The 144,179-nt window shown below is 36.2% G+C and overlaps 2 protein-coding genes across 3 annotated transcripts in view; one reads left to right on the top strand and one right to left on the bottom strand.

Moving 5' to 3' along the window:
- The window catches only part of LOC131144991 (3-oxoacyl-[acyl-carrier-protein] synthase I, chloroplastic), a 23,602-nt gene extending 18,933 nt beyond the window's left edge, over positions 1-4,669 (bottom strand). Inside the window, exons 1-3 of the mRNA XM_058094005.1 lie at positions 4,017-4,669; positions 2,670-3,101; positions 1,912-2,085 (exon numbers count right to left, since the gene is read on the bottom strand). Coding sequence (XP_057949988.1) covers positions 1,912-2,085; positions 2,670-3,101; positions 4,017-4,463 — 1,053 coding nt within the window. The 5' untranslated portion in view covers positions 4,464-4,669. The remainder of the gene's footprint in view (positions 1-1,911; positions 2,086-2,669; positions 3,102-4,016) is intronic.
- A 27,194-nt stretch (positions 4,670-31,863) lies between these two features.
- On the top strand, positions 31,864-85,878 carry LOC131144886 (high mobility group B protein 14). Of its 2 annotated transcripts, XM_058093816.1 has the most exons (6): positions 31,864-32,085; positions 32,184-32,363; positions 75,780-75,837; positions 75,947-75,991; positions 85,433-85,513; positions 85,623-85,878. In XM_058093816.1, the coding sequence occupies exons 1-6, from the start codon at positions 31,922-31,924 to the stop codon at positions 85,662-85,664; spliced, it is 570 nt and encodes a 189-aa protein (XP_057949799.1). In that variant the 5' UTR covers positions 31,864-31,921; the 3' UTR covers positions 85,665-85,878. The 2 variants fall into 2 exon arrangements, with proteins under 2 accessions (XP_057949799.1, XP_057949797.1); XM_058093814.1 differs by having other exon boundaries at positions 31,884-32,085; positions 85,433-85,878.
- The last annotated feature ends 58,301 nt before the right edge of the window (positions 85,879-144,179 follow it).

Raw genomic sequence — 144,179 nt, 5'->3', positions numbered from 1 at the left:
CTTCCAACCGCTTTGAATGTTGGACAGCTGAAGACCCCAAAAAAACCCCAAAAATACCCCAAAAGAATGATCCCAAAAAGAAGAAAGAAAATTAACTTTCTCCCACAGCAATCTTGGAGAAAGCCTTTTAATCTTTAAAAACTCTAGCATTCCTTTCCAGCCAAAGCCACCACAAGATTGTAAAAACAGCAGTCCCAAAATATCCTTTCCCTCTCCTTCTTCCCAAAACCCCAAAACTTCACCTTCAAAAAATCCTAAATTGTTGCTAGAGCCATCCAAACCTCACCAAAGTACAAAAAACAAATTGTTCTACAAGCATCTTACTACATTACAATTAATGAAAAAATGACAAATAGTCTCACTGTTAATAATTGAAGTCCAAATGAAGTCCTGGATTTTAAAAGGAATCTTTGTTTTCCAAACAGCTTTGTGTAAGAGGAAAGGGCTAGGATTTGTGGATTTTATAAGACTGGAAAAGAAAGGCTTTGGAGAGAAGGACCCTGAGGCATCCCAAATCCAAAGCCTCGTATTCCCCTATGAATTTGGCCCGAAAGAATCAAGCATACCCAGTAAAAGAGTAAACTCACCAACCTCTCTTTCATTGGGACTTCTAAAGAAATGAAAATCTCAAGAAAGAAAGCCACCCTCAAAAGAATAAAATGCTGAAATTGCTGCATCATGAACAGTGGAAAGTCTAAAAAGACGCAGCAACAACAGTTCCAACAAAGGCACACCCACCAAATGTCCTCCTAGAATTGAATTTTATCCCCAATACCTGCTTTAAAATGAGTGAGAGGAAAAAAAAAAACTAGCAAACAGTGAAACAAACTTCCAAGGACTCGAATGAGTACCACTCCCTTTGGAATCCCATCCATTCCTATGTATTTGGTATTTACATCTTATTACCTTGTGCCATAGGGAATTAGATTTTAAAGGAAACCACCATAACCATTTCCCTATTAGCGATATGTTCTTAGAAACCACATTACCAAGCCCCAAACCTCCCTCTAACTTAGGCCTCTTAACAACATTCCAATCAACTAAATGGTCCCTTTTATCGTCACCCCTACCTAACCACAAAAAAAAAAAATCTCTCATAATCTTCTCCAACTTCCAGCAAACCCTAAAGGGAATTTTGAAAAGGGATGAAAAAAATAAACAGGAATATTCGCTAGAGAGCCACTAATGAGAGTTATTATAGCCCCTAGAAAAAGACAAGCCATCTTCCACCCTCTAATATTTTCCCCACTCTCTCAATCACCGGGTCCCAAAATAATATCCGATAAATGGTTATCCCCTAAAGGAAGCACATAAATGGAAAATTATTCTGAACAAAAAGATTCATACCTAAGATCCAAACCATTGAGTTTTGAAAAACAACATCAGCGATTCAGTCGACAGACTTAAATCGTAATTACAGGATTTTTTACTGCAAGGAACTTAATATCTCAACAGAAAAGAATTTCTTATATTACTAAAACAAGTGCAAAAGAACTATTACTTTTACAATTCTTTTTTCCCTATTTCATATCTTATCGAATTTGTAGATTCAAATAACACTTAATTGCTCCAATCTTTAGGAATAGGAATTAGTAACACAAATGAATCAATATATTGGAATTCTCACAGTAATGAGAGAAAAATGATAACAAGCTGTGGGATTTTTTTAGTGAAAAACTTACAAAAATAAGGACTACAAGAGGGAATATTGCCATATACCATTTCATCTCTAAGGGTATGCAATCAGATGCATGTTTAATTTATCTTTTTACAGTTAGAATATGCAACAAAGAGGTTAAATAAAAACAAATTGTGCAACAAAGAAGTGAAGCAATTAACAGATTGCATCAATGGAATTATCTATCTGCTATGTGTGATACCATCTCCAGGTTGGAAGGAGAAAGACTGTACCTCCTCTGGTGACACACCAGCATCTTCAAGGCTACTCTCAATGCATGATGAAACGCCTAGTCCATCAGCTCTTGGATCAGTCATATGATAAGCATCGCAGTTGACTGCACCACCTAAGTACTCAGCAATAATTGGTGCACCTCGCTTCATTGCATGTTCCAAGCTCTCCATTATCTATCCAGAGAATCATAAATCTTTCAGATGAATTTTTAGGATTAATTTCATAATGTGGTCACTGTGCAATAATTGAAGATAATGCATTCAATGGAAGAGCTTGCATGAGAGAGAGAGAGAGAGAGAAGGGGGGAGGCAAACTGAACTCATGTACATAAGTTATCCGAGGATATAATCCAGGAGGAGCTTCAAGATGGTAAGACATAGGCCTCGTCTTCAATCAATGAAAAAACAAGAAACAATCTAAATATTGACTGGAAAACATTTTTGTGACTTCCTATGTAGGTGCTAAAGGATATCTTGGGTGTTCCATCAAAAGACACATGATTATTTGTACCGCCTTATATGCACAACATACAGATACCCAAGAAATTCATTAAGCATTGTTTCCCTCACAATCAATTGTTCAAATTTCAGGATTCCTCATATGTGAATCTGTCATACCAGTAAGTTTTTCCTGATCTTGCACAGCAAGCATTCTCATGCGCAGAATCAATATATATAAAGAAATGAATCTTCTGACTAAAGAAAACCAGCAAAACTAAAATTATAAATCCCAATCCAGGGCATAGACATAAACTTACCAATACTCCAGCGCCTTCACCCATGACAAAGCCGTCTCGATCTTTGTCCCATGGCCTAGAAGCAGTTTGTGGATCATCATTTCTTTGAGATAAAGCTCTACAAGCAACAAAACCTCCTAGCCCAATGGGTATAATGGCAGCTTCTGTTCCCCCAGCAATCATCAAATCAGCCTCGCCTCGACGGATGTGATTGGCAGCAGTATAGAAACAAAAATTCGATGTTGCGCAAGCAGTTGATATTGAATAGTTTGGGCCCATAAACCCGATATCAATTGCAAGCAAGGCAGACCCCATGTTCGTTATTGCATATGGAATAAAAAATGGGGTTATTTTCCTGTAACCTCTTTCTATCAGAGCCTTAACACCATCAGAAAAAACTGTAAGACCACCCATACCGGTTCCAACTAGAACTCCAGCTCGCTCCTTATCAAGCTGCAAATAATGTGAAATCAATCAAGTCAGTGAGTCCCATAGAGCTTTTAAAAGAATCAAGCGCAAGAAATTGCATTTATTATTTTACTAAAAATAGAGATATTGTATAGTATTTGCAAGAAAGGTCGAACAAGAAATAGAATAATACCTTCCACAGTCCACAAACAGATTTCGTTATGAATCAAACACTCCCCGCAAAAATGACAAGACCATCAACCAATTCTCTTTTTTCTTTCTCTTTGGCAACTCATAACACCAACCATCAATTGTAAGTTTTAAGAAGTAGATAAACATTTATTATGTAATGCAGATACACATTTTTTGTCTATTATTTGCTTCATGCTCTGCAGCTGGTCATGGGAAGTAAAATCTTCTCAATTAAAATAGTGAAAGGCCACAGATTTGATACTCATAGAAGGCTGCAATGCAAATTAAGGCCGAATTTGGTTGCCATGAGTCCATTGTGGAATTATGCAACCCAGATGCTACAAGTAATGATAAGAGAACAACCTCTCTGCAGGGAATATCAAAAATTAAAAAAGTAAAAAGGAATGACTTTAGTCATTCTCACTTTAAGAAATGAATTCATTAGACGAGCTTGCCCCTTTGAGAGTCGCTATAACGCATTCATGGCAGCAGCAATCTTGCCCTTGGATTCGCAATTTTGACAAACGAATAATCTTGGAGCTACTAAGTCACCCCACCCCACCCCCAATCCCCAACTTACATGCAAGAGCACAAAAAACGCAACATGCACAAGCAGATAACAAATCAGAATAACAAATTACCGCCAAAAAAATTAAAAAATAGAATCCAAAAAAACAACAACAACAATACAACAAAAAGAAATTCAAAAAAAAAAAAGAGAAATGAAATAAATGAAAACTAATTCAAAATCGTAGATAAAGGACAGACCTTGGAAAGCTTGTCGCCACCGAGATCAGCATCTTCGAGGGCCTTCTTGCCGGCGACAATGCAGTAGCGGAGGCAATCATCGAGGCGGCGATCGTTCTTTCCGTCGATGTAGCCATCGGATGTGAAGCCGCGGATTTGGCCACCGAAACGGGTGGGGAATTTAGAGGCGTCGAAGCGATCGATGAGGCTGACGCCGCTCTCCCCGGCGAGGAGCTTGTCGTAGTAGGCGTCGACGTCGTTGCCGAAGACGGAGACAAGGCCCATTCCGGTGATGACGACACGCTTTTTGGGGTCTTTCTCTCGCTTAGGGGCGGAGGTGGAGGAGGAGGCGGAAATGAAGGAGATCCTGGAGGGAGGTGTGTGCGGGGTGGAGGCGTGGTGGTGGAAATGCTTGCGGAATGGGTCGAGAGGGGAAGCTCGGAGGGTCGGTGAGTGAAGGGATTGCATGGTTGCAGCGGTGGGAGTCCTGCGAGAGGGAGAGAGAGCAGGGGACGAGGTTGGGCGGAACAAACGATGTTGCTACGTTGAAAGAAGCTGCAGAACTGAAGCAAGCAGCCGTTCAGCTTGAATGGATTCCACATATATGTTATACGCCACCATTAAAAAGAGATGTATCCCACTGTTTCAATAGTTTTTTCTTTTCATGTTTTCCATTTTTGTTTTTGCGTCTTATTTTTATTTTATCCTTTCGGAATGCCCAAAAGATTATTTTATTCTTCAATAATTAAATTTTGATCAATCATTTTAACTATGTGTTTTCTAGCTGCTCATATTGTTCCAAATATTTGAACACCATACCATCTACTATATTCTTATAATTTTTTAATATAAGATGGTCTTACACATAGCACATGCATTTTTCATATGCATAAATTTAAAAAGGTGAGTTAAGGGACAGTTTGGTATCATTATCAAAATTTATGAAAATAAAAATCAAAAACCAACAATCAATTTGGTAAATATTTCGAAACAAGTGTAAATTAAAATAGGACAAAAGACACTCACTTTTCTTGAGATTTGATTAAAAGATAGGCACCTCCTCGAGATTTTTTGCTTACCGACAAGGTTTAATATTGTTGACTTTTTTTTGTCCGATCTCTATTTTGATGTTGACAAAACATAAGTATTTTATATGTGCATTTAGTGCATGAATAGGTACATCTCAACATGGACATAAGATACTGTAAAATGGAAGCCATGAGGTGCATAAAGTTCGTATCAACCTAGCGTATTCCATAAAGACAAAAGAGCAAAGAAGATACAGAAGACATATTTTTCAAATTGTATTGCATTTAATTTTCATTTTTAGTCTATAATAATGCATGACGTGTATGATATGATGGTAAAACTCATAAAGATCATAGACTGACCATAGGATTCAAAACTTTTTCGCTTAAAATGTTATAACTCATACACAAAGGGTTGATAAGTTTTTGGAATAAAAAACAAGGCCAAAAAATAAATATACAAAAACTTCAGTCGACCGACCATTCCATTTTCTACTGAAACATAATTTTGAATTAACCTTGGTCGACCAACCCTGTCCAGTTCAAATCTGCTTAATCGACCGACCTTTGGTCAAAATTCACAGTTTGACTTGCCTCGGCCGACCGATCTAAATGAACTAAAATGTGCCTCAGTCGACCGAATCACGAAGGATTGGAAATCGCCTTTGGTCAGCCGACTAGCGAAGTTGCTCGATCAAGCGAACCCCTGAGAAATTTGATTTTCTAAGCTTGGTCAGCCGACCGCCCATTCGCTCAATCGACCGAACTCCAAAAAATATTCAAAACTTGACCTAGCTCAATCAACCAACGCATTGGTCAATCGATCGAAACTCTCAGGTTGGACCATTTTTAAACGCTTAAACGTAATTAATTTTTTATTAAACAAATCCCAAAATGACCTTTGTTTCCCCAAACGGTTAGATTTTTGAAAAATCTATATATATATATATATATATATATATATATATCCCTTTCTTTAACACAATTAGTAAGGTGATTAGCTAGAACATTCTCCCAAAATATTTTCTTCTGCTTTAATTATTTTTCATTCTCTCTTCATCATTCACTTGAAAAATCTTTTGTAAAGAGCATTTGATTTGCACATTTGTTCTTCATATCATAGTACTTACTCTCTCTCAATCCTTATTTCTTTGAATATCATTTTGAGAGTAAGATTGTAAATTTTCTCCATATATTTTCTTGATAAATATTTATTGGACAAAACAATTCTACCTAGTGAATCTTTTCACATTCATTGTAAGATTCAAAAGCTCACTAGTTTTTAGTGCTAAAATCCTTTTGAACTTCAGACCCTTGTTTCCCTTGAATTAATTTTTTTAATATCATCTTTGGGAAAATTTCTAAGGGTTTGAGATCTTTGAAAAACTTATATTTCCATATTCTATTTTTCATCAAATATCTTATATATATTTATTTGGGCATAAATTATTTGGAAAGCAAAAACCCTAATTTCTCCTACACTTTTATTGAAAAAAAATTTTGGATAAAATTTATTTGAGTTTAAATCTTTGGGCACTCATTATATATACTTTATTCAAAGATTATATTGAAAAAAATACACATACTCACTTTAGCTTGTATTTCATATCATATGTGAGTGCATTGTGCGTTATTGTTGTATGTATCTGCTTAGTGTAAGAAGCATCTCTTTGTACACAAATATTTGTTTATTATTGTATTCTCGACGCGTGGTCGGAAGAGGATTGCACTGGCCTGTAACGTGCACCAGATAGACTTAAACCCGATTAAAAAAGTCCTGCAGTGGCTCAAACTCGGTTAGGAAAGCCAAGATTTATACCATGTTAGAATTGGTGTATTCCCAATAGGGGGTGAATTGGGTATTTAAAAATTTATGCCCATGTTTAACTAATCCAACAACAGTATACCACAACTTAGGGTCTGTCGAAATATTTCTCAATCATTCAAAATATTTAAATCATGCACGTATTCATAATTAATTAAATCTAAGCATACATGTTCAGGAAATTAAAGTGCAAAAATTTAAGAGCAGACACAATAAATATTATCGAGGTTCGGCCAATACTACCTACATCCCCGCCTTGAGCTCACAAACAAGAGGGTTTTCATTACGGCTCACTTAATGTGTGGAGCGACACTGTTTACAACACCTTACCAAGATGGTGCACCTAACTTTCATAACCGAGTCAAAGCCAATCCGGGACTTTTCATAAGGCAAGTCTCCCCCTTCAAGCCCACACCTAGAATATAACGGACAATTGAAATTTTGTGTACAAATAAAGTTGCTTCTAATACAAGAAGATTATGTACCAATACGCACAACCAATAATCAACGCACGTCAAATGATAAAACTATAAGTTCAATGCAGATATGTGCAATGTCACTCAATCTAATGTCAATGAGCAGTCTAATGCAAGAGTGTATTATCAAACTGTCTTTGAAACAATATATAGATATGTATCAATCACAAGTAGAGTTTCAAAGAGTTCTAATATAATGATCAAACATCTCAAAAATGATTTTTGAAAAAATATTATGCACAAAAGATATTTGAGTATAAGCTTGTAAAAAATATTTTGTTTCACAAATCACAATACAAGCTTAGGAGTCTTGCAATACAAATGTTAAGACTAACGAGCTACCAAGTTTTCCCCACACAATGGATTTATTGATTAAATCGGGGGGAAAAAACTTTGGGCTAAACTCTCAATCGAAAAGCAATCACACAATGACAATAGTGAGAGTTTTAGCAATGGTGAGTTATGTAGGATGATGTAGAATACTCTCACTCAAGATTATTTTTCAAAAGAATGATCAATGGAAGAGTATATGGGTTGTGTATGAAGAAAGGGCTCTCAAAAATTCAAAGAAAAATTTTATTAATCAAACTCCCTAATCTTGGCTTAATCTTTGCAAATGAACTCATATACATAGACACATTAAAAAAATAACCGTTGGGGGACATGGATGGAATTTTAGAAAAGATTAAGTATAGTTAATAAAAAAATAACCCCATTTTAACCTCAGTCAAAATTGACCAACCCAAAAGGTTTGGTTGACAATTTTTAGGGTTCGGTCGACTAGGTTACTCAATTCGTTCAACCAGGGTGTTTTTGAACTAAAGTGTTGGTCGACCAGACTTAAGGCGATTTTTGAACCTTCGAGGTTCGATCGACCGGGCTAAGTTTGGTTGAACGAAGTTGAACGTTCGATCGACTGAGCCATTTTACAATTGGGAGTTCAGTCGACCAGGCCGTTTGGATTTCCCACGTGCCAGTTCGGTTGACCAGGGCGTTGCAGTTCATTTTAGAAGTGGTCGACCAACTGGTCAACTTATTGACCTTTGAGAGGTTCAGTCGACCGAAGTGCTCTTTGTCTTGGGGTTCGGTCGACCGAACACACCAACTTTGTGCAATTCAATCCAGATATCTATTTAAAGTCACCCCTTCTCACATACTTCTTATTTCTAAGCTATAGGGGACTTTTTCATGCAATAATTTATGACCTAAAGTCAGTCTATGGTCTTTGAGCTAATCCCTAAAAACCCAGCGTCTGTCGACCATCCCTAAGGTCATTCAACGATCTTGAGCTTATAGTCCCTAATATGCATGATATGCGGATTATTACAGACCGATAGATAATTAATACAAACTCGAATGATAAAAATATAATATAATTTGAAACACAAATCAATCTTCATGCGTTGCTCCTTTGCAACTCCATGGAATACGTCGGGGTATGCTCGTTCAAGTGCTCTTACGGCTTTCACATTGCATCATCATCTATGCTAACTAAAACATAAACTTGTTCAAGTATTCAAAACACACAGATGAGATGCTGTGGTTTGTCATAATCAAAACAGGGATCTGACCAAAAAGTCAACACACCATCCCGTAAAGTGTGCACCGAATTGGTTCAGACCCAGTTAGGAGAACTATGAGCACCGTCCTGTAAAGTGTTGTTATATAGGTTGGGGTCAGCCCTATAATATGACATAGGGTATTCCTCACACACTAAGGAGAAGAGATTGTAATCGATGTTGCTCCACCCATGAAGAGAGCATCTAGTGGAATCCTTGAGCTATGACTTAAGGCGGGGACATAGGCAAGTTTGGTCGAACCCGAATAACATATCTTATGTCGGTCTTTCATTTTCTGCACTTTAAATTTATGCACATGTATGCTCATATCTGATTTATTTTAAATGTTGTGCATGTATTAAGTATTAATAATGATTGGGAAGTACTGAGCTTGCTATACTTGTTTTAATTGTCTGCTTAGTTTAATATTGTGGGTATTGAAATTTGTTTAGAAATACCCTATGTTGTGCTTTTACTAATTGTTATTTGAACCTTACCTAGGAAGAAAATTTTTTAATATCCAATTCACCCCCTCTTGGGATTACACCAATTACATCAAATATTATATTGAGTTTTTAAGATATCTCACAAACTTACATGTTATCAAACCAAGACAACTTTTTGTTCACTAACAAGGTATACTATTATATTGAGTTTTTAAAATATCTCTCAAATTACATTTTATCATACCTAGTTTCTAACTTCTTTGATTCCAATTTTTTTTAACATAAGCAAAACATCTATATATGTTTTTGCAAATAAGATTAGTTCCACAACTTATAAAGTTTATTAGGACCTATCTCCAATTTCAAAATAAAAAACTACATTGTCCAAAACTAGGACTAAGGTCAAAGGTCCACCTTTTTTTTTTTTGAAGGTTGAAGTCATAATTTAAGGTGCATTGATGGCGGTATGGGCTGCACTATGTAAGGATGACCATTTGTAGGAAACTCTATGCATTTTGGGGAAAATTTTAAGTGTGATCCTAATATTTAAGTGCGAATGTGTGTGCTCATATATGTAATTAGTATGTGTTTGTGTGTGTCTGAGTGTTTTGTTTATGCATGTGGCTGGATGTGAGGCTAATTTAATCAAAAAAACAAGGATAAAAATTTAAGAAAAGAGTTATCTAGTTCTATAGTGTTAGCTTACCTTCATTTATTATATGCTTTTTCTTGTTATCAATTACATGGTATAGTGGGTGATTTCTTATTTTGTTTCCTATAGTGGGGAAAATTTATAGTACATGTCAATAGAATACGTGGCACTGTTTTTTATTCTTATATTTTCAGTCTGACCACTCATTGATCATTTTATGTTATAATATAAGCATGATAGGCTTGTATTAACATGTAATATAAGCTACTAATGTTTGGTTGTTTATAGACTTATAACAATGGACACAGGCACGCCATGGAGTCTAACTATCTCCTGCACATAAAGTTTTGCCAGCCTATTCAAGTAGTAACTGATTCTTATCGAAACAAAATGCGCAGTCTTTGTTAGCCGATCCACAATTACCTAGATGGCGTTCTTTCCATGCAACGTTGATGGTAACCTTGTGACAAAGTCCGTGGAGATGTGTTCCCACTTCCACTCGGGAATTTGAAGTGGTTGCAGTGGTCCCGCTGGTCTCTGATGTACCGCTTTCACTCACTGGCATATCAGACACTGTTCCACAAATTGGACAATCTCCCTTTTCATATTGCTCGTCTAGAAGGATTCTCGCAGATCTTTATACATCTTTGTACTCCCTTGATGTACGGTATAAAGAGAGCGATGAGCCTTCTCCAGAATCGCCCTTTTTATCTCTGCATTGTTAGGTATACATATTCTGGTGTGAAATCTAAGAACCCCATAATCTGAGATATTGAAATCTATTTGTTGCCCACTCCGTACTTTCTCCGCAATTTTCACCAATTTTGCATTTTCATTTGAGTAGTTTTAATCCTTTCCTGCAAGGTTGGCTGGATTACCAAACTTGCGATAAACGCCGAGTGATTCCCTTCCACCATTCCCATGCCAAACCTCTCCAGGCCCATCCTGATATGGCGTTGGGCCACTACTGCCGAAACTGACGCATCCATTGACTTCTGACTCAAAGCATCAACTACCACATTAACTTTTCGTAGGTGATAATTGATGGTGCAGTCATAGTCTTTTATGAGTTAAAGTCATCTTCTTTATCTCATATTCAACTCCTTTTACGTGAAAATATACTTAAGGCTTTTATTGTAAGAACCCGACTTGAGAAATGTGGATTAAACAAATAAGAAAAGGGGAAGGAATTTAAAAAGGAGAAAATAGCGGGGCTCGTCTATGAGGCTCCTTTTCTTGTCGATGAAGTCTCTTCTGTGGCTCGCCGGCGATGTTCAAAGAATTGTCGACGAGAGGATATTGAGAGATTTTTGGAATTTTGGAATCTCAGGCTCGTCGACGAGGCCAACTCCATCGTCAACGAACACCCTTCTTCTACTCGTCGATGAGTGCTCCACTTCGTTGACGAGTCTGATCGGGTCAACTAAATTATAAATATCTTATTCATTGCTTCATGGTTAAGAAACTCAAAACTCTCTCTCTCTCTCTCTCTCTCTCTCTCTCTCTCTCTCTCTCTCTCTCTCTCTCTATAACTCAAAGGAGATTCTCTCTCTCTAGGATCTCAGGCCGTCCGTTACCCGAATCAACGATCCGACGTTACTACGTAGATCAGGGGGAAAACCTCTACGATTATAACGAATCAGATCTTCGTCTTGAGGATTTCTAGGTTTTATCCTGAAATCGAGGTAAGGGTCTAAGCTCGTTTTTCGTTTGGTAGATCTGTAGTAAATAGGATTGTGTTGAAGTATTGTTCTTTGGTTTTTAGGTTTTGGGAACTCGGTTCGCTGTTTTTTAGCCGTATAGTTCGTGTTTCAGTGTTTAGGGAAAGGTAATGGAATTTGTTTACATCAGTCATTTTAGAAAACTAAACTGCTAGAGCTGTAGCTTATGCTTATATGTACTATATGACTGCTTATTTGTAAAGTTTCACCAGGTAAAAATGTCGATTTTACGATTTTGGTAAAAATTCGGGTTTTGGCATATGATCTCCAAACTTTCCAAAAACATCTTTATTTGTATTAAACTTAATGTAGGATATGCTTGGAACCCTTATTTTCTATTTAAATGATGTTTTTCGAACTATATATTATGTATGGTATGTTTTTACCTAAATGAGTGTGGCATATGTTATGGAATGGAATATGTGCAACTGATTAATACGTGCATGAACTATGGGAACTGAAGTTCCAAACTGTTATCAGAAAATGTGGAAAACAAGTGCTAGTTTGATGCTGAGCCCTATATGTGAAAAGGGTTAAACCGAGAGAGTGTGTACCAGTTTATTACAAGAAAATATAGCTGAAAAACAACTAAAAATAAAATAAGGTAAAACAAAAGGAAAATAAGGGAAAGAAAAACATCACAGTTGTCTAGCGGAGGCTCTGGAGGAATTTCGTCTAGTGGGTGCAGGTTTATAAATTGAACTAGTGGGTCTCCAAATTTGAGCTACCACAATGAATTAGTCTTCATACCTACACGAAAGTCAGCCTCAAATGAATTAATACTTGTCAAAATACCAGACAATACGTGTGCGGATCGAATTTCTTGTTTTAACAAGAAAAGTTCTTTATTTAGCATATTTTCCAGGAAATTTACTTCTTTATGAACTGGTGTTTGAGGAAAAGTTATTGGAACAATTACCTTTAGTTCTTGAGAAGTATTAGCATTAAAATTTTTACCTGATTCCTTGAAAATTAAACATTCACCATTCTACTCACTCTCTTTATCAGGTGTACCAATTATCTTACCGCTGCAAGGATTTGCTTCAGCATTGGGCTCCTTGACATTTAATTCAATCGAGAGTGATGGTTCCACGGTTGCCAAGCTATGAGGATGAGGTACCACAGGTTGGTACTCCTTATTAGTATCAGCCTCCTCATTAACTGACTGTTTCACTTGTAGGCCCGCTTCCTCTGGTTTTTCTGTGACTTTATCTGTTTCAGCCGTAACTTCCGGTGCTGGGACAACTAGTTGTCTGGCGATGAATCTCTCAGGTTGGGAAACTTCTTTCCCACTTCTCGAAGTGATGGCAGCCTTCGCTGTCTCGTGAGAAACATTATGTACTTCTTGAGGACTAGGTTGAGGTTCCACAGGCAATTCCTTTTTTTCTAAGATGTCCAATTGTGTGCTCATCACATTAATGGTGTCCCACAATTCATTGTAATGATTAAGTTGAATCTACATGAATTGTTGGAGCATATTCGCCATCTGTGTCATGCTATCATCAAAAAGTCCTAACGGAGCACCGCTCTGAGGGATCTGTCATGGCTGATATTGAGGCGGAAGAGTGTCTAGGTAGTATGTTGGCTCATATGCATCTCCACCACTGATTGTGCTGATAAGGTGTACTATCATAGGTGCCTGATTGTATCGTGTATTCCACTCTGGGACACTTTCAGTTAGGTAATCAAAAAATGATAGTACCTGATTCGGATCCTCGCTAAAGGTCTCTCCATTGCACATGGTCTGAAAAAAGTGCTTGCAATCAAGGGTAAGAGTAGTATAAAAACAATTAACTAACCTCCATGATTTAAACCCGTGATGTGGACAAGTACTTATTAGATCCTTGAATTGCTCCCAACAAGCCCGAAATGTCTCGTCACCTTACTGCACAAACTGAATAATATGTTCCTGCAAAAATTGAGTTCTTTGTAAGGGACAAAACATATGCAGAAATTCACGCTTCATATCAGCTCAATTAGTGATAGAGTGAGGTCTCAAGGGCAAAAACAAGTTAATTTGTCTTCTTGTAAATTGTATATATGATATTGGAACTGCATCTTGTTACTATGCGAGCCTTAAAAAGCTCAATGTTATATGGAAGCCTTAAAAATCTTAAGCGCGGTATCGTTGCATTAATTCAGGTACAATGCAACCACACATTTGTTTTTTAGTGTGGGTATAGAGATAGTCAGCTAGGTAGGTGTGGCCACTGGTGAATTAATGAACCAGGCAGACTAGATTCAATCGGACTATAATAATAGTGAAGACTAACAAGTGCCTGTGCAAGGTAAGGCTTGAGCAATGTTTTATCATCGCACAACCCACGCTACGGGGTAGTACTGGCATTAGTTATGATTGTTTCGAAGCTAAACGGGTGTTCTAAAAATGCATATACATTATTTAAAAACTAAAATGGGTAAAGTCACAGGTCTGAGTATCGGGCGGAGGGATTGTATAGTGTATGGGCCTGTATCGTATCTTATCCTTGGGAACACTTGCTTGTTATGATGCTAAACTATCTATTGCAAGAATTATATCTATATATCTCCTATATTACAGGATTGAGAATGCTTTAAGTATGTAACTATTTTCTACTGATTTAAACACATGTTGTCACATATTGATGTAATATCTTCCACCTTACTGAGAAGTGTCTCACCCCAACATACAACCTTTGTTTCAGACCCTGCATGACATCATTCTTAGTTGCTAGAGGGACTTGAAGCGTCGTATTGTGTGTAGTTTACGTAAGTGTTTTGTATATGTAATAAACTTAGTTCAGAATGTCTTTTCGGGGATTATGAGAACAGATTATGTTTTAAGTACGTATGAATGTATGTAAGGATACAGTTAGAACTCTGGTATGTCTATTAGATTCCATATGAATGTTTATGTTTTCTGTTGCATGGGAATGTAGATCAGTATGAAACACCCTTATGTCCCTTTTAGGGTGGGTTGTATATATATATTTATTAGAGATAGGTGTGTTATATAGGCGTAGTAGCACTCTAGGGCCGTACAAAGGGTCGATGTGTTACATTTATAATCTATGAAAATTTCACACATTTTACCATACAAATAGTGCCTTTAGACTTTTAATGCAAAGACCCCCACTGCCAACTCCAAGTCGTGCATAAGATAATTCTTCTCATATTCCTTAAGCTACTAAGAAGCATATGTAATAACCTTTCCCCGTTGCATCAGTACGTACCCGAGCCCTTTTTGAGATGCATCACTATAGATTACAAAATCCCCTTTTCTTGAAGGGATTGTCAACACTGGCGCAGTGATCAGTTGCTGCTTTAACTCTTGAAAACTCTGCTCGCACTCATCTGTCCACTCATATCTCATATTCTTCCTGGTTTACTTCGTTAGAGGACCTGATAACTTGGAGAAACCCTCAATGAATCGGCGGTAGTATCCTGCCAATCCTAAGAAACTCTTGACCTCACTGACATTTTTTAGTCTTGCCCAGTCCACTATAGCCTCTATCTTGCTCGAATCCAATGAAATACCATCCCGAGATATTACCTTCCCAACAATGCCACCTGTTCTAGACAGAACTCACATTTCTTGAATGTGGCATATAGCTTCTTTTCCCTTAATACTTGAAGCACTATCCTCAGATGATCCTCGTGCTTTTCGGGACTCTTTGAATACACTAATATGTCGTTAATAAATACCACTATGAAATGATCCAAGTACTGATGGAAGACCCTATTCATCAAGTTCATTAATACAGTAGGAGCATTGGTCAATCCGAATGGCATAACCAAAAATTCATAATGGCCATGCCTAGTTCAGAAAACGGTTCTCGGTACATCCCCTGATTTAACTTTCACTTGATGATACCCCGACCGGAGATCGATTCTCAAGAAAACCTGCGTTCCCTGGAGTTGGTCAAATAGATCATCAATATGGGGTAGCGGGTACTTATTCTTTATCGTCACTTTATTTATGCGTAGTTTCTCTTTATATGACTTTGTAACTCCATAAAGAATTGATTGGTAGTACACTCGTGTTAATCTGACTATATAATCTTTTGTATTTACACGGCATCTCACAAGGCTGAATAGACACATTTACATGATTCATTGTACTTAGGATTCCTTGTGGGCACTGAGAGAACACACGTGGCGATTATGATGTCGATACCTTGTGAGATATCCTTGAGCTATTTATCGTCCTTTTGAGTGTTAACATCAAATCAATATTCACGAAACTCGATTCTATTTTCTTTTGGATGATTCTTTGTACACTAGTCTCTACTTTTGTTTTGCTAGCCTAGAGATGACATCTAGTAGGGAGATAGAAACCTAGGTCTTATAGCCTACTCAAGATGTGAAGGCTGAGCTACCCCTAGAGATGGACTTAGTTTATGAACCACTGTTTGAGCTTAATTCCTATTTATGGTATGAAGATAACAAAAGAAGTGTAATGATTGTCCTAATTGACCAAGAAAAGATAGAAAATGAAGAATGAGCAGAAGAAAGAATAAGAAAGAGAAATGCACATGAAAATGCTAATGTCTGCTCCATAGAAATATCACAAAAAGTCAAGGACACAACACATGTTCTCCACGTATGAAAATTCTTCAACCGTTACATACCTTAGATGTATTCACATCAAGTTTTTGAATTAGTTGATCTAGGTTGATCTAGGTTGGTCTTGGTTGGACATGGTGAGTAGGTGAGAAGATGCTAGGGTGAAGGACCCGACACCTCATAGATAGGCTAGATCCTTCTCAGACTAGTCCACTCTATTTACTTAACGTTTGTTCCTTTTAATATGTGGGATGTTTGATCGTGACACTCCTCCTCACATATGACGAGTGAACCCATTCCTTTTGAGCATTCTTGAGGGTATACCAGTTAGGTCGAGTCAAAAAAACCGTTCTGTAGGTGTCCATTGGTATCCTGGGTGTACTGAGTCACACACATCACACACACCTAAAGATTTTACCTGTTTATACTTGAACTTATATGACCGCATTAACTCTGAATTGTACCACTAGTTAACTTCATTTGAGTATACTATTCTTAATTGCTATGTAAACGATGAAACTTGCATAAGTGACGTGCTTCAGAGTTGTGTGCATTGAATATGAATGAGTTGGGTGAAATTCAGTTATATTCTTGTATGTGACACGGTATGATTGTGTTGCATGAGCATTAATTTCATGTTTGCTGGAGTTAGTAATCGTGGACATGGCCCTGAAATTCATTCACATTATTTGCTATATGGCCAGGTCTACCACATTGCTATCAGCCAGCTGATCTACCCTAACACTCACCCCAATGCCTCTGATGACACCTGGGACAAGGAGGCCATGACTGAGTTCCCCGAGGAGCTCAGGGTCCCACCTCTTGTCCTTGGCTCACGTAGTCACTAGGCCTCCTCCATGTACCCCAACTGGTGTTGGTCTGAAACCCATGAGGTAGGGATCTTTTCCTCTGGTTCGCTACCCCCTCACACTCATGTATACTGGCCTCCACAACCATGTCCTTGTCCACCAGCTTAGCGAAACTCTGAGCCTGAAACGCTACCACCTGCACAAATATTCCCTGCCTTAGACCTCTCTCAAACCTCTAGGCCTTCTTCAGTTTATCTGGGACCATGTACGGGGCAAAGCGAGATAGCTCCTCGAACTTGGCCGCGTACTGTTGTACAGTTAAGTGCCTCTATGTTAGATTTAGGAACTCCTCTGCCTTAGCTTCCTTGGTGGAAACGAGGAAATACCTATTGAAGAATATCTCCCTAAATTGGCTCCAAGTGATAGCTGCAAGTCTTAGGAGAGGCTAAACAATGGTGGAGAGCAGTAAGACTAGTTGAGGAACAGAGGCCAAGACTTACAACTATCACCTGGAGCCGATTTAGGGAGATCTTCTTCAAAATCCACCATCGTTTAGCCTCTCCTAACAATTTGAAAGTGGCGTACTGCACTTTATGCTCATCGGTGCAATGTAAAATAGCCATAAGCTCCTCAAACTCCTGAACCCAATTCTCAGTTGCGATCGGGTCCGCTCGTCCTACAAATGTCAGTGGACTTATAAGGGTGAACTGTTCGATAGTGCAGCCCCAATCTAGCTGTGGGTGATTCTGTCCTCTAGGGTCCCACCGAATTTCCTTCCTAACTTGTCGGGCTAAACCTCGTACCACCGCTGAGGTATCTACATCCTCCTCGCTAGAAGTATCCACATTATTATTACCTCTGGCATTTACGCCTTTATCCCTGGGATCCATCCTGAAAACATAGCAAAGAATAGTTTCTTAGAATCCTATTGCTGGGAACCGACCAAAACAAAAAATTAGGTAAAACTATAGAATTCCCTACATTCTTGTACTGAAATACTTAGACTTCCCTGATGCACTTTTCTCACACAAATAAACCCTTTAACCTCCAAACTCCCAATCTCAGGTTTCAATCTTACTGCTCATAAATAGAACCGTAGATGGTATGTCATAATTTTCCTGAAACCGTCGCCTCAGGGAAATCACGGAAAACCATCACGAAATTCCAGCCTCCATGTTGTAAGACAAAACCCAATACCCTTAACTCATTCCTATACTCTGGTAGCATACTTTACTATAGTCTATAGAACCTACCAACCTAGGCTCTAATACCACAATTGTAATGACCAGGAAATTATGTTATATTTATTTTTTCATATAAAATTAGTCTGGTATGAAATTACAACTGTAGCACCTCGAACTTAGTGGGCCCAGAAGTGCTGATATTCTGTAGATAATTTAGACATACAACCAACGAAAGCAAAATATACTTTTACACCCATCCATACCGGAGTACTAGCTCTCAACCTTAATATCAACATCTCTCCAAAACATATTACAACCCCGAATAACCAAAACAACTGGATATTAACAAAATATTGTCCTAACACTACTCACTCTTAGCTAACTTGTCTAGGTCTCACCCTGAAGCTCCTATACTTGATTTCCCGTAGGTCTTAAAAATTTGATATATTTATTGGGGTGAGACATTTCTCAGTAAGACAGAATAAATTATTATCAGTGTGTGGCTAACATGAGTTTTAGTGAAATCAAACACCTCACTTAATTTACTTTATATGCCAAATATGACATTTGTATAATATAACTCACATATATACAGTTGGAAATACGCATTGTTGACCTTATAGGTCACACCTGGTTTTGATAATGACAAATACTTGTTGTATTTGATGGGTGTTTGAGGATATGTGCAGGTATACAGTTGGCAGATAAAAAAATGGCACAAGAAGGAATAGAAGTTGAAGGCCCTGAAGATCTTATTTATGTTAAACTTAAATTCATTATTCATTATGGGTTAGTAATAGTAAATAGGATCTGGGTTGTAATAATCATAAGCATCACTTGTATGGTATGATAGATAAGCTTAAAACGAAAAAGGCCTATAATGACCCCAAGACACTCATACATGCACATACATATATATATATATATATATATATGGTCATAAGGAAAGGGTGATTGCATAATTAAATTGAACCGAAATGCACTTAAGTTGCATGTTCGGTCGACCGTACTACTCAAGTACAATATCTCTCAGTCGACCAAACCGATGTCGGGTCAACAGTTTGACCATTGCCCAGTCGAACGAGCTTGACAGTTCATTCTCACCTGGTCGACCGAACTCCCTCAAAGTCAAAATTTGACCATACAGTCGACCGGGCCTAAATTGTATGCCAACCACCTGGTCGACCGAGTTCACACGTGGGAGAACTCAATGCTCCAGTTGACCGAACTATTCAGTTCAAAACCTCCCAATCAACCAAACCGCGTAGTAAAAAAAAAAAATTGCCTTGGAACCCTAGTATCCAGTCGACCGAACTTCTAGTTCAATTTATGCTTGGTCGACCGAACTTGCACAACTCGGTCAACCGAACTTGCTTTCAGTCGATCGGTGCTCTCGGGTTGCTTCAATATTTTTACCATGGTTAAACTATTTAAATGGGGTTAATTGTATTAAAATGTATTAAAACATTTATAATAATTTCATATGTGTCCTGAACAGTTATATTTTTGGGGAACTCTATATATACCCTCTCATTTGGAATAATTAGCATGAGATTAGCAAATATAATTAGCAAATATCCTTTGAATCTCAAAAAGCCTATATTTTATATTCAAGTTTTATACTCTCATTCTTACTCATCGATATTGTAAATACCACTTAGTAAGAGTGCTCTTGTGTTCATCTCACCAAGCTTAAACTCTCACTTGCTCGTTTTGATTGAGATTAATTTTTCATTAAGAGTAAGCTTCGAGTTTTTCTAGGGGGCTTCGTAAACAAGTATTCCATAGAAAAACTTCTTAGAGTTTCTGAGTTTTGCATTTTCTTTGCAATACTCAAGAGTTCATATTGGGTTTTGGTTGCAAAAAATATTTTACAAATTGTTTTTCAAATATCTTTTGTTCTCATATTTGAGAAATATGTATATATATATATATATATATATATATATATTGCGACACTTTCTTGAGTGCTAAAATATCTTTTTTAACACCCCGAACCCTTAAACCCAGGTCTAGTGCGTTTTACTCGATAAAATCCTAATAAATCATAAATCCTTACATAACTTCGCAGCGGAAAACATAAACATAATACCATAAAACCGTAATATACCAGAGTTTGCTATGCCTATCTAAATTCCATAAAATTCATCTATCACCTGCATTTCCATAGATATACACATCTCACAAAACATTTCAGTATTTTCACAACCATTCTTTACTCAACATCCTTAAAATCATAACGACTTAAAACATAAAACATATACATCCTTAAAATATTATTATCATATACCCTTTCTCTTTACAATCCTCACAAAGGCTAAAAATCCTCGAGCTCTCTAAGCCCGACCTCGAGGATGTCCTGAAAAATAAACATTACATATTAAAACAGCGTGTGACTAACATAAGGTACATAAATATAATTTTAATTACATTTTCAAATTATCACGTAACATTGAAACCGTTTTATGAACCTAAACAATAACATGCAAATATTTAACCCACGAGATTACCCAATGATAGGGGTGATTACATGCCCATACAAGTAGCACCCCTTTGCCTTGATACTTAGGTAACCCTAAGGTCACAACTAAAACATACCAGGGCACTCACCTTACTCAGTAAGCCCTCAAATGTTAGATTGATCTCATACTCACACAGTTCAACAATAGTTTATCGGCAATGGTTCTAAGGATAGGGAAATCTACCCGCCCATAAAAGTAGGTTCCTCTGCCCTAGTACGTTATGCAACCATTGTCACATCTGAAGCTACTAGTGCACTCGCATTTCTCAGCAAGCCCTCAGGCAAAAACTACGCCCCGCCCAAATTATAGCACATTCTACGTACATAAATACTTCTAATATCATAATACATCATTCTTTCTATCTTTATTTAATCATACACATCCATTCATGTTCATTCCTTAACATTGCATTGCATTTCACTTTAAGTGACTCTTTCCCATTTGTATCGTTCACGCTTCACATTTCATTTCATTGCATTATCATTCCATTGTCATTTCATTGCATAATGTTTTCATTTCATTCTTTCGTACTACAGCTGGTCATTAGCCATCATCAGTTAGTCCACATAGAAATGCACTAGAATCTACTAATAGTTAGTCCACATAGAAATGCCCTAGAATCTACTAACATGACTGTCTTTCAGCTATCTTACATTTACATGATTGCATTTAACATACACAAGCAACATTGTCCATATCATATTTTATTCATAGTAGTTTACTTGCTTAGCATGCATCTTATACATTTAACATATATTTGCACAAAATCTCATGTCACACAATTTAACAGTATATTCATACATATTCCTGTAAAGTAGGCTAACCCACATTTAACATTTATATGCTGAAAATACATTTTATTTCTTACATAATTCCTCAGAAAAATTACTTTTCACTTTCATCTGTTTACTTTCACATGTACATAGCTATATAAGCATTCCTAGGCTCAGAAAACATGGTTTTACATGGTTGGCATTTTAAATCTACATAAAAACATATATATAACACATAATCTATTTTAATTCATGAAAAACTTGATTTAATACATCCCCTTTACCTGACTTTAAACTACGTTGGTAGGATCCCTGAACCGATACCCGCAGCGTTCACTCGGAACCTGAACCAAAAATTCTAATTTAATTAAAATAAATTCCAACTAACTCAAATCTTAAGAAAAACACCTATTTACTAATTCCTAGGTTCCAGATAATATTATTTGTTAAGGAAGTCCCAAAATAACTCACTTACCTTGGTTTTGGAATGTTTCCTAAACCCCTCAATCCAACGATCAGCTCCTACAACCTTGCAGAGAATGATCCTACAAACCCCATAATGGTTCTGGATCGTCAAACCGGATCAAATTCAACTCGAAATCGAAGAGAGAAGGTTGGGAGACCGTTTTAGAGAGAGAGAGAGAGGAGAGTGAGTTTGTGAATTCTCGCTGAAAAATGAAGAAAACTCTATTTATAAGCGATACTTCGTCGATGAGACACGTGGATTCGTCGACGAGGCACTGTAGAGACTTCATCGACGAGAAGATACCTTCGTCGCCGAAATTCAGAGTTCCAAAAATACTCTCTCGGGATTCCTTCATCGATGAGAAACTAGTGTTCGTCGACGAGCTTTAGAAGGAAACTCATCGACGAGAACAGAACATTCGTCGACGAGGCCTGCTTTTCCTTCTAAAAATTTTTCATCTTCCCTTATTATCCATCAATCCATTTCATTTATTATATTTCCTAATTATTTTAATTTTCAGGTCATTCCATCTTTGTTGCTATTCCTCTTGATTGAAATTATCATTTTTAATACAAAGATCAAATAAATTTTTGCAAACCATTTTTGAATATCTCTTGTGGTTTATATTAAGAAAAAATATTTGTTGAGATATTTGAAGTGTGCTTGTGATCTTTGTTTGTGCATTGTGATTGAAATCAATTTTTTAACACAAAGATCATATCATTTACAATCTTACGCACTGATTGCAATATTTGCATAATTATTTGAGAGTAGACACTTAGACTACACTGAGCTTATCATATCCTATCTTTTGGTAATGCATTGATTATACTATTTGGTACATATATGCTTAGTTGAGAAGCACATTTATTGTACGCAAATTTTATTGAGAAATCTGTTGTATTCCAGGTGTGGCCCGAGGGGGAGGTAATCCAGCCCGAAATGATTATGTAGGTTGAGGTAAGCCTTGTGTTAATTGACCTCATTGTAAAGGTTGAGGTCTGCCCTATGCTAATTGACATGGTTGTTTAGGTGCCGCTCCACCCGTTAATTGAACCTATAGTGGTAATCCTTGTGTTTGTTAGCCAAGGCAGGGATGTAGGCACTTTGGCTGAATCTCGATAATATATCACGTGTATCGTTTACTTTTTCCGCACTTTACTTTACTGCACGTGTATGTTTATTTATTGATTGCATAGACCGACCCTAGGTTGTATAACACTAATGTTAAATCGATTGACCTATGTGATAATTTTTTAAATACCCAATTCACCCCCCTCTTGGGATTGCACCAAAGCTAACACACATTTTCTTCGCAATATAATAAGTTCAGTAAATAATATCATTTACATAAATTTTACATATATACATAGAAGAAACCCTCTTTTGGATTACAACATCATCATGTATAAACCCCCATGATCAGGTTCTGCATTCCGAAGACTGGACCTAGCACTGACTGACCCACCAGGCTGAGTCAAACCTCATGTTTGCAAGTTCGATTTGCCTACCTAGCTTGGTCCGGACTTCAGGAGGGTACACAACCCTTCCATGGCCAAATTGACTTTTCATTACCAACACTTTTATTCAGAACAATGTGGCTGCACTATCTCAATCACTAGCTACGAAACCGTGCTCTCATCACATCTAGTCCTCAGGGTTCTCAAACTAATGCAATTTAAGTAATAAAACTGTAATAAAATTCTCTTTTTTCGTAATTCAGTATAACCGTCATATCAGATCCGACACTCAACCGTCATATCAAATCCTAATCTCAGTCGTCATATCTCATTTCACAAATTCCACCACATTTCCAGTATTTCCATCAAATAACTCAAATCACATTTTCATGATAATACCACACAAAAATACTCAGATTCAATTATGCAGTAAAATATAATTAATTCTCATGCCACATGATTTATTCAATAATTATAATTTCACCAATTGCCGACAAAATTTTTAAAATATATAATTGGTAAATTCAATTATAATGCATGTATAATCAATTCTCCATTTTAAATTTAATCCCCAATATATTTTAAAAAAACCGAATATGATCAAATCCCTGCAATTTAATTTAATTCCAAAATATTCCTAATTAAAAATCTGATTTGATCAAATTCCTGGAGTTTAACTTAATTAGAATATATTCTCAAAACATACTCATGAAATCATGTATATTATTCTTAAAACCAAATACTACAATTTAATCAAGAATATTTTCAAAATAAACTGACATAATCTATTCTCCTTAACTTATCCCAGGAGTGGTGCCTACAACGCCCTAATGACGAAATCACCTCGGTTAAAACGTTGGTGACTGGAAATAGAACCCAGGGATATTTTTTGTTCTTCAATCGGCGCACGTATCGTCAATAAATTGAGGAGAGAGAGAGGGTTGAACGGAGGAAACAAAGAGAGAGTGGGGGGGTGCACAGAGAGATGAAAGTGGGGGGTGGGTCTGCTCCTAGGATTGCTTAATCTAGAGGGTTTGGTTATATTATATATATATATATATATATATACATAATATTATATTATATTATATTAAATATTATATTATTAAATTAATAATAATAATTTATTTATTTATTTATTGGAATCACTACATGATGTGATACGTATGTAGTATGTATACTTATGTCATTAATGATACGTACGATGGAGTCATGACTCGTGTAAGCACTATGGATGGAGAAACTAGAGAATTTCCAATCACCATAGGTGTATATCAAGGATCTACTCTGAGTCCTTATCTTTTTCCTTTAGTGATGAACCAACTGACTAAAAGTATTCAAAAGGAGGTTCCGAAGTGTATGTTGTTTGCTAAATAATATTGTATTAATTGGTGAAACTAGACCTAGCAAAGCGGATCGGGTCGGTTTATCTGTGGCGAATAAGGCAGATTATTGGGTGAAAAAAATCATAATCCATATTCGACTCGTTTAAGTGGCAGATTAGGTGGTTTCGAGTCGGATAATTCATGGCGGATGGGTAGATAATCCGCCATTCTCAAATATAATTTTATTAATAATTTATTTTTTTGTCATAATAATTTAAGTTGTATACGATAACTTGTGATTAGTTTGTGTATTAACTTGGAGAGTTGTTTTACACTTAGCTTACTATTAATCAAACAAACCTATAACAATTTTCAATAATCATTTTTCATGAATTATATTACCAAGAAACTGCTCCAATACTCCTCAAATTTTACATATTTTCAAATAATAACTCTTCACAACAAGAATAAATGTGTAATAATATATTTTACGAATTAACCTTCACTCTTTCAAACAGCCCATCTTATTTTTTTTCCTGATACAGCAGTCACTTTTTTACTAGCACGGCAGTTTCCAATCTTCTCACGGTTCAGGGTGTTTCAAATGATAAACTAATTTCAAAGTTGAATGTCTAAAATATTCCTACCATTCCTCAACTCCTCTAAAAAAATATAAAAGTCATAAACTAATTTTAATATTGAATTCCTAGAATATCTTCACAATTTCTCATCTTTTTCTAAATAATAAGACATTTGAAAGTCGTAGAGTGTACACGTAATGCTTGATCATGGCTAGTGTATGTGTGTACACTCTTATGAATTCCTAAATAAGCATATATGAGTTCGTACTGAATGTATATGAGCTTTGGCCTGCTTATCTCTTTTATTTTTTATAGCAAATGAAATTTCATTAATAGGGAAATAATTTACAAGGGAGAATAAGATATTCCCCAATAAAAAGATGGGACAAAACAGGAAAAAAAAAAAACAATGAAAAACAAAAAGAGAAAAAAATCAAGCCAGCAAGTAAATAAGATATTTTCCAATAAAAATTTGGGACAAAATGGAAAAAAGAACTAAAAACAACAAAAAGAGAAAAAAATCAAATCAGCAAGTTCCTCCATTCTCTTTGTAAATCCAAAATACTAGCACCCCTAAAAATTTCAAACCCAAGACACCATAAAGAATCCATACACTAAACTTTTCCCACACTAGTGTCCAGTTTGACTTCTTTCTAGAAATTATCTATGCATTACGCTCCAGCCATAAACCTCACAAGACTACAAAGATGCCACACTTCCACAAAGCTGCCCCATCCTTCCTTCTTCCAAAACCTGCAAAGGAAATGACTAACAAATCTTCCACTAAAGGAGGACAAACCCAACTCTTTTCCATGAAACTAAATAGTTTGTTTCAAATCCTCCAAGCAAATTCACAATGCAAAAGAAGGTGAGATGCCATCTTGGAATTCATAACAGAGCATGTAAGCATCTGGAAAGAGAACCTTCAAAGGTCACCTTATCTACACCAAGTTATTGGTATTAATCGTGGATCGTGGTTGTTGGTGGCAGTCAGCGACGATAGTGGTCGTGGGTCGTGGGATGTGGTTGCGTAGATAGTTTGAACTTTGAAAATTAAAACAATGAAAATTATGAAGGTGAAACCTTATAATTTGAGAATTGAGAGGGGCTGCTTCTTGAATCTTGCTTGTGGCCATGTGGGCTACAAGCCATAAGCTGTGAAGACCTGGCATAAATAATGGGCCATGTGGGGCACTGCCGGGCCGCCGATGCACTGGGCTTTCCATACTTGGGTGGTGGGTTGTGAGCACCTCACTTGGGCTGGGTTAATTAGTAATGGGTTTTTAAGCAGTTTGGCGGATATCCGCTAGATAAAATCGACCTGATCCGCTAAGGAGGCGAATATGAAAATTGAAAACCATATTCGACTCATTTAGCAAGCGGTTCATTATGAGTCCGTTAAAACGAGTCGGATGCGGGTTGGAATAACGAATTTTTATCCATTTTTCCAAGTCTAGATGAAACTAGGGACGAAGTAGAAGTTGAGTTATAATTATGGAGAGAAACTTTGGAATCTATAGACTTTAGGATAAGTAGAAATAAGACAGAATATATGAAATGTAATTTTAGTAATGATAGGAGGAATGTTGGAGAGAAAGTTAAACTCGACGATGAAGAACAAAAATAGCACTTGTAGATTTCGATACCTTAAATCTATTATGCAAATTGAAAGAGAAGTTGAAGATAATGCAATGCATAGAGTTAAAGCAGGTTGAGTGAAATAGAGAAGTGCTTCAAATGTGCCCTGTGATCGTAGAATACCCTTAAAATTAAATAGAAAGTTTTATAAGACAACTATAAGACCAGCTATGTTATATGAATCAAAATATTAGGCGAAGAAAAAACAAATTATCCAAAAAGTAAAAGTTATCGTGATGAAAATGCTTAGATGGTTGAGTGGTAAAATAGTGAAAGATAAATTAAGGAATGAACATATTCGCGGTAAGTTAGGTGTAACTCCTATAAAAGATAAGATAAGAGAGAGACGACTCAGATGATATGAACACTTGCAACGTATGCCACATAATGTACAAGTGAGGAAGAGTGAACTAGTTACTGTGGGGGACAGTAGAAGGGGTAGGGGTAGACATAAAATAACTTTAGAGGAAATAGTGAGTAAGCATTTAATATCCATGAATCTGCCAAAAGAAATGGTCCATGATAGCATAAATTGGCGGAAAATGATTAATATTAGCGATCCCACCTAGTGGGACTTGATGTTTAGTTTTGTTATTGTATTTTTTAACACTATTATTTTAATCACATCTTAAAAATTATTATCGATTCAAAGGCAAAAATGAGTTTTATTCAAACAATATTTTAATGGACAAAATACAATGACCTCACTTGAGGTTTGATAAAAAAGACATTGACATCTCTAATGTTTCAAAAATCCAAAGGACTTTCCTTGAGATTTCAAGAATTTTAGAGACTTTCGTTTAAGATTTGCCAAAAAAGGCATAAACCTTCCATTGTGTTTTACAAAAGGACAAGCCTTTGGTATTCACCATGTTCGTTCATGTTGACAAATTGTTTGCTTGCGTTCTAACCTAGTTTAGATTCCTTTTTTTTTCTCTCACTTCTTAAGAGGACTTGTCATTTCTTTGCCGTTGGTGGTTTGGCTTGGGGTCAACGTTTGTTTTTATTTCATGGTTACTTATTTTCCCGTGGGGTCAAAGTTTGTTGTTGTGATTGTTGATGTTGGTCCATGAGTAAGTTTCATGGAAATCATATTTTTTTGGATCAAATTGTTGTCACAATTTTGACTTATTTTATACAATATAATATAATCATGACCTATTACTAGATTTATAATAATACACTACCAATAATTAAAAATAATAAATAATAATTAATTAGAAATATAAATTTTTATTGTTAAGTTTTAATTAAAATTTAGTTAATTATTTACTAGGGAAAAAATTAAAATTTTAATAAAAAAATATTAAGATGGCAATTAAAAGTATCAAGTTACATAAATTTTAGTTAATTATGGATATTAAAATGTTAATTACAAAATATTGATAAGAAAAAGTTAATTAATTTTTAGTTAAATAATATTTAAAATGTCTATTACAAGTGTTAATACTTATGTAAATCAATATTTTAGTCGACGTTTGTAATTTATTAAATTAAAATAATATATATCATGATAATTAATAATTAGACACTATGTCATTCACAATTATTTTGGTTTATCAATGATTAAGTGTTAAACATTATACAAAATGTTAATTAAAGAAATTAATTATAAAGTTTTAATTTAAATTTAGTTAATTATTGACTAGGAGATAATTAAAATGCTAACTAGAAAAGATTTAAATGACAAGAATTTAGTCAAAAGTCTACCTTGCCTTAGTTTACCCGATCCAAAAGCCTTTATGATTGTAGAAACCGACGCCTCTGATATTAGATTTGGAGGTATCCTTAAGCAAAGGTTTGAGTCAAAAGAAACCCTGGTAAGGTTTCATTTAGGGGCCTGTTAGGTCCACAGACCAATTATTCAACAATTAAAAAAGAAATTTTATCCATCGTTTTATGCATACAAAAATTTCAAAGTGATTTATTTAACAAAGAATTTTTATTAATAATTGATTGCAAAAGTGCTAGAAAAGGATGTGAAAAATTTAGTTTTAAAGCAAATCTTTGCCAGATGGCAGGCCATTCTCTCTTTTTATGATTTTGAAATAGAAATTATCAAAGGATCTTCAAATTCTATACTAGATTTTTTAACAAGAGATTTTCTTTAGGGAAAAAATGGCTAGAAGACAGAAACCTAGCGATTATTACTCAAAAGATGTCACTCCCTCAAAAACCACCAAACCCTAAAAAGTTATTCCTACCTTCAATAGATATTCACCCCTTATGAGACCACCGCTTACTCAGGCTCCATCTTACAGAGAAATTATGGAAGGACAAGTTCCTTCACCACAACGGTCACCTTCTCAAAATTTTTCAAAAGGATACTTTACCAAGAATTCCTTCAATATCTGTTTCCTATTGAACCTAAATGGGAAGCATCCACTCCCTTCAAAGTAATTAAGAAGAGATTCGTTCAAGGTTGTCATTTTGACACTCCTGACACCTTGAAGGATATAATTTTTTATGAATTAATTTTAGTAGAATCAAATTCTGTTATCATAGATCATACCTATGATATTCAGAATGCTTCAAAAATAAACTTTTAAAAAATTAAAATTTTGAAGATCATTTCTCCTTCGGAATGGGGTCATCACCCACGAGTTCCAAAAAATTTTAAGGGAGTTTTTGTTTCTCAGAAGTATGATTATCAAGATTACATGAAAGCATGGTTCTACGGCATGTATGTTTGAAATTTTACTCATTATTGGTTCGTCCATTTTGATCAGAAAATTATCAAAAGTTTTCCCATGTGGTTTTTCACATGGTTCAGTTTCTTTGGACGAGACCCTGGAATTTTTCCATAAGCCATTCAAAAGCATTTTGAATTCTTTCAAAAGAATTTCAAATTTCTGGTTATTCAAAAGATTCTTCAATCCTTTTGTTCTTCTACTCAATTTTTATGATTACATGGATTTCTTGCTATGATTATATTATAGTTCCTCTAGAAGAAAGTTCATTCCTTTACTTTAGAATACGAAGAATTTTCAAAGTCAGATGGTGGGACAAATTCACCATGCCCAGAGGAAAAGTAAGGGCCTGGTTAGCTCAAACTCTTACTCCAGAAGCTCTAACATCAAAAGAAAAGAATAAGAAGAAGGTTTACGAAGAAGATGACACTATGTCCACAGTGTCTTCAAGAAGATCAAAATCCTCTGTAAAAGAAAAATTACTCAAAATGATTGCTCAACTTGAATCAGACGACTCTGATTCATAAAAGATCAAGATTCGCCCAAGGCCGTTGATTTCAATTACCTCGGGTCAGATATTGATGCTTGGTACAAATTTATCGAAAAATATCAAGAGAAAATTTCCTCGAAGAAGTCTGTTTCAAGAAAGTGACTTCTTGCCATAATTATCAAAAGAAAAGAGACTACTTTACTCATTTGTCAAAAGATGTGGCCACTTTATCAAAAGCTTTTCCAGCTGTCCACTTTATTTAAAAGAAGATGAAGACTTTTGCGCCTGTCCACCATTTGGGGTCAGGATTGTATATTTTATTATTTTATATACTTAGTGGACAATGGGGCCCAAAGAACACCCGCATTAACTCACCCCGGATGTCAAAGTGTTTGAAGTCCGGGCCTCTAAGTCTATAAATAAGGAGTTTAGTTTGAAGTCCGAGCCTTTAAGTCTATAAATGAGGAGTTTTATTTCATTTGTTCCTTGCACCAATTCAGGGATTCTCTAGAGAGGATCTAAGATGCCTTGAGCTCTACTTGAATCCTCTCTTCTCCCTCTCCTCTCTATCTTTCGTCCTTAGGAATTTCTATCATGTAAATAAAGATTATCAAAATTAATCAAGTAAGTTTTACTCTTATCTTTACAGTTTTATCAAAATTACATGTTCATAAGTATGATCTGTAGTTGTGTCTTTAAGACGATCTTCTACATCAGAAATCTTGTTTAATGTTTTCTATATGAATTATTTATGTTCCAGATTGCTCATGGGTCATCTAAGCCCTAGCTTGGCCAGCACTTCAGACGTAATAACACTTCCCCAACCTGAGGGAATATTAGTCATTCCATAAATCAGAACATTTTGCTTGAATGATTTATTATTAAGTTTTAATTAAAATTTAGTTAATTATTAACTAGGGGAAAAATTAAAATTTTAATAAAAAAAATATTAAGATGGCAATTTAAAGTATCAGGTTACATAAATTTTAGTTAATTATGGATATTAAAATGTTAATTACAAAATATTGATAAGAAAAAAATTAATTAATTTTTAGTTAAATAATATTTAAAAAGTCTATTATAAGTGTTAATATTTATGTAAATCAATATTTTAGCCGACATTTGTATAATATATATCATGATAATTAATAATTAGACACTATGTCATTCACAATTATTTTGGTTCATCAATGATTAAGTGTTAAACATTATACAAAATGTTAATTAAAGAGATTAATTATAAAGTTTTAATTTAAATTTAGTTAATTATTGACTAGGAGATAATTAAAATGCTAACTAGAAAAGATTTAAATGACAATTGAAAATATTAATTAACATAAATTTTAGTTCATATTTTAATTAGAAATATTAGTTGTTTATTACAAAATTTTAATTAAACTATATTTAAAATGTCTATTATAAGCATTAATATATATGTTAATAAATATTTGAATCGACATTGTAATTTATGAAATAAAATTAAGATCATCATTATTTTATAAAAATTTAATACAATAGCTAATGCTAGATCACCCTCAATAATTTCGATTAATCAATTATTAAGTGATAAATGTTTTAAATTTATAGTTGTTGGAAATGGGTAAGATTTTCATATTAATCAAATAGTGACATGAAAATTTGTATAAGGAGCCACGAAAAACGTCGTCGTTTTATTTCTGCTTATTTTTTCCCCGACTGCCGGTTCTTAACCACAGCAGCAGAGTCGAGAGTGACTCATGGAATTGATAGAACTCCCCTTGTCCCCTCTTCCACTGTCAAATCCGGCCGACAGCCCCGGAAGAAACCCAAACGAAATGGCAAAGAAAGCTCCGAAGTCCCAAAAGTCTCTCCCACCTTCAGCCTCCGCTGCTTCGGGAACTTCCAAAATAGCGTCGCATGGGTAACTAACAATCTGCTCGAGGCACCTTCTTTACTTTTCCATCACTCGTCTCGATTTGTTAGGTGTTGTTTGGTACACTGCTTCTTTCTGTTTTCCAGCACAGCGTTGAAGAAAAAATCGGCGGAGAAGACGAAGAGGGTGAGGCAGCGGAGCAGAGTGGTTGAGAATGAGACGATACCCGGACAGGTAAAGAAGCCCAAAACAAAATCCAAGAAGAAAAGTAAGAAAGTGGACGCCAAGAAGCCAAAGAAGCCACCCACCGCTTTCTTTTACTTCTTGTACGTTTCTTCTCGAATTTCCTTTTTCAATTGTTGCTTTTTAAACTAAAAAATTGTTCTTTTTTACCGCTTGTAACTGCGTAGTTATTTTTATCATCAGTGTGCTTGCCGAGGACTATTGTGGTGTTTTGGAATACGTTCGTTGTGCTTTTTTTTAGTTATTGAATACTTTGATTTGATTTTGAAGAGGGCTTGACGATTGTGGGTTGTCCTGGTACGAGAATGCGAAGTGTTTTAACATTCTCTGCCGTTCATGATTGAACGATTCAATTTCTGAAAATTTTGATACTTACGCAGTAGTTCTTCGTATGTGGTTGTGGTTTACATGGGTTGAAATTGGGCATCTTATGTATCCCAACGGTTAAGATTACTAGACGGTCAGAATCTAATATTGGGAATGGGTGGGAAGAAGGGTTTTGGGATGAAGGATGGGTTATTCCTGCCAATGGACCAATTTTTTTTGGCATTTTACCAGCAGTGTAGTAGCCTTCATGTCTTTTGTTGTCATTAGTTTATGAAACTGATTAGTCGTGGGCAGATTTTGGATATATCATATATTTTCAGCCACTTCTTGAGGTGAGTTTTGTTAGTCTTACTTTTTTATGTGTTTATATGTGTGTAGAAGTGCATGTGGGGGTGTCTAATTATGTATTATGTAATATATGTTTGCTTTTGTGTTCGTCTCTTTTGATGCGAAAAGGGACACATCTATCACTTATCAGCTTTTGTATGTAGTTTTTAGAAGGAAGGACCACTAAGGGGCCTTGAATGGACAATCTTTACTTCATTATTGTTGCAAAGGCAAAATAATTGGAGTTTGAATGAAGAAATACAACATTTATAGTTAAAGAGTGAGAAGAGAAGAAGTGATTAGAGGGAGAGCTGGAGAGGGCAGTCAGCAGTCCCTTGGAGCTTATACATCGCTCTGTGTCTGGTCTCTTTATAATATAAGCTGGAGGTGTATAGATATCTGTCAAACCTAGCTTGTTCAAACTATCATACAAGGTGTGTTTAGGTAACACTATCCGGAAAACATCTCCTAAATGATCCACGATTTTTACAAATAGAGCCCTCACAACATTCTTGAACACATTGTTGATTGTTGGGTTTCTGTTCAGGTGCGACATGGCGAGGATCACAATGGAGGGCTAAGAAGAAGATAAAAATAGAGCTGTCACTTCCTTTAAAAAAGAGGGGAAAAACTAAGAGAATTTTGATGATTTACGATAACAGAGGTGGTTTTGGGAGTAGTTTTGCGTAAGGAAGGTGTTTAACACCTTATGGCATCTATTCTGAGAATGTTTGCTATCATTAGGTTGGATGTTTGTCCTAAAGAAGAAAGAAAATCGGAAGAAAACCAAAGAAAAGGGAAAGAACAAATATTTCACTTGTGCACCTAAATCAAACACTAATAATGGTGAGATTTCAAGATGAAAGGGCTGGCCCACGACATTTATTATTAAGCCATATGGCTTTAGATTGAAAGAATTCAAAAATAAGGAAGGATAAAGGCAATGTTTCACTTGTGTGCCCAAACCGAACACCAAGAATGGTGTGGCTTTGGGATGGAAGGGATGATTCTTAAGGCCTTCATTGTATAGACATGAGGTTTTAAAATGAAAAAATTTAAGAAAACGAAAGGAAAGAAAAGTGGCCTTAGAATCCCTAAATTCATGATTGGAAATGAAGAAGGGAAGTTAAGATATGATCTTGAGACTTTGATTTTGAAATTTGAAATGGAGGAAAGTTAAATATGATTTTGAAAAAAAAAACTTTGAATTTGAAATTTGAAATGAATAAGGAAAATTAAGATATGATTATGCAAATATTGTATAGTTTCCTTTTATAAAAAAAATTAGGGTATCATCATTGACCAATTAAAAAGGAAGAGAAAATAAAAAAAGGAAATACGAAGAAAAGACCTACTTAGCACAGGAGGATTAATCTCATATGAAATCTAGACTAAATAAGGCTTAAATGGACTATTTAAAAAAATAAATAAATTGAAAGCCTAAAATCAACGATCTTCTTGATTTTCGGTAATTCTCTTATTTTTTGGGAATTTTCTATATGTATTGTGATTTTTCTGGATTTTTATGTATTTATTTGAAATTTTTTGGATTTTGGTTGTTTTCTACAAAATAAATTAAAATTTAATAATAATAAAAAAATGAAGGAAGAAAAAGTCCTCAAGCACTAAAATAATGATCACATGATAATAATAATAATATTATTATTATTGTTATTATTATTATTATTGGCAATAGAAATAATAAAATGAAATAAAAATAAAAAGGAGAAGATTAAAACCCTAAAAAAACCTTTTTTATTGGCTTTTATATTATATATATATATTTTCATTTTTAATAATATTTGTGTATTTTCCATTCTTAACAATAAAAAGAAGAAAAATAAATAAAAGTAAATAAAAAACACTAGACTGGTCGACTGGTTCGAAGGAATCGATTGACCTGTTCAAGACTTATTAAACATGCACTGGGGGAGGGGGGGTGAAGGGACCTGCGGGATAGCCCTAGGATCTGGCTGTAGTGCATACGGATAACAAAAAAAAAAAAAATTTGATCATGCAAACCCTAATTACGTGATTAGGATTATACCTGCGAGATCTATTTGGTTTGATCCCGAATCTGCAAGTATGAAAACGAGTTGTTGAAGATGACCAAGAATCTTTTACTGTATTCCTTGAACACACCTTGCTCCTGAGGAAGTGGGCTCATAAGCGGTTGTTAGGGTTTTCTTCTCTCACGAAAACGTCTGTCTCTGTAAGAGTTCGCTCGTCTCACCCTAACTGCTAAATGGAGCGCGTGTATATAGGCTATGGCAGGGACCTCTAGGCAAATATGACTAGGGCTTCCCATGTAATTAAGAATTCCTAATTCGACCCAGATTCATCCTTAATTACGTTAATTATAATTCATACCACTAAAGAATTATAATTGCACTCCCTGTTATATTCGAAATTAAATTTCGAGTTCCTATTATTAAATGCTTATTTATCTTCCCACATAAAGTTTACAGAAACCTGTCAATTAAATTAAATTACTAACAATTTAATTAATTGACATATTAATTCACTGAGACCTTCCACTTAACTTATTTGATGTGTCGGATTCAAAATCCACCTCTAGGATTTGACACAATCAAAACTTATAAGCTTCCTCAAGGGGGTATCATCAATCCCGATACCGGATGTGGATTCCACCAATAATTAATGTTCACCATACAGGCATACACACAATGTCATCACCTAACTCACTGAGTTTATTGACTCATAAAGAACCTCACTCTTTTATGAATTAAAGTAATAAACACTATATGCCCATGTCCAATAATCATATCAGGATTAAGAGCATAAACACTCATAATAACCATGAGGTATTAATTGTTTTATATAGTCAGTATAAAAACAATTACCCCAAGACAATCCTGTTCAATATACACAAAGTGTACCAGCATAAGGTGTTGGAACTATACCATTCCCAATAGTCGAGACAGACCTATTAAAACCTTGGGCTACAGTCCTACCAATGGTGTGTCCAATTTCATTTGAGACGGTGAACAATAAACTTATATTCTATAAGAACTGATGATCTAATCTTCTATGTATAAGCCGTACTCGACACACTAGATCACCTACTATATAGAATAAAAGACACATGCATAATCATTAAATAAATAATGTCAGACAAACATTGCTCACAAAGATTCTCATTAAAATGGAATAACTGAAGTTATTAATAAATACTAAAACCGATTACACTATAAATCCCTAACAGGGGGGACCTAGCTCCCCCTTTCTTCTTCCCTGCGAGGGTTTCACTAAAACCCTAGGCACCATGCACAGTTGCAGCTGCAGTCTCCTCGCTGCCATTTATGCCGCTTGCTCGGGCCTCTATTGATGCTAGGTCAACTGTCATCTGGCAACCTTGCGAATCGTCTCCCGCCATTGGAAAAGGCTCGAGTAGGAAAGCTATAGTATGATTTTGGGAAAAAAAGATTTCATTTCAAACTTCAAATTCAAAGTGTTTTTTTTTGCAAAATCATATTTTAATTTTCCTCCTTCATTTCAAATTTTCAATTTCAAAGTTTTTTCTTTTTTTTAAAATCATATCTTAATTTTCGTCCTCCATTTTAAATTTCAAATTCAAAGCTTTTTTTTATTTTGTTTTTTCAAAATCATATTTTATCTTTCCTTCTTCATTTCAAACTTAAAAAAATTCATACCTTAACTTTTTTTCTTTGTTTCAAATTCAAAGGGTTTTTTTTTTCTTTTTCAAAATCATATCTTAACTTTTCTTCTTCATTTCAAATTTCAAATTCCATTTTTTTTTCCAAAATTATATTTTAATTTTTCTTCTTCATTTCAAATTTCAAATTCAGCATGTCAAAATCTTATCTTAACTTTCCTCCTTCATTTCAAATCTTGAATTTAGGGATTTTTAGGCCCTTTCTCTTCCCTTTTCTTTTCCTAAATTCTTTATTTTTAAAGCCTCATGGCTGCACAATGAAGGCGTCCTGGATCATCCCTTCCGTCTCAAAACCACACCATGCATGGTGTTCAGTTTGGGGGTACAAGGGAATCATTGCTATTTCCTTCCTTATTTTCAAATTCTTTCAATCTAAAGCCATGTGGCTTAATAATAAAGGCCGTGGGTCATCCCTTCCATCTTGAAATCTCACCATTATTGGTGTTTGATTTGAATGCAAAAGGGAAATATCCATTCTTTCTCTTTCCTTTGGTTTTCTTCTAGTTTTCTTTCTTCTTTAGGACAAACATTCAATTGAATGAAGACAACTATTCTTAGAACAGATGTTGTAAAGTGCCTTGTACCTTCCTTACGCATAACTAGACTCCCGAATGCACCTCTCTACTCTTAGATCATTAGGGTTTTCTTTGTTTTCTCCCTTCCCCAAAAGATGAAGTGGCGACTCTACTTTTATCTTATTCTCATCCTGCCATCTCGATCTTCGCCTCATCGCCTCTAGACAGAAACCAGCATTGACACACACCATCCCTTGGAAAATGATAGTGTGCTTTGTCCTCTCATCAAACACTTGGTTGCTATTAATATAAATGGCATCTTGATTATAGACATATATATGGGCTTCGTTACTAAGAATCCATTTCTAACATAGGAGACTTTTACAACACAGGCTCACTAATAATATGAGACATAGCACCTACTTCAACACTGAAACTTGCTACAATAGTTTCTTTCTTGCTACGCTAGGTAATGAGATTACCACCCAAAAATGTTCAACATCCAGTAGTATATCAGTATATCTTCGATCTTTAACAAAGCCAACGTAGTTTGCATTCGAGTATTCCCTTGATCTCTAGTTTCTATTACATTTATATATCAAACCTGTGTTGAGAGAGTTCTTGGGATACTGTAGAATCCTATAAATAACATCCCGTTGTGATTGTTTGAGATTTTCAATAAATTGACTCACTATCCCCACTACAAAATGATATGTTAGGTGTGGTGATAATTTTGCCAACCAATTGCCTATATCAACGTTTGTCTTCAAAGCCCACTTCAACACCCTTATACAACTTCACTTTGGGATCCATAGGAGTGTCAACTTGTTTAGCTTGCAACTTATCAATCTCATTTAGCAAGTCCGAGGTGTATTTTCGCTGAGATAGGTTCAACCATTTCTTTCATCATACAACCTCATTATCAATAAAGTAGAATGCTCGAGTCTCAAGGTGTATTTTCGCTGACATAGGTTCAACCATTTCTTGCATCATACAACCTCATTATCAAGAAAGTAGAATGCTCGAGTCTTTGATTTGAAATTTTGCTTGAAGCCACTGCTTGACATCTTCTATTCCGCTCAACTCATTGGCAATGATGATGCTATCATTAGCACAAACCACTAAAAGTACCATAGCTGTATATTAAAATCAAATGCAGAGACTATATTAAAATTTTCAAATGAGGCTCGAGGAGACTGCTTAAGACCATGCCCTCATGCAACCTATTCTTACACCCCATTCTGCGCGCGCGTGCAAGAGCAACATACCCATGAGTTTACCCCATGTACACTTCTTGAAAATCCCAATAAAGTAGCATTCTTTATGTCCAAGTGGCATAATGGTCAATCAAAATTGACTACCAACATGACAACACAAGAACAAAATATAGCTGAGCAACAAGAGAGGAGGTCTCAAGATAATCAATACCATTTGCTTGGCAACTAATCGAGCGTTGAGGCATTCGATGGAGCCATTAGAAAGATATTTGATGGTGTAGTCTACACCTAACCAACTCCTTACGAGGAGGAATTTCCACCAAGTTCCATGTTGCCCAAGTGGCAAGGCATCCTTTTCTACACCCATTGCATGCTTCCACCTAGAGTTATAGAGCCCTTCAATATGTGATGAAGGGATAGAAATGGAGGAAATAGATGAGGCAAAGAACACATCATGGTAAGAAGGTGAAGAAGTGAAACATAATAAGCAATAGGATAAGTGACGGAGGGATCTTTAGGTGCCTTTTTGGTGATCAATAAGCAGATCCAAGTCGCGTTGGGACGGATCTCTAGAGCTAGAAATCGATTTAATGAAGATTAGAAAAGGTGGTACCATGGTGGCTGATTGGCAGTGATGTTATTGTCTACTCGTCATTGTTCATAAACCTTAAAAATCTTTTTCTCTAGGTTAGTAATTGATGGATTGCAATAATTTGGGAAGAGGAGTGGTGGTTTTCTTTAGAGGAATAGGAGTAGGAACGAAAGGATTGGCACATGAAGCAGGAATAGGACCCAAAACTGTTGATGGATACAAAATAGATTCATCTTAGGAGGACTAGACATTGGAGAAATAAGACACCCCCTGAAAAAAGGTGACATTTGCACTAACGTAGTTCCTATGACTGCAGGGATCATAACATCTATATGCCTTTTGAGTTCTTGACCCAACAAAGATGTTTAATAGTACAAGGGGAAAATTTGTCTTAACCGGTATATAGAACATCAACAAAGCATGTGCAAACATGGGCATGAGGAGAACATGGATGTTCGATGGAGAAGGGAATTTCCCCCTTAGAACACTGGAGGTGGTCCTATTAAGTAGAAAACAAGATGTAAGGTGAGCACGAGTCCAAGTTCTGGGAACATGCATATGAAAGAGTAGTGACTATGCTATGTTTGGTAAATATATATTTTTCTTTAGCTACTCCATTAGATTATATACACATGATGTTTGATGAATAATCCCTTTGGCCAAGCAAATTTTTTTTTATTTTTGTACAAAATGAAGTGCACTATTAGATAAAAAAATTGAATACCAAATCCAAACGTAGTTTTTATTTCCTAACATAATTGAGTGAATATAATAAGAAATTCATACTCGTCTTTTAACAAATATATCTAGGTTATATGCATAAAATCATCCACAAAGGCAGCAATATTGATGACCAGTCAAATTTTTGACTCTAAATGGATCCCAAATATTTGAATGTATAAGAGAAAATAATGATTTACTACGAAACTTGGCTCTAGATGGAAAATAAATCCTAATGTGCTTTCCAAATTTATGTGCTGAACACTCAAAATAAAAACTTGTTGAAGTTTTTGTAGGGATGGATAAACGAGTGTGCTATTGATCTAGAGAAACACCGTGAGTAGAAGTTGAAGAAGCTGTATGATAAGGATTGGATGTACTACCTCCACCACCATCGAAATAGGAAAACCATCATTCTCAAGTCTTCCACCGATCATTTCTTTTTGGTCTAGAGATCATGAATAACACAATGAGAAGGAAAGAAGGTTTTTCAGTAGTTACGAGATTTAGTTAATTAACTATTTGATAAGAGGTTCAAGGGAAAATTAGACACATATATAACAAATGAAAGATAAGTAGAAGGAAACTCAAGAATGTTGCCACAATTAAAACCAATGTGACTAAACCATTTGCCGGAGTAGCCTTAGTGTGTAAAGAAGTAGGCTTCAATGATTGAAATAAATTAGGAATACTTTTCATGTGGGCGGAAGCACCAGAATCAATAACCTTGGTGAGGAGGATTAAGAAGCAAGAAGCCCGATTGCGTATGAATGGGCTAAAGTTGCTGTTAAAATATCAATCCTGAATATCTTTGTAAATAAAATACAAATTAGGAAAGTAGGTAATTATGGGGGATTTGATTTTATTCAATAGGAAATTGCTTCCTTGTTTAGAATAGGTAATCGTATTATATATTGGATTGTACAGAAGAACAAAATAATGAAGAACAATATTTTTCAATCGTTTCTTCCTTCATGGTATCAGAGCTAGGGTTTCTTAAAACCAGCTAAACGATGGCTAACAGCAGAGGCTCTACCTCCTTTGCAAACATCACCGGTGACTCAGAGGTTACGTCCGGTGGGGGTATGAATGGACTGGATAACACAGTCTTTCCCCTCTCATTGGAAAAACTAAATGGAAAGAATTTCCGTGAATGGGCTCAGTCCATGAAACTGGTGATTGAGGGAAAAGGGAAGCTTGGATATCTTACCGGTGAGCAGAGGAAGCCAGACTCTTCCGATGCTGTAGCCTTGCAAAGATGGAGGTCCGAAAACTCCGTGGTCACGGCTTGGCTCGTCAACTCGATGCAACCATCAATCGTAAAAATTTACTTGTTCTTGCTGACGGCGAAGGAAGTCTGGGAAGCCATACTTGAGACGTACTCCGATGTCGAAAGCTACTCACAAATCTTCGACATCAAGACCCGATTGTGGCAGATGAGGCAAGGCGAGAGAGGTGTTACCGAGTATTTCATGGAGATGAGTCATCTTTGGCAGGAGCTCGATCTGAGCATCGATGAGGAGTGGGAGTGCTCCGGCGACAACACTCGATACCGAAGGAGGCTCGAAAACGAGAGGGTCTTCGAGTTTTTTGCTGGCCTGAATCGAGAGCTCGATGACGTGAGGGGACGGATCCTTGACCGGCGACCTCTCCCTTCAACCCGAGAAGTCTTCGCAGAGGTCAGAAGGGAAGAGAACAGGAGGTGGGTGATGTTGCGGCCTCAAAATGGATTCGTTGGGCTGCACTCGGCTGTACCTGTATCCGCCCAGAAATTAGATGGGCTACACGCTGGGCCGGATGCCTTAGCTCTTATATTAAAAGGCCCAGGGGGACCTAGTCAACGACCGCAAAGAGGAAAAATATGGTGCGAACATTGCCGAAAAACAGGTCATTCAAAAAATACCTGCTGGGAGATTCATGGAAAATCAGCAGATTGGAAACCGAGACAATACCAAAAAAATCGTGGGTACCAGGCCAGCATTGACGAATCAACTGAAAGATCACAGGGAGAGAACATCAATACCCCGTCCAGCAGTGTATTCAGTCCTGAACAATTGGATCAGTTATATAAGATGATTTCATCAATGCAAACATCGGGTCAGTCTTCCTCTGGTTCCTTGGCTCACCGAGGTAATCATCTGTCAGCTTTAAAAACCACATCTTGTTCCACATGTCCTTGGATAATTGATTCGGGTGCATCTGACCATATGACTGGGTCTTATCAATATTTTTCATCTTACTCACCATATGCCGGGAATTTGAGGGTAAAAATTGCAGATGGCTCTCTCTCACCAGTTGCTGGAAAAGGAAGTATTCGCATATCTGATTCCTTAACTTTACAATCGGTCTTACATGTTCGCAAGTTATCGTGCAATCTGTTGTCTATCAGTCAGTTAACAAAAGATTCGAATTGTTCCGCTAAATTTGTTTCCTCTCATTGTGTTTTTTAGGACCTATCATCGGGGAAGATGATTGACACTGCTAAAGCGTATGAGGGACTCTACTACTTTGAGGAGGCAAGTTTGAGTGAACTATGTAATACTGCAATTTGTGATTCTGCATCTACTTCTAGAAATAGTGAATTTTTGTTATGGCATTCACGGATGGGTCATCCCAATTTTCACTATTTAAAACGTTTGTTTCCTTCTCTTTGTTCAAATAAAATGGCTTATGAGTTTCAATGTGAAGTATGTGAGCTTACTAAACAGCGTCGTACTTCTTTTCCATCATCCATATACAAACCATCTCGCCCATTTGCTATGTTTCACAGTAATCTATGGGGTCCCTCACGTTCCCTAAATCGCACAAATACAAAATGGTTTGTGACCTTTATCGATGACCATACTTGTCTTTGTTGGGTCTACTTACTGAAAGACAAAACTGAAGTCCGCTCCATTTTCATCAATTTCATACCATGATTCATACACAGTTCCAGACTCATATTCAGATCCTACATACTGATAATGGTACGGAATATTTTAATACCATCCTGGGAACTTATCTTCAAGATAATGGGATTGTTCATCAAAGTTCTTGTGTGGATACCCCTAAAAAAAATGGGGTTGTTGAACGAAAAAATAGACATATACTTGAAGTAGCCCGGGCATTAATGTTCACTACCCACATGAAACATCATTTTTGGGGTGATGCCATCTTAACAGCCACACATCTCATTAATCGAATGTCAAGTCAAACACTCTCATTTGTTTCCCCTCTTCAGAAATTTCAGGAACACTTTCCTGCCTCTCGACTCCCTTCCAGTCTTCCACTGAAAATTTTTGATTGTACTGCCTTTGTTCATGTCCATGCAATCCATCGCGATAAATTGGATCCTCGTGCCATTAAATGTGTCTTCCTTGGTTATTCACCTACCCAAAAAGGCTACAAAGGCTATGATTCGGTCTCAAAACGACTATTCGTTAGTCTTGATGTCACTTTCTTTGAAACCACTCCTTACTTCCCAAAGCCCTCACTTCAGGGGGAGAAATGGAGTGAAGATCGGTTCTTTGATCTTTTTACTACTGAATCTGCGGTTACTCCAGTTACTCCATTCCCTGACCCATCTATTGAGTCTTCCATTACGTCCTACATTACATTACTTCCCCACTTGCCAAACACAACTAGACACTTACCCTCAGGGGGAGATGCAGGAGAGCAAAACAACGCAGACATACTGGTTTACTCATGAAAGCCGAAAACAAAGGAGAGGGAGAATCTCATACCTGAGGCACCAAAAGCGTTGGAACCGATGATGGCTCCGAATAATCATAAACTCTCGCCTTATCATGATCTGGTAATTGAGTCTTCCTCTGATAATTCGGCACATGATGATATCAATTTACTTATTGCAATCAGAAAACAAACCAGGTCATGTACTCAATACCCTTGGTCGAAATGCATGTCTTTTAAAAGCTTGTCTACAGGATATCGTGCGTTTGTCTCTAATCTTGACAGGATGCAAATACCAAAAAACATTCAGGAAGCTCTAGAAATACTAGAATGGAGAGAGGCAGTCCATGGAAGAAATGCGAGCCCTAAAAAAAATGGAACTTGGCAGTTGACAGATCTACCAAAAGGGAAGAAGCCAGTGGGTTGTAAGTGGGTCTTCACAGTGAAATGTAAATCTGATGGAACAGTTGAAAGATATAAAGCCAGACTTGTTGCAAAAGGCTTTACACAGACCTACGACATTGACTATACTGAGACATTTGCACCAGTGGCAAACTTAAATACAGTTCGGGTTCTCGTCCCTGACAGCCAATTTAGATTGGCCACTACAACAACTTGATATTAAAAATGCTTTCTTAAATGGAGAATTGGAAGAGGAAGTTTACATGACTATACCACCAGGATTCAGCAGAACAGGTGAAGAAAACAGAGTGTGTAAATTAAAGAAATTGTTATATGGCCTCGAACAATCTCCTAGAGCGTGGTTCGACAGATTCGCAAAGATACTAAAGAATCAAGGGTATCGACAAGGGCAATCAGACCATACACTATTTTTCCAACAGTCTGAAGGAGGTAAGAGAACAATCCTAATAGTGTATGTCGATGATATAATTCTTACTGGTGATGATACTGTATAAATGGAGAAATTGAAGAAGGTTCTGGCTACTGAATTTGAAGTTAAAGACTTGGGACAAATGCAGTATTTTTTGGGCATGGAAGTGGCAAGAACAAAAAAAGGAATTAGTGTTTCTTAGCGAAAGTATGTTACCGACCTCCTAGTTGAAACTGGCATGCTAGGGTGCAAACCCAGCGAAACCCCGATAGAAACAGTAAAGAGGGTTGAAGATTGTGAAAAACCAGTAGAAAAGGAGAGGTATCAGAGATTGGTTGGCAAGCTGATCTACCTATCACATACTAGACCATACATTGCATTTGCAGTAAGTGTAGTAAGTCAACACATGCATTCACCAAAGGAAGTTCACTTAGATGCTGTATACAAGATTCTTAGATATCTCAAGGGATCCCCGGGAAGAGAACTCTTCTTTAAGAAATGTGAAAGCAAGGAAGTAGAGATCTTTACAGATGCAGATTGGGCAAGATCAGTGGAAGATAGAAGGTCCACCACAGGATATTGTACATTTGTTTGGGGAAATCTCGTAACTTGGAGAAGCAAAAAATAGAATGTAGTGGCTCGTAGTAGTGCTGAAGCTGAATTTAGGACAGTCACTCAAGGGATTTGTGAAGGATTGTGGTTACGAAAACTATTGGAGGAATTACGGGTACCGGTGAACCTTCCTATCAAACTCTACAGTGACAATAGGACTGCTATTAGCATCTCTCTTAATCTAGTCCAACATGACAGGACTAAACATGTGGAGATAGACACTTCATCAAAGAAAAAATTGAAGAAGGAATTATATGCATGACATATGTGCCAACCAAGGAACAAACTGCAGACACCCTCACTAAAGGGTTGGGACGACAGAGCTTTGATGATCTTATTAGCAAGTTGGAGATGATTAATATTTATGATCCAACTTGAGGGGGGGTGTTAAAATATCAATCCTGAATATCTTTGTAAATAAAATACAAATTAGGAAAGTAGGTAATTATGGGGGATTTGATTTAATTCAATAGGAAATTGTTTCCTTGTTTAGAATAGGTAATCGTATTATATATTGGATTGTACAGAAGAACAAAATAATGAAGAACAATATTTTTCAATCGTTTCTTCCTTCAGTTGCACTATATGTAGAAGAATGAGTTTGGAGTTAAAGAACCATGCGAACAAGATTGTCATAGTAGATGTAGAGGATTGAGTTTGGAGTTGTTGAATCTTCTTGGGACACAATAGATGATGTATTAAGCTCCCTCGTAGAGTCGTGAGGTGCACACAAAGTGTCAACACTAGACTCATCATCAACAAGGGACTTGTTGGCCTAAGTCAGTCTCCCATGGAGATTTTAATAGCGATGTAAAATATGGTTTTCCTTGCCACAATAAGCGTACATGTGAGAATTGCCACAATAAACTCCTTGTCCTTATGCACTATCTATGCCATTAGCACCATTTAAAGCTCTCATCATCATCCTCCCACACTTCCTTTACTATGGTTAGAGGCAGTGCCAAATGTTGACACCAAAAATTGAACTTGAACTCTGCATCCTTAATTCGCGACGATCATCTGCAACCAAGAGGAAAAGAGAGAAACCAAGAGGAAAAGAGACCTCGGGAGACTCTTGGTGGCCTTCTCCGATGCTCAAATAAGTATTGTGACAATGTATAATGTAATTATAATTTTTGCTTTAATAGAATCTAGAGTTTGCCCCCTACCTTCTCCTAGTGCGTGCCTTTTATTGGCTTCCCCAAGGTCCAAGGGTTAAATGTCCCATTAAGATTATATGCCCCATCAATAGAGGGTTATATGTTATTATGGGAGTTATAAGTTACACATCTTAATATCCCTCTTTAATACAAGGATAACAAATGGTCTCTTCTATCCATAACTTTCAAGCCATGTAGAGCATAGGGTATTTTCACTCATATCAGATGCCCCCCACCTGTGAGTCTCGGAAGGAACTTTCAAGTTTGGGAGTATTTCAAAAATGAAAAATCACACATTTTTTTGCGTTACTATTGATTATGAATTTGCAAGAAAAGCCCATATGTCGATTTTGAGCATAGTTTATACATCATTTATGAGCAAAGCTCATCTATTAAATTTGAATAGAGCTCGACTGCCCATTATGAGCAAAGTTCAATTGTCATTTTGTGAGCATAACTCATTTGGTAATTATGAGCAAAGCTCATCTATTAATTTATGAACGAAGCTCATTTTTTGAAAATGAGTGGACTCATCTGTCATTTATGAGCGACACTTATCTAGAGCTCATTTTTTGAATATGAGTAGAGCTCATTTGTGCTTGGCCATTTTGCCTGGTGATCCTATATGGCTTTTTGTTCTTGACCATTCTATTCTGTCAATAGGCCAATTTGCCCTTTTGTACTTTTTGGCCTTGTAGTATGGCCCTTTCGTGCTAAGTCCCTTGGTATTTTCTTGCACATGAATTTCTAAAAAAGAAAATTGTATTCTCATAATAACTTTTCTATTTGCATTTGTTCTTTTTCAATACATAATTTCTATGATCACGTTAGTTTTCAATTTTGGTTTTGATTTTTGGGTAAAACTTAATAATAAAACCAACTATTTTTTATTAAGTTAAAATTAAATTTATCATAACTTTCTAACCTTTTCATTGGTACTTAAAAAATATTTCACACAAGTATTTTGTTGCCTAATTGTTATTCAATTTTACAACTGATCATATGAAGTGATTTTTATGGAAATATGAGTAAGATAATTTATCCAATGGCTTTGGAAGAATGGAAGGGGTAAGTCAGTTTTATATAAGAGAAGGTAGTCTCAATTATTTTTTAATCTTTTAATGTGGGATGTGTTAATGGGAGAATCATCCAATTACCAGCTCACTCAGCACATACTTGGGAGGGTACTATGATTCAGTCCCACGTAGGAAATGCAGGAGAGCATGAGCCTCCCACCAAATTATAAAGTCCTATTGCTACATCACTCTCAAATATTTCTATTGGGCTTGTACAACTGTGGGCGTTGTAAAACTACTAAAATGGTCCACTGAATGTGCTTACCTATTTAGTGGGCCTTGCCGGAAGTTTTTTAGTAGCAAAATTATTAGGTGAGTACTAGGTGTAGTATAAAGTTAATACTTAAAAGAAGTTCAATAATCAGTTTTAGAATCCAATAGTTAAATTGGATATTATGTTTTGACAAAACTTTGTTTGGTTCGGGATCATTGGTCAAAACCAAATTGAGCTAAATCAATTCCACTTTTAATTTTTGGTCACACTAAGGTTTTAAGGTGTTTTGTGCTTGAAGGTAACACAATAAACTTTGAAGGGCTAGGAACATGCCTTTTCTTTGCCAAAAAATTGTGAAAGTTTGATGTCTAATACGTGTTCCCCCCCCCCCTTTTGACTTCCCTAGGCATTGGAGCTTAGGCGTTTTCCACCTTCTTTTTGGTGCCTTGTTGGACCTTGGGCTAAGTCGTTCCTTTATTTTGGGGGTGTCGGTCAAGGTTCCCCCGCTTCCTCTCTTTTTGTCTCTCTCTCTCTCTCTCCCTCTCTCTCTCTCTCTCTCTCTCTCCTTGGTTACAAGCATTGTTACAAGGGAGGCAAATTTCCCACAAATGGCACCAAACTGTTGACACAAAAAATTGAACTCAAACTCTACGTCCATAGGGGATGACGATCATCTACAACCAAGAGGAAAAAGAAAGTTTTAAAGATCCCCAATGGCCTCTGAGGACCTTATCCGATGCTCAAGTTAGTGTCGGGATAATGTATAGGTAATGTAATTATAATTTTTCTATAGAACTAGAGCGTGTCCTTCTCCTAGTGTGTGCCTTTTACCCTCATTTGGTTTGAGGAATCAGACCTGAAATGGAATCAAATTTTAAGAATGGAATAGCATTCGTGCATTTGGTTTGTAGAATTAAGGGCATAATTGTATTTCAACTGGAATACGTTTTCTTCAAATGGGGGAACCATGATTCTAGTCTGGATGGGCTGGAATCGATCTTCATTTCATGGAATTAGACTCATTTTATAATAAAAAAATATTCTAAAAATAACAACAAATACTAATAATTCTAATTATTATTGCCATTATAATAATTGCTAATTTTCTATAACAATAATATTTATTACTATAAAAATAATAATAACGATAAGAACAATATTAATAATAAAAAAGGCCAAAATAATAATAATAATAATTTTAAAAAATAATAATAATTATAAAAATAATAAAAATAATAACAAATAGTAATTACAATAAAAATAATATTTATTATTGTAAAATAATATTGACTAATAATAATATTTACTACTATTAAAAAATTATAACAAGAAGAACAATTACTATTATAATTATAACGACTAGAACAATAATAGTAACAAATGGAAAAAAAAAAAAATTATTGTAAGGGCAGTAAATTTTGTAAAAAAAAAAAATAATAACTAATAATAGTTACAATGGGAGTAATATTTATTACTATAAAAATAATAATGAAAAAAGGAACAATGATAATAAAAACGAAAAGATATAATAATTATTTTAAGGATAATAATTAGTATAAAACAAAAATTAATAATAACAATAAAAGATAATATTAACACTAATAAAAATCACTATTACAAAATAAAAAATAATAAAACAAAATTAAATAATTATGTATTAGGGGTTTTTATAAAAATGACTTATTTTTCATTCCATTATAGAAGCCTTTGAAGAATACCAATTATTGGGAAGAAATTGAATCTAAATTTCTATAGTCATTCCATGTTATTAACCAAACACAGTAATTGCATTGTAAAAGCAATTCCATTCCTATCTTGACTCCATTCCTCCTTCGATACCTTTCCTGCTTCAATTTAATTCTGCAAACTAAACAAGGGGTTACAGGCTCCCCCAAGGCCCAAGGGTTAAATGTCTCATTAAGGTTACATAACCCATCAATGGGGGGTTACATGTTAATATGTTATTATGGGAGGTACAAGTTTACACCTTTTAGTACCCCTATACAAGGAAAACCAATGGTCCCTTCAATCCATAACCTTCAAGCCATGTGGAGCATCGGGTATTTTCACACATATCACCAACCATCATTCGATTATCGCAGGAAAAAGCTTAAGAAGAAGAGTGAGAGCTGTCTTTGGTGATTTGTTGGATTCTAGCAAGAATCTAATCATGGATAGGTTGAATCTCAGGGCTTAACCCAGCTTAAAACTTGCAGCCAATGACTCTTCTTGTTCCCTCTTAATCATCTCAATGTCACTACTGAGTGGTAGATATTGAGTTGCTCCCAGAGATCCTTGAGAATGCTTTAGGATTTACTGGTAGCCCTTTCTTCTTGGTCATATTTGAAGAACTTCTTATGCATGTCAAAAACACAGGTTTTCTTTTTATCTTTTGAGAAGCTTATATGAAGTTCATCTCATACGATTTTGGCCGTTCTAATAAACATGTTGTTCGCAACAATTCAAGACTCCATGCTATTTTATAACCACACATGCAATATGTCATTATCTTCCATCCAATCTTTATAATTGTTGGGAGTCTAGACTTTGGAGATGGAGGAGAATGCAGCAGATAGTTGGACTTCCTTTTTGCATTAAAATACGCTTGCACTACGTTATTATACATTTGCATTGCATGAGCCCACAAGAAGTAGTTGGAAGATGCTGTCAATTTGATGGCTGTGAATACATGTTAACAATATCAGAAGAAGCTATCTCTGTGGAGGCCACCAGAAGCAGCCCCAATACACCACAATCAGCACACATCTATTCTGGCAATGTACAACACACACTAGCACAAAACGGCACTCCTGTACTTCAAAGGTTTAGAACTTCAAGTGGTAGCTGCGACAACAAAACTGAAGTTACAGTATCCTTGGAGGAATCACAGACATAAATAGTCTCTTGTTGTCAAAGTTGGCTTTGACAATGCATAATAGAGCATATGACAACTTAGAGCCGCAGGCACTTAAACAGCTGTCCAGACACTCAATAAACAAGCTGGCAGTAGCTAGATGCGTATGCAGGCATGATCAAGAGATCATGCACACACACAATATCGTAACTGTATCATCACTTGACAACCAATTGAAGCATCAGAACAGGAACAATAGTCTGCAAGAAACAGTATGTGACTGTCTCTATACATCAGCAAACTACCATGAGTCACACAACACCCACAAGAGTTTCTTATGGCGTAAAAGAGGCAAAGCCCAAAACGACTTTCAAACTAGAGAAGATGTCTTTATTTTAAGAGTCAACAAGGGAGAGAAAGGAAGAAAAGAGGAGAGGGAGTTGCAACCAAGTGTATACACGCAATTTTGTCAGGGATGGAGAATTTTCAATTGATTGGAGCATAAAGGATATTAATTGGTCTTGAAACAATCATATGAGGTATTTTCACCCTTTTATAAGTCATTGCTAGTGCAACTTAAAATTGAGACTCTTAATTTCACCATTTGGGGTTTAATTGCTTTAATTTTTTTTTAATAGGGAGCTATTTTATTTAAATTAAGGAGTTTCCCTTAAGATAAGATGGGGTTTGCTTCCAAACACCTTTATAGGACAAGCAAGGGATTTCCTAGTCTCTAAGGTTCCATTTGGAACTTAGAAAATATTGGGGAAAGGAAAGGAAAATATCAAGGAATCCACATTTTCATGTTTGGTTATTGAGAAAAGTGAGAAAAAAAAATAAAAAATATACCAATTTGATACACAAAATTTCGATTTTACACATAATTAATATTTAACTTTTCTTAATTTTTAATTGTATTAAAACAAACTTTCATTTTTGATAATATTTAATAGAGATGGAAAATGCAAGGGAAAATGAGTTTTCTCTTTATTTTCCTTTCCTTCCCTTTTCCCAAGTAAAATCCTTGATCCAAATAGACCTAAAGGGTGTTTTTGGGAAATTGGGGTTTAATGCAACACCCTTGCTTCCCTTGCTATATACTTGAGAAGAGAAGGTGGGGGGTGGGGGTGGGGGGGGGGGGGGACCTAGAGAGACACACACACTTGCTTGGAGACTTGGAGTATACATTCAACGCAAGAGGATGAGAAGGAGAGAGAGTTGCAAGGGAAGAAGTTCTAGGTTCAAGTTGGTGGCTTGGTCTTTAAATTTTCAAAGAGGAAGAACAAGGTACTTTTCCAATCACTCTCTTCTAACTCTAGTTGCTTTCATCATTCTTCCATGGGTGTTGTGACATGGTAATGGCGTGCTATTGCCTAACCCTTTTGAGCATGTGCTAAGTTGAGTCTATCATTCATGTTTGCATTAAAATCTAAGAGTTATTTCATGTTCATGTGCAAAACTATTAATCTATATTTTTTTTTTCATGTTAAAGTTAGATTCCTGGATCACAACAAACTTTTCTTAAATTTGGTAGCTGTCCATGTTTAAATTGTGGATTATGTGCATGATGCTAGAGTTTGATGTAATTTTGAAAGTTGTATTGATTTGGAAAGAAAAATAGGGAGAAAGAAGAGGATATGTTGTGTTTTGTTTTTTTTGTGTTTGGCTGTGTTTGCACGTCTTGGAGAAGAAAACTAGTGTTGGAAGGTTGAAAGTTTGGTTGAAAAACAAATGGAAAAGTGCTCGTATGTGAAGACGCTGGAAAATTGCCATTATTGTTGGCGAAAACCACTCATTGGAAAAAAGTGTTTTAATGTGTTTACTGGAAAAATAAAGCATGCATGGAGGTCGTGGTGGTCTCAGATGGTGAATGATAACTTTCTTGGGTGATTTTGGTGTCGGGAATATGTGGGCAGTGTTTTTCGAGAACGACAACTGCTAGGCTTTTGGTGAGAACCCTTGCACGTTGTTGGAGAGGGTGACCAGAGAGAGCTTGCGCATTTAAAAAAAAAAAATAAAGTGGACTAGTTGACTAATTTTCCCATTTTCCTTTAATTTTTTATTTAAAATTTTGCTTTACTTTTTACTTTAAAAATTCATTTAAAATTTATTTTTTATGCCATAAATTCCAAAGAAGATAAAATTAGATTTTATATTTATTTTTTATTTTAGAATAATTTTTTTCTTAGGTTTTACTTTCATTTTCCAATGTTGAATTTCCTCCTTTTATTTGATGTTTTTAAAAAAAAAATGCATTTATCTTTTTTATTTTGAATAAAAATGGGTTTCTATATTTGTTTTGTTTAGTTTAAGTTTCATATTAATTTTTTTTTTTTTTGTATTTTGATTTATTTACAAAATTATGATTTGTTTTATTATTTGTTAATAATTAATAAAAAAAACTAAAACAAATTGCAAAAAGGGGATAAATTTTTTAAAATTTTTTGGTTATTTTCCAACCCTTTGCATGATTTATAGGATTGTCTTCCCTTAGATTTGAATTTATATATGTTCAAAAGGCCAAAAAAATAATAAAGAGTTTAAAGGTCCAATTCTTGCTTTTTCCCTTTGTACAATAGAGGCTGACTTTGTTTCTTAATTTAAGTAATTGGATCTTTCAAAAGGGAAAAAGAAAAAGGGAAAAAGAAATTTTCTTGTACATAAAATGTTGTTTTTTTAACGTAGATAATTGCGTTTTTCAAAGAAGAAAAGTTGATTTGGTTACATTTTATAGGCCATGTAAATATTGCATGTGACTCTCTTTTCTTTAAATTCATCCTGTCTTTTTTTTAATGTCTTTTATCTTGGTTATTTTGAAAAGATGTATTGGTTGTATGTTTTAGAATGTTGAACTTTTGTATGATTGAGCAATATGCATCTTCAATGTACTTTATCCATCTAGATTGTGTCTGGCCAAATGATAAAATACCTTAATTAATCTGATGACGGACTTCAAGGTGGTGTCTTGTGCTAAACACGGTCTTGTGTGGGGTTGATGCAATATTTAATGGAGGGTCAATTTACACTAAAGCACCTTCATATGATAAAATTCATCAAAAGACGGCCCTCAAGGTGGTGTCTTGTGCATACCTTTGAGGATCTTGAGTGAGGGTAATTGTCATCTTGTGTGGGTTTATCCAATATCGTAAAGGTCGGTAAGTGCAACAAAAAAAATGAAAGGATTAAAGTCTTGTTAGCTTGAACTTGAAGGTAATAATAGAGTAATTAGGTATCGTTTGAACAACAAGTGTGTAGGGGTGCTAGTACCTTCCCTTCACATAATTGCACTCTCAAACTTGGCTCTGGTGTTCCGATCTTTGACTATCGGTTCTTTGGACCCTAGGTTAGCTAGTTGACTAGTCAATCAATTGTATTAAATAGGCATTCTAACCTCACTAGGACAAAGTAGGTTAGTTGCGACTTAGTTGACTTGATTTGACCCATATCGCATTCCCCATTTATAACTTCTCATATCTAGTTCGCCATTCGTGTCCAGACGGTTCTGGAAGCTCACCTCCACTGAGGTGAATCACTGAACTGCCTCGACATGAATGGCAAACTTGATATGATAAGTTTAAATGAGATTGAGACATGGGTCAAAAATACCAATGGAGTCGCTACTGATGTACTTTATTCTAGGTGCAGTTAGAATACTTAATTAGATACTATCTATTGATTAGTCAACTAGTTAACCTAGGGTCCAAGGAGCCAATAGTCAAAGGTTTGTGCACCAGAGCCAAATTTGGGAGTGCAGTTATGTGATGGTAAGGTTCTAGCACCCCTACACACTCATTCTATGGATGACACCTAATTGCTCTATGATTATCGTCAAGTTCAACCCATTAAGATTTAAGACTTTGGTCCTTCGTTTTTTGCATTTACCAGCATTTAAGATATTGGATAAACCACACAAGATGACAATTACTTTCACTTCGAGACCCTTGAAGGTATGTAAAAGACACCACCTTGAGGTCCTTCTTCAGATATTTGTATCATATGAAGGTGCTTTAGTGTAAATTGAGCCCTCATTAAAAATTGCATCAACCCCGTATAAGATGACGATTACTCTTACCTCAAGATCCTCAAAAGGTATGTAAAGACATCACCTTGAGGTCTGTTGTCAGATTAATTAAGGTATTTTAACGTTTGACAAGACACAATCTAGATGGATAAAGTACAATGAAGATGCATCTTGCTTAATCATACAAAAATGCAACATTCTAAATCAAACAACCAACAGTTGAAGCATCTTTTCAAAATTATAAAAATAAAAAACATTAAAATAAGACTTAATGATTTTAAAGAAAAATAGTAGCATGCAATGTTTACATGGCCTATAAAAGGTAACCAAATACTGACCAAATGTACTTTCCTTTTTTGAAAGATTTGATTATCTAAGTTAAGAAACAATATTTAATATTTTTTTTGTACAAGAAAATTTCCTTTTGCTTTTTATTTTTCCCTTCTAAAAGATCCACTTACCTAAATTAAGAAACAAAGTTATCATCTATTGTATAAAGGGGAAAAACCAAAATTGGATTTTTTGAGCCTTTTCTTATGTCTTTGGCCTTTGAGCATGTATATGCGTGCGCATGTGTGTGTGTGTGTGTGTGTATACACTCTCAAATCTAGGGGGAAAATAATTCTACAAATCATGCAAAGGGCTGGACAAGAACCAGAAAATTTTTCAAAATTTTATTCCTTGTTTTGCAATTTTTTGGGATTTTTTTCTCAATTATTAACAAATAAAAAACAAATCACAATTTTGTAAATATATCATGATGCATAAAAACGTAAAATTACTATGAAGCTTAAACTAAGAAAAACAATGATAGAAGTGCCTTCTTTTACTCAAAAGAAAACAAATTTATTTAAGAAAAATGCATTTTTTGTTTGTTTAAAACATCAAATAAAGAAGAAAATAAAAAATGATAAATAAAGAAGAAAACCCTTTTAAAATTATTTTTAAAATTAAAAAGATTTTTTTTTTTTCTAGATTTTTCATATTTTTTGTTTTGAATATTTATTGCATAAGAAATCAACTTTAAATGAATTTTTAAAGTTAAAGGCAGAGTAAAATAAAAAAATATAAATAAAAATGGAAAACTGGTCGATTGACTTAAGTGGACAGTTGACTGGTCTGTGACTATTTTAAAAAACGTGTGTGGGGCTTTTCTGGTTACCTTCTTCTGCGATCTGCTAGGGTTCTTGTAGGAACCCTAGCGGCTGCCGTTTTGAGACAATGCCCCCCCTCCTACTTTTGATGTCGGAACCACCCAAAAAAGTCATTGTTCGCTGTATGGGACCTCCACGATTTGCATGCGAGCTATATAAAGTCATTGTTCGCCGTATGGGACCTCCACAATCTGCATGCGAGCTTCTGACTTGGAAACATGTCGAAACACCTTTTTTTCATCGAGCTGTTTTTGCTGGCCATAATGGCAATTTTCTGATGATTTCACATGCGAGCACTTTCTGTTTGTATTGAGCTGAGCTTTCAACCTCCCAAGTCCCAACACTAGTTTTCTTCTCTAAGACCTTGTTCTTCTTCCTCTTTGAAGATTTGAAGACCAAGCCACCAACTTGAACCTAGAGCTTCTTCCCTCGCAACTCCTCCTTCTTCTCCTCCCTTGCCTTGAACATATGCTGCAAGCAAGTGAACATGCATGTGTGTCTCTTCCCACACCCCCCCCCCCCCCCCCCCCCCCCCCCCACCCCTTTCTGTCTTGTCAAGCGTTGCTTCCTTGTTATAGAGCAATGGAAGCAAGGGTTTTCTTAAACCTCTATTTTCAAAAACACCCTCTAGAGACAACGAAATCCCTTCCTTGTCCCATAAAGGTGTTTGGAAGCAAGCCTCATCTTATCTTAAGAGAAAGTCCTTAATTTAATTAAGGATAAATCCCTATTAAACACAATTAAAGCAATTAAACCCCAAAGAGTGAAACTAAGAGTCCCAATTTTAAGTTGCACTAGCAATGACCAAGAAAAAGGTGAAGCGACCTCAATTGATTCCTTCATGACAAATTAATATCCTTTATCCTCCTATTAATTGAGAAATTTCCATCCTGTACAAAATTGGGTGTCTACAATCACATGGTAACCAATTGGGGGAAGCATTAGACCAGGAACAGGAGTTTGCAAGAAACATTATGTGACTGTCATGCATCAGCAAACTACCACAAGCCACACAACACCCACAAGAGTTGCTTATGGCTGAAAAGAGTAGATGAGGCCCTAAACGATTCTCAAAGTAGAGAGGAGATCTCTATTTTAAGAATGAACAAGGGAGAGAATGAAGAAAGGAAGAGAGAGAGCTGCAATCAAGTCAGATTAATCAGGTTTAAATGGGGGCGAACTCCTTTAAGATTCAACAATATGTGGCGCTGGCATGATAACTTCGGTGATCTGGTTAAGCAATGGTGGTCTATTCTTCATTTTGATGAGAAAGCAAGTTCTGTTGTAGCCTTAAATTAAAGGGGCTGAAGGAAAAATTGAAATGGGTGAACAAGAATACTTTGGGGAATATTCATTTGAGGAAAACCATTTTACTTAATGGCATAAAGGAGCTGGATGATGAGGAACTGAATTAGAGCCTTAATGCTGAAATTAAGGCAAGAAGATCTCTCACTTAGGAAAGAGCTTGCTTATGTCATTAACATAGAGGAGATCAATTGGAGACAGAAATCCAGGGCATTATAGCTTAAATAGGGGGATTGGAATACTAGATTCTTCTAGTGAACAACAAGTGCTCACTGCAGGTTCAATGCTTTGGCTAGAATCGAAATTTTAAAAAAAGGGGGAGGGGTCACCTGTCATTAGTTGACAAAGAGGATATTAAAAATGGTATTAGCGTGTTCTAAAGGATTTTTATGCTAAACCAGAGACTTGGAGACCAGCATTTGATGGCATCACCTTCAGCACCCTGAACCTTTTCACAACGTAGTGGCTTTAAAGTCCCTTTGACGAGAAGGAAATTTTTCAAGCTATCAATGAAAGTAATGGAGATAAAGAACCAGGTGCTTACCATTTTTCTTTGGCTTCTGGCTGGGGACTTCTTAAGCAGAACATTATGAGCATCTTTAATGACTTACATTTGAGGCAGATTTATGAACTCCATTTTTAGGACCCTATTCCCCAGAAATTGGGGCTTGCAACATTAAAGATTTTTGCTCCATCAACCCTTCGCAAGCAGTATCTACAAGATCTTTTCAGAAGTCCTTTCTTTGGGACTTAGAAAAGCAATTCCAGTTTCCAGAGGATATTGATCGACACCAACATGCTTTTGTAGCAGGCAGGCAATCATGGATGTGGCTCTTATAGCTAATGAAGTTGTGAATGCCTATACTAAGGATAGGAAGAGTGGGACGGTTTGCAAACTTGACATGGATAAGGCTTTTGATCATGCAAGTTGGGATTTCGTACTTCATGTTCTTAGAAGAATGGGTTTTGGGGAGTTGTGGTGTATATGGATCAACAATGCATTTCAACCCCATCCTTTTCACTGCTTGTCAACTGCTGCTTGTCAGATGTTCTTCCCTCTACCAGAGGCCTGAGGCAAGGGATTATCCTCCCCCGTGTTTATCTTGACAATGGAAGTTTCAAGTCTTTAGCTGAGAAAAGCTTCTAAAGGAGGCCTCTTCATAGGTCTTGGCATTGGAATGAATAGGAGGGAAATGGAAGTCTCCCATCTCCTTTTTTGGATCATTTCATTATTTTCTGTGCAAATTACCTGCACTAGATCGCCAATCTTAGGGGCCTTTCCTCATAGGACTGATGGGGGTGCAAGCTAGGGGCTTTCCAACCACCTACAGTGGCCTTCTTCTTGGTGCTGAATTCAATGACAAAGGTATTTGGGACCCCATATTTGGAAGATTTGAGAGAAAATTGGCTGGTTGGAAAAGTAATTATCTTTCTAAATGTGGAGTGTTACCCTCATAGAGAGATATTATCAAAAGAGATTTCTTTGGGGGAGTTCGGGGGAGGAATTAAGGTATTATCTTGTAATATAGGGGATAGTAAAAAGGCTGGGAGGAATTTTCCCCCCTTTTATAAGCTTCCAAGTGGGGAATGGGCATAATATTTTCTTTTGGCATGATATTTGGTGTGGCCAATCTTCCCTTAGCACCAAATTCCCTTATATCTTCAGTTTGGCTTGTGACAAGGATGCCTTTATCAGTAATCATCTCCAAATTTTGGACCAAGGGATTTTTTGGAACATTCTTTTGGTTAGAAATGCTTTGGATCCAGAAGTTGAGCATCTTACTGATTTTCATGATTGCTTATACAAATCCTTTACCGGAGCACCACTAATGATCCCAAGTGGATCCTGGACAATGATGGCAGTTTTATGGTAGATCCTTTTATAGGAAACTTACACCTCCGGCAGGAACTAGCAGCAACTTTCCATGGAAGCTCATCTAGAAAACAACAGCCCCCTACAAAAGTTGCTTTCTTTGCTTGGGAGGCAACTCATGGAAAATTTTTTTCTGTTCCTCTGATGAGGGGGCTGCCCCTTGTCAACAGGTGCTTCTTGTTTTCTGAAACTACTGATCACATCCTCATACATTGCTTATGGACTAGAAACTTTTGGGACTTGGCCACTTCTTTGGTCAGACAACAGTGGTTTATTTGCCAGATCAGTGGAAGGAGAGGTATGGGCTTGATCTGCTCTAGCATGGAGAGAAAGAAAGCCTTGTCCCTCATTCCTCTTGCCATCTTTTGTTTTGTCTAGAGGGAAAAAGTATGTGAGCTTTTGAAGGATTGGCCATGCCCTTGCATGTTATTAAACAACATTGGATTACTACTGCTACTAGACAACTTAGTAGTTTGTTTTTAGTTGACTCACTTGTGTTATTGATCTTTTTGACCCCCTGCAGTGCCGGTAATTGCCTTGTTGTTTGTACTTGGATGACATCCCCTTGATGCCCTTTAATTGAGCTTATTTTGCTGATAAAAAGTTGACTAGTCTTTCCTTGTGTGAACATGAACATCTTTCTTCCTCAGAGAATCCATCTGGTCTGATGGAGATTGTTGCCAAAACCTAGAATAGTTCAATATATTGAAGAATCCTGTTTCTTCCATACTATGTAGCCAGTTTCTATGGTCTAAGAAACTCCACAGCTTCAGTCTTTTTAGCAGCCTACCTTGCTGTAAACTAGGACCATTCCACTTCTATCAATTACTTGAGTTCTTGTTAGTGTAGGGCTGCTAACATTGTGGCCTTGGGCTTTTCTAAGAAACTTGGATTGGCTCAAATGATCAGTGCCATGGGTTTTATTAGTTTTGTGACCTAAGCAACTTCTTGGGCTGGAACAGGATTAACATTGACCTTAACATTAATAACTATTTGTTGGGCCTCACCACTCTGTAAACAATCCATACTCAAACTACCTAAACTTTGGTGCAAATCCAAGACAATACTTACCACAGAAGGTCTATTCCAGAGCCCATTCGATGCAATTCTTCACCCAAACCCACCATTCTTATCTTGAAGCTTCTCACCTCAATCAGGAAACCCAGAAGAATCTCACCAACTGCTGCAGCTTCGCTACTCAGTCACAGGCCCTGCAACTCTTCTTGCACAACAAACACACTTTGAACTTTTCACTGATTAATCCTTTTTACTACATCACTCCTTACTCTATTCCCAATCTTGGTTTGGTCATTTTGTCAAATTTGAAATCCATCTCCTTGGTTCTATGACGAATTTCAAAGCTTCCACAAATTGCCTCCAAGATTTACCCTGCAAGCTTCTAGGTAAATTAATTAAAAAACATATCTTGTTCACACCAATTCTCAAAATTGACAAATTTACCTGTATGATTAGCCTAGCCATCGTCCAATAAGGAAATCTTCCAAACCTCCTATGAAGAAAAATGGTTCGTCCTTCTAAAAGTTGATGAGTTGCAAATTTATCCCATCACTGTGAGCATAAATGAGATAAATCGTTCTCAAACCAGATTTTCCCTCTTGCAAATAGATGAGCCACCCCTTCATGTTCTCTTGAGTCTCATGCCGAATGGCTAGATAGTTTTAAAGGGGTAACTCCCCACCATGCCCTTCAGAATGGGTAGATTCCATTAGAGAATAATTATGGTAGGGAAGAAATATAAGACAATGGGAGAGTGAATAATGTAGAACCAATGTCCAACAAAAAGTAATTGTAATTCTGAATAACAAGGACTTAGGATGCCTCTTTTAGGCTTACAATGCTTAGAGAATGAAAGAATAATTTTGGAAAGCTTAAATAAGCCTAAAACCTTATTTCCTAATTAGAATTATCCTAAAATCTAAAGTTACTTTTGGTTCACGCCTTAATAGAATAGAATGAGGTGGTAACATAATAGAAATTATATGGACATAATAATTTACCAGAAAGTCACTCATACAAAAAATTGTGTTTTTTTGTCTAATTTGGAATAATATAGGAACACACGTTCTCATACAGTCGTACTGAAATTTGGAAATAAGCATTGATTGTATATTCCTTTCTATGGATTAATAAGAAAATTTTGTATTGTAATTTGCTTTATGATTCACATGCCAAAATTGTATGCTTTAGCTTTTAAAATGCATTGTGTTTGTGTGATTTCCACTGGTTGTAGGGTGTGTTTTAGAAAATTGTCCATGTGAAATAAGTTTGCATTCAAAAAACCAAAAAAAAAAGAAACACTCAAACTTTTGTACTTTGCGTGTGTAACACAAATTATCTTTGTATACACAGCTGGTCCCAAGCCTGGATGAAGGAGTATGGTATGTGTTAGGTAGTTGACAGCCAGCGTAAAACTTTGTTAGATCTTTATAGCATGAATTCTTACCAAATCCACATAGATAAAGGGTATAGACCGAGTCAATATAGAAGGGAGAGGGCTAAGAAGTTAGCTAAAAAAACTAGGATTAGATTAGGAACTTGGAATATAAGGACTCTTATGGGGCAAAGGTATGGAAATAGTGAAAATTATGTTTAGAAGGAAAATTAACTTAATTTTCCTTCAAGAGATGAAATTGGTAGGGGAGAAAGCTATAGAAATTGAAAAATCAAGATTTAAACTTTGGTATGTTGGAAAAGAGAAACATAAAAATGGGGTGGGAATTATTGTAGTCAAAAACCTAAAAGATAATGTAGTAAATGTTAAAAGAACAAGAGATAGGATCATTAAAACCAGGATAACTTTAAGCCTGGAGATAGTGAATGTCATTAGTGCATTTGCTCTCCAAGTAGGCTTAATAGAAAATCTTAAAAGATAATTTTGGGAAGATTTGAATTGTATTTTAGAAGGGATACCAACATTTGAAAAGACATTCATAGTAGTTGATTTGAATGGATATATTGTAAAGGATAATATAGGCTATGAGAGGATACATGGAGGCCATGGATGTGGAGATAAAAATGAGGCCAGTGATACAATTTTAGATTTTCCATGTCTTGAAGTTGGTTATATTGAATACTTGCTTTATAAAAAGAGAAGAACATTTAATAACTTTCAAGGTGGACATAATAAAAGCCAAATAGATTTCTTCTTGACTAGGAATGATGATCGTCTATCTTGTAAGGATTGTAAAGTTATCCTAGGTGAAAGTTTGGCTATACAACATAGAGTCCTAGTATTAGATATACACGTTAAAAAATGGAAGAGGAAGAGTAACATAAATCAATACAGGAGAACTAGATAGTGGAGCTTGAAGGGAGATAATATAGTAAAATTCAAAGAAAAAACTATCAAAGAGTGTGATTGGATAGTGAGGGCAAGGTGGATGCAAAGTTGTAGAAATATAGAAAATTTTGAAAAGAATAAAGAGGCAAGAAAAAATTATAAAAAAGACTACTAGTGAAGTTAAATATAGAGCTTATGATACTTTATACACTAGACTAGATACAAAAGAAGGAGAAAGATACATTTATAAACTTGCTAAGCTAGAGAAAGGAAATGCAAAAATTTTTAGGTGATGTAAAATATATAAAGGACGATAATGATAATGTCTTAGCTAGAGAAGAAGACAAAAGAGATGGGACGAATATACTTTGAGAATTTGTTTAATGAAAAGTAAAGAATACTACTGGAAGCAAGTATTCTAGAAAATTAATTTGGTTTTATGCCTGGGAGATCAACAACAGAAGCTATTTATCCTTTAAGGAGATTCATTAAAATGTTTAGGGAAAAGAGGGGGAACTTGCGTATGGTTTTTATTGACTTAGAGAAAAAGCATATGATAGAGTATCTAGGGAAGTTCTTTGGTAAAAAAGGGCAGCTTGGTGCACAAAGCTCCCATTTTTGCACGGTCTGTGGAAGGGGTGGACCACAATGGGTCTATAGTATGCAGCCTTACCTTGCATTTTTGCAAGAGGCTATTTCCACTCCTCGAACCCGTGACCTCCACGTCACACAACAACAACTTTACCATTGCGCCTAAGCTCCCCTTTGTTAGTAGGATAGACAACAAACTTACTATAAATTGTTCTACATTTATTTAGGAAACAAATCTGTCAAACCTACCATGAATTGTTGGATAGTTATTTAGAAAACAGATCTGTAAATATCTTTCCTGAATTAGGGGTCAATGCTTAATGTTAGGAGATGCGGTAATTAGGATGCTTAATGTTAGGAGATGCTGTAATTGGGAGATATTGTAATTGAGGGATATATTGTAATTAGGAAAAATGACTTCTATATAAGAAAAGGACCACTTTATTGAGGGTCATCGAGCAAATCTGACATGGTATTAGAGCCACTCTCTGAATCAACCTTGTATTTGGTCCAATTTTTGTGGTTCTATGCTCTGGTTTTCTGGTTTCTTGGGTGCGGGTTCTAGTTTGCAGTTTTTCTTGGTGAATTTTGAGAGATTCTAGTTATGGCTAACAACTCAAACTCAGAAGTTTTTCAAACTCGGTTTACAAGGAAGAATTATGTTGCCTGGGAGTTTCAGTTTTTGTCATGGAAAAGGAGTTGTGGGGTCGTTGATGGGAGTGATCCAGCACTTACCGATCCTACGAAGTTGGTTCAATGGAAGGTGAAAGATTCTCGGGTGATGACTTGGATTCTTGGGTCTGTTGATCTGCTGCTTATACTCAATTTAAGGCCTTACAAGACGGCTAAATCGATGTGGGAGTACTTGTAAAAGGTCTATCATCAAATCATTTTGCCTGGCAATTTCAATTGGAAACTGATCTTGCTGCCTCTTCCCAAGGTACACTCTTTGTTCAGGAATATTTATGTGGTTTTCAGAATCTTTGGGCTGAGTTTTCCGACATTGTGTATGCCAATGTGTTGGCCGAGTCTCTCTCTGCTGTTCAAGCAGTCCATGAAGCTAGCAAAAAAGACCAGTTTTTAATGAAACTAAGGCCAGAATTTGAGTCTATTCGTTCCAACCTGATGCATAGGGATCCTTCACCATCTCTTGACGTGTGATTTGGAGCACTTCTTTGAGAGGAACTATTAGGGATTTATATTGAAAGACATGCTTTGTGTAATCGGTTTTGAGTATTTATTAATAACTTCAGTTATTCCATTTTAATGAGAATCTTTGTGAGCAATGTTTGTCTGACATTATTTATTTAAATGCATGTGTCTTTTATTCTATATAGTAGGTGATCTAGTGTGTATAGTACGACTTTTACACAGAAGATTAGATGATCAGTTCTTATAGAATATAAGTTTATTGTTCACACTCTTAAATGAAATTGGACACACCATTGGTAGGACTCTAACCCAAGGTTTTAATAGGTCTGTCTCGACTATTGCGAATGGTACAGTTCCAACTCCTTGTGCTAGTACACTTTGTGTATATTGAACAAGATCGTCTTGGGGTAATTGTTTTTATACTGACTATATAAAACAATTAATACCTCATGGTTATTATGAGTGCTTATGCTCGTAATCTTGATATGATTATTGGACACGTGCATATAGTGTTTATTACTTTGATTCATAGAAGAATGAGGTTCTTTATGGGTCAATAAACTCAGTGAGTTAGGTGATGACATTGTGTGTATGCCTATATGGTGAACATTAATTATTGATGGAATCCACGTCCTGGTATCGGGATTTATGATACCCCCTTGAGGAAGTTTATAAGTTTTGATTGTGTCGAACCCTGAAGGTGGATTTTGAATCCGACACATCAAATAAGTTAAGTGGAAGGTCTCAGTGAATTAATATGTCAATTAATTAAATTGTCAGTAATTTAATTTAATAGACGGGTTTCTGTAATCTTTACGTGGGGAGATAAATAAACATTTAATTATAGGAACTTGAAATTTAATTTCGAATATAACAGGGAGTGCAATTATAATTCTTTAGTGCTATGAATTATAATTAACGTAATTAAGGATGAATCTGGGTCGGATTAAGAATTCTTAATTACGTGGGAAGCCCTAGTCATATTTTCCTAGAGGTCCCTGCTATAGCTTATATACACGCATTCCATTTAGCAATTAGGGTGAGATGAGCGAACTCTCACAGAGGTAGACGTTTTCGTGAGAGAAGAAAATCCTAGCAGCCGCTTATGAGCCCACTCCCTCAAGAGCAAGGTGTGTTCAAGGAATACAGTAGAAGATTCCTGGTTGTCTTCAACAGCTCGATTTCGTACTTGTAGATTCGGTATCAAACCAGATAGATCTCGCAGGTATAATCCTAATCACGTAATTAGGGTTTGCATGATCAGATTATTTTATTTTATCTGTATACACTACAGCTGGATCTTAGGGCTCTTCCGCAAGTCCCTTCAATTGGTATTTGAGACTCGGTTGATACTGTATATGGATAATAATACCATGTTCTTCGAAAATCGAACCAATATGTCAATTAATTAAATTGTCAGTAATTTAATTTAATAGACGGATATCTGTAATCTTTACATGGGGGGGGGGGATAAATAAGCATTTAATAATAGGAGCTCGAAATTTAATTTCGAATATGACAAGGAGTGCAATTATAATTCTTTATTGGTATGAATTATAATTAATGTAATTAAGGATGAATCCGAATCGGATTAGAAATTCTTAATTACGTGGGAAGCCCTAGTTATATTTGCCCAGAGGTCCCTGTTGTAGCCTATATACATGCGCTCTATTCAGCAGCTAGGGTGAGACGAGCGAACTCTCATAGAGGCAGACATTTTTGTGAGAGAAGAAAACCCTAGCAGCCGCTTACGAGCCCACTCTCTCAGGAGCAAGGCATGTTCAAGGAATACAATAGAAGATTCTTGGTCATCTTCAACAACTCGTTTTTGTACTTGCAGATTCGGGATCAAACTAGATAGATCTCGTAGGTATAATCCTAATCACGTAATTAGGGTTTGCATGATCAGATTATATTTTTTATCCGTATACACTACAGCCGGATCTTAGGGCTATTCCGCAGGTCCCTTTAGGGACATCGTCTTCTTATTCAATCTTCACTTCCGCAAGAGAATGCTGTCGCATATGCTGCTCAAGGCAAGGGGAGGGGTCGAGACATGCGTACGGTTCAATGCTACAGTTGCAAAGATAATGGGCATATTGCTGCCCATTGTGCTAAAAAGTTCTGCAACTACTGTAAACAGAAGGGGCACATAATCAAAGAATGCCCAATGCGTCCTCAAAACGACCCGTGAATGCTTATCATGCTACTGCTATTGGCCACACTTTGGATGGGGTAACTAGCATTCAAAATCTCGCTCCAGTGTCACCTTCCATTACTGCTACACCTGCCCTTACACCAGAAATGGTGCAACAAATAATTGTATCGGCATTTTCTTCTTTAGGGCTGCAAGGTAAGGGTACTATACCCTCTCAATCTTGGCATGTTGATTCCGCTGCATCCAATCACATGACCAGTTCTCCTGATATGCTTAGTGTCACAGTCCGACTATTTTCACACCCTTGTGAAGGGCCATGCGGTGCTAGCTAAAGCACTCTTGCTTAACTAGCCAGCTTATCGTTTACCAACATTCATCCATGAAGCACTTTCATTAACATTCATTCAAATAGCAGCGGAAACAATAAGCATTCATGAAAGTAGTGGCATGCAAGCAGTGAACATTGAAGCAAACATAATTCATTAACAACACCTCCGTTGACATGGTGTGTTTAGCGAGGGAGGCAAGTAGGCTAAACACGTTGACAATAGCTAGTGAGTTTTACAGTGACTGATGAACACTCACCCTCCCCTAAAGAGGTTTTTATGTGATTATCATCCTGGCACTAGGAAACATCAAAGTGATCGAGGAGTTATACTGCCTCATTTGGCATACAAAGACACTACTAGTAGAAAATAACATTACACTAGTATTTACATGATGGAAACCCATACCAAGCACACAAGATAAGCGGTCACAGGCAAGCATAATGCCCTGAACAAGCTTATCTCGTGACATTCTCCCCCACTTATGCGGTCGACGTCCTCGTAGACTTTGGTGGTAGGTACAACGATTGACTATCTTCCGTAGAAATCCAACTGATTTCTTTGTCATCGAGGCATTTCCACTTCACTAGGAACTTCTGCCGCTTCTTCCTTGAGGATATGAATTTTCTATCTACAAGGATCTCTTCAACTTCACGTCTGTCAGGTTGCACTATCTTCAACTCTGCTCTGTTCGGCTGACTTCTGCTCAGGTCATTGGTGTTGACATTGAATGGCTTGAGGCAGCTGACATGAAATTGCGGTCTTCTCCCCTGATTTGCCCACTTCTTCGTCTGCTTAGAAGCTTTCTCCAGATAGGCTCGGGCAAACTCTGCATTCTCTCTCCATTCTCTGGTAAAGATGTACGCCTTGGGACTCTTTCGTCTGTACGGCTCGCCCACTATGTGAGGTAACAGCGGCAGTTGGCCTATAACAAGCTCGAAAGGGCTCTTGTTGGTTGTTGAGTGCCTTTGAGCGTTGCCACAGAACGGAGCCACATCAAGTAGTTGCACGCCATTCTTTTGGTTGTCGTTGACACAATGGCACAAGTACTTATCTAGTAGCTCTCTGAATCTCTTCATCTGTCCGTTTGTCTGTCGGTGATAACTAGAAGAGATGTCAAGATGTGACCTGAATATCCTGAAAAACTCTGTCAAGAAGTTGTCAGTGAACATTGAATCTTGGTCACACATAATAACTTGGGGAACACCCCAATGTTTCACAATAGTTGTAAGGAACAATTGTGTCGTCTCCTTTGCCGAACAGTACTTTGGTGTGGCCATGAAAGTACCATACTTCCGCTCCCCCTTCTCTTGTTGGCAAGTGAGACAAGTTTTGGTATAATCAACCACATCATCCTGCGTGTGCGGCCAATAATACCTCCCCAGTAGTCTTGTCATTGGAGTCATTCCCCACGAATACCCTTCAACGAACTTCCTGCAGTATCTAGTAAGGCCAAGAAAGGAATGCAACTCCTTCACTGTCGTGGGGATCTTCCGTTCTTGAATCATCCTTACCTTCTCCATACTCCTTCGGATACGACCTTGTTCAACCACATGACCAAGGAATTTGTTGCTCCGCTAAGCAAAAGAACACTTCTCTTTCCTCACATCCAGACTGTTTCCCCTCAGCTTGTTGAACACCTTCCATAGATGCTCTTTATGTTTCCTCTGAAACAACACCGATGCTCCCAACGGTGCTTTGGAAGGGTGGACACATCCCGCTTCCAATTCATCAAGTTGTTTCCCCAACTCTACTATCTCTCGAGGCGCAATCTGACATGGCCCTTTAGCAGGTGGTTTCACTCTTGATAACAATTCGATCTCATCCTACACAATCCGTCGTGAAGGCAAATTGCGAGGTAGCTTATCTGACAACACCTCCTTGTACTCGTCCAACACCGCTTGGATGGTCGTAGGCTCTAGCTCTTGGCCTACTTCTTTGTCTACCACCACCGAGGCTAGATGTGTCTGCTCACCTTGACCTAATCCTTCATTGAGTTGTATGGCTGAAAGAGACTTCCCGTCGTCTCTTTCGTTGCAACGACTTGCACCATGCACGAGTGATCTCCCATTAGACACAGGGAACCAGCCAAAGGCAGCAACACTGCCCTCGTCCCCCTTAGGAACTCCATTCCTAGAATGACTGGAAAGTCATCCAATGGCACCGCTGTGAAATTCGCATGACCTTCCCATTGTCCAATCTTTACAGCCACTTGCTTGGCTACTCCCAAAGTAGGCTGGGCTACAGAGTCATGCGTCCTGTATCCTTCTTTAAGGATAAGTTGAGTCTCCATGCTTCCAATTGCGAAACAAAATTATGAGTTGCCCTCGTATCCACCATAACGCGGGTACTCTTCCCATTTATCTTCAAGTCCACAAACATTAACCCTTTTGCTCGTGTAACTTTTGGTGTTTTTGCCTGCTTTTCCAATGCGCTCACCAGCCGCACTGAACCCAGCCTTGGGGCATCTTCCTCTTCCTCCTCGCTTTCCACCCCTTTTCCCGAAGTAGAAGCTTGTAAGGTATTGAGTAATCCCTTGTGTTGAAGCTCACTCACTTTGTGAGATCCACTACACAAGTAACACGAAATTTTACTCTTCCCCTTTCCATTGGGTGTGTTGAACCCTTGAGATTACGAAGCTTTCTTTGAGGTTGATGATTTATTTCGGCTCTCCCACTCTTGGGTTTGCCTTTCTTGAAAGACTTTCCACCGTTTCCCTCTCCGCCAAACCGTTTGGACGAAGTGGTATCATCACCAGCGTAATCAGTCAAGTGTTCTGCAGCAGCTTGTGCAATTGACAAGTCTTGAACCCTTTGCCTATGAAGTTTAGTTCTTTCCCACGGTTTCATCCCCTCAAGAAAATAGAACAACTTGTCCTTCTCCGACATATCCCGAATATCCAACATCAAAGCAAAAATTGTTTCACATATTCCCTGATTGACCCCGTATGCTTGAGATCTCTCATTTTTCTCCTTGCATTATACTCAACATTTTCAGGAAAGAATTGGGCCTTGAGCTCTCTCTTCAAGTCTGCCCAACTATTGATTACATGGCTTCCATTTTCAATTTCTCTGTACTTGGTACGCCACCACAGTTTAGCATCACCAAGCAAGTACATGGTTGCAGTATCCACCTTTGCCTGTTTTGAGGCCATCCTCACAGCGCGAAAGTACTGCTCCACATCAAACAAGAAGTTCTCTAATTCCTTGGCATCTCGGGCATCCCCATACGTCCTGGGTTCTGGTACCTTGGTCTTGCTAACTCCCGGAGTGTTGGAGTTCCCCATAGCAAGAACCATCAGATTCACCTTTGCATCCAGATCAACCATCTGCGACTGTAAAGTTTCAACTGTATGGCAAAAGTCCTCTGACATGTCGCCTATCAAACCTGCTTGATGTTTTTGTGATCCCATCACTTCATAAACAAGTTCTCTCATCTGGGCCACCTCCGCGGCCACAGTGTTGGTTGTTGTCTCAACCTGTGCTTCCAGCACGTTGATCCTCTTAGCATTGTTAGGTGCCATGGTCATTTACCAAAGTTTTCCAAATCCAACAACAAAGGCAATCAAATTCACGTAGCAACTCAACCTTGGGCTCTCACCAAGTGTCATGGACTTAGCTCTGATGCCAAATGTCACGGCCCGACTATTTTCACACCCTTGTGAAGGGCCGTGCGGTGCTAGCTAAAGCACTCTTGCTTAACTAGCCAACCTATCATTTACCAACATTCATCCACAAAGCACTTTCATTAACATTCATTCAAATAGCAGCAGAAACAGTAAGCATTCATGAAAGTCGTGGCAAGCAAGCAGTGAACATTGAAGCAAACGTAATTCATTAACAACACCTCCGTTGACATGGTGTGTTTAGCGAGGGAGGCAAGTAGGCTAAACACATTGACAATACCTAGTGAGTTTTACAATGACTGATGAACACTCACCCTCCCCTAAAGAGGTTTTTATGTAATTATCATCCTGGCACTAGGAAACATTAAAGTGACCGAGAAGTCATACTGCCTCATTTGGCATACAAAGACACTACTAGCAGAAAATAACCCTACACTAGTATTTACATGATGGAAACCCATCCCAAGCACACGAGATAAGCGGTCACAGGCAAGCATAATGCCCTGAACAAGCTTAGCTCGTGACACTTAGCAATGTTCGTAAGTACACTGGTTCTTCTAATATTCAAGTTGCTAATGGCCATCTTTTACCGATTATTGGGGTTGGTGATATTGCACCATCACTTACTAATATTTTCGTATCACCTGGGCTTTTTATGAGTCTTATCTCAGTTGGACAATTAGTGGATGATAATTATAATGTTCAGTTTTCTTGTGGTGGTTGTCATGTGTCGGATCCGGTGTCAAGGAGGACAAAAGCGAAGTGGCCTAAAGTTGGGAGACTGTTTCCATTCCTAGTATCATTTATTTGGCTTGTACTACTGTTTCCAATAATAGTGAAGTATGGCACAAACGTTTAGGCCATCCAAACAATGTTGTTTTATCTCATTTGCTGAATTCTGGTTTGTTCGGAAAAAAAAAAGAATTCTTCTTTGCCTCATGCTTTGTCTTTTGATTGTTCTACGTGTAAAATCAGAAAAAGTAAGATTCTTCCCTTCCCTTCTTCCGGGAGTAGGGCAAAGTATTGCTTTGACCTAGTTCAGAGTGATGTATGGGGCATTACTCCTGTCATTTCTCATGCTCATTATAAATATTTTGTGACATTCAAAGATGATTATAGTCGGTATACTTGGATATATTTTCTGCGCTATAAGTTTGAAGTCTTTGTTGTTTTCAAATCGTTTCTAGCATATGTTGAGAATCAATTTACCACTAGTATTAAGACTTTACGATCTGATTCTGGTGGAGACTATATGTCTCATGACTTTCTTGAGTTTCTTCGTCACAAAGGTTTTGTTTCTCACCGCTCGTGTCCTTATACGCCTCAACATAATGGCGTGGTTGAGCGCAAAAATCAACATTTGTTAGATGTTGCTAGGACCTTGTTACGTGCATCGTCTGTTCCTCCTAAATTTTCGGTTGAAGCTTTGGCTACAGCAGTATATTTGATTAATAGGTTGCCTTCTAAAGTGCTAAATTTCGACTCTCCATACTATCGTCTGCATAAACAACACCCTAGCTTTCTTGACTTACACACTTTTTGGCTGTGTCTGTTTTGTGCATCTACCTCCACATTAACGTCACAAACTCTTTGCGCAATCTGTGAAATGTGCCTTTATGGGTTATAACTTATCTCAAAAGGGATTTGTGTGCTATGATGCTTCTTCCAATAAATTCATATATCTCGTAATGTCGTTTTCTTTGAGCATCAATGTTTCTTTCTTAGTTCTCTTACATCATCTCCTGCAGTTTCTGTTTTTCCTCACTTTGATGATTTGATATGCCCTCTTGAACGCTTCAAGCCTGGTTTTGTGTGTGAACGCCGTTGGCCAACTCTACCCGTTCCTGAGTTCGATCTGCCACCTGATCTTGATCCTGAACTTGTTTTGCATCCTCCTCGATGATTTGGCCGTGCTTCTCATCCATCGGATAGGTATGGTTTCCTTCATAACTCCTTCACGGATTTTTATCAACTGTGTCGATTCCTAATTCCTACTCACAAGCTGATAAACATGAGTGTTGGAGAAAGACTATGCAAGAAGAACTTCAAGCTCTTCAAGAAAATCGGACTTGGGGCATGGTCCCTTGTCCTTCTCATATCAAGCTAATTGGGGTTAAGTGGGTTTTTTCTATGAAACTTTGGCCTGATGAGTCTGTGGACCATTATAAGGCTTGTTTGGTTGCCCTTGGTAACCGCCAGGAGTGTGGGGTTGACTATAAGGAGACCTTTGCTCCTGTCACTAAAATGACCACTGTGCGTACTATTATTGCCATTGTGGTCTCTCAGGGATGGTCCCTTTGCTAGATGGATGTGAAGAACGCATTTCTTCACGGTGATTTACAGGAACATGTTTACATGACACCTCCTCCTGGGCTCTGCTCGTCATCGACGACGAATGTGTATAAGCTGAAGCGCTCTTCGTATGGTTTGAAACAGGCTCACTAGGCCTGGTTTGATAAGTTCCGGGCTACCTTACTTTGGTTTTCTTTCATCCAAAGCCAGTATGATTCCTCATTGTTTTTTCATATGACTTCTGTTGGTATTGTTATTCTGGTTTATGTCGATGACACTGCATCACTAGGACTGATTCTGCTCTCATTGATCAGCTCAAGCAGCATCTTTCATGATTCCTTCCATATGAAGGATCTTGGTCCTCTCCGGTATTTCCTCGGTTTGGAAGTTCAGTCCGACTCATCTATGGTTTTCGTGCATCAGCATAAATACACGGAGGACTTGATTTCCTTGTTTGGTTTGCAAGACTCCTCTTCAATGGATACCCCTTTGGAAGTGAATGTAAAATATCGACGTGAGGAGGGGGATCTCCTTCCTGATCCCACAGGGTTTCGACAATTAGTTGGTAGTCTCAATTATCTCACTATTACACGGCTTGACATCTCCTTTGCTGTCTAGCAAGTCGGTCAATTTATGCAATCTCCTCGTCACCTTCATATTGCAGTGGTTCGTCAAATTATTCGATATCTCCGGGGTTCCTCTCACCGTGGCTTGTATTCTCTGTTGGTACTCCTCTTCGCCTTGTGGCTTTTAGTGATGCTGATTGGGTAGGATGTCCTGATACTTGCCGGTTTGTCACCGGGTGGTGTATGTTTTTTGGTGATTCCCTTATCTCTTGGAAGAGTAAGAAACATGATCGTGTTTCCAAATCTTTGACTGAGTCAGAGTGTCGTGCCATGTCGGCAGCCTGCTCGGAGTTTGTGTGGCTCTGTGGCTTACTTGCTGAAATAGGTTTTCCTCGGTCTACTCCCACTCCTCTTCATGTTGATAATATGAGTGCTATTCAGATTGCTACAAATCCCGTCTATCACGAGCGTACCAAACATATTGAGGTGGACTGCCATTTTATTTGGGAAGTTGTCGATACTCGGGTTATCTCTCATCCACATGTCTCAAGCGACCTTCAGATAGCTGACGTATTCACCAAAGCTATGACACGACTACGTCATCAGTTTCTTGGTGGCAAATTGATGCTTCTTGATTGACCAACATAAATTTGAGGGGGGATGTGAGTAGGATAGATGACAAACTTACCATAAATTGTTATACATTTATTTAGGAAACAAATCTTTCAAACCTACCATAAATTGTTGTATAGTTATTTAGGAAACAAATCTATAAATATCTTTCCTGAATTAGGGGTCAATGCCTAATGTTAGGAGATGCTGTAATTAGGATGCTTAATGTTATGAGATGCTGTAATTAGGAGATATTGTAATTAACGGATATATTGTAATTAGGGAAAATGACTTCTATATAAGAAAAGGACCACTTGATTGAGGGTCATCGAGCAAATCTGACACCCTTGAGGTAAGTTCTTTGGCGAGTCTTAGAAAAGAAGGGGATATGCAGTAGATATACTGAGGACATTAAGGAGATGTATGATAAAGCAGAGACTAGCGTTAGAAATAGGAGGGGAATCTAGAGATTTTCCAATCACAATAGGCATACATTAAGGTTCTACTTTGAGTCCGTGTCTTTTTACTTAGTGATTGATGAACTTACTAGGAATATCCAAAAGGAGATTCCTTGGTATATGTTGTTTGCAGATGATATTGTTTGGATTGGTGAAAGTAGAAACATAGTGGAATCTAAGTTAGAACTTTGGAGAACTACAATAGAGTCCAAAGGTTTTAGGATAAGTAGGAATAAGACACAATGTATGAAATATAATTTCAGTGACGTAAGGAGTAGTGAAGAGAAGATAGCTTGATAATTTTGAAAATATTAGCACTAATAGATTTCGATATCTTGGATCTACTATGCAAGCAGAAGGGGGAATTGAAGAAGATGTAATATGTAGAATTAAAGCAAGTTGGGTAAAATGGAGAAGTGTGTCAAGCGTGTTGTGTGACATAGAATGCCCTTAAAATTAAAAGGAAAGCTTTATAAGATGGCTATAAGGCTGACTATGCTTTATGGTTCAAAATGTTGGGCAACTAAAAAACATGTACAAAAAGTAAAAGTTGCTGAAATGCAAATGTTAAGGTAGATGAGTAGTATAATACTAAAAGATAAACTAAGGAATGAGCATATACGCAATTATTTAGGCATAGCACCGGTAGAAGACAAGATGAGAGAGGGACGACTTAGGTGGTTTGGGCATTTGAAATGCAGGCCTAGTACAACAACTAAAAGGAGAAGTGAGTTAATTATTGTTTCTAGCATGAAAAGGGGTTAAGGGTAGAGCTTAAATAACTTGGAATAAGGTAGTGGGGAAGGATTTAATAGCCCTTAATCTAGCAAAGGAAAATGCTCTTGATCGGGTGTAGTGGTGAAAAAGAATTCATGTAGCCGATCCCACGTAGTGGGACTTGAGGCTTCTTCTTGTTGTTGTTGTTGTTAATTTGCTTTATGATGACAACACCTTTATCTTTTTTTGAGCTATTAAATCCTGATGTTATGATCATTCTATTCCTAGGAATATGCATTTCGTGAACCAAAGGTAACCTAAATGACATGAGCCAAATACAAATATCCTAAGTGAAAAAGTGAAACTAAATTTAGTTACCCATGCCAACTATATTAATCTCCCTAATCGGAAAAAAGAGCTCAAACTCAAGTTAAAGCAAACATGCATGCTAGCTAACGTTACGCTCTTCATCTTCACCCCTTGAATACTTAAACATATACACAAGCTAATTTTCAAAAGAACTTTGGCCACCTAATCATGAATAGAACTTTGGCCACGTAATCATCAATGGAACTCTTGCCAGTCTTAGGCTCATCATCCTAATCTTTAGCAGTCTCCACTATGACGACATAGTCTCTTCATAACGCAATTAAAATAAGAGTGCTCCTTTTGCCCATAATTCTTGCATTTAATAGGAAAATGCTAAATTTGCTTTGAATTGGGTAGCTTGGTAGGCGTGGAGGTAGTGCATGTGGAATTGATAGTTTCTTACAAGCATCCTTCCAATATTTGCTTTTCTCTTTGCAGTTTGAGCAAAGGCAGTGGCTTGATCAACTGAGTAAGTTGTAGAATTGCAACTCAATGTGTAATCTATCGCGAAGAACCTCAATGAATAATATGTTGTTTATCCTAGTCAAAAGAACATGAAGCAGCCAAATATTTTTTTTCTCCAAACTCAAGTATGTATGCCTAAACATAATTGTCATTTTGAGCTCATGCATAGAGCGTGAAGTACATCTATTGCTTATAATTGGTTGAGATGAACTTTTCTTCATCTTATGCCTTGTAAGATTCCACATAATTGGAGCTTGGCTCTGAAGTCAGCAATGATGAGCAAGACTATGCCATCAGGTAAATGTAGATCTTTGAGACAAATAATTGCCATACTAACTTTTTCTTTTGGTCAGACACTTCGATATGTAAATATATTTTCATTTGATTGAACCAATTGAATAACATCTCTGAATTCCCCTGTAGAGACAAAGTGACCTAATTTCATTGCTAGAAGCTTGCACCAAAATAGGTACATTTTTATGGACATGAACAATATATTAGTTGGTACGAGGAACATCAGTGTTTACAACTCTCTTTTAACTATACCATAATTACATTTATTTTGTCGGTTGTCTCTATTGACTGCCTTTGACTCAATTCTTCCTCCTTGAAAATGTGTGCGGTTGCATCTTTGCTTTGTTATTCGTTCTCATTCTAGTTTTTCTGTTTTTAGTATTTTGACCGATTTACTTCATTTTGAAGGGAGGATTTTCGCAAGGTATATCAAGAAAAAAATCCAGATGTCAAGTCAATGCGCGATGTATGTATTGGACATTTGTTGTATTCCTTTTCTTCTCCCTCTTCCCTTTCCCACACCACCATTTTTTTTTTTTTTTTTGTGCATGATGTTTGCAATATTGATGTTTCAGATTGGAAAGGCTTGTGGAGAAAAATGGAAAGGAATGACTTACGAGGTTTGTGATATTTGAGTTAACTTCTTTATACATGTGTGTCATTTACATGTTTGCGCCTTTGGTCAATTCTTGGTTTGTAACATAGTGCAATTCATGTCATAAACAGTGACAATTTGGCATAATTGAACAATGCAACAACAAAAACAACAACAACAACAGAAAACCTTAAGTCTCACTAGGTGCTACATGAATCCTTTATCGCCAATTCACTCGATCGAGAGCATTTTCCTCTATTACGTTAAGGGCTATTAAATCCTTCCTCACGACCTCATTCGAAGTTATTTTAGACCTGCCCCTACCCCTTTGCATTCTAGAAACAATAACTAACTCGCTCCTCCTCATAGGTGCTATACTAAGCTTGCGTTTCAAATGCCCAAGCATCTAAGCCGCCCCTTCTTTATCTTGTCTTCGATTGGTGTTATGCCTAAATTGTTGCGTCTGACTTATAACATTGGGAAGACTTTAAAATATATGACTCTGTTTCTGACTCTTTTACACTTCAAGATCGCCTCATCGAAGGTCGCCCTCTACTATTACTTGCCCCAGAATTGCCTCCTTGTTGGCTACTTGCAAACCTACAAGATTGGTCTCTTTCCCATTCCGTTTGTTTTGAAGCATAGAATGTTCGACAGTATGCGGACCTTTCATAGGGAGAAATGTCAGACGGGTATGCAATATCATCAACATCGTCCTCTTCATCAATTTCTTGTGGTTGCATCAAGTTCCCACGCAATTCTTTTTTATTTCCTCCATTCTTTCTATTTTCTTTGCCTTAGTTGCTGTTTTTCTTTCTGAAAAAGTTTTCATTTCCTACTTAACTTCTGGAGGTACTTTGTCATAGAAGTTTATATTATGTTGTGGGTCATAATTTGCTAAGTGCATTTTTAATCTTTTTGCACCACTACTCTTCATTTGTATTTTGCAGTATTTGCAAATAAATCCATTCTTTACGTTGGGCATTGGGTACCCATGTTCCTATGCTGAATCTTGTTCTGTTGTCTTCCTTTGGACATTTTTGCAGATATTTTGACTTTCCTACAAGGTTACAATAAATCAATAATTAAGTGTTAAATTAGTCAACAATTTGATAATTTGACTTTCCTACGAGGTTACAATAAATCAATAATTAAGCGTTAAATTAGTCAAAATTTTTAAAAAGAAATTATTTAAGATGTTTTATCAATACAAAATTAATAAATAAGGCAAAAATTAAAATATTAAATTAAATTTATGAAATTTAATAATAATTTTCAAAATTACTAATAAATTATGGAAATTAAATTATTCAAATAAATGAAATAATTTAAACTATAGTAAGCTTAAAAGTAATAAATTACTTTAATTTATTTAATTACTAGGTAATGATTAGGTGTTAAATTACTCTAAAATTATAAAATAAAATTATTTAGATGTTACTCTACAATTTTAAAAGAAAATGATTTAGATTCTAAATCAAGATAAATTAATAACTAAGAGAAATATTAAATCATTAAATTAAAATTAAAAAATTAATGATAATTTTTACAAAATTACTATTCAGCAATAAATTTTGGAAATTAAATTATTCAAATAAATAAAATAATTTGTACTATAATAAGCTAATAAATTGTAAATTAATTTAATTTTATTTAGCTACTAAGCTTATTATTTACTATTTACTAGCAATCTAGGATGAAGGGGGTAAACGGGAGAGGTTAATAGCGAAAATGTATCTGAGGGTCAATATTGTAAATATATTGGGAGGTGGAATATTTTAAGTAAATAAAAAATATAAGTAAGTTTTAAGTTAAAACTTAAAACCAGGCAACCAGCTTTGCCTATTAGGCAAGCAACTTTGCCTTTCTTTTTTGTGCTGCTATTCGTGGACTCGAGTCTCGACTTGGTCATGTTTGCACCTATGTGAGAGGGAGATTGCAGCGATGGGAGGAGGTTTTTCTGCTGGCTGTGACTTGGGAGATGGAGGTGGAGGGTGAAGCCCAAGGCTAGAGGGAGAGGGTCGAAGGGTTGGAGCACTAGAGGGGAGTCGAAGGCTAGGGCTTGTCAGAGTTTGAAGGTGGAGGCAGGAGGCAGCTGAAATCTAGGGTTTTTTTTTTTTTTTAAGTTTGAAGGTGGAGATTGGAAGAAGAAGAAGCCTTTTGTCAAGGACCTTGAGATATGTATCCTAATGCATGCTACAGGCTAATTTATAGAAAAAATTTTCCTTTTGTTTGCATTATTGTGTAGATATTTTTATTGATAGCCGGTAGGGTTTTGAACCTCTTGATAAATTTGTGGAATAGCTGGCTTGCATCTGCAGAGCATCTCTGCAAGATCTCTTTTTTCTTTGTCATGACTCATCGAGTAAATGAAGTAGTGAACTTAGATTTGACTCAAATCAATCTCCACTGTATATTCACGGGTTGCACAAAAAAAGCCAACAAATCACATGGGAAAAACAAAACAGGCAGAGAGCAGGACCTCCAATTTTTTTTCCCTACGATTTCTAGAAAATTTCAGGAGAATAGCCGAAATTTTTGAAATTTGGTTCGAAATTTACTGAAATCTCAAAATTTCTGGCGAATGTCTACAACATCAAATCTGTGTCTCAATTTCGTTCTGGGACGCCTGAAATTTAAGTCTTTGATCATATCTCACGCTTGTCTCTGGAAATTTTTTTCTGAGGTAGCCAATAAGTTCTTTCCTGTTATTTTATTTAAAGTGTGTACAATATAGTCTGCTTCTGGGAAGATGTGTGGGTGGGGGAGATTTTGTTGGAACTAAAGGTTCCTCGTCTTTTTAAGCTCTCTTCTCTTTATAATGCTCTTGTCAGTTCCTTTATTTCTTGAGAGAGGGGCAGGGGGGGGGGGGTCATTCTTCTTGGGATTTCCAATTCTTTAGGAATTTCAATGAAAGGGAGGTTGATGAGCTCACAACCCTCATTTCCTTGTGGACCCTCACATTCTCTCTTTTAGTGAGGATGAGAAAGTGTGGGAGGGGGATTCTTTAGGTATATTTACTTCTAAATCTTTTCTCTCAAACCTACTGAAAACCCATACTCCTAATCCTTTTCCTTGGTTCACTGCTGAACTTGGAGGGTTAAGTGTGCCAGGGAAGATTTTCAGGCTTTCATCTAGGCTGTGATTCTGAAAAGGATTAACACACATGATCTACTTCAGAGGAGAAAACCCTATTTGGCTTTCTGTCATGATATGTGCTTCATGTGTTGTCAAGACAGTGAGTCCAATGCCCATCTCTTCGTGCATTGCAACGCAGCATCGCCAGCTTGCGGCTTTGGAGTGGCCTTTTCTCTTTGGCTAGGGATAAGTAGGTGGCTCCATGAAAGGTGAGAGATTTGCTTTAGGTTAACTTCAGGGGCTTTGGTAAGAACAGAAATGGCAAAGCTCTATGTCGTGTGGCCATTTTTTTCCCCTTATCCTTTGCACCTTGTGGATAGAAAGAAATGCTAGGATTTTCAAAAGTCGATCAACTTCCTCATGACTTTGGTGGAATAGAGCGACTTTCCTTGCCTCTTGGGTTTCTTTAGGGGTCTTCCACTGTTTGATCTCATTAGAGACCGGAAGGCAGCACTTTTGTAGTGGTTTTTTGTTTTGTATTGTATTTTATTGTTCATAAATTGGTACTTTCCTTGTTATTAGTTCTTTTATAGCTTTTCTAGTTGGTTGGAGAGGATTCCTTATCCTCCATATTTTGTATTCCATTTTCCATTTTTAATAAATTATCTTCTTTTTTGTCCAAAAAAAAAAAAAAATTGTACTAGGAAACAAGATTCTTTTGCTACATATTGTATGGTAGCTGTCAAGGGAAATGGCATCAGAAGTTGATATGTGCAAAAATTTTTAACGAGACAGACTTGACCTAGAGTTGCATACAAATAAAGATCTAAAAAGAAATTCTGATGGAAGTTTTTCTCTTATGGAAAGCCCGATTGAGCCAAGAATTGGTTCTCGGGAGACTGACTGCGAGGAAGAAAGTGGTTCTTGAGAGGAAGGTTGTGTGTTGGAAAGGCTATTCTTATCTTGTGCTGCAATTGTTATTGATTTGGCATGGGGATTTTTGTGTGTTAGGCATAGGATAGTTGATGCAGGGGCAGCATCAAGGATCTACAACCATGAGAGAATGTAGGAGAGAAGGGAAGAAGAAAAAGAGGGAAGAAGTGGAGAGAGGAGATAAAAGGGGGAATCATGTTCACTTCAATTCAAATTCAACAATCACGTTCTACTTGGCTTTCACACACCATTTATGAGAGAACTTATAAAACATGAAATTACATGTATACCCCTAAAACTACATTAAATTACATACTTACCCCTAACATTCATAATCTTAATACAAGCTAGGGGTGTAATCGGTTTGGTGTGGTTCGGTTATGGGCAAAACCGAAAATTGAATCGAAAATTGCGGTTTTTGAATTTTAGAACCGAAACTGAAACCGAAACTGAACCGAATGTGTTGTCCCATGGAGAATCGAACATTTGGCAGTTCGGTTACGGTATTTTCGGTTTTTAACTGATTTTAAATTAATACAAACTGATTCCACTTCCACCAAAGAGGTATCCCAATAAAAGCCCAACAAATTTTGTGAGAGAAGCAACGTTTTTCTTTTTAATTGGGGAGCAATATTGATGGTTTGAAGTACTGTATTCACAAGAATCACAACTTCGGTTTCAACAAAGAGCAAGTTACCATAGTCATAATGCAAATATAGTGAACTTTCTAGACAGTCAAAGATTCAGTTCAACAAAAGAGGGATTTACTAAAAAGAAGAAGTACAAGGAGCAGGAGCAGCATAAGAACTTTGAACCCAACTGTGAGGAGTTGCGTGTGCAGAGCAGAGCAAAGAACTGAGAACTGGTGAGCTTCTTGGCTTCTCGTGAAGACTGAGAGAGTGAGAGTCAAGAGACGGAGAATCCGAGAGAGACTGAGACTTGAGAGAGGCAGAGTTGGCAAGTTGCTGATAGCTCGAAGGCTGATCCGACCCAAGAGCCTTATTTGAGGGAGGTCTGAATCATCTGATCTGAGGGATAGATAGATCTGATCCGAGAGTATGATCTGAGGGAGAGGCAGAGACTCAGCGAGTCAGCGTGGCGTTGGTGACTCGCAGTGCAGAAACCATAGAGAAATCGAGTGAAGCCCTAGTCCCCCACTCGGCCACTCCCCAACATATATATATATATATTAAGTACTTATATTAATTTATATATATATATTTATTTATTTAGATCGATTTTTATGTTGTTTGGGTTCGGTTATATTTTGAAACCGAAATCGAAAATTTAAGATTTTGGAAACTGAAACTGAAACTGAAACCGGAAATCGAAAAACCGAACCACTTGTGATTTCGGTCCGGTTTTCGGTAATTTTTGTACACCCCTAATACAAGCAAACTAAACACATAATTAAACAACATTTTAATCCAATAATTCATTTACCCTATTCTTCGACATAGGCCTCCAAATTGGGTTAGACTGATCCATCCAAATACCCGCTTCTTGTCCTACATCAATTCCCTCTCAAAAAAACTTGATGGAAATAGTACCAAGGAGTCCACCACCCTAAATATAATCATCTTGCTTCATAAGAAAGGAACTGATTGTACGCATCAACTTGGTGAGTGCAAGAGCTTGAGATGGCATCAAGTTATGCTTGTTCTTGTAAACGGTGAGGGAATAAGAATTCTCATATCGATCATGCTTAACGTCCTACCAAATAATCATGGACGAACCAAAAGGATATGAATAATTTTGATGCTTAACATCAACATTGCATTGTTTGCGTGATGGAACCAATCTTAAAGGTAAGCAAGCAATTATCATGAACCTTCAAGTTGGTATTATTCACCCAAGTGATTTTGTATGGATTGGGATGCTGATTAATTTCATTTGACTTTATCACAATTTATTTATACATTTGTACAACTACCAAGATCAATAACAAAAGCACAAAGCTGCTTTTGGCAAATCACTTGAGTTTGAAAGATGTTGGTTTGCCTCCAATTTTCCTTTTCTTCAACTTGTGGGAAGAGAGCATGTGTCGAAGCACTAAATAGATTTTCACATTGCCCTCATCATCTAAGTTATTTGGATCTCCGTTTCAGCTTCAATTATTTGAGTGCCATCATCCTCATCCTATTTTTCTGCGACATCCATGGTCTGGTTAGGGCATTATGTATGAAGCTATGATCACATCCTCTTGCCCTTCTATGTCAGCACGAGTAGCTAAATGATAGTATCTACTAGTGTATTCTGTCACTGTCTTTCCTTCTTGCTTCAAATCAAAGAGTTGGAGATGAAAATGCTGCTGATAATTGGGAGGCACAAATTGCTTCTGCATGGTTCGCTTCATCTCTTCCCAAATTGTAATATCACCAAATCTCCGCCTTCTAAAGATCTCTTGTTGTTTAATCCACCAAATTTGAGTAGTTCCCTTCAATTTTGATTAAACCAAATACTACTTTCCAGCCTCATTTATGTCATACCATTGGAAATAGTCCAAAGTATACGCCCAATCATCAAGTTCATCAGGAGAATTATCACCATTAAAATATGATACTTCTAATTTAATCCCCTTACTCAAATCATCATTTTATCCTTCACACAACTCAAAAGTATGAGGGACAGCAGCTATTCCACCATCTTGTTTGCTAGCAAAATCCATGGGCCATTTACTTAAGGCTGCAACTTTGGTTGTTATCCTATTCAAAGCATTGATAATAGTCTCCAAGGCATTTTCCATATTTTGTACCTTAATAGACAGCAATCCTACCTTTGCAAAAAATTCAACATTGGTTACCATGATGCATATTATATATCACAAAAGATTCTTAAACACTTTGCTAATAGTATCTATTCTTCCACTGCAAATCGTGCAAACCACAAATCTAATTCCCCGTGTTCAACAACTATCCCCTCGTTTGGTTTGAGGAATGAAATTGAAGCAAAAAAGGAATCGAGGGAGGAATGAAATTAAGGTAGGAATGAAATTGTTTTTGAAATGAATTTATTGTGTTTGGTTAGTAACGTAGAATGATTATAGGAATCTAGTTTCATTTTCTTACCAATATTTGGTGTTCTTCAATGACTTCTATAATGGAATGAAAACTAAGTTTTTATTTATTTATTTATATAAAAACCCCTAATACATAATTATTAAATTATTATCATTTTTATTCCCTAAACCGAAGGGGGAGGTATCTTTACTTCAATTTACATGTGATCTATAGAGTCCATGTAGAAATTAAACAAATTCACATAGAAAACTCACAAATGCAGCAATGCAAGCTGAATTTAATTGGTGGCAGTGACAAATCCATGCTCCCAAGTGCTGGTGGTTCAAGTGATATTTCAATTTCTAGCCTTTTATATCAAAATATCAAGCTTATTCACAAAATATCATGTCTGAATGAAAATGTCATGGAGCAAATCAAAATCTCAAGAGAAAACACCAAATTCTCGAGGCTGGAACAGTTTCTTGTGAGTTCGGCAGTTATAGGAAGTTGGAAACTATTCTCACGTGCATCACAGGCAGTGACTTTCCAGCAATGAAATTTGGGGCAAAGAAGATCTAGTAATGGGTATTTTGATGACGATGGTGGTGTGATGAGAAGCAAGCAGAGGTTGGGATTTTCAAAGGGGGATACTGGAATTGTTTCAGCCAGCATGTGAGGGCCGTCCAGTGATCAGATGATGGTGAAATTTTAGTGAACAGGGTTTTGGGGGATTCTGATTATGATGGTGTGGGAGGTGTCACGAAAAACCTTCTAGGAATGGGACGCTTGAAAAATGGAGGCAGGATATAATGTTTGGGAGGATTTAGAACTGTTTTTTTTTTAAATATAAAATTTAGGCTAAAATTTCAGGGCAGTAAGGATGGTTGAAGGGGATGAAATGAAGAATTGGGGTTTTACAGTAACAAAGAGAGGGAGACAGAATTGAGGAAGAAGAAGAAGAAGAAAAGAAAAGAAAGTTCAGATCTGAAACAGAGCAGGGGCAGATGGAGGAACTGAAATGGAAGACTGGAGATTGATTTTGGGCTCTGTACCCAGTGATGCAGGGGCAGCGTCAAGGATCTGCAGCCAGGAGAGAATGTAGGAGAGGAAAAGGGAAGATGAAGAAGGAAGAGGGAAGGAGAGAGAGAGGAGATACAAGGGGGAACCACACTCACTTTCTTAATTCAAATTCAACCACTTTCTACATGGCTTTCACACACTAACACATGAAATTACACATACGCCTAAAGCTACATTAAATTACAAACATGCCCCAACCCCCCTCCCTTCTTCCTGCACGTGAAGTACATAGTCCTAATACAAGAAAATTAAAGACATAATTCAACAACTAAGAACATTTGGGTTTAGAGCCCAATAATTCGTTGACCCTATTGTTTGACATAGACCTCCAAATTGGGTCTAAATGATCCACCCAAATACCCGCTTCTTGTCCCTACATCAATACTCATATGCTGTCAGGACACAGCACAATTCACAAGGCTTCATTTGCCCTTATGGTGATTCTCTTTTTCCCTTTTGATGTTTATTGTAGTGGTAGATGGAGTTTCTAACATGACCATGTGTAACACGGTCTTGGGTGACCATATGTATGAAAGACTTGGCCGAGGTTTGCTCCAGTTCGCTTGGAAATGTGAGGCCTGCCCATGGGTTATGCAAACAAGAAACAAGCTAGCCCATTTCTTAAGAGTTTTCAAGGACAATTTTGTTTTATAGGCAGTTGATTTTGTATGGTGGGAACAAAGATGAGGTATGGTCTGCCTTGAAAATTTATGAAACTAGCATTCCAAAGGTAGGTTTTCAGGTACAGCCCTAAGCTTCACCATTTTTGCATGCAGTGGCTGCACTCGGGACATTTGTGCACTTCTTCTTACGGTACAGATTTTTACTGATGCACCAGACAATGGCCATTGTTTCCTTTTTTAAAACTAGTAACAGAATTTTATTTAGCTCAATTCTAATTTATTGAAAGTATTTTATTTTCATGAATCTATTGGGTTGAATATGCAATGGGCTTAAATCTAGTTTTGGCTTGATTTGTTAATATTTGGTTGGCTATGGATGGGTCTGCATTGAGGATTGAGTTGAAGGGGTATGTCAGTGTGCTTATGGTTGCTTATAGAAGCCCTTGGGCACCTGACGGCATGAGCATCTCTTATCACACAAAATCGGAACATGATGCAATCAAAATGGATTTGGATTAGACTCCAAAATTTTGTAGTACTTCTAGGTGTACTATTTGTGCAAAGTGGAAGTGTAATGGAGGATGATATTTTTTTGAATTTTGAATGGTTTTTCTCCACTCATCTACTGTCTTTAGGCATTGCGATCTGGTGATTTTCTGCGTGATTATAATTCCATGCCTGAAAAGAGGTTTTAGATTGAAATTGAGAAATGATTGGAAAAAAACAATTATTTATTTATTTTCCATGATGCAGGAAAAGGTTCAGTACTATGACATAGCCACAGAAAAAAGAGCAGAGTTTGATAGAGCTATGGCAGATTACATAAAGAGAAAGGTAAAATTGTTTTTGCTTGATTTCTCTCTTAGCTTTACTAATAAATGGTATCGGGTTTTATAGAGGTTACCAATATTGTATGAAATGTTTTTAAAAAATTTCATTGCAGGAAAGTGGGGAGGACCAAGAATCTGATTGTTCAGAATATTAGTAGGAATGTCTTATTGTACAAGAAAGCCATTCAGTAGGAATCAGATTATGTACTTGGGGGTCAACAGTTTTGTATATTAAATTATGGTGTGATTCATCTCCTTCATTCATTCATTGGCAGTTGATGGCGTTCACCTTGCATCCCCAGTGAACTAGGGATCCAACTGGCTTTGTGATTTCCTAAGTAAATAGCTTAGATTTTCTCTCTCTCTCTCTCTCAGTAATCAAGATGGTTTTCTAATCTAAATAAAGCAAACAATCTCCATGTGTTTTCAAACCACCTTAAAATTTTGAAGTCACTAAATCTTCCGAGTTAAATGCGTAGTCTGAAGTTTTTTATGATTGTTAGATCATAACCTAAACATTGAGTAGATGAATTGACAGTTAGAACATAATGGTGAATTCTATTGAAAAAATTAATTGCAATTTAGGACACTCATATACAGAATATTTCTCAAGCGTCTTGCAAACTGTACGTGAGAAATGTAGGGTCCATTTAGTCTGAAAAATATTTTTTATTTTTAATTTTTTTAAAAAATTATAAAATATTTTTCTTTGTTTGGTTTTTTCAGGATTTGTGTTAAAAAGGAAAAAATTGACCCCAGTTTTCATTTTCATTTCTAGATTTCAGAGTGAATAGAAATAAGTATTTGGTTTTAGAATTTTTTTTTTAAAAAAATATGTAAGATATTATTTGAGACTATAATTTTTGGGACTTGGATTTACAAAAAAGAAAATTTTAATAGAGTTCAATACTTTATTTTGTCATAATTTATGGAAATAAAAATCTTAGGAGGTGATTAACAATTTTATGTGGATTATTACAAAATAATTAAAAATTATCATGATGCATTTGGGAGTATAGGTTTCAGATCTTAGATTTAGGTAAATTTAAAAAAAATTTAATACATTTTTGTGTCAAATTTTATCCTAATCTAGTAACAACAATAACAGTAAAATCAAATCTATCTAAATTTAAATTTAAAGTCTTTCCAAATGTAGTTGCGATTTTGAGTGTGCGTAAAAAAATACGTGAGCGTTAAGCAGATTAAATATAGTTTTCTTATATACAAACGCGAACTTATGAAAATTACAAATATATATATATATATATATATATATATATATATATATTTCATTTTTCATTTGTCGAAGGTCAGTATATAAAAGCCTGGTAAAGAATCAAATATTTATTTTTTAAAATGTCAAATTATTGAATCCATGACAATTTATAATGATATAGTATAATATTTAACAATAACAATGGTGCACAAGCCGAACTCTATTTGTTTCCAATATCATATAAATAGATATGCAGAAAAACAAGTAGCAGTGTTTGTGAGTGGCTTTCGGGTTTTAAATTTGAATTTGGATTGATTTTAATAATTTTTAATATAATTTTGCATTACATGTTATTCAACTTGAATACAATTTCAAAATCAAGACCTTCCCAAATATGGGGTGTCAGCCCGGGTGTGCGTCTAGAAGTGGGGTAAATAGACGTTTTTTGCAGATATTGAAATTTTCTACAATCAATAAAATTTTTTTAGCAAGAAGTAAGAGTACTATACCACAATATATTTCAAAGCAAATAAACACAAGCAAAAGTAAAAGAGACAAGGAGAGAAGAGCTTGAGATCGCGATGTTAACGTGGTTTGGCACCCAACCTACGTCCACGCCTTGAATCCAACTCAAGGATTCCCAAATCCAATAAATGATCTCCTTTCAAGACGAAGAAGCCTTTACAATACGGGAACCAATCCCAGTTGCTCACCAAGAGTTACACCAAGGTGTTCACCAAGAAACACCTTCCAATGGCTCACAAAGAACCTCTGAATACAATGAATCAAAGCAAATAGATGCAACACAAAATGCTCCTTCTTGAGCTAATATTATAAGTATAAATCTCACACTACTCTCTGTTGCAAATGATGTGTAAACAAGAATAAGGAGCAAGAGAGCTTGAGAGCAGATATGAAACCTAGAGTGAATGCACAATGAATATACTCTTAATCAAGGGATTCAATGAATGCTAAAAGGGTATATTTATGGCCAAGAAGATGAGCATGTTGCTGGCTAGCAGTTGGGCATTAATGGAAACAAGATAAGAAAAAAACTAGCTGTTATCGCGTATTTATTTCTGTTTGTCGCCGTCACTAGTCGACGAGTCACGCACATGCACTAGTCGAAGAGTGCCCTGTTTTCGTCGACGAGTCTTCTTTGCAAGTCTTAGACTGGTCTTGGGATCTACTAGTCGATGAGTGCCTTGCACTAGTCGACGAGTTCCCTGTTCTCGTCGACGAGTCAACTCTGTAATTTCAGGTGGTCTCGGGATCTCCTAGTCGACGAGTGCCCTACGCTAGTGGACGAGTCCCTTGTATACAATAGTAGAAGAGTGGCTTGTTCTCATCGACAAGTCCCTTATTTTACTACACAAATAAGTCTCTTAAAAGTACTAGGACAAGTCCAAATGAAGTGTGTTGATTCAAATTAAAATCCAACCTTGTTCAAATGTGATTTTGATCAAGTATAAGATGTCTTGTTTAATAAAACACGTTTGAAAGCTCGTTTTGACATCTTATGCAATGGAGTGACTCGGTATGCATGCATTAACTTGGTTTTAATGTTCTAAACTAATATGAACTATATGCATATGCAAGGTATTCTTATACACATCACATGCACAAGAGTTACAAAGCAGTTCCTACCTCTCACACAACCCAACAATTATGTAAACAAACAAAAGATTTCATTTATGCTCTGGTTGGCTATGCTTCAGGTGTTTCATGTATGTGCTTTGGTAAAGGTCTTTGCTTATTGCCTCCTCAATAAACATCTAAACCTTGTGTTTGCTTTGGTGTTGACCTGTATACCTGAACTTAAATTGGGAATGTAGATTAGAAAACCTGAGGGACACTAATGGGTTGCTATCATCAAAATTGACTAGAATGAGAAGCCTTAGCCACTAAGGCTAACATTCTCCCCCCTTTTTGATGATGTCAAACCATTTGTGTTCTTTTGAAAGATTTTTCGTAAAAATGCTCCCCCTCAAAATATGCATACTTGTTTGAAAAATTTGAATAATTCCTCCTCCTTACAGTATGCACTCTATGCATGATTTGAAAGCATTATTCCAAAAGAAATCAGTATATCAATAACATAGTTTAGCAGTATTCCCAATGTCAACACAAGCAGTTTAGTATATCTAACACAAACAGTTCAGTATGTCCATCATTCGAGTAATTCAATATGACTTGATTAAACAGGAAATCTAGTTAAGCTATGACCATAATCATAAATCATCAAATGAATCATAACCCACAAAAAAGTTGTTCTTCATTAGCTTGTATTCATTAGCATGTATCATGCCTACAAAATAGTACTACAACAATAATATTCATAACATAGTTAGAACAAATATCTAAGACAAGATGATTTGCATCAACACAACAAAATGATGCAAACAACAGCTAACAATAAGCAATATTACAACAGTATTTCTTTCTTTAAAAAAAAAAAAAAAAAAAAAAATCTTTTCTCCCTCGTTCTTTATCAATACAAGCTTGCTTATCAAAACGTTGCCTAAAATCTCCCCCTTTGCCATCATGAAAAAGAAATGAGAGGACCCTACGGGTTGCGGTGGAGATGCTCAAGGATGGTTGCAAGACTAGAGTCGACGTGAGCCATATGAGCCTCTTGAGCTTGCTGTAAGGAGTCAAAACGAGCGCAGTGTTCTTGCCGCATGGCCGCCAGTCCTAGCTCAAGATTTTCAAGGCGCTACAAAATGGGATCAACAGGTTGTGCCTCAGGAGCATCCTCAGGAGCATCCTCTATAGCGACTTCCACTTCAACTTCCGGTTTGCCAATCAGTTCGGCAGATTTCCTCCAAATCTTGTCTTGATCATCCCGTACAAAATGCATTCTGTGAAGTGTGGCCTCAGTGTAAATATCTTTCTGGAAGGGTACAACACTAGGCATGCTGGCTTGAATAATTTTGAAATGATCAAAGAATTTGGTAAGCAAACGTCCATATGGCAAACACCCTTTTTTCCTTTTTAAATTCTCTTCCATATGCTGAACAATGACAATCGACAAATAAATTCCTCAGCCATTCCAAATACAAAACATAGCAAAGACATCTCCTAGGGTTACCTAGTCTCGCCCGCCCTGTCGCGGCGAGAAATTGTATGTAATCATATGGTGGAGAACTCTGAATTCAACTGTTAGTTCCTTAGATTTAGGTTTTGCTATTTCAGAAATATTCGGGTTCCTTGTTACTAATTTTAATGCAGCGTGTGAGTTAAACCAATCATAGCCCGTAGGCCACACTGCCTTGGGAAGGCTTTGAATAGGGTAAAACTCACAAGATAAGTGTTGACATTTTGAGTCTGATCCCTATTTTGATTAGGACAAACAACAGTATCTCATCCGTGTGCTAAGTGTATGAAAAAGTTCACTTTTATAAGCATGGATGACATATGAGAAATGGAAGCCGAGAAGCACTTAAATGCTCACACCATTTGGCGCAAATCATTGAAATTGCAAAGGAGCAGAGCATGAAAATTTTTGTTTCTTTCAAGTTGTATTGTAATTGTATTAAGTTTTATGGTATGTAATAATGCATCTACATACATGATAGGACTTAATACTCAATGACCATAAATTGACCATAGGGAACCACACGACCATTGATTGATCTTAGGGATCACCTTTGGTCGACCGACGTTGGATTTTTTGGGTTAACTTAAGGCCATAGACTGACCTTAGGACCCTACACACTTTATGAGAAAAATCCCTTAAGCCAAATTACAAATACCTTAAGCATTTCAAGAGCTTTGGTTGACCGACCATCCAGTGTTATAAACGCCTTGGTAAACCGACCGTCTAGGAAGTCAAATGTTTGACTTAGCTCGGGCGACCGAACCAAATTGAACGTACCTTCCACGATCAATCGACCATTGAAAGGGACGCTTTCTACCTGCCTCGGAAAACCGAATTTATTGTTCAAAATGACCTCAGCAAACCGAACTTAAGAACTGACAAAGCGATCTTGCTATCGTTGACCAAACCATGAAGGGTTGGAAAATCGCCCTGGATCGGTCAACCGAACACCGCCCATGGCAAATCGAACCTTTACTTAATTTCAAAAAATGTTGTGTCTATTCGGTTGACCAATGCTGAGGGTTAGCCGACCAAACCTCTCGGATTGCCATATTTTTACCACGATTAATTAAGGTTAATTTGGGTAAAATGTTAATTAACAATTTCAAAATACCAAATAGGTCCCCAACGGTTATTTTTTGAGGGATATCTATATATACCCCCTCATTTGCTTGGATTAGCAAGAAAATTAGCAAAATTCTCTCTAAAATTTTTTATACTCTTTTTGCTTATACTCCATATTTTCAAGCACATTTTTCATACTCTCACATATTCTTACTTGTAAAAATCATTTTGAAGTAGAGAGTTTTTATTTGTTTTGTACTCCTTATTTGCAAATCAATTGCAAGTTGAAGGGAGTTTGATTTTCATTGTTGTGTGCACTATCATACATCATTTTTAAGCTTATACTCTCACCCTCAATGTTCATTTGAAAAACTTTCTTGAGCGTTAGCTTGGTGTTTTTCCCACATTGTTTTTGGTTGATAAATTTTATTTGGGAAAAACCTTTTATTAGCTTGGGTGTCTTTGCATATTGATTGCAAGACTTAAAGGCTCCATTTGAGATTATTGAAAATTTTTTTTGAAGCTAATCTTCATTACCACCCGTACTTCATTGTTGAAAAACATTTGAGGTAGATTTTGTTTTGTGCTTTGTCATCCTTGATAAATACATAAGAGTGGATTATATTTTAGCATCAGGGATCATAGTCCTTAGCATCACTCACATTTTTACATAATATATTTGTTTGAGAGATAGAATACTAAATCTCTACTAAGCATTGTTGGCCTAACTAGGCTTTTCAATCAGTTTTGATGATAACAAAGAAATGACATTCTGACTTCGTATGGTTGAGTAATGGTGTTTTAGGTTTGACAAGAAAACAAGGATCATTGTGGACCATCAAGCTACACTAAATAACAACTAATCCAAGAAGAAGCTCAAAGCAGCACTAGACTAATCAAAGCATGGGAGACTAAAACCAGCTCAAGGTAAAAGTCCAAGAGATTTCAAAGTAACCATGAAGTGGACGATTTCAAGCTCAGAGTATAAGGTTTTAGGAAGAACAATGTAAGTACTTCAAAGTTAAATATCTATTGAAATATCATTTGAAGCTCTTTAGGGAAATTATATGGACTTAGAGATCTATTTAAAAATCCCGAAAAATGTTTTATAAAAGAATAAAAAAAGAGAGCAAAACATATTTTGAATTGGAAATGAAAAATCAGAAAACAAACTATTCAGCAGACTGAAGTTTCTGCTCAGAAGCTTGAAGTGTCAACTTCATAAGACTGAACTTTGAGTTCGGTTGTCTGAAGAATAAGTTCAATCATCTGAAGAATTTTTGGTGAAACACAGAAACTGGCAGTAGCACCTCAGAAGACTGAACTTTGACTTCAGTCGTCTGAACTCGACACTTCAGAAGCCTGAACCCTAACCTCGGTCGTCTAACCCTGTATCCATTTCAAAATTTTCAAAGGTTAAGGAACTTTAGAAGACTGATCCTGAAGGTTTAGTCGTTTGAATACTGTTAACGGGCAAATTTTTTTAAAGTTTGAATTTTTAAATATCAGTTTCTTGTGCCCCAAATTTTCTAAAAACTTGGAAAATACTCCAAGTAAACTTGGGCAACACGAAAACACTCTTGAAAGCCTATAAATACATGGTTTTACAAATCAAAACTCACCAAAAATTGAAAATTCTGCTATAAGCTCTCTTGCATACGAAGTTCCTACTTGCTCAACTACTTGCAATCTGAAAGTGCTGGCATTCTAAAAGTATTGATCATCAATCCCTGAGTTCTACTTGCTAATTTCTCATCTAGAGAAAAGGGAACTTGGTGAATTCTGATCTTGAGCTTCGAATTGTATTTCATTCTTGATATTTAAATTCTGAAGTATATAGATTTGAATTGTACTAACTTGCTCTGTGTGTGAGCACTCTTTGTACACATCCTCTTGTTGTTTCTCTTGTAGTGATTGGACGATTCCAGGTTGTTGGATCGTTGACCGAACGAGAGTACATCGTTTGGAGAGACGGGCTTTAGCCTACTTGAAGGAGTTGTTGTAAAGGTGTTGTTCCACCTTGTAAAGGAACTACAATAGTGGAATCCTTTGGTGGTTTGCCAAGGGAGAGGACGTAGGCTGTGTTGAAGTCGAACCTTGTAAAATCTCTATGTCTCTCTCTCTTCCTTACTTTTTATTTTCTACCCAACATATTCTTGTATATACTAAGTGCAGGTTGCAAGGCTTAAAATCCATATTTAAGGAAGACTCTTGATTTTTAGAACGTACGTTTTAATTAACCATCTACGAAAACCCACAAGGGAGTACGTTGGTTAATTTGCAAAAATCTTGATCAAGAGAAGCGCAATACAAATTTCATTCAAAACAGGTTTTCAAACATCTACAGTGCAGCTGACAAAAAGTACAAAAATCTTGAATGATTGTTTGAATTTCTTACTTTGGTTGATTGGATTGTGTGTTTAATTTTTTAGTACCTTGTGGTGTGATTTGGTTATATTTATAAGATGATTAAGTTACTTTCTTATTGTTGCGTTTAGACAAGTAAAAAGTTAAAAAGAGGATAAATTTTTAAATAATCCAATTCACCCCCTCTTGGGAAAGCTATTTTAATTTCAAGCATCAATTCCTATCATACTAGAGTGCATTGATCTTATTGTTGTACACATATGCTTAGTGTAAAAAGCATATCTATTGTGCACAAATTTGTAGAATACTGTTTTATTCCCTACATGTGGTCGAAGAGGGAGATTAGCCCTGTGAAAAGTTTCAGATTGATTCAGATCTGGTTAATAAAGCACCAGATTTGCTTAGACCTGGTTAGGAGAGTACCAGATGGTTTAGACCCGGTTAGGAGAACCAGGTGCACCTTTCTAAGGTGTGATCGTAAAGGTTGGGGTCAGCCCTGTGAGTTTGACTTGGGGTAATTCCTCACCCAGTAAGGAGAGGAGATTTGTAATCAGTGATGCTCCACCCGTAAGTGAGCAAAGGATAGTGGAATCCTATTACTTGTTAGCTTGACGCAGGGACATAGGTTGTATTGACCAAACCCTGATATCATATCGTGTGTCGTTCTCTCTTTCCTTGCACTAGTTTATTTTCAGCACTTGAATGGTTATATCTTTATTTATGTGAATGATTGGGAAGTACTGAGTTCGCTTTACAAGTTTTATTTATCAAGTCAGTTTTACATTGTTGAGTAATTGGTATTTACTTAGACAGACACTAGGTTGAGCTATACTGATTGTGGATTTGAATTGAACTTAGGAAGATAATTTTAAATATCCAATTCACCCCCTCTTGGGAATGCACCAATTCTAACAATAAGACCTCATAAAATGTTTAATCAGTTCACCTAGTGGTTTTCCCTCTAATGGTGGAGTAAGCTGCACAACCTCGGGATGATGGAACAAAATTTGCATAGAACTCCCTAACTAATTCAACATAGACGAGCTCATCCAAAGTAAACAAAGCTTCCCATCCTACAACTTTGATGTTGTCTAACAAGGTAGATAAATTATCCTCAAGAAATTTTTTTGGAATGATCTTACCGAATACTATATTCCGTTTAGAGATGTCAATGTTCTATCGGTACTTAGCCTCTGAAGACACAAATCGCACGCCTGCATCTTCGACACCTTTGCGTGCTTGCTCAAAGGTGGGGTTTTGAGAAGAACCCATGCCAATCTCAGGTTGTTGGGAAGAGCCGATGAATTTTATCTTGGAGTGATGCCATGGAGTTCTTTATAGGGCTTGAAGATGTAAGGAAGAGAGATTAGGCCTCAGATGGTAGAGAAGAGAGGAAATAGGAGTGAGTTGGGATTTTTAGGGCTCGAAGGGTTTCTGTTTTGGGTGCTGAAATTTTAATTTGCTCGTCAAGATTTGTCGACGAGTGACGCAAGCTAGTCGACGAGTGGCTCTTTATCGATCGTCGACATGTGATAAACATGTATGCTTACTTTGAATGCTTTATGGATTAGTCAAGAAATCTTTCAGAAATTATCCAACAAACCAATCCAATTAAGGTAACCAAGATAAGATTCACAATATGAAATAATAACACAATCTCAGCAATGCTTCCAAGATTCAGCTTTTGTGTATGTAGTTGAAAAAAGCCCTGTTATTAATGCGTAAGATACACTTGATTTTTCAATATGAAACACAATAGAAATTTCCAACCACTCTTCCAAAACTCAGATTTCAAACCAATCACTTTCAAGATTAAAGATCGTTGTTGATTTTATTTTAATGATTTTTGAGTCTTGGGTGTTAATCAATCAACGTACTTCCTTATGGTTTCCGCAATAATATTTGATCAACCAATGTAATCCCTTTCGGTTTCCACAATCCCAATATCAAATTAATTTTCAGCTTTATTTATTTCCAAACCACGCAATGTATATGAACTGAAAAATAAACAATCAACCACACAATTGATATGAATAGGAATTTAAATGAGAGTAGGGAACAGAGTGAGACGAGAGTTTTACAAGGTTCGGCTATACCCGCCTACGTCTTCACCTTAGGTACACCACCTAAGGATTCCACTATATCACTCCTTTGTGGGTAGGAGCAACCTTACACACTCCTTTGACAGGTAGGAACAACCTTTACAATCTTTCCTTCAATAGGCTAGAGTGCGCCTCTCTAAACGATACCCCACACTTGGTCCAACAACGATTCAAGCACCTAAACCATCGCAAAAAAAAAAAAAAAAAAATGGTGTACAATGACACTCTCTACAAGAGCTGATTAGTACAATTGATTAGCACAATATACTTCAATAGAAATCAATATAGAAAGAATGAAGCTCAAGATAATATCACTGGGGTTCTTTATATTTGAAAAATCTTAGTTTAAGCATAGGAACCTCAAGTTTTAATTCAAAAAATTCGTGGCAATAGCTTTTAGCAAAGTATACTCAACAAAAACTCTTTGAATGTGGAAGAATTTGAACAATAACTGATTTCTTGATTGTTGGTGTATAAAATCCTTGAGTTTAGTATGTATTTATAGAGTTAAAAAACATATTTTCATGTTGCTCAGGTTCCTAGGAGTATTCCCTAAGTTTTCACAAAGTTTGGTGGCCAAGAAATCACTTTTGGAAACTTCTCGTTACTTTTAAATATCTGAATTTTGAAGAGTCAGTAGACTGGGTTTGAAGAGTTAGTCGCTTGTATAGTTAAAAACATAGAGAATTCAAATTCAGTAAGGAATCAGTCAACTGGAAACACTGAGTTAGTTGTCTGGGTCCTCTCGGGTTACTGTTCAGTCATCTGGACATATTATGTCAGTCGCCTGACAACTTGGCCTAGCTTTTAGTATTTTTAGTATAACTTTAACTATACAACTCGGAGTTTAACGTTCTTGGTATCAACAGAAAGCTAAGAGAAAATGCCACAACTTTCATGTTGAGCACTTTTTAAAATAATTAGTGTTTGATAGATAAAAATGCTCATCAATACATATGTATAAAAAAGAAGGTAATTTGAAGAACCCTGTTTTGGTGCTTTTCATTCAAAAAATAATTTAAACCTTTTTGAAATAACTTTTGACCTTATAAAAATATTTTCCAAGTATTTTAAAAGGTATCTAGGTCCAAGTAATTAACCTAAGAGTTTCATGTATTCATATTGAAATCGAATGAAGTACACATAAGACTTCTTAAACTTCAGCACTCTAAGCAGTAAGTCTTCATGTGTATCTTCCATTCTTCATTTTGAATTTGGCTTTAAGTTTCATTTATAACTTCATGCTTCAATATACTTCAAACTTTATTAGATCATCTTTGAATCCATGCTTTAATACCCTTTAAGCTTCATTTGATCATCTTTCTTTGGAATATAAACTTTCAATAATCCTTGTGAGCACTTGACCTTGTATTCACATACTTGAGTCCTGAAATATCATCACTTAATCAAATATGTTAAGTTTCTATGATTTGTTATCATCAAAACAATATTTTAAACCTTATAAGGCTAACAATCTCTCCCTTTTTGATGATGAGAAACAAGGAGCAAAAAATGAGTAAGCCTTAAAAAAGGCTTCCCCTTACGATAAGCTTAACAATATTTGCAATGTCAAGATCAATTTCAATATTAATTTCAATATCATTCTCATATATCAAGATTAGCTTAATATCACATCATGTCATAATTCAAGATTAATTATCATGCTCATATATTTCATTTCATAGTTGAGCCAATATTCATGCTTAGGTATGCAGTGTCATGCTCAATTTTTGCCCAAAAATTCTCCCCTTTTTGACACCAATAAGAAAAGTAAGATATCAAGAAATATATATAAACACCAAGGTAATGAGCAACCATAAGTAAAAGTATAGATCTAGTGAAGGCTCAAAACAGAAACTTTGCATTTATCATGCATAAAAAAGATTAACAATAAGTCCTAAAATAGCATGAGAAAATACAAAAGGTTGTACATTAGAATTTTCAATAATTTTCAGCAATAAACATAAATCATGATATCATTATTTAACAAGTTTAACTTCCCCTGAATGAAATGTATTTCATATTCAATAAATTCATAATTTCATTCTTGGAGTATAAACTATGTATTCATGAAGGTGTTAAGATTACCAATCATAGTTTTAAATTTATCATGCCATGCTCAAATATCAATCATTTTTATGTAAGTGCTCATGGATACCAATATCAAGAATAATACCAATATCATATCAATATCATAACATGCTCATGTTTAGCAAGTTGTTTCAATTTTACAACTCAGTCTCTCTCTTTTGATTTATCATTTTATCAAGTTTCAAATGACTTTCCAAATTGGCTTTTTGAAGCAAATGACTTCCTTGATTTTGAAGATATGCATTGTACAATCCAAGCTTTCTTGATTTGTGGCCAACATAGCCATTTTTGTATTCATTTGTTTCAATGTTATAGTCGTCAATAACCTCATAAACTCTTCTTTAAGATTTTCCATTTCAATTAGTTCAATATTGTTGTATTAATTGGGATTAAGTGACTTTTCATATATTGAACAAGGAGAAATTTTATTCTTATATTTAAATTTAACTATCTGGAATCTTGTATACTATTCCTAATATCTTTGGAGAGAACTTAGTTTGTGAACTAGGCCTTTTATCTAGGTACCCATACTTTCTTGGGTCCGGATGGTTTAACAAGTGATGTTTCTTTTATTCTCCAAACTTTTCTATTTTTCACACCCTTTCTCTTTAATGAACATTCAAACTTAATGTGTCCTTTCTTCTTACATAGAAAACATGTGATATGTGTGTAAGAATTTGAGGAGGTGCTAGCATAATCTTTGGAGGCTTTTGCAAAGTACCCCATGTAGATGTTCTTTTTCCCTATGTTCTCAACTGCATTGAATCGTATGCCTTATTTATTCAAGGGCATTCTTTGTGCGCCAATCATTTTATCAAGATTTTCTTTTCTTATAGTGAAGTTGTAAATTATTTTATTTTGATCCTCAATTTTCTTTTCAAGATCACAAATTTTTGGGTCTTATGTATTTTTACCCTTCTCTTGATTTTGAGACATTTTATTGATTTTGTTTTTCTAGCTCAGAAATATATAGATCTTTCTCATTATCAATGGAAGTTTGAGATCTTAGATCTTCCAATTCTTTTATCACCTTTTCATTCTTGCTTTCTATTGTCTTGATTTTTAAATCCTTTTCTTTTTCAGCAAGATTTTTAGATTCTAATTCTTTTATCATAGCTTCATTCTTATTTTTTAATGGAGTATATCGTTTAGTTACTTTAACTAAAATCTTATGAACCTTGAATAATTCACTTTGTAGTTCTTCATAAGATGGTATACTCTCATCATTGGAGTCATCGTTGCTAGATTCACTGCACGATTCATTAAAAAAATATTTCCAAGGCATTGGGTGGTTGAAGAATCTTCATATGTGGAGAACATGTGTTGTGTCCCTGACTTTTTGTTGTATTTGTTTGGAGCAGGTATTAATTTTTCACTTCATTCTAGTACATTTCTATTTCTATTTCTCTTTCTCTTTCTTCGGCTCATTCTTCAATTTCTTTCTTTTCATGGTCTATTAGGACAATCATTATACTTCTTTTATTGTCTTCATACTGCCTATGTGAATTAAGCTTAAACAGGAGTCCATGAAATAATTCTATTTCTAAGGGTGGCTCAGCCTTCACATCTTAAGTAGGCTACAAGACCTAGGTTTTCATCTCCTCACTAGATGTCACCTCTAGGCTAGCAAGTCAAAAAACAAGACTAGTGTACAAAGAATATCCAGAAAAAAAAAAAAAAAGGCAAGTTGAGTTTTTACGTCAAAGCTCAAAAGAACGATAAATGGCTCAACAGTAACTCATAAGGTGTCATAGTTGCCACGGGTGCTCTCTTAGTGCTCACAAGGAACCCTAAGTGCTATGAATTACGTGAATGTGTATTTTTAGCCTCATAAATTATCATGTAAATACAAGAGTTTATATAACTGGATTAACATGAATGAACTTCTAGTCAGCCTACATAGAGTTACAATTTCTAAATTAGCCATATAAAGAAAAATTACACATAAATAACCTGAGTGTGTAACGCCTAGGTTATATGCAAGTATGTAAAGGGTATAAGTCAGTGTTAATCATGGCCTAATCATCCATATTCAATATATATATATATATATATATATATATATATATATATATATTGGAAATTCTCACCCCCTAAATAAAGTGAAACATTGTCCTTAATGTGAAAGCATAAGGAGAGAAGTAGAGACATATGTGGGTGGAGAAGTAAGGGAAAAGAAAAATTGAAACTAAGGAAAAATGTACCTGAAAATAAACTAAAAATAGAATAAGATAAAACAAAATGAAAATAAAGAAAAGAAAAACATCACTGTATGTCTGGAGGAGACTCATGAGGAATTTCATCTGCTGGGTGTACGTCTATAAATTGAACTAGCGAGTCTCCAAATTTGAGTCGCCACAATGAAGTCTTGTTACCTACAAAAAGGTTAGTCTCAAATAATCAATGCTTTCTAAGGTACCAGACAAAACATGTGCAGACTGCCTTCCTTGTTTTAACAAGAAAAGATCTTTATTTAGTATATTTTGCAGGAAATTCACTCTTTTAAGAACCGGTCTTAAAGGTGTCAGAGAGGTTACCTTTGGTTCTTTAGAAGCACCAACATTAAAATTTTTACTTGGTTCCTTGAAAGTTAAATTCTCACAATTCTGCTCAACCTCTTTATCGGGTGTACTAATCACTTTACCATTGCGAAAATTTGCTTCGGCATTACACTCCTTGATATTTACTCTAGTAGGGAGTGATAGTTCCATGGCTGTCAATCTATGAAGATAAGGTACCACAGGTTGGTACTCTTTATTAGTCTCGACCTCCTCATTAACTGACTTCTTCACTTCTGAGCTCACTTCCTTTGATTTTTCTTTGACTTCATCTGTCTCAGTTGTAACTTCAGGTTTTGGGACAACTATTTGTATGTCGATGGGTACCTTAGGTCAGAAACTTCTTTTCCACTTCTCGAAGTAATAATGGCCTTCGCTATCTAAAGAGAATCCCATGAGACATTATGTACTTGTTGCTGTTGTTGTCGGTATTCTTAAGGATTAGGATGAGGTTGTGCAAGAAATTCCCTTTTTTCTAAGATATTCAATTGTGTGCTCATCTCATTAATGGTGCCCAGTAACTCATTTATGGCCTGAGTGTACTAACTGTTAGTTGAGACCTGAATCTACATGAACTGCTAAAGAGTATCCTCAAGAGACTTCTCTGGTGGAGCAGGTGTTGCATTAGATTGAAATTCTAAAGGTGCATAGCTCTGAGAGATCTGTTGCGGCTGATACTGATGTTGAAAGGCATCCTGATGATATGACGACTGATAAGGGGGTGCATAGGTCTGGGAAGGTTGACTCCAAATTTTCTTTGTACTATTCTCCTTTTCCATCTCCATAGCATCAATCTTCTGGTAAGGTCAGCCAGACATGCCTCAACATCAAAATCATCTTTCAATTCATACCACTCTCCACCATGTATTGCTCTCAATGGTTGAGCTGGAATTGGTCTTTTGTCAATCCTAGTGTTCCACTGTTGAGTATTTTCAGCTAAATGATCCAGAAAACTCAATGCCTTATCAGGCTCCTTGTCGAAGAAATTTCTTGAACACATAGTATGGACGAACTATTTTGAGTTAGGAGTTAATGCAGTGTAGAAATAGTCAATCAGACGCTATGATTTAAATCCATGGTAGGGACATATATTAACCTGATCTTTAAATTGGTCCCAGCTTTCATGAAATGTCTCGTCAACTCTTTGCTTGAATTGACTGATTTGTGCCTACAAAAATTGAGTTCTTTGTAAGGGAGAAAATTATGTAGAAATTCACGTTCCATATCATTCTAACTAGAGACAGAATGAGGCATCAAAGAATTAAACCACATCTTCGCTTTATCCTTCAAAGAGGAAGTAAATAAACGAAGTTTAGTAAATTCATCGGTTCTAGCCCTAGAAAAAAAGTATGCAAGTCAACTCAAAATCCATTAGATGCTAAAAAGGACACTCGGATTCTGTCTCGTGGAACTGAGGTATGAATGACATCCTCCCATGCTTAATCATGAAATTAAGTGCGCTATTAGGTAAAACAGTGTAAGATGGTGCATGTAGGTTGCAAAAAATTAATAAGAGTGCGTGGTGTAGGTGCAGCCGTATTTTATTTAAAACTTTTCTTTTTTCTCTCTCTTCTTTTTCTTTCATGAGGAAAATCAAAATAATAGGAAAAACACTAGTTTGAAACTAAATCTGGAATTCTTCGGCAAAAGCGCAAAAAACTTGACTCACTCTAAAAATGAGCAACACAAAAGCTATCCCATGTATAGGAGTTCTGTCATGTAATATTTAACCCAAAGGCCAGATCGTCTCCTCAAGGAATGCAGTTTAATTCCAAACTTCGTGTAAACCCAAAAGAATATAAGAAAAAGAAGATTTTATTGAACACAATTCAGATTCGGTTTTTGGGATTTTTGAGAGATTTGCAATGGAACTTAAACCCTAACTAAAGATTTAACATACATGAAAATAACTAAATAAACGCTAGATTCAATACCAGAATAACGAAATAAATAATCTTGCAATTATTCAACTAAATAAAAATACTAACTTTAAACATAAACCCAAACAAAAATAAACTCTAACTAAATAAAAACACTAACTTTAATAATAAAAATACCCAAAGAAAATATTTTAATACTACAGAAACTTTAAATAAGAAAAAGGCAATTGAAATTAACAATAATAATGCTCAAACAAGAATTTAAATGCAAGAGAGAGAGACAGAGAGATTAAAACAATGATATTAAAAAAAATCGAATAAAACTAAATTTAATACGATAATCCAATAGAAATTAAAACTTCCAATAATTTAAATAAAATACAACTGAAATTAATAATAATTTAAATAAGTGTTTAAATGCGAGAGAGAGAGAGAGAGAGAGAGAGAGTTGCAAGCCGTGGTGTGCAAATAGCAGCAAAGCTGCTGCCTCCCTGTCCCTTGCCACACAATAGCTCCTCCAAAGGAAAAGCTACTCTTAAAAAAAACCTAAAAACAAAACAAAACCCTAAAGAAAGCCTCCCTGAATACCTTAGCTGCCCTTGCCTTTTTAAAAGCTGCTCTAGCCCTCTTTTCCTTGCTGCCGCATGGCTCCTAATGCATGCAACAAGCCTTCACACGCATGACCTTTTCCTCCCAATTGAAGCCCAACCGCATGCCTTCTTTACTTCTGCATGGGTGGGTCACATCAGGCCTATGAAGCTTAGCCTTATTTTTTTGTTGCACAGGTCTGCTTTACGGCTAGCTGCATAACCAAACTCTTCTATTCATGCTCACAACTGTTAAGGCACATCTCAGGTTTAGAAGTCCAGCTGCCCTCCTCTCACGTGGTCTTCCCATCTTGCATGCATGAAGCCCACGACCCAGCTGATTATTCTTCATCTACAAGCTGCATTCCCAGCCCACGTTCATGCATGCATGAAGACCAGCACACAGCCCACAGTCACATCACATGCAAGCACACGACCCGATCTTCAATTTCATTCTCTGCATGCATGGTTGGAAGCCCACCTCACACACGCACTCACGTACACCAGCGCGTGGCCCATGCACGTCTCACATACGGCTTTCATGTGCATGCATGGCTTCACTACACGCATGGCTCTCTCATGCATGACTTATGCACGTGAATTTTAATTTCGACTTTGACGTCCAAAATTATCTTATAATAATAAAACTCGAGTATCCATAAATTTGGGCAAAAATAGAATAATTATCTAAAAATTATCAATTGAGCTCACTAATTAAAATAATGAACATAATTAGGCATTTAATTGAAATTATAATCTTTAATGCATTGTTTTAAATGTCTAATTACGCAACTTTGACGCGTAATCAAGTCTCACACTACTCTCTGTTGCAAATGATGTGTAAACAAGAATAAGGAGCAAGAGATCTTGAGAGCAAATATGAAACCTATAGTCAATGCACAATGAATATACTCAACAACTAATGCTTAATCAAGGTATTCCGTGAATGCTAAAGGGGTATATTTATGGCCAAGAAGACGAGCATGTTGCTGGCTAGCCGTTGGGCATTAATGGAGACAAGTGTTATAATTGGTGTATTTCCAAGAGGGAGGGGGTGAATTGAAAATTTAAAACTTCCTAGGTCAAATCCATAACCAATATAGCACAACCTAGGGTCTTTCAAAATATATTCCAATTCTCATAAATAAGCGAGTATGCAAATATTTAAAACAAGTAAAGCAATCACAACAGTTCAATGCAAAAATTAAAGTGCATAAAAAAAGGGCCGACACACAATTTGTTATCGGGGTTCGGCCAATACTGCCTCTATCCTCACTTCAAGCTAACAAGCAAGAGGATTCCACTATCCTTTGCCCACTTACATGTGGAGCGGCACCGATTACAAACTCCTCTCCTTACTGGGCGAGGAAAACCCCAGTTCAAATTCACAGGGTTGACCCCAACCTTTACAACACCTTACAGGATGACGCACCTAGTTCTCCTAACCGGGTCTGAACTAGTCCAGGACTTTCCTAACCGGGTCTAAATCATCTGGTGCTCTCCTAACTAGGTATGAGTTAATCTGGGACTTTTCACATGTAATACCCCAACCCCGAAGGATATAGGATATTTACATTTTATCATTGATTTACAGCGGAAGTAAATAAACTAAATTATTATTAAACCAGAGCGCTAATTAACCGTATTATAATAATTTATTTTCAAAAGAAGAAAAATTACACAATAGATAATCATCTAGCATCATACTAATATTTTTAATAAATCTTTATTTTTCTATCCCCACCCGTATGCTTGCTATGCCTGATTTTTGATATGCCCTTCAGAGTCATCTGAAATGTAAAATATGATTGGGGTGAGACAACGCTGAGTAAGTAAATAAGATTATTATTAGTGTGTGGCCAAAATGAGCTTTTAAAAATTTTGTAAAACAAAATTTAATACTATAACTTCAAAACTGCTTCTAAAATAAATGTAAATTTAAAAATTTCTACATAAAACTTTTACCATCAACTATAACAGTAAAAATTAATAACCATATACTCTGACTGTTAAATTAAACTTTTAACTTTAAAACTGTACAAATATTTAATTATATACATATATATATATATATATATATATATATATATATATATTATACGTTTCCTTTAGATCGTCATTTAAGCACAAGAATGACCATTTTCATATAAACATATACTTTTCCTTCAAATCATCAATAACTCTGTACACATAATTAAATATGTATAAACATATATTGTAAAAACCACCCTTAGACTTGTCAATCGTAAGTCATGTTTACTCCCATGACTGGGTTATGCGGTCTGAAGACTGGACTTAGCTGGCTGACCGACCAAACTAAATCAACGTACATCACCATTAAGTGAGATTTTTCCTATTAAACCCTGGTCCGACCCAGGTATGCACTCAGGAGAAACCCACTACAATATAAAATCACTCTACAAACAGCGTGGGTGCACTCTGATTAGTTTAAACTTTAAGCTGCGGTACCGAGCATTCGTAATTTTCTATATCGTCGGAGCCATAAGGGGTTTTAAAAATATTTTTATTATATAATTTCTACAATTAAAATAATATCATAAAAATCTCATTTTTACTTATATTTTCATGAAATACGCAACATAAAAAAAATCAACTAATGTAATCTTTACTCATATTTTCGTGAAATATGCAATGTATAAATAAACTCATGTCATACAATTTTCATGTTAAAAATATTTTCTTGAATAGAAGTTAATGATGTAAAATACTCGAGGGGTTTAAAACATTTCTTAACTCAAAAATAAATGCAAGTATATTAAACATAAAACTAGTATAATTAAATATGCGTAAAAATAAGTTCAAGAGAATTTTATGAAACTAACTAACATAATCGAAATTTACTAACAAATAAACTCGAGTATGAATTTCAAATAAAAATCTAACATAATCAAATTTATTTGCCTCTTCTTTTATCTTGTGCTACGAACACAATGACTCTCTCTAAGAAATGAGATCAAAAATAGTGGGTGAGTGAGAATTTAATTCTAACCAAAATTCTCCCTCCACCACTAATTCTTTTACTCACTAATCCATCTCTTCCTTGAAAAATTTTTGTGAAAAATGAAGGTTTGAGAACTTCCCATTTATAGGAAAATTTTGGGGAAGAAATGGAATTCGTAAAAGTGTGGGGGGAGAGGTGAAATAATAATTTTTTTAAAATTAAAGAATAAGCATGAAATGGGCTAGGTATGGGTTAAGTATGGGATGGGGATCATGTGGGGAAAATGGAAGTACTTGTCGATACTTCCATTTAATTAATTTTTAATTAATTAATTAGAATTTTTTTTATTTTTATTTTAAAATCATTGTTATTACTTTTAAGCTATGTTTTAGTATTTTTTTTGAAAAAAATAATTAAATTTGTATTTAGAAAACTCATGTGGGCCCCATGTGGTCTTGTGGGCCCCACACAACTTTGAGATTCAAGTGGGTCATACGTAACTCCAATAGTCCTCATACGGTTTTATGAGCCCTACATAGTTTCGAGACTCATGTGGACCCCCACACGGTCTTGTGGGCCTCGCATAGGATACCTATACTATTATTATTTTATCATATATTTTTACAAATTATATCAGTCAAAATATTATTTTATGTACTTATTTATGTATACAAACAGTGTCTACCCTCTTTTATCCTATGAAATTCCATTTTGACTAGGCCGACCTCCAGGAAGCGACTGAACCACAATGGTCTCTGAGCACTTGCTTAGACGAGGTCTTTCTTAGGCATCAAACATGGAATCAAAGATTCTAATAGAGAAAAACTTTCATTTTGATACTAACTAAATGACCATTATTATTATTCTACACATTTTGTTTTGGTTATTACATCCTCTACTCCTTATAAAAATTTCGTCATCGAAATTTACAAAAATTAAAATGAGTACCTTGTATAATGTTGTACTTTTATCCGATCCTGCTATCGTCGAAAAGATGTGGGTATTTCTGGCTTATTTATGCTTCTAGTTCCCATGATGCTTCCTTAATGTCATGGTTGTGCCAAAGCACTTTTACCAATGAAATCTTCTTCGTGCGTAACTTCTGATCCTTCTTGTCTAAAATTTGGATTGGTACGTCTTCATATGATAGAGTGTCACTAACTTTTAATGACTCATAACTTATCACATGAGAAGGGTCTGGAACGTACTTCTTTAACATTGAGACATGGAATACATCATGAATTCTTGATAGTGTAGGAGGTAAGGCAATTCTGTAAGCGACTAGACCAATCTTCTCCAATACCTCGAATAGTCCAATATACCTGGGTCTTAGTTTGCCCTTCTTCCCAAGCCTCATGATTCTTTTCATTGGAGCAACTTTTAAAAATATATTATCCCCCACTTCAAACTCCAACTCACGCAGATGGGTATTCGCATAGCTCCTTTGTCGACTTTGAGTTGTTTTTATTTTGTCCCAGATGAGCTTAATTTTCTCAGAGGTCCTTTGTATAATTTCGGAACCTAAAATTCGTCGTTTGCCAACCTCATCCCAATATAATGGGGATCGACACTTTCGACCATATAACGCTTCATACGATGCCATCTTTATGCTGGACTGAGAACTGTTATTATAGGCGAACTCAACTAACGACAGATACTGAATCCAACTTCCTTTGAAATCCAGTACACAAGCTCTCAACATATCCTCCAATATCTGAATGGTTCTTTCCGATTGTTCATCAGTTTGAGGATGAAATGTCGTGTTGAAAGTAAGTCATGATCCCAAGGCTCTTTGCAAACTCTTCCAAAATTGTGATGTGAATCGTGGATCTCGATCTGATACGATAGACACAGGCACACCATGTAGTCTAATATCTCTTGAACATATAACTCTGCAAGCTTGGTCATAGAGTAGTTAACTTTGATTGGAATAAAGTGAGCAGTCTTTGTTAGACGATTAACAACCACCCAGATGGCGTTCTTTCCATGGAGTGCTAGAGGTAGCCCAATTACAAAATCCATGGAGATGTGCTCCTATTTCCATTCGGGAATGTGGAGTGTTTGTAGTGGTCCTGCTGATCTTTGATGCTCAGCCTTTACTTGCTGACAAGTAAGACACTGTTCTAAAAATTGTGTAATCTCCCTATTCATGTTATTCTACCAAAAAGACTCTCCCAAGTCCCGATACATCTTCGTGCTTCCCGGACGCACTCTATAAAGAGATCGATGAGCTTCTTCCAAGATTGTTCTTTTGATATCTTTGTCATTGGGTACACACAATCTAGTTTGGAATCTCAAAACTCCATCGTCAGAGATGTTAAAGTCTCCCTTCAATCCACTACGTACCTTACCTATAATCTTCACTAGCTCTGCATCTTCCATCTGTGCAGCCTTAATCTTTTCCGGTAAGGTCTATTGGATTACCAGATTAGCAATGAGAGCTTGATGATTTCCTTCCACTATTTCCACACCAAATCTTTTCAGGTCCATCATAATTTGATGTTTGGGTCGCCATTGCCGAGAATGACGCATTTATTGACTTTCGACTTAATGCATCTGTTACCACGTTGGCTTTTTCAGGGTGATAGTTGATGGTGCAATCATAATCTTTGATTAATTCTAACCATATTTTCTGTCTCATGTTTAATTCCTTTTGCACGAAGAAGTACTTGAGACTTTTATGGTTTGTAAAAATCTCACACCTTTCACCATACAGATAGTGTCTCCAGATCTTTAGTGCGAATACCACAGCTACCGGTTCCAAATTGTGTGTTGGGTAATTCTTCTCGTACTCTTTGAGTTGTCGAGAAAAATATGCAATGACCTTCCCTTGTTGCATTAATACACACCCGAACCCTTTCCGAGATGCATCACTTTAAATCACAAAACCATCTTCTCCTGATGGAATTGTCAGCACCGGGGCAGTGATAAGTCGTTGCTTTAATTCTTGAAAGCTTTGCTCACATTCATTAGTCCACTCATACTTCACATTATTTCTTTTCAATCTCATCAGAGGACCAGATATTTTAGAAAACCCCTCCACAAATCGATGATAATATCCTACCAGACCTAAGAAATTCCTAATCTTATGAATATTCTTCGGTCTCGCCTAATCCACTACTACCTCTATTTTACTTGGGTCCACAGAAATACCATCCTTAGATATCACGTGCCCTAAGAATGCAACTCTTTTTAGCCAAAACTCACATTTCTTAAGTTTGGCATAGAGTTTCTTTTCTCTTAGTACTTTGAGTACTAGCCTCAAATGGTTCTTATGTTCCTGGGGGCTTTTTGAATAAATCAAAATATCATCAATGAAGACGATCACAAATTGATCTAGATATTCACGAAAGACCCTGTTCATAAGGTCCATAAATGCAGCAGGAGCATCGGTCAGTCCAAATAGCATAACTAAGAATTCAAAGTGACCATATCTAGTTCGGAATGTAGTCTTTGGAACATCTTCTGATTTGATTTTCACTTGATGGTACCCTGATCGGAGGTCAATTTTAGAGAAGACTTGTGTTCCTTGGAGTTGATCAAACAAGTCATCTATGCGAGATATTGGGTACTTGTTTTTAATTGTTACTTTATTTATTTCCCGATAATCAATACACATTCTCATTGATCCGTCTTTCTTTTTAACAAATAGTACCGGTGCTCCCCATGGCGACACGCTGGGTCTAATGAATCCTTTGTCCAGAAACTCTTGTAATTGTTCCTTCAATTCTTTCAATTCTACTAGTGCCATTCTATATGGAGCTTTGGATATCGGTGTTGTCCCTAGTAGTAGGTCGATAACAAACTCGATTTTTCGGTCAGGAGGTAGCCCAGGTAAATCCTCAGGGAATACATCCGAGAATTCCCTTACTATTGGGATATCCTCATGCTTTAATTCTTCCCTTGGTGTCTCCACCACGCATGCTAGGTACCCTTGACATCCATTCAAGAGTAATCTCTTTGCCTGGATAGCCGACAATATTTGTGGTGAAGGGCATATATGAGTTCCATTGAACTTGTATTCTTGCTCTCCCGGAGGTCTAAACACCACCTTCTTATTATAGCAATTTATACTAGCATAGCTAGAAGCTAGCCAGTCCATCCCAAGAATTACGTCAAACCTGTGCAAACTAAGTACTACCAAGTTAGTTGGTAGTATTCTTCCCTCAACACAAATTGGGTAACATTTAAGTATTTTTCTACATACTACCAAGGTTCCCGTTGGTGTAGCCACAGATAACTCAGTTTTTAATTGCTGAGTCTCTACCCCACATATTTTAACATAAGCTGTAGATATAAAGGAGTGTAAGGTTCCAGAATCAAATAATACTACTGTTTTCTTGGAGAATATAAGAATAATACCTGTCACCACATCAGTAGTATTTTTTGTATCTCATGGAGTGAGGGCATAGACACGCGTCTGAGTAGTGTTCAGTTGATTGTTGTTTCGAGGTGCTTGGTTACCTTCTCTTTGTTGATTTGGATTGTAAGAGTTGTTTTGTGGGTATTCTCATTGCATGTGACCAAGTTTACCGCACCGATAACAGACCCCTAATCCGACCCAACACTCACCCCCATGCATTTTGTTGCATTTTGGACAAGGGGTGCTTTGTGCATTATTTGGATTTCTTGCTACTTGCCCTTGCCCCACATTATTGTTGTTGTTGCTCCTTTTCCAAGGTCCTTGATTTCTATAAGAGTGAAACCCTTGCGGCATGGGCCTCTTTCTCTGGTCGGATATTTCCGCACTCCTTTGTAGACTTTCTTTTGCCTTCATTGCTTTGTTTACCAATTGGGAGAAGTCTTCGAGCTCGAATACTGATACCATTTCATAAATCCTTGAGTTCAAGCCTTCTTTAAATTTTCCGGCTTTCTTTGATTCATCTGGAACCAAATATGATGCAAACCGGGATAATTTAACGAATTTTGCTGCATATTGTTGTACGTTTATATTTCCTTGTTTTAACTCCAAAAACTCCCTGGCCTTAGCATCTCTGGTGGTTTTGGGGAAAAATCGTTCAAAGAAGACTTCTTTAAAATGCTCCCACGTAAGGATTGTTGGATTTGGTCCTTCCTCTAGGAGTAACTTTTTCAAGTTCCACCAGCGTTTGGCCTCACCAGTCATTTTATAGGCAGTATATAACACCTTTTGTTCATCCGTGCAATGAAGGACTCGTAGTATTTCTTCCATTGATTGCATCCAATCTTTTGCAGCAATTGGATCAGCTTTTCCCTCAAAAGTCAGAGGGTGCATTCGATTGAACTGTTTAATCGTACAACCTTCATGGGTTGGTGGACCATTTCGTTCCTTGGAGTTCCGCAGAAGTTCCGCCATGACTTGTGCCATATCATGCAACACCGTAGTAGCATTGATGTCTTCTCCATTGCAAGTCCCCACATTATTCTCGTTTCCTTCAACACTTACGTTAATGTTTTTCGAGTCCATTCTAAGGGAAGGACTAGAGTTATTTTAAAATCATAACCTTATCTTTAAAGTTTAATCAAAGTTATAGGCAAAAGAAAAACATCATAATTTACCCGATCTTACCCACATCATGGTTATGCCTATGCTCTGGTAAAATTATTTCTTAAATTCTACAGAACCTATAACCTATTGCTCTGATACTAAATGTAATACCCTAACCCCGAAGGATCTAGGATATTTACTTTTTATCATTGATTTACAGCGGAAGTAAATAAACTCAATTATTATTAAATCGGAGGGCTAATTAACCGTATTGCAATGATTTATTTTCAAAAGAATAAAAATTACACAATAGATAATCATCTCGCGTCATACTAATATTTTTAATAAATCCTTATTTTTCTATCCTCATCCGCATGGTTGCTATGCCTGATTTCCGATATACCCTTCAGAGTCATCTGAAATGTAAAATATGATTAGGGTGAGACGACGCTCAGTAAGTAAATAAGATTATTATTAGAGTGTGGCCAAAATGAGCTTTTAAAAATTTTGTAAAATAATATTTAATACAATAATTTCAAAACTGCTTCTAAAATAAATGTAAATTTAAAAATTTCTGCATAAAACTTTTACCATCAACTATAACAGTAAAAATTAATAATCATATACTGTGACTGTTAAATTAAACTTTTAACTTTAAAACTATAAAAATATTTAATTATGTACATATATATATTTTTCTTTATACGTTTCCTTTAGATCGTTATTTAGGCACAAGAATGACCCTTTTCATATAAACATATACTTTTCCTTCAAATTATCAATAACTCTGTACATGTAATTAAATATGTATAAACATATATTGTAAAAACCATCCTTAGACCTATTAATCATAAGTCATGTTTACCCCCATGACTGGGTTGTGCGGTTCGAAGACTGGACTTAGTTGGGTGGCTGGCCAAACTAAATCAACGTACATCATCATTAAGTGAGATTTTTCCTATTAAACCCAGGTCCGACCCAGGTGTGCACTCAGGAGAAATCCACTACCATATAAAACCACACTACAAACAGCGTGGGTGAATTCTGATCCGTTTAAATTTTAAGTTATGGTACCAAGTTTTCGTAAACCATAAGGGGTTTTAAAAATATTTTTATTATATAATTTCTACAATTAAAATAATACCATGAAATATCATTTTTACTCATATTTTCATGAAATACGCAACATAAAAAAAATCAACTCATGTAATCTTTACTCATATTTTTGTGAAATATGCAACGTATAAATAAACTCATGGCAGACAATTTTCGTGTTAAAAATATTTTCTTGAATAGAAGTTAATGATGTAAAATACTCGAGGGGTTTAAAACATTTCTTAACTCAAAAATAAATGCAAGTATATTAAAGATAAAACTAATATAATTAAATATGCGTAAAAATAAGTTCAAGAGAATTTTATGAAACTAACTAACATAATCGAAATTTACTAACAAATAAACTCGGGTATGAATTTTAAATAAAAATCTAATATAATCAAATTTACTTACCTTTTCTTTTACCTTGTGCTATGATCATAATAACTATCTCTAAGAAATGAGATTGGAAAGAGTAGGCGAGTGAGAATTTAATTATAACCAAAATTCTTCATCTACCACTAATTCTTTCACTCACTAATCCTTCTCTTCCTTGGAAAATTTTTGTGAAAAATGAAGGTTGAGAGCTTCCTATTTATAGGAAAATTTTGGGGAAAAAATGAAATTTGTAAAAGTGTGGGGAGAGGGGTGAAATTATAATTTTTTTAAAATTAAAGAATGGACATGAGATGAGTTAGGTATGGGTTAAGTATGAGATGAGGATGAGGATCATGTGGGGGAAATGGGAGTGCTTACCGACACTCCCATTTAATTAATTTTGAATTAATTTACTTAATTAATTAATTATTTAGAAAAAAAATTATTTTTTTAAAAATCATTGTTATTACTTTTAAACTATGTTTTAGTATTTTTTTTTTTTACAAAAAAAAATTAAATTCGAATTTCAAAAACTCATGTGGGCCCCATGTGGTCTTGTGGGCCCCACACAACTTTGAGACTCAAGTGATACTTACATAACTCCAATAGTCCCCATACGATTTTATGAACCTTACACAACTTCGAGACTCATGTGGACTCCCACACGACTTTGAGACTCATGAGGGCCCCACACGGTCTTGTGGGCCCCGCATAGGATACCTATACTATTATTATTTTATCATGTATTTTTATAAATTATATCAGTCAAAACATTATTTTATGTACTTATTTACGTATACAAATAGTGTCTACCCTATTTATCTTATGAAATTCCATTTTGACCAGGCCGACCTCTAGGGAGCGACTGAGCCGCAATGGTCTTTAAGCACTCGTTTAGATAATGTCTTTCTTAGGCATCAAATATGTAATCAAGGATCCTAACAAAGAAACACTTTCATTTTGATACTAACTAAATGACCATTATTATTATTTTACACATTTTTTTTTTGGGTTATTACATCACAGGGCTAGTCTCCCTCTTCCGACCACACGTCGGTAATACAACGATAATAAATAATTTTTTGTACAAATAGATGCTTCTTACGCTAAGCAGATATGTACCACTGTAAAACTAATGCACTTACGTATGATATGAATATAAAGCTTAGTGAGTAAAGGTATATTTTTCACTCAAGAAATATTTTTCAATTAAGACCTAGAGTGTAAAAAATAATTGTCTTAATACCAATGAGTAAGAGGCCTTCAAGCTAAGATGTTATAGTTTAAAAATATGCACAAGGCTCTTTTCAATAACCCAAGAATTTTCCCAAAAAGGATTTTTCTAAATAAGCTTAAGGGAAGCAAGGGTTTTAGCTTAAAACAATTTTTGCAATAAAACAAAATGAGTTTTTGGAATCTTGCAATAATTATGCTAAGATCCACAAGCTATATTCAGTTCACCCCAAAAATATTTATCAAGTAAAATATATGGGGGAGCCTTTAACTATACTCTCAAAAATGATTTTCAATAAATAAATATGAAGTGAGAGTATATGCCTTGAATGAAAGATGAATGCCTAAAACAAAAGAATGCTCTCTTTAAAAAGATTTTCAAAGAAATGATAAAGAGAGTATGATTTTCTTGCTTGAAAATGAAAGAAATGAGAGTAAAAGTTTAAGAGAATTTTCTAAACTAATCTCATGCCTAATTATGCTTATGAGGGAGGTATTTATAGAGTCTGGCAAAGAAATGACCGTTGGGGACACAATGGGCATTTTGAAAAAGTTTAATTAAAATTTTAACCCCAATTACCAGTAATTATCACAGTTAAAAATATGGCAACTTGAGAGGTTCGGTCGGCTAACCTTTACCGTCGGTTGACCGAATGGACACAAAGATTTTGAATTTAAGTGTGGGTTTGGTTTGCTGTGGGCAGTGACTGGTCGACTGAGCCAAGGCGATTTTCCAAACCTTCTTAGGTTCGGTCGCCCGAGATCAAGGTCGGTTTGCCGGTTTATGAATTTCAGTCTGCCAAGGTGATTTTGAACTACAAGTTCGGTCGGTTGTGGCAGGTAGAAGACATCACTTTCAGTGGTCGGTCGATTGTGGATGATATGTTCAATTTGGATCGGTCAATCGAGCCAAGTCAAACATTTGACTTCTGGCTTGTTTGGTCGACTGAGCAGTTTTGAACTAGAAGGGTTCGGTCGACCGAGACTTTTTAATTAAGCCTAAAAATCCAACGTCGGTCGACCTTCGTTCGACCAAAGTCTTTGTAAAATTTAATTTTTGGCCCAAAATTATTTTGAAAAACTTTGTATAAGTATAGCTTTTAAGAAAAACATTTTTCATGAAGGTTGTGGTCCCTATGGTCAGTTTATGGTCATTCTGAGCATTTCATTCACATCATACATGCAATGCATTATTACAGACCAAATAGAAAAACCAAAATGCATTTACAATCAAAATAAATTTGTCTTCATTTCTTTACTCTTCTGACTTCATGGAATGTGCCAGGAGTATAGTCTTTAAGTCTTTCAGGCTTCCATTTTCAGTCCCCTTATGTGTGTGTTGAATAATAACCTATCTAATCACTAAATAGACACATAAGAACCAAGTGATTTGTCAGCATCAAAACAGGGATGAGACTCAAAAAGTCAACAACAAGACAAGGAAAAAACTAGCCGTTATTGCGCATTTATTTTTGTCTGCCGTCGTCACTAGTCAACGAGTCCATGGACTAGTCGACGAGTCACACACATGCACTAGTCGACGAGTGCCCTATTCTCGTCGACAAGTCTTGTTTGTAAGTCTCAAGCTGGTCTCAGGATCTACTAGTCGATGAGTGCCTCGCACTAGTCAGCGAGTCTCCTGCATACACTAGTCGACGAGTTCCCTATTCTCGTCAACAAGTCAACTCTGCAAGTTTAGGTGGTCTCGGGATCTCCTAGTCGACGAGTGCCTTGCACTAGTGGACGAGTCCCCTATATACACTAGTCGAAGAGTGACCTGTTCTCGTCGACGAGTCCCTTGTTTTACTACACAAATAAGTCTCTTAAATGTACTAGGACAAGTCCAAATGAAGTGTGTTGATTCTAATTAAAATCCAACCTTGTCCAAATGTGATTTTGACCAAGTATAAGATGTCTTGTTTAATAAAACATGTTTGAAAGCTCGTTTTGACATCTTATGCAATGGAATGACTCGGTATGCATGCATTAACTTGGTTTTAATGTTCTAAACTAATATGAACTATATGCATATGCAATTGCGTACGGTATTCTTAAACACATCACATGCACAAGAGTTACAAAGCAGTTCCTACCTCTCACACAACCCAACAATTATGTAAACAAACAAAAGACTTCATTTATGCTCTAGTTGGCTGTGCTTCGGGTGTTTCGTGTATGTGCTTTGGTAAAGGTCTTTGCTCATTACCTCCTCAATAAACGTCTAAACCTTGTGTTTGCTTTGGTGTTGACCTGTATATCTAACAATGGAAGTATGATATGCAATACTCACTACAATACACACTCAACCTAACTTCAAGTTGCAATCAAAGTGCAAATGAAAAGGTGAGTATTATGCTCTCTTTCTAGATAGATATGCAAGTAATAATATGAAAGAGAGTGAGAAATATAAGCTTGCGTGTGAGTGAAATGCCACGAATAGCACAAAAATTTGAGAGATAATTTTTGCTAATCTAGTGTTGATCAAGTTGCTAATTAGGAGTTATGTTGGGGTATATATAGAATTCTTAGAAAATATAACAGTTAGGGACACAATGGGCATTTTGAAAATGTTTAATTAAAATTTTAAACTTAATTACCACGGTTAACCGAGTCTTTGTAATTTTAATTTTTAGGCCTAAAGCAATTTCAAGATCCTTTGTTAGATTTTAACTTTTATGAGAAAGGTTTATGATGCAAGTGTTGGGTCCCCTATGGTCAGTTTATGGTTTGTCTGAACTTCCATCCACATCATGCATGCAATGCATTATTACAGACCAAATTTAAATCAAAATGCATTTACAATTTAAATTGAGTCTTCTTCTTCCTCTTTTGCTCTTTTGATTCTTTTGTGGAATACGCCAAGTGTATAGTCTTTATGTCTTTCATGGCTTCCATTTTCAGTCCCCTTGTGTGTGTTTTGAATTATTAACCTATTCAAGTATTAGGGACACACATGAGATTCTTGTGCTTTGTCAGCATCAAAATAGGGATCAGACTCAAAAAGTCAACATATTATGTACACACATGTATAATGTATTTATGTAATGGAAAAGATAAAAAAATGTTCATGAAAATGCCAATAAGTACACAAAAAAAAGCAATAAAATTAACAATGACTAACGGATAACAAAAACAAAATAAAATCGTAAATTTGTCATATTATTTCCATTAGATAAACTCTCATGCTGTGTTTAAGAATAGGATTTTGGATCTTAAATTTGAATTTGGGTGGATTAGGCAAATTTTAGTACAAATTTATATTACATCTTATCTAAATTTAATACAAATCTAAATCTAATGTCTCTCCAAACATGGGATAAAAGAAATTCATAAGAATTGAATATGCACATTTTACTTTTTTTTTTTTTATAAAAAAAATATCCACAAAAGACCGTGGGACCTTAATGTACACAAAATTCTCTTTTAGGGATTAGAAGTTGTATCAAGAGAAAGACACGAGTAAAAAAAAAAAAAAAAAAAAAAAATACTTTGCTGGTTTTTCTAATCAACTCTTAAAACCTTGCAAAATTCATTCTCCTACAAAGTTACAGTAAGGTGGTTGTACATGGGATTAAAAATATGTAAAATATATAAATAGTAACAAGCAACATTGTTGTGCAAAATTTAGAAACTAATTCAAACCATGCAAATTTGTATATAAATATCAAATGGCTTATACATTAACTACCCCATGTAGTTATCTTGTTGAACTTGTCCCATATATTTATAATGTTAGCTTAAAGTATTTTTTTTACTCATGTCTTTCTCATGATACAACTTTTGATCCCTAAAAGAGAATTTTACATTAAGCCAATAAATTTGCTGGTAAGTCACACGTCTTTTCTTTGTGTACTTATTGGCATTTTCGTGAACATTTTTTTTCTTTTTCATTACATAAATATATTATACATGTGTGTACATAATATATATTCATATATTTTTGGTATAACTAATATATGATTTTAATGTTTATTTGGCCAGTTATCATTTCATTTTAAAAAGTTTGGTGTTCATATTCAAAGGGAAATGAAAATAAGTGCAATGATTATAGGCATTATATTTTTTGAAAAAATATATTGAAAAATATGCGTCTTGTTAAGTGCTCTGAATGTAAGGGGAGGGAGTAGGGGTGGCAAATTGGGTGGGGTCTGACGGGTGACCGGTGACTCGCCCTTTTAAAACAGGTTCGGGTTATGTGAGTCAACCCATTTATAAACAGGTCAACCCGTGATCCAACCCATTTATAAACAGATCAACCTGAGTTTGGGTCGATTTACTTTGCTCTTGTTCAATAACCCAAAATGAGAAAACCCTAAATCCTAATATATTCTTCCTTGCCTTGGCTGCCTCCTATTGTGAGTTTTTTCCCGATTTATCTTTTTTTTTTTTTTAAAATATATTAAATAATACCCTATTATGGGAAGTATTTTCCAGAATGACTTTGACGTAATCTCGCTACTTGGTCCAGCAAGATTTAAACAAATCTCGCTGGACCAAGCAACGAGATTTGGTTGGGAAAGTTGGACGCGTGGCAAATCTCGTTACTTGATCCATTGAGATTTGCTTTGTCCCTGAAACGGCCCTTTCTCCTTCACTTTTGTGCGCGAATAGAACAGAAAACAGACCCTACACGCAGACGTTGCAGAGAGAAGGAAAGGCTTTGCAGGTGACTGTTGCGGAGGCAGAGGGCAGCAGAGGCTTTGTAGGTGACCGTTGCTCGTCACACGGGAGGCTGCTAACTCGAGGAGTACCTATATAAATAGAGGAGATGGGGTAAGTGGATTTCCACCGTTTGCTCTTGATAAAATTGAAATTTATATTTTTTATTGATGAGTTTGTTAGTTGGATTGATACAAGTTTTAGTGTGACGGCTTCGTTTGGAAACCCACAAATTTAAGGTTAGGGTTTTTCGTCATTTAATTTGTTAAGTGTTATATGAAATCTACATTTTAGTATGCTTGTATGTATGCTGTATTGATGCCAAAATTCGTATGTGAATGTGTAAATTTATTTCAATTTTCATGATCATATACTATTTTAGATTAGGGTTTTTATTTACTTTCATGATTATTTGAGTATTTGATCAATTAATATGTAAATTTTTGAGGTCATAGTTTTTATTTCATCTCATGTTTATTTGAATATATAAATCAGGAATGTGTAAATTTATTTCAATTTTCTTGATCATTGAATTTAGTTTTAATTTTGAAGTCATATGCATGGAATCATAAACTTTTATGTTAGGATTTTTATTTAATTTCATGATTATATGAATGTGTAATAAATCAATGTACCAATTTTATTTGATTTTTCAAATTTCATCCAATAAATATCCATCTATCTATTAATTAAGTTCATAGACTACCCTCATATATTTATGCCAATTAACATAAGCCTAAAGTGTTTGGTTCACAAAAATTTAACATTCCAGTCAAGTTTCAAATTATGACAGAACAATCAGTATCTTTGGTTTAGTTTATTTTGAATATGTTCATAGAATAACTTTTCCAAGAATATTATACTTAAAAAATAAAATTACTATCTCATGAAAATATTTTTTTTGTTTTGCATGATTCTCAAGATTGATGGAAATAAAAATTCATCATAACACTTAATAAAAATCATAATAATAATACAAATCAAACTTAATTAGGGTTAGGGTTAGGGTTGCCCGTACCCAATTCAGCAATATATTATATCTAAATATATATACACAACGTGGCTAATAATAAAGGAAATTAATGTTGTTCATGTATAGTTAATTGGTTTTTTTATCGGGCATGATTAATTGAAATTAGAATAACGTTCCCAAGAGGGGGGTGAATTGGATTAATTAAAAATTTTAATTTATTTTCAACTTCTTACTTGTTTTAATGCATCAACAAGAATGTAAGTAAATAAATCAACTTATGATCTCAACCAAATCACACCACAAAGTACTGAAAATTTAAAAACACAATACAATCAACCAAAATATGAAAATCAATCAATCATTCAAGAATTTTATGCTTTTTGGTAGCAGCCCTATATTTATTTGCAAACCCTGCTTTGGATTTAATTTTATTGTGTTTCTCTTAATTAAGTATTCTGCAAATTAACCAATGTACTCCCTTGTGGGTTTGCGCAAATGGTTAATTGAAACGTACTTTCTAAAATCAAGAGTCTTCTTTGAATTTTGTTCTTAAGCCCTGCAACCTGCATTTAGCATACACAAGAATATATGGTGTAGAAAATAATAGAGGTAAGGATGAGAAGAACACCAAGATTTACGAGGTTCATCTTATCCCCAGCTTACGTCCTCGCCTTTGGTCAATTCCACCAAAGGATTCCACTAAGTATGCTCCTTTCCGGGTGGAGCAAGCCTTTTACAATGTTCCCTCTTTTTCAGGAAGAGAAACCTCTCCAAGCGATCAACCCCCGCTTGGTACAATGATCTAAATCAGCTTTGAACCCTCAATAATATAATGAGAAGGCTACAAGAATCTGAGTACAATGAAACTCTTAAAACATAGCAGAGTTGTATAAGTTAGAGCACAAAATATACTTCAATCAAATAATAATAAAGAAAGTATGAAGCTCAAGTATAGAGATCACCAAAGGTTCGTCAAGTGATTGAGAAAACTCAGTGTAAGAACCGTAAGTTGATGATTCAGCAGCAATTTTAGAAGTCATCTCCCAGATGGAGTGTGAGCAATAGTGAACTTTAAGAGAGATTGTAAGCTTGAATGCAATAGTGCTGTGTGATTACTTTGTGATTAAATTCTTGGGATTAAAAAAGTATTTATAGGCATTTTAGGATTAGTTTCCTTGTTCTTCAAGTTACTTGGAGTGTCCACCAAATTTTTATAACGTTCATAATTGAAAAACTAATTTTTTAAAATTTTCCTGTTAGAGTTTAAAATTTTGAAATTCCGTGGAGTCAATCGGCTGGATAGGCGACTGGGTAACATTTTTCATAGGGTCAATTGGTTGGACAGGCGGTTGCGACCCTTCTGTCTACCAGGAATTAAATTCAGTAAATTGTCAATCTGGCTGGCTTGACCACGTTCAAATATTGTCAGTTGACTGACATTGTCAGTCGATTGGCTCATTTTAGTTTATTTGGTTAGTCGACTGGGCAACTTATTTTTCAGTTGCATTCTTTGTCAGTTGGCTGACTGATCCTAGTTCATAATGGTCAGTTGGCTAGTCAGGTTTTCAACATATGGTGTGTGTCAGTCGGCTAAAACATTTCAAGGTGTTCTGGTCAGTCGGCTGAGCAGTCCATTCTTTTTACAAAAACTTCCAATTTTGATTTTTAAACCCTTGCAATTTAAAAGACTCAAATGTAACTTTGTAAAATCATTTTCAAGGATTTTCAAAATCTGATCTCTAAGTCTTTGCACCCTAATGAGCTTCATATTTCTAAATTATATTTGATTTGGAGTACTTACAAATGACTTTACTAAATATGACTTTTAAGTAGTAAGTCTTCAAGTCTCTTAATGTTCATCTTGATTTCCAATCCCTCTAGGCCTTTAAGCTTTTTCATTTTTCTTTTAATACTTAAATATTTGGAGAGCTTTCACTTGATTTGATTTTGATTTCCAGCTTGCTTCCATGACAAACATGAGTGTAGAGTAATGTAATCTTGAAATAAAGTCACTCAACAACACATGTTAAAACATCTTCATTTGTTATCATCAAAACAATATTGAAAAGCCTAGTTAGGCCAACAATTAACATGATAAATTATTTTAGTAATATTATTTTAATATAAATTAACATGATAATCATATGTATAAATTATGAACAAGATTATTGTTAATCAAAGAATAGTATAATATTATTTTATTTAATAGAAATATTTAAATATTAATTAAAAGTAATAGTAAACATAATTATTAATTAAACTGTCAATTAAAAATTAACCAAATATTTTTTTATTATGCTTTATAACCTATTAGTTATTAATAAAATATAATTAAATTATAGAACGAATAAAAAGAACCATCTATAAATTTAAATTAACATTAAATAAATCAAAAAATTAATTTAGTTATAGATACTATTTTTAACATAAATTAATGTGATAATCAAATTTTATAAATATATATATATATATAATAAGATTATTTTTAATTAATAAATAATATTATGTTATTTTAATTAATAGAAAATAAATATATTTTAATTAAAAATTAAAATAATTAACTTTTAAGTTTCTAATTATAAAAATATTATTATTTTTATTCAAAATTTATTTAAAAATGGCTATATATTATTTTACTATGTAGTATGACATATTAGTTATTATAGTAATATGCTGTAAATATACTTTAATAACAAGATTATTGTTAATTAAAAATAATAATCTTATATTATTTTTTAATAGAAAATGTTTAAATATACATTAACCAGCAGTGGGAGGGTTTTTTAATAGAAAATATTTAATATGTTGCATAATTCATACTCATTATCGGTTTCAATATCACAGCGTATACCCGTAACCTAGTGTTGGAAGCCTAACCTTTGGTTTAATGAAACCATGACCGTCACTAGAGAAACCATTGCATAATCATTTGCATATTTTCATATTCATAATCGGTTTCAATATCATAGCGTATACCCGTAATCTGGAGTTGGAAGCCTAACCTCTGGTTTAACGAGCCATCACTGGCGAAACCATTGCATAATCATTCACATATTTTGTAACGACCTGGAGAATTTTTAATAATTTAAAATAATAAGAAAGATAATAAAAATAAAAAGGGGAAATAGAAGAAAGGGAAAAGAAATTTAAAAAGGATAATAAACAAGTGCTCGTAGACGAGCAGGATTTTTCTCGTCGACGAGAGATCTTGTGAGCCTTATTGCCGAGTATGCATGTCTCGTTGATGAGGATTAACCGAGAGGGTTGAGATGTTTTGAAACTCGTCGATGAGTTCACGACCTTGTTGACGAGTGATCTTCAGTGGTTCGTCGACGAGTCCTATCTTCTCGTCGACGAGTCCACATGGCAAAGACGGGTATATAAAGGAATGGGGAAGCTTCTTGGTGAAGAAATTCAGTTCTTCTCCATTTTTCTCTCTCTAAACTCGTCTCTCTCCCTTCTCTCAGAATCCGGCCCAGACTCAGCCTGAATCAATGATCGAAGGTCGCTATGGTGTTCTAGGGAAGATTCTCTACACATCTAGTGGATCAGTTTTCTAAATTGGGCTTTTTGGGAAATGCTCCTAAATTGAGGTAAGGGTTAGGATTTATAGTTTTGGGTTTTTAAAAGGTTATTAAGTTGAGAAAATGTAGAAATAGTAGTTTATTTAATTAAACTAGGATTTTTGAACCAGGGACTGAGTGAGCATCATAGGCATCAGTTTGGGATACTTGTTGGTGTAGTTCGAGGATTCAGGTAAGGGGGAAATTTATATATTAAATTAGGTTTTCATGAATTAAATGAAAATGGACTATGTTATATATGTGTATATATGTTTTCATGTGGGTATAAAATGTCAACCATGTAAATTATGTTTTCTGAGCTAAGGGTTGCTTATTTACGTATATGTGAAAATGAACTGATGAAAGTGGAAAATATTTTCAGGATAATTATGTAAGAACTGAAGGTATATTTTCGGTATATGAACATTAAATGTTGGTTGTCATATTTTATAGGCAATGTATGAATTTACTGCTAAAATGTGTGGCATGAGTGGATAGTAATGCTGTGTAAACATAAGTTATATGTATGAGATGCAGGTTATGTAAGAAATGCATTGATAATGAAATGTTATAAGGATTATGTTGCTTGTGTTTGATAATGCAACCATGTATACAATGATAGCTAAAAAGAGCTGTAGATTAATTGATGATAGCTAAAAGAAGTTGTGTTAGCAGATTCTAGTGCATATCTATGTGAACTAACTGATGTACAGCTAAAAGGAACTGTAGTACGAATGAATGAAATGAAGTGGAAATGTGAATGAAATGGATATGAAATATGAAATGTGAAAGGTTACGTAAAGTGAAATGTTATGAAATGTTAAAGTTATGAACATGAACAGATATGGATGGTTGACTAATGATAGAAAAAATAATGCATTATGGTATTATTAAGTATTTATGTTAGTAGAACATGTTACGTTAGGGAGAGGCAAACTCTTTACCTGAGGGCTTGCTGAGAAAGGCGAGTGCCCCTAGTAGTATCAAATGTAGCAGTAGGTTGCATAACGCACTAGGGCAGAAGGAAACTATTTGTATAGGCGGGTAGATTTCCCTATTCTTAGGGCCCTTTGCTGGTAAACTTTTGTATGAACTGTATGAGTACGAGATTAATCTATCACTTGAGGGCTTACTGAGTAAGGTGAGTGCCCTGGTATGTTTCAGTTGTGACCTTTGGGTTGCCTATTGTATCAGAACAGAGGGGTACTACTTGTATGGGCGAGTAATCACCCTTATCCTTGGGTAGTCTCATGGGTGAATATTTTGCATGTGTTTGATTAGGTTCAGAAAATGATTTCAGAATATATGTTAATGGTTTTGCAAATGATATTAAAATGTTGATTATAGTCTCATGTTGACCACACACTATTTTAATATATATTGTTTCTTCCCTTACTGAGATGTGTCTCACCTGAATACGAATTTATCTTTTTCAGGTCTTCCATGAAAACGAGTTTAGGGAGCGCAAGACTAATTGCATTTTTGAGTTCTAGATAGAGAAAGGGCTATATATATACATTTTGATGATATTTTTGGATGTATATAAGTTATGTTTTATATTTTATGTTTTAAGTCTTCTAGATTTTATGGATTATTGTAGAACATACTGATGTTGTGAATATTGAATATTTTTGGAGATGTGTGTGTATATGGAAATTTAGGTGATGAATAGTTATTATGGATTACGGATAGAATTTGTAAACTTTGGTATATTTGTATGAATGAGAATCATAGTTATGTTTTCTATTGCATATGTATGTATGTATTTGTTTATAGAATATTAGGATTTTTCAGGAATAATGCACCGGACTGGGTTAATGGGTTCGAGGTGTTACATATTTTCATACTCATTATTGGTTTCAATATCATAGCGGATACCTGTAACCTGGCGTTGGAAGCCTAACCTCTGGTTTAATGAAGCTATGGTCGTTACTGGCAAAACCATTGCATAATCATTTGCCTATTTTCATACTCATTATCGGTTTCAATATCATAGTGGATACCCTCAACTTGGCATTGGAAGCCTAACCTCTGGTTTAACGAAGCTATGGCCGTCACTGGCGAAACCATTGCATAATCATTCACATATTTTCATACTCATATTCTGATTATATTCTTTTAATTTGATTTGTAAATCAGGTGACAATTTGATCTGAATGCCTCCTACATGGCTGATGCAGTGATGTGAATTGCATGCTGGTAGATATTATAGGTTCTCACATGCTCAGAATGAATTATTACATTACTTGCAAACATTTCAGGGACATGGTAAAAATGAAAAAAATTTTCAAATTACAAACGGCATGTTGCCGAAATTTCGGTAGAACTTTTCCTAGAAAAGTAACCATGTACTAAGATGAAAACAATTAAATGCATGCAAAAATGTTTTTGAAATGATAAGTGAAACATATAGGGAAGATTGCATGCTCATGAACATATAGGGAAGATTGCACTAGTCAGATGATAAAATCTGAATAATAGATAACTAGTATAGTTGCGTTAAAAGGATGCTTATACTGTCTCGTATACTTAGTGAAATTAATTCTTGATTACTATAAGTAACACATATCACTTATACATATGATTTTATTTTTTGTAGGTCTTTTTTCTTTCCCGAGCGCTGATCTAAATTGCAAGAAGCTCAAGCAGTGCTCCGGTGATGGTATTGTTGTATATAAGGGGGGACATTCTAACCGGAGCAGATGGTGTTAGTTATAGTACTCTGCCAGTTCGACCAATTCGAATTGGCCATAAGTGTAAATTAAAAAAATTGTATACGAAGATATACAAATATTTGCATATTGATCCAAATCAATATGCATTGCAGGTGACCGCAAGATGCCCTTTGCAAGGGTTAAATAATACAGTCCTCTACGAGGCTGTTATCATATCTGATGATTATGGTTTGCGCATTGTGTTGGATGCACACTGCATAGGTCCGACATATTTAACTATGCAATTATATGTCGAAACTATTCCTCAAATGGGTGTAACCGTGGCTAGGCAACCAGAGGCGCCTGCTAAGCATTTGGATAAAGTGGAGGATGACACCCAACAAACACATCATATCGATATGAGTGCGGAGGTTGGTGGTATGCCTACTATGGATTTTAACGAATATTCGGGATCATTGTTCGAGCCACTAACGTACGAAACACCTGTTCCTGACACGTATCCACGAGGAGTTTGCGAAGAAGTCCTGACAGAGGGTCCAAGATCGTTGTTCGCCATTGCGAATGACGCATTGGACGAGGGAATGAACAATATGATCGATGTTAATCTTCAAGATGAAGACACATATGAGTAGGAAACAGGTGAATGGTTAAATGAGTTCCCCGATGATGTGAACCCACCCCCCGTGAAACAGATGATGCCACGTACGACGCCCGGTTCATGGATGAGCCTCTGATGTACGGTAATATTGACGTAGATGCTACAGATTTAACTGTGGTAGATGAGCTTCCTATATGCGTGAATCGTTGGGATGAATCCTCTGAACTTAGTAGGGGGATGCTCTTCGGGTCGAAGGATTAGTTGATCACGGCGGTGGGTGGGACATGCAAATTTCATAGTGCCGATGGATGATTTCCAAGAGATAGTTGGAATGGTATTCTTAGGTAGATTAAGGTAGTATCGATGTTGTTTGCTAGTTCCTTTTGCCTGGTGGGGGGGTTGTCTTGCATGGTTCAAGTTGTTACAAAGAAAGGGAATGATGATAAGTTCCTCTTAACCATCCAAATAAATAGGCACTCGGATCTAAAACTAAAGTCTTCAAAAAATTCTCAGATGAGGGCCATTTCTTGGATAATTTAGTAGATTTGTAGAATGGACAAAACTGTTAGGCTCTATTTGCATCCAAGATTTTGTGGAAGGGAAGGAAGCCAGAAGAAATAAAAAAAGAAGATATTTCACACTAGGATATACGTACCGAATAATGCTTAGATAAAATTTGCCATCTTGGAAAAGGCACATTGCTCTCTATATATAATGCATCCAGGGAGCACAAAGATGTACATGGATCTGCGGGAATCTTTCTGGTGGTCTAATATGAAAAGAGAGATCGTCCTTTTTTTTAGAAGTGCTTGATGTGTCAGTAGGTGAAGGCTGAGCACCAGAGGCCAGTGGGACCGTTGCAACCACTGATACTCCTAAGTGGAAGTGGGAGCATATATCGATGGACTTTGTATCAGGGTTGCCTTTGGCAGTACATTTGCAGAATGCTATATGGGTTATTGTGGATTTGCTAACAAAGACTGCACACTTCATCCCGATCAGAGTCAGTTACTCTATGAATAGGCTGGCAGAGCTTTATATGTAGGAAGTTGTACGACTTCATGGCATCTCGATTTCCATTGTTTCAGATTGAGATTCACGGTTCACTTCTCAGTTCTAGAAAAGTTTGTAGGATGCCTTGGGATCTCAAGTCACATTCAGTACCACATTTCACCCGCAGACAGATGGATGGTCCGAGAGGACCATTCAGATTTTAGAAGATATGTTGCGGGCGTGTGTGATAGATTTTAGAGATAGTTGGATTCGACATCTACCACTCGTTGAGTTCACATATAATAATAGTTATCAGGCCAGTATCGAAGTGGAACCATATAAGGCTTTGTATGGTCACTACTGCCGATCTTTATTGTATTGGGATGAGGTAAGTGAGTGGCAGATTTTGGGGCCGTAATTAGTTCAGCAGACCTCTGCAAAGGTCGAGCTTATTAGGGAGAAAATAAAAGCAGTGCAAAGTCAGCAAAAGAGTTATGCAAATACTCGCCAACGGGAGCTAGAGTTTGAGATCGGGGATATGATATTCTTGAGGATTGCTCCGATGAAGGGAGTGATGAGGTTTGAAAAGAAAGGCAAGCTGAGCCCTCGGTACATTGAGCCATTTGAGATATTGGAAAGGATTGGTCCAGTTGCCTATCGAGTGGCGTTACCCCTAGCGTTATCTAGAGTTCATAATGTTTTCCACGTATCAGTGCTGAGGAAGTACATATCAGATCCTTCGCACGTGATAAGTTATGAGCTTTTGGAGATCGGGGATCCTCTAGCATACGAGGAGGTACCAGTTCAAATTCTGGATAAGAAAATACAGGAACTGTGTACTAAGGATATACCATTAGTAAAGGTGCTATGACATAATCATGTAGTTGAGGAGGCTTCTTGGGAGTTAGAGACAGAGATACGCCAGAAATACCCACAACTTTTCAGCGAGGATCAGTGGTAGTCAGACCAGTACAGTTGCTCAGGTACGTGTTAGTTTATTTGTAGGTCAGGTAAGGTAGGTGTGTGTAGTTGTTAGTTGTTTATGATTCCGTATATGAATGGCCTTTGGGAGAGTTTGGTATGACATTGTAATCTCCCAAGACAATATATGTAACCACAATATTTCTCTGCCATAAGTGAGGGTATCTAATAAACTTGGGATGGGGCGGCTATGTGGGTGGCTACCGACTCTTTGGTAGAGATGGATTGTGAGATAAGGATGTGATCGATATCAGTTAACAATTTGGAGGAAGAAATTTTTATAAGGGGGGAGATTGTAGGAACCTGAACCTAGAAAATAAAGGAAATAAATAAGAAAAGAAGTAGGGAAAAATTTTTAAAGGGCAAACAGCAGGATTTGTCGACGAACTCCCTATTTTCGTTGACGAAGTCCCTTCTGCAATTCGACGACGAAGTTTACGCGTCGTCGACGAGGAAATGCTGAGAGGAATTTCAGGCTTAGGGTTCGTCGACAAACCCATTCTTTCGTCAACGAACATCCTTTTGCAGTTCGTCGACGAAGGCACCAATTCGTCGACGAAGTTGGTCAAGTCAACATACTATAAATAGATTTTTAAGTTAATTCATCATTAAGAAATCACAATTTCTTCTCTGTCTCTCTCTAACCGGCACCCCTTACTCTCTCTCTCTCTCTTTACGATTCTTCGTCGTTTGTCGCCAGATTCGACGATCGGAAGTTACCACGAGGATCTAGGGAAAATTCTCTACAAGTTTAGCGGATATATTTTTGAACGGGGTCTTTCCATGCACCACTCCAAAACCAGGGTAACTAGGTATTTTGGAGTTTTATTGTTGATTTGGAGTATAAGGGGCCTAGGGAATGTTTAATGGTAAGTATTTTTTGAGTTGGGATGATTGATTTGGGGAAAATGCATTTTAGGGTTTTGAGCTTTGAATGTCATAGGGCATGGATTTAGGGTTCCATAAGGCTTTCTGTAAGCCAGGTATGGGGACTAAGTTAAGTCAGGAGTTTTATTAAAGTTGAACTGATTAAAATGCTATATATGTATATTTATGTTTTCAGTTCTTATTTCAAAAACCAACCATTCGAAATGGATTTTTCAAACCTAAGATATATGATATGGTATTTTAATTAAAAATGAATGGTGGAAAGTTTGCTTTGAAGTTATAAATGGGAGATATTGTATACTAAAAATTGTGTGGCACGTGGATAATACTTCGGGGTTATTGTATAACCAAGTTTATGGAACTGTTTGTGAAATACTGGAATTGTTTGTGAAATACTGGAAATGTTTATGAAATACTGAAAATGTTTGCAAAATATTGGAACTGTTTGTGAAAAGTGCAGGGATTTGATACAACGACTATGAGTTGAGTTTTATATAATGGCCACAAGGGCCGGGATTTGATATAGCGGCTATTAGCCGAGAGATATATGACGCCCGGGGGCTGAGTTTTATAACATGATAGATTTTATATGAAATAAGTTGAAATACAATTTTTATTACTTAAATGACATGATATGCTTTAGGAACCCTGAGGACCAGTTATGTTATGAGTATGGTACCGTTGCTAGAAATTCAGTATTTGGCCATATGCGCCCACATTGTTCTAGATGAAAGTGTAGGGTGGTCTCAACTAATTAGACTCAGTAGAGGGTGTACCTTCCCTAGAAGCTCGGACTTTCAGGATGTGGTAGGGCAATCGGAATCCCGCAAGCAAGTTGCAGATGCCTGCGTAGATTTGACTTTGTCTAGGTTGATCACCTCAAGCTTAGTCCAGCCTTCGGGCCGCACAACCCGTGCCATGGGGGAAGTAAATGGCGTTAGTCCTAGGGAATGTTTTTTATGCATATCTGTAGATTTATGTAAATAATGTTGTTTATTTACTGAATTTTTATACCATGGAAATGAGATGTATATTTTTAACAGTATAAAGTGAGTACAATGTATAGATGCTATTTTTAGTTAAATAAAGGATGGACGTTTTCTGTAAACACTTAATACATGCTAAACACACACTGATGATAGCTTAATCTGCCTTACGGAGAAGTGTCTTGCCCCAATATACAAATCATCTTTTCAAGATATACCCAGGATTGTGCGTAGCAGACTAAAGGGGCTGAGTTAGAAGTATAGTATACGTACGTGAAATGTATGGATTGAGTAGTTTTTGTTTATGCAGTTTTAATGGGTTGTAATGAGGAAAATTGGAGACGATCTTGTAAAATGGTAGTTTAAAACTCTAGTAATGGATTATAGAGACTAATTTATTTATTTCCACTTTAATGTTATAATGATTATGGTATCAGGCACATAGATATCACTAAAGTAGCACCCCAGGCCCACGTGGCGAGTCCGGGCGTTACAACAAGACTCACTAGCCTTTGAGAGTTATTCCCAATGAAGACTTATGAATTAAATCACAAGGGAACACTCAAGCTTACTCTCAATAAAATAAATTATCAATCAAACAATTTGAGAGTGTAAGCTAATATGAACAATCCTCAAAATATTCTTACCAAAGGATTTTAGAAAGAAGGATTAGTAAGAATAGGATATTTGGCTTGTATTTGAGAAAATAAGGATTTGGAAATTCAGAGAATTTTTTGCTAATGATGTTTGCTAATCGGTGCTTAATCTTTCCAAATGAAGGAATATATATAAACATACTCAAAATTATAACCGTTGAAGGACATAGGAGTCTTTTTAGAAAATATTAATGAAGGTTAAATAAAATTAACCTTGTTTTACTGTAGTTAAAAATGTTCAACTCGAGAGTTTTCAGTCGACTATATTTTAAGTTCGGTTGACCCAATTTTCAAGTTCGATCGACTGTGAGGATTTTGAACTAAAGGTTCGGTTGACTATATTTGAAATTCGGTGTGCCATTTATATGGTTCGGTCGACTTAATCACAAATGAACTAAAAGTTTGATCGACTAAGTTGTTGGGGGCCAGACACGTATGAGTTCGGTTGATTGTGGAAGATACGTTAAAAAAAAAAAACAGTTGACTGAGCGAAGACAAAATGTTGACTTCCATCCAGTTTAGTTGACTAAGGCATTTTACACTGCCAAGGTTCGGTCGACTGAATTTTTTCACAAACTATATTTGGCCCAAATAAAGACCAAAGTTAAATCCTTATTAATGTGAGTTATTAACCTAATTGCTTGAGGGATTCCTATAGTCATTCTATAGTCTTTCTGAGCTTATACAATCTATCATGCATGTCATGCAAATATATTACAGACCAAATTAAAAACTAAAAGCAATACAATGAAAAACTTCTTCTTTCTTTTACTCTTCAGATTCCCATGGATTATGTCAGGAGTATGTGCTCTTTAAGGTCAATCTGGCAACCATATCACTTTCATGTGTGTGTACTGAATGATTAACCTGTTCAAATACTTAGGCACACACATTAGTAACTTCTTGTTTGACATTATCAAAATCAGGGATTGAACTCAAAAGGTCAACAATCAATCTCCCCTTTTTTGATGATGACAAACACACCAAAGCAAAATGGGATTTAGCCTAAAAAGGCTCCCTCTAAGAATATGCATAAGTTAAATTCAAGTATAAATTAAATTTAAGCAATATAGCACACGCATATTAACGAAAGAAGACAATTCAAAATATTAGCATTCAATTTTAGTAATAAGGTACAAATACAAACATGTATGCAGCACATACATTTTGCTCATAAAAGTTCTCTTCCTTTTGGCATCAGCAAAAAGGGTTAAGAAAAAAAAAATTTGTTTTGTAAAACAAACTTAGTGAAATAGAACTCCCCCTTTGAAAAACATTTCCCCCTTTTTATCATATAGTATTTTGGGCATAAAAACAATTTTAAAGATATAACATTAATGCACATAAGCAAGAAAATAAGATATGTCACATGTAAAACTGTTTCTTGCCAAATAAAAAATATATGAAAATAAACAAATATATATATATGCACATAAACAAGAAAATAAGATATGTCACATGTAAAACCGTTTCTATATATATATATATATATATATATATATATATATATATATATATATATTTTTTTATTTTCATATATTTTTAATTTGGCAAGAAACGGTTTTACATGTGACATATCTTATTTTCTTACTTATGTGCCTTAATGTTATATCTTTAAAATTGTTTTTATGCCCAAAATACTATATGATAAAAAGGGGGAAATGTTTTTCAAAGGGGGAGTTCTATTTCACTAAGTTTGTTTTACAAAACAAATTTTTTTTTCTTAGCCTTTTTTGCTGATGCCAAAAGGGAGAGAACTTATACATATATATATATATATCCCCTTATGATATAGTCAAGAAATACTAGGGTTGCTTGCTGAAAAAGAAAATTTAATGATCATGCAAGCAATATTTTTCTAGTTTAGAATTTATAGCATATTCATAATAATGATCAGAAAAATCAACCGCAAAGATCCTAAATGTATTAGACAGTTAAAAACAAGGAAAAATGGCTACATAAATGATTGTGGCAATACAAAAAATTTCAACTTAAGATTTTCAATGAAAACAACATAAACTTTCACATGCCACACTGAATTAATAACAAATCTAAGCTACAGATGTTAGTGAGCATAACAAGATAGAAATTTAATTTTTGATGCTCCCCCTTTTAATTTGAGTCCTAGCTTAGATGCTATAATTTGCTTACACTCATCAAGGATAATTTCACTTGTATGTTAAGAGTATAAGCACTCATTTTGGATTAAAAAAAAGAAAGAAACTATACTGGATATTAATCAATTCATATCAAAACGGTCAACCAGTATAGGTTCCCTAGACACTACAGATCATCAGCAAGAAGGATATCAAGGCATGAAATAATACTTATAACCTAGAACAATCCATATCAATTTATAAACTTTTAAGAAATTGGATATGATGTTCAAGGTTCTCAGAAGAGCCTCAAAACTTAAACAGCTAAACGTGATGCAAATGAGTCTTTTATGCTCTCCCTCTCTACAACTGAAGCTCCGCTCCTCCTAAGTATATGATGATTATGTATGAATGAAGTTTAATATTCAATTAGTTTTCACTCATCATTTCAAAAATATTTTAACATTTATTTCAACATAATCATCTTTGTACCAAAATTTATTTTTGAGAAAATTTTTGTAATTTCGACAACATTGCCGTCTGTAAAATGGATGTTAGAAAAGGTGTATTCCCAAGAGGGGGGGGGGGGTGAATTGGAATTTAAAACTTTTTCTCCTAGGTTGGTTTATCCAACAACAGTATGTACACAACCTAAGGTCAGTCTATGCAATTTCCAAATATGCCGACAAATATAATATATGGAAATTCAAATCAAGCGCATCATTCACTTAATAACATACATGTGCAGTAAATGTAAAGTGCGGAAATGTAAACAAACACACGATATGTTATCGGGGTTCGGCCAACTATGCCTACGTCCCTGCCTTTAGCTCGAAAGCTAAAGGATTCTACTAAAGGCTCACTTAAGGGTGGAGCGATACCGTTTACAACCAGGTGAAATTAACACAGGGCTGACCTCAACCTACACCAGGTCAATTAGCGGGGCTGACCTCAACCTACATGCCTTAACAGGACGACGCACCTAACTTTCCTAACCGGGTCTAAGCCAATCCGGAACTATTCCATGGCTAGTCTCCCTCTTCAGGCCCGTGCCTAGAAATACAACCAAAGTGTATTACAATCAAATAGTACAGTGATTGTGCTTTCATGTAAAGCAGATATGTACCCAGATGCGCGCAATAACATACACCACAATATGATTCAATATGTAAGCTCAATGTGGTCTAAATGGTTCAACTCTCAAAGGTATTTTCTATCAGTGTAATGCGTACGTGAGAGTGACAAACAAACAGTCTTTGTATCACAAGATATGTTCAATAAATAAGTTCACACAAAGATGTCTAGTCTCAAGTATTTCAATCAGCAGGATATTTCAAGCATGTGAGTATCAAATGAAATATGAGTTTGGTTTGCAAAAGATGCGTAATCTTTGTCTTTAGCAAATAATATATAAGTGAAAGAATATTGCAACAAAGACCACTATCTCTTAAACAAATATCTCTTCAAATATATTTATCAATACAAAGCACACTAGATATTGAAAATGATTTTGAACAAATTTTGCAAACAAAATACTATAAGATCTTCTCAGGATATTGCAATGAAGGTGCAAGCTTAGAAGATCTAACAAGGTCTTCTTAGGATAGACTTATCAACAAAGTCCCCTAAGAATCCTTAGGTTTTGCTCTTTAATAAAATCGTGCCAAGAAAACAAAATAAGGAGAGCAACCCTATTCAAACACACTCAATCCACTTACAAATGATGTAGGCAATGATAAAAGGCAAGTATGAGTGATTTAAGTAAGAAAATGAGTAGTATATGGTTTTTATTTTACAGAGAATTCTTCCCTAATCAAGGTGGCTAATCACACTTAATTTTCTCAAATGAACTCATATATATAGATATGAGAGAAAATATGACCGTTGGGGACCTATTTGGTATTATTAGGAAAGTTTAATGAAGTTTAGAGCATTTTAACCCTGTTTAAAAAATATTAACTGTGGTAAAAAATCAGGGCAACCCGAGAGGTCCGGTCGACCAGAAATGTCTCGGTCGACCAGGACTCAAGTGGTACGGTCGACCAGGGGTATTTTGAACTGAGTGGTTGGCCGACCGGGGCAAGGTGATTTCCTAAATTTTTAAGGTTCGGTCGACCAGACCACTGGGAATTCTCCCGAGGACCCTCCGGTCGACCAGGTAGTTGGAGTACAAAAGTGGTCGGTCGACCGGGAGGTCAAAATGTTGACTCCCAGGTGGTTCGGTCGACCGGGGTCAAATGAACTGTAAGGGCTCGGTCGACCGGGGTTTTGGTCAACAGTTGACCCGGACCGGTTTCGGTCGACTAGGCCAAAATGTACTGGCTTGGCTGGTCGATCGAAAGTGCATCATGTGTGCATTTCGGTCCCGTTTTGAAACAAACAAGCCCTATTCAAGTGCCTAACAATCATATGTGTACATGTGTGTGTCTTAGGGTCACTTGGGTCCAAAATAGAGACACCGAAAAAGTCCAGTGTCGGTTGACCTTCGTTCGACCAAAGAGTACACCCTAAGGTCTTTCTAAGGTCCTTTCTTTTTCATGGTTTGTTTGAGCTTACGTAGTAAATCATACATGTGATGTGTGTGAGCTTATTACAAACCAAGTACCTACTTACTATTACAGACTAATTAAATATATTACAATATGGAATAAAACTTTGGTCTTCGGGCTTTACTTAATTTTGTGCACATTTTATTTTAACATTCTTGATTCCTGCACAAAAACTCAAACACTCATTAGATACAATGAGTATTTGTCATAATCAAAATCGGGCGTGACCAATAAGGTCAACAATGGACATTTCCCAAACCTGTAAGTCATAAAAATCATACAGAATATGCACTAGTATTACACATACTGCATCAGCCATGTAGGTGGCGTTCCAAATATAATCAGTAAAGCAAAAACAACAGTGACTGTCGATGCATGATAAAGTAATATAGTCATCAATATTATCAGCTCAACCATCAGCAGTAGCTATCAATAATGACCCAACCATCATATGTGCAAATATAGATAGTGGGTGAATGTGTAGTGCAATCAATGAAATAAAACAAGATAATGTATGATGTTTAGATATACAGACCAACATAAAAAAGTAAGCAAATAAAGAGATAAGAAAAATAAATTGCTTCACGATGTTCTCCCAAGGCCTATGCACCATCTCCATCGTCAGAAGATCCTGCCTCATCTCTGACTATGTGCATCTCATCATTGCCTTCATTGTTCAACTCATGAATGTGATCGTTCAGCTCGTTGAAGTGAACAACCATGACGCTCCGAGGAGACAACAAACTCTCTGAACTCATTCTGCAGAGTTGTATACTGAGCATGAGATAACAAGGCCAACTCCCTGATGTTTGTTTGAAGAGACTGTGTGATTTGGAATTGGGACACTCTGAACTCAGTGAGGAAGAAGCAATACCAATGATGGCAACCGTTAGATCAACATAGGATGGCTTTGGTGGCTGATCCTATGGAATTTCTTGCTGGTTATCCTATTTCCTACCAGCAGTGGGCAACCATATATTTTTGACTAATTTATATCCTATAAGCCTTAAAGTGACAAAGGAGAACATGTATGTGTTCCTCCTTCTCTTAAGCACAGCAGAATTTGATTTGGTCACTTCCATATACCTAAACACCCTATCCAATATCCCTCCATATTGCATGATAATCCTGTGGCCAACGGTCCTAGAGAACATCCACTTAATCATCAAGCTTGGTAGGTCCAATTTCTTTCGGGTGAAAAGAAACCACATGACAAAATAGTCTAGATAGGACACATGGACCCTAAAACTAGCTCTAGGCAAGATATTGTAAGTATCAAATAATGCACAATCTTAGCCTCTAGGTTGAAGGACCTATAATATGGAGGATGATTAAGGTTAGCATCTGGAACAATCATCACGAGATTTGCAAAACTCTCAATGGTAAAATCTTCTTCATTTATCCAAACAGATATTGCATGAGGACACTCAAAATCTCCAGGGTTTCAGCTAGGTAGTCGGCATCAAACCTCATATTAGTGTTCAGAACCCCGGAGTAGCATCCATTATCATCATGACCTAGGTTAGAATAAAATAATCTAATGAATGTGGGGTAATACCCCCTGGGCTACTAGGACATGAATAAGTCCCAACCCCAATGCCTAAACATATCCATAATATTCCCAAAGTGGCTCCATAAAGGTTAGGTCAAGAATTTTACGTAAGATGACCTCCTTGGGAAGAAAGTCCCTCACGTATCTTGTTCTGGAAGCCACTAAGAGAAACTAATTGTCATCCACGTAACCGACTTCTTAGATGTCCACACATTCGTCGGGCCTTGCCATGGTGAAGATGGATTTGGAAAAATGGCTTTTGGTAGGAGTCTATGAGGGAACTAGAAAACAAAGAAAAACAAAGGAAGTTTCTCAATTTTGAGAGTGAAAATGACGTTTCTGCACGGTGAAGATATTTATAGCCGTGAGGTTTGGTCGACTGAATAGAGATTCGGTCGGTCGAACAGCAATAAATGCTACCTGAGCTGAGTCAGGTCAGTCAACCGAGGAAGCGTTCGGTCGACTGAATTTTAAGGTGACCTTTCAGTTTCCACTGCTCAGTTGACCGAATGACTTTTGTTCTTGAAGGGTATGGTCAACTAAATAATGTTTGGTTTTGGATTCGGTTGGCTATGGGTAAGCTGAATTGGATTCGATCAGCTGAATTTCCTAAGTATTAAATTGGATAGTCGACCGAAATAGGTCAAAGTCAAAAGTCAAAGGTACGGTTGACTGAATTCATTAAGGCATGCAAATATAGTCAACTGAACGCAATCAATAATGCAATTTTGACCTGATTTTGACCAATTCCTTGTTTTTACTATCCCTTATGGCTAATCCTATGCTCTAAGGGAAAATAATTATCTGATTTCAATTGGAATTCTTCCTTCCCCTTATCCTTTGGGATTAGTTTTCATGATTACCCACAACATTTCTTTGTCTATGTCTCTGGCACCTCTAGATGTACATTATAGCATGTGCCGCATCATTAAGCAAATTTTGTGTATACGTGATAGATTTTTCTTATTTGTTCTATCTTTACTAAATGAGGCAAATTTATGACTATGGGACTTAAAAAGTTAACCTCTTCTGAAAGATTTATTTTTTTTAACTTCTAAGGGTTTATTATGATTATTTTTTTTCATATTTAGCTTTGATTGTACCTCTAAAATAATCATTTATCTCTTCCTCTAAGCAGATGATTTTCAAAATCTCCTCACTCTTTTTCTTTTCAAGAATAGTATGATAATCTTTTAATTTGTCTAATTGCTTTGCTATCCTTTTATTCTCATTTTTGAAGACTATTTTTTGCTTAGACATCTTACAAACACGTGGGCTGATTCCCATTTTCAAAAAAAAAAATTCCAAGTCCCAGAAATGGAAACGGAGCTAAAATGGAAATGGAGGAAATGGAAATTTCGTCTTCTCTCCTCCTGTGCTCTCCTTCGCCTTTATTGGGCCACCCACCCATTTCCACCTACCCTACCCCTTCCCCTCCTTTATTAATTTCACACTACTTTTTGTACCTTCTCTTCAGACTCATTAACTTACCATTTTCCCCCTACCTTCTCCCTCCTAGGGTCCAAACGGATCGTAAACGGGCTGGACCACAAACAGGTCGGAGTTAAATAGGCCATAACCTTGTAAACACTACCTCGCCTATTTAATAAATAGGCGGGTCATGGGTTACTCATTTAAAAAATAATTTAATTATTTTAAATTTTAAAACAAAGAAATTATCATATCTCTCAAATTCTCAATTAGTCTCTCTTGGTTGAGGAAGAAGAAGAAGAACCCATAGTTTAGTCCCTCCGGCCTCCATCTCAGCACCTTCCCTCTCTCTCTCTCTCTCTCTCTCTCTCTCTCTCTCTCTCTCTCTCTCTCTCTCTCTCTCTCTCTGGGAATGAAGAAAAAAGGGCATAACAGTTCATCTTCATTCGTAAATTTCACAATCTCCCAATTCTAGGGTTTGACTTTCGAGCTTCTCTTTTCGCTTTGAATTGCCTCGGGTTCCAAATGCTGAGCCCGCTCCCTTCTCTCGCGCAAACTGCCTGTAGATCTCTCCTTCAAAAATCAGGAATTGCAGGTTCGCCCACTTTCCTTTGCACCCACACTCACCATCACACTCGATCGCAATTCTCGGACTGTGTTCGTGGTGAGTTCCACAGCATGGAGACAAAGCCTCAAATCTGGAATAGCTGCCTTCCGGAGTCACCGACTGACGGATAGGAGTTGGAGGACCGGAGGTCCTAAGGCTGAACAAGAGCAAGAGCAAAGGATCGGAGGTGCTAGGCTATGGAGCGATGACTTGAAGTCGAGGAGCTAGAGCAGTAGGAGGAGTTTTTTCCCGATTTATCTTTTTTTTTAAAAAATATATTAAATAATACTTTTTTTAGGAAAATAATTCTCGAAATGACTCTAGCGTAATCTCGCTACTTAGTCTAGTGAGATTTAAACAAATCTTGTTAGACCAAGTAGCTAGATTTGCCACGTGTCACACCCAAGATAAACATAGGCAAATCTCGCTACTTAGTTTAGCGAGATTTGCTTGCCACGCGTCTAGACCAGATTGGGCTGCCATTTAAATCTCACTACTTGGTGCAATAAGATTTTTTTAAATCTCACTACACCAAGTAGCGAGATTTGCTATGCATATGGAATTTTTTGTGTTCTCCTTATTTATTTATTTATTATAATAATGATTAATTAAATTATTGGAGGGAAGAATCATTTATTAATTTAAATTTTCACATAGAATAAATTACATTTTGTAATTTAGTTAAAAATATTATTTTTATCATAAAATTAATTTAACAGTCATACATTATAAATATACACTAAGAGCAAGATTATATATAATTAAATACGGAAATATTCTATTATTTTATTGAGTGAAAAATATTTAAATATTAATTAAAAATAATTATTATTGAAATTGTTAACTAAGAATCTTAATAATTCTAATGAAATATCAACACCCCGTCATCTGAGACATTGAAATCTGCATTCAACCCATTTGTATTCCACTCACAATCTCTACCAGCTCTGCATCTTTCATCTAAGCTGATCTGATCCTTTCTCGTCAGGTCAGTTGCACTACCAGGCTAGCAATGAATGCTTGGTGATTTCCTTCCACTAACTCCACACCGAACCTTTCCAAGTCCATCCCAATCTCATGCTAAACCCCAACTATTGACATTGATGCATTCACTAACTTCCGACTCAAAGCATCAACTACCACATTAGCTTTTCCAGGGTGGTAATTAATGGTATAGTTGTAGTCCTTAATCAGCTAAAGTTATCTCCCCTATCTCATATTCAATTCTTTCTGAGTGAAAAAGTTCTTAAGAATTTTGTGGTTGGTAAAGATTTCACATTTTTCACCGTATAGGTAGTGCCTCCAATTCTTTAATGCATATACTACTGTTGCCAGTTCCAAGTCACGTGTAGGGTAGTTCTTCTCTACCATTCTTTCTCGTAAGCTATGTCAAAGGACTTGACAACCTAGAGAAACCTTTGACGAACCAACGATAGTATCCTGCCAGGCCCAAGAAACTTCTAATCTTATGCACGTTCTTTGGTCTTCCCCTATCAACTACTACCTCTGCTTTGCTTGGGTCCACTGAAACCCCCTCCTTGGACACTACATGTCCCAAAAATGCAACTTGCTCTAGCCAAAACTTGCATTTCTTGAATTTAGCAAATAACCTCTTCTCTTTGAGTACCTGAAGAACCAGCCTCAAACGAGCTTCATGCTATGCAGAACTCCTTGAATAAACCAAGATGTCATTAATGAACACCACCACAAACTGATCTAAGTACTCGTGGAACACCCTATTCATAAGATCCAAGAATGTTGTAGGTGCATTCGTCAAACCAAATGGCATAACTAGAAACTCGTAATGGCCATACTGAGTTCGGAAAGCCCTCTTCGATACATCCTCTTATTTCATCTTCAAATGATGATACCTAGATTGCAAATCGATCTTAAAGAAAACCTGAGTGCCCTTCAGCTGGTCAAATAGATCGTCAATATGAGGTAATGTGTACTTATTTTTCACTGTCACCTTATTAATTTCCCTGTAGTCGATGCACATCCTCATCAACCCATATTTCTTCTTTACGAACAACACCAGTGCTCCCAAGGGTGATACACTCGATTTGATGAACCCCTTGTCAAGAAGTTCCTATAGTTGCTCCTTTAGCTCCTTTAGTTCAGCCGAAGCCATTCGGTATGGAGCCTTGGAAATTGGCGCTGTCCCCGGAGTTAACTCAATGGTGAATTCCACCTCACGATTTGGAGGTAATCTCAGTAAATCCTTAGGAAACACATATGAGAACTCCTTTATCACTGGAATATTCTCTAGCTTTAGTCCTTCCTTTGATGCTTCTTTCACAAATGAAAAATACCCCTAGTAGCCATCTCGAAGCAACTTCTTTGCCTGAATTGCTAAAAGAATCTGTGGTGTAGAGCGCATACACGATCCAACAAATTTAAACTTTTGCTCCCTTAGCGGTTTGAACACTACCTCCTTTCCATGTCAGTCTATACTTGTGTAGCTGGATGCTAGCCAATCCATCCCCAGAATAATGTTGAATCCATGCATATCAAAGACGATTAGACTAGTAGGCAACCTTCTTCCCTGAATCTCCAGTGGGTAGTCTCTAACCACCCTACTGCATACAACTACCGACCCTGTCGGCATGACCACACCTAGCTCGACCTTTAACGACTAAGTCTCTATTTCACACACTTTTACAAACCCTCGAGATACAAACGAGTGGGTCACACTTGAATCAAAGAGCACAACAGATTTATTTGAAAGCACATAAATGTTACCTATAACTACATCTTTTGCGTTCTTGGCATCACCTGGAGTTAGAGAATATACCTGCGCCTGGGCGATGCCCCTCTTGTGACCACCTTAGGGTGCCTGGTTACCTCTCCTATACTGATGCTGTGGAGGTGCATAATTTAATATCGTGTGGCAATACCGCGCCTGATGTCCTGCCCCACCACATCAGTAATAGCCAGCCGATCCAGCCTTACACTCGCCCCAAAGCTTCATATGGCACCTGGGACGGGTAAACTGCTGAGAATTCCCACGAGGGGCTCGAGATGCCATCCCCTGTCGCTGGCCCATAAAATTACTAGGCCGCCTCCATGAACTCTAGCTGGTGCTAGACTGAAAACCCTGAGGCAAGGGGCTCTTCTTCTGGTTTGCTACTCTATCCTCCTCCTGAATACTAGCCTCGACTGCCATGGCCCTGTCCACCAGCTCAGTAAAACTCTGCGTCAATAATGCCACCACATGTGAGCATATTCCCTACCTCAAACCCCTCTTAAACATCCAAGCCTTCTTCGGCTCATCTGAGACTATATGCAGAGCAAAACGAGATAGCTCCACAAACCTGGCCGCATACTGCTGCACAATCATTGGCCCTTGGGTCAAATGCAGGAACTCCTTTGACTTCGCCTCTCGGGTGGCAACAAGGAGTATCTGCTGAAGAATACCTATCTGAAGCAGCTCCAGGTAATAGATGCATACCCTAGGCACTGTTCCTCCATCAGCTTGGCCAACCTCGACCACCTCTTTGCTTCCCCCACCAACTTAAAGGTGGCAACCTCACCCTCTATTCCTCTGTGCACTCTAGCATGCCTAACAGCTCCTCCATCTCTTGAACCCAATCTTCAGCTACAATCAGGCTCGCTCCTCCTGAAAACCTTGACAGATTCGTTCAAGTAAACTATTGGAACGTGCAGCCCCTATCCTCCAATAGCTGATCTTGCTCTCAGGAATCCTTCCAAGTTTTCTTCCTAGCTTGACGTGCTATAGTGCGCAACCATGATCTCCTTTCCCCTGGGATCCATCCTAAAGATAGGATAGAAATCGAATTAGAAATTCCACATTCATCATGGTTGATGCAAGTATGGAATGACAAAATAATATAACATTTGCATTCAAAGAAATCATTTACACTATTCTGCTACAAAACCATCAAAGTAATGACTTCTAACCATAATACTGACACTACACACATACTCTACCTTCCTAACACCCCAACCTAAATTTTCAAGCTCTAGTCTCTAAACCCAGAAACAAAACCATCAATGGATTTACCATGGTTTTCTAGAAATTGTCATTCTAGGAAAGACACAGAAGATCGTCAACAAATCTCCGCCTCTAAGCATCCAGACTAAAACCTAACCTACTTACCCATTCCTATCCTTAACATATCTCAACCTATACTCTGGTAACATCCACTATCAAAGTCAGCAAAACCTAGAAAACCTAGGCTTTGATACAACCTATAACGCCTCAACCCGTCACGTGGGCCTGGGGTGCTACTTTAGTGTCGTTTGTGTACCTGATATTATAACATTGCAGTGAAAATAAATAAAATAGTCTCCATAATCCATTACCAGAGTTCTAAACTACCATTTTACATGAGTCTCCAATTTTCCTTATTACAACCCATTAAAATTGCATAAACAAAAACTACTCAATCCATACATTCCACGTACGTATGCTATACTTCTAACTCGGACCCTCTAGTCTGCTACGCACACTCTCGAGTATATCTTCAAAAGATGATTTGTATATTGGGGTGAGATACTTCTTAGTAAGGCAGATTAAGCTAACATCAGTGTGTAGTCAGCATGCATTAAGTGTTTACAGAAAACATCTATCCTATATTCAACTTAAAATAGAATCTATACATTGTACTCACTTTATACTGATGAAAATATACGTCTCATTTCCATGGTATAACAATTTAGTAAATAAATAACATCATTTACATAAATCTACAGATATGCATAAAAGACATTCCCTGGGACTAATGTCATTTACTTCCCTTATGGCATGGGTTGTGCGACCCAAGACTAGACTAAGCTTGGGGTGATCAACCTAGACAAAGTCAAATCATATGTCTTCATCTAACCCCGACTACGTAGGCATCCACAACTTACTTACGGGATTCTGATTGCCCTACCACATTTTGAAAGTCCGGACTTCCAAGGAAGGTACACCCTCTACTGAGGCTAATTAGCTGAGACCACCCTGCACTTTCATCTAGAAAAGTGTGGGCACACGTGACCAAATACTGAATTTCTGGCAACGGTACTGTGCTCATAACATGACTGGTCTCGAGGGTTCTTAAAGCATATCATGCAATTTAAGTAATAAAAAATGTATTTCAACTCATTTCATATAAAATCTGTCATGTTATAAAACTTGAGTCTTGGTCATCATATATCTCTCAGCTCAAAGCCGCTATATCAAATCCCGGACCTTGCGGTTGTCATATAAAACTCGGCTCAAAGTCGCTGTAACAAATCCCTGCATTTTTCACAAACAGTTCCATATTTCGAAAACATTTCCAATATTTCACAAACATTTCTAGTATTTCACAAATAGTTCCATAAACTCAGTTATACATTAACCCCAAAATATTAT

Source organism: Malania oleifera, chromosome 12, assembly GCF_029873635.1.
Source record: "Malania oleifera isolate guangnan ecotype guangnan chromosome 12, ASM2987363v1, whole genome shotgun sequence".
Classification (NCBI taxonomy): domain Eukaryota; kingdom Viridiplantae; phylum Streptophyta; class Magnoliopsida; order Santalales; family Ximeniaceae; genus Malania; species Malania oleifera.
Note: the sequence above shows the minus strand (reverse complement) of the source record. Positions and strands in the feature narration are given on the sequence as shown.

Bases quoted from the DNA above. Each gene is read 5' to 3' on its own strand.
- LOC131144886 (XM_058093814.1), top strand. From the start codon at position 31,922: ATGGAATTGATAGAACTCCCCTTGTCCCCTCTTCCACTGTCAAATCCG. The intron at 32,364-75,779 runs GTACGTTTCTTC...TTCATTTTGAAG, and splicing joins ACCGCTTTCTTTTACTTCTT to GGAGGATTTTCGCAAGGTAT. The intron at 75,992-85,432 runs GTTTGTGATATT...TCCATGATGCAG, and splicing joins GGAAAGGAATGACTTACGAG to GAAAAGGTTCAGTACTATGA.